The sequence below is a fragment of the Apis mellifera genome, linkage group LG1 (assembly GCF_003254395.2).
Source record: "Apis mellifera strain DH4 linkage group LG1, Amel_HAv3.1, whole genome shotgun sequence".
NCBI lineage: Eukaryota > Metazoa > Arthropoda > Insecta > Hymenoptera > Apidae > Apis > Apis mellifera.
In genome coordinates, this window is record NC_037638.1 from 27,217,720 (window position 1) to 27,328,785 (window position 111,066).

At 44.0% G+C, this 111,066-nt stretch overlaps 1 protein-coding gene and 1 non-coding gene across 6 annotated transcripts; both read left to right on the forward strand.

Annotated features, from left to right (window-relative positions):
- The first annotated feature begins 28,466 nt into the window (after window positions 1–28,466).
- On the forward strand, window positions 28,467–94,669 carry LOC410694 (transcription factor collier). 5 transcript variants are annotated; one of them, XM_026443658.1, is made up of 14 exons: window positions 28,467–28,911; window positions 34,355–34,508; window positions 38,105–38,168; window positions 43,080–43,135; window positions 48,780–48,853; window positions 49,448–49,516; window positions 85,591–85,672; window positions 87,448–87,580; window positions 90,464–90,618; window positions 90,732–90,858; window positions 91,003–91,305; window positions 91,664–91,906; window positions 92,276–92,515; window positions 92,894–92,998. In XM_026443658.1, exons 1-13 carry the CDS (start codon window positions 28,841–28,843, stop codon window positions 92,404–92,406), a joined length of 1,662 nt encoding a protein of 553 aa, XP_026299443.1. In that variant the 5' UTR covers window positions 28,467–28,840; the 3' UTR covers window positions 92,407–92,515; window positions 92,894–92,998. The 5 variants fall into 5 exon arrangements, with proteins under 5 accessions (XP_026299443.1, XP_006571791.1, XP_006571793.1 ...); XM_006571728.3 differs by having other exon boundaries at window positions 28,726–28,911; window positions 92,908–94,669; XM_006571730.3 differs by lacking the exon at window positions 92,276–92,515 and having other exon boundaries at window positions 28,726–28,911; window positions 92,894–94,669.
- Window positions 94,670–97,391: 2,722 nt separating this feature from the next.
- On the forward strand, window positions 97,392–97,475 carry TRNAL-UAA. Its single transcript has one exon. It is a non-coding gene; the product is annotated as a tRNA-Leu (tRNA).
- The last annotated feature ends 13,591 nt before the right edge of the window (window positions 97,476–111,066 follow it).

Below are 111,066 nucleotides of genomic sequence, written 5' to 3' on the forward strand. Positions count from 1 at the left end.
ACGGGAGCACATTTCCATGTCTCGCAAACATCGAAATGCGATAATCGACGCGGATTTGTTTCGTTCACCACCAATCTAAATTTTATATATATATGTAATAAGAGAGAGAAGAGGTATGGATAGCTCGAGGCGCAATTTCGTCGTTCATTTAAATTTGAGAAAATCGAACGTAGCAGAATTAATGGCGACAAGCTGAGAGAGAGAGAGAGAGAGTGCGGCAACAAAACCGCGAAGAGCGGAGTGCGCGAACGGTGCAAGGGGGTTAGACGGTGTTTGCGCCGATCCGTACATAGGCAGCTCGTCCCAGCGAGTGGAAAAGGGGTGGAGTGAGCAGGAATAGAGAGATAGGACAGGGGTGTACTAGGTTTTCAGACGTATATAGGTGGAATATCGCAAGGAAAGGCGCACAGTGGTTGCGCGCACGGCCACCAGGGGCGTGTCCGGTGCCGCCTTCGCGGCAAGCAACCCCTCTGAAATCCACCAACCCCCAGGACCCCACTCCAAAGGGGCCACCTATGCACCTTAACTCTTAATTTGCAGAGGCCTTGCTCTTAATTGCGGAGCACTGGCTCCTGCCCATCCGCACCTGCGCGATCACCGCGCCACCCCATCTCTCACAACTTTCTCGGAAAATGGTGATCGCCTTTCCATTATTTTTCGCAACCTCGGCTTCTCCTCCTTTAATTTCGCAAAATCATTATCCGATCCAATATATTTTTTTCTCTCCATCTTATCGAATTATCGTATCGTATCGCGCCGCGCCGAGAACCATCTCCCATCCTTTTCGTAACTTTTCCATATTTCGTATCTCGCTCGTCGATTTCTCCATCGATCGAAAAATGTGCGCGATAATGTAACTGTCGGCGATGAAAATACGCATCGAACGAATTTTTCGAAAGAACAATCGAGAACCCGATTTTTCAATCTTTTTTTTTTAACCGGCTACGCGATATTCATCTTCGTACCGTTTTAATATCGAAGGATCCCGCACTGTTTACGACTTTTTCTTACAAGATAAGCGCAAGATTCTTCGCTTCCACCCTCGAAACGTCGAGATGAAGTTTTTCCTCGAAATTACTTACGTTACCACGAACTTCTCCTGGCGAGACACGTTGCCTCTAAAAAAAAAATTATCAAAAACTTGGACAAGGATATACCGAAGCATCGCGATATTTTGTATCCAGTTGAAAATCTTAGAAATTTTCGGTTCGAAAAAAAGATCATGCTTTCGAGATAATTTTTGAAGAATCCTCGGGATATTATTTACAATGAACGGTTGAAAATAAATTGGGACGGTGACAATCGCGTGTTTGCAGCCGCGGCAACGACACCGCGATATATACGCGATAGAAAAATATGCTTGTGCATTATTTAGGGTCGCGACGTACCATGTCTCCGGAGATTCGAAGGCGAGGCGGTACCCCGACGTCACAGCTTTCCATCTATCCATCTGCATATGCTTTGAAACGCGGAATGTACGAAGAAGGTGTTTCTCTATGCGGATCTGATCTATACTCCGCCTAGCTTGAAAAACGACGAAACAGAGAGAGGGAGAGAGGGAGCGTGCAAAGGGTAACCCTTTTGCTCTCTTTTCTTGACTTTACAAAATACACGCCAACGTTCTTTGAACCGTGCAAAGAAAATACTATTTTCTTGCTCTGGACTGGAATATGAAATTTCTTCGAGCGAGAAATAAGACATGTTCAAAATTTTTACGTGTATATATATTTTTGTACATTTGTATATATAAAAGCGTTCCACAATGTCTTCTTCCAAAGTTGAAATTGAAACATTAGATTGCGCTAGATTCTTGGGCGAAATAACGAAAGGCTACAGGGGATGATGATATCCAGGACTAATGGGATTGCGGGGCCAATCAAAGTCTACCGGAAGCGAGAAGGCTGAGCGGTTAACCCCGCGTAATGGAGGTCAGCTCCTTCGGGGCTGGAACTCGGACTTTGGAAACTGGTCTACCCTCTTCGAAACCACCAAACCCGCTCGCGATCGTCTTGATCTGGATTGTTGTTTCAGTTTCGGTCAGCAACGATTAAAACGTTTTGACGAGTTGAAATTAATTCCAATCTTCTTTCTTTCTTTCTTCGATCGAATCGTCAATTGAAAAAATCTCGACCAGAAATTATATTCTGAAGCGAAACGATCTTTCCGTATAAACCATTTTTATGAATTTCAAGTATTATTATCCTGGATAAAGAGAAGCGTATTCCCGCGGAAAAATCAATCGACACAAAACTGAGATATCCCCTCAATTTTATCCAATTCTAACTTTCTTCTTCTCTTTGGGATTGGGGAAAATGTAGCGCGTATGTATTCGATGGATATATTTGGAGGCGAAGGAAAGTCAATTTTAAAATGGTAAAATTGGGACGCGAGGTGGCGCGATTTCATCGGTAAAGCGTGCTAAAAGGTTTTAATGATTTACGGAAAGTGTGATCAAACGAATACGATCTGGAGCGTGTGGAGAAGCATCGAGAGCAAGGCGATCCCGCGGGACGGTGAATTTCGGAGGAAAACCGAAAGGTATGGTAGGTCGAGTTACCCACTATATATATATATATATACATATATACACACCATTCGACTACCGGCATAGTCCAACCGACCTTTTCACTTCCTTTCCCTCCACGGACGCAGTCACTGCCGCCAACTCTATTTATCAAATGTACGTTTAATTTTTTCGCGGGCACAATCATACATCATCCTCGAGGCGTGATCCGGTTAGGGCTGCGGAGGGGCTGCTCTCTCGGCCTCGCTTCCGTTAGACGTGGCAGGATTACCAACCGAGAAATTCACCGGAAAATGGAACCCCCCCTCCCTTCTTTCGCGAATAACCACGATCCCGCCGCTGGTTGCACGCTGAAATTCCCACCGATAGATCGATCCGACCGACGAAAATATAACGCGTTTCGCCCTCTTCCGCCCGCGCCCCGTCTTCTTCTATACTTTTAAGAGGAAGCGAGAACAGTCGAGCTCGAAATATACGAGGAGCTCGACGACAGGATCCTCTACTGTCACGCCCTCCAAACAAACTTTCGCCAAAGTCTTTTCTATCCGAGCTGACGTCTCGCGTCACGATATCGATGTTTCTCGACCGAGGGTTCTCGAGTTTCCCAAGTATACGTGTCGAAAAAGACAAAAAAAGGAAAAAAAACAGATAACCCGTCTATTTATCCGAATTGACGCGTTAAAGGAGAATAATCGTACGATCGAAATCGGAAGTGAAAAGTTAGTGCAGTTTATTCGATTTCGGATTTCGATAATATTTTTTTCGAAACATCGGGAAGAAACGGGAAGAAAAAAAAAATAATGGTTCAAAAATGATATCGTGATCGATGATTTTTGGAATTCGCCGGTGTTGGAGAAAAAATTCATCGATGAGTTTATCTTAAGAGAAGAAGAAGAAGAAGGAGGAGGAGGAGAAGGAAAGAGGATTGTAAAAGATCGGAATTCTTCGACACAGTGGGGTGGTGTGGCATCTTCTATACACGAGATCGTATGAAAAGCGAAAAGGAAGGTTGCGGGCTGGCAGAAGCCACAGTGGCTGCGGCTCAGCCTCGAGAAATTATGGCTCTTGTCACGGCTGTTCATTTGTAGATGGAGTTTTTGCTCCCTGAGGAGGCTGCCCCAATCACGAGCCGCGGAAATTGCACCCCCCATCCCCTTCCCTTACTACTTCGCCTTCCCATCCCCATCCGGCTAAACCCGGAGAACTACCCCTTCTCTGCCCTCCTTCTTCCACCTTCTGCCTTCCAAACCGCCCCGTCCTCCTCTACCTTTTACCCCTCGCCTCATCCCTCCCGCCGACGCCTTACCTCGTCCCCGATACCTACGCAGCCCTACCACTATTGACGCCCCTCGCGCGCGCACTCGTCTCCGGATGATTTATCGAAAATTGGAAACCCGACGATTGTCGATCGTCGCCCCCTCCTTCCGATTCCACGCGATCGCGCGCGAATTTCGTTTTAAACTCGAAAAGAAAGAAGAAAAATAAGACCAGAGATTTTTCAGGGAAGGAACCAACACGCTTAAGAAACTCGTTATCTTCGAGAGAAAGGAAGAAAATATTTTTGCAGGAATATCTTTTCGATAAACCCGAAAAGTTTTCCGGGCGCGTAACGCTCGAAAAGGGGGGAACGAAACGACGTGGAATCGTTGCGAGAGCGGTAAACGACGATCACCGCGTTTTCCACCTCTTAACCAGCGAATTAAATTTAAACGCGGATTCAACTACCATTTTTCGCATTCGTGGAGAACATTTACGAAATTTAGATCGTATCGAAGTGTACGTGTACACATATATACAATAATTCTCCCTTCTCCCTGGATTCCCCAACTAATTTTGACGAAGTTGGAAGCAAAGAAGAAGACTCGTTTTAATCGAGCGGAATCGATTTCCCATGCGATAACGCGATATGGTAATTCGCGCAATTTCTCCTCCCTTGTTCTCCTCCCTCCTTCCCTCCTCCGATTTCAAAGTAACATTCTCGTAATTAAAGTCGCGAAGAAAAAGGTAAAGTCGGAAGGAAGAAGAGGCGCGAGCGAGCGACTAGGATCCATCACGGACGCGGTAACGAAGGCATCAGCTGATGACACATTTTAATATCTTAAAACAAGGAGGTGGGGGGGAGAAGGGAGGGGGAATTTCCGTCACAGCGAGAGCGACAAAAGACCGCGTCATGCATTATCCTTCTGCTTTTTCCGAAGCTTTTGCCGAAGCGTTGGTTGGGGCGGGGCGGGGAGGGGAGAGAAAAGACGGCGAGCGAGGAGGCCCCGCGCCGCTGCGTGGAGCGGCGAGCGGAGGAGGCGACGAGCCAAGTCCCCAGGTGGCGGCAGAGAGCGATGATTAAGCTCGCATTTTAATCAAAGACCCGGAGTGAAAAGTCTTGTAGTATGGAGATGATAGGATTTTCCCGCTTGATAAATCAAATCGGTATTTCGCGCGGTTCGCCACTAATCAATTTTTTATCCTCCGCTGATCCTTCGTCGCGAGGGCCTGTTCGTCGATTTCTCATATCTCCGTCCCCACCGCCTCCGTTCTTGTTATTATTATTATTTTTACCATCCACCTCTCTCGTCCGCCCAAAGTCTGCCGCGTCTCCTCCTCCTCCACTCTCGTCTTCCCTCTTTGGGAATATCCGTGTCTTTCGTCGAATCCGTTGCTCTCTCGAATTCGAACGTAGTGTTATCTTTATTCCGTTTTAATGAACCGTACAATCGACGAGTTTATCGTTTACCATTTTCAATTTTCAAACCGCGTAACCGATACCACCACGCGTGTCCGTAACGGGTGGTGGCTAAACGCGATTTCGTTATCGACGAATAATCCAGTGCGTGTATTCCATAAAGCAAAGTTGGCCGGAGGCGAGCCAACTTCTCTCTTGTTCCCGATGTCCTGCGAAATCCCATGGAAGATCGAACCCCGGCCGGGTTTGGGCGCAAATTTTATGAACTAAATTATTATAACGGGCGAGATGCGAGCGAGCGGCATGCTTTACGGCTCCCAGCATTCTCGTACAGCTCCCTTAGCTCGTCCGCTGTTCCGTGTATCCCGCATCCTTCTCTCCCGTATATATATATATACGTATATACGCGCGATACGGCACAAGACACGTCGCCATCATCCATACATTATGCACGGACTAATGCTGTTTTTATTCAACGGCCTCCACGCCCTGTACACGCGCCTAGCAGCAACCCCCTCCCCGTCCGCGAGACGTTAAACCCCCGGGCATCGTTCTTTACGGCGATATAATTTAATTTTTCAGATTTAAGGACCGTCTATTCTCCCTCCCTCCGCGTCTTCTGCGTCTTCGCCGTATCTCCTCCCCTTCGCCTGAACGATTCTCCTCGAAACCGAGGACAGAAGTTCGACGTTGATTTTCCGAATATGCAATGAGTACGTAAGAAATTACGGGGAAGAAAGGGAAATGTATCGTTCCTTCCTTTCCGATTTCGAAAAAGACAGCATTCTGGAAACTGAATCGCGCGAAAATCTGAAAATAACATCGCGAACGCGACCCTTTGAGAGTTTAGCAGGGTTACTTTTAGCGTTGACGACGCGATTTCCGCGTCAAAGAGATCGAAAATTGAAAATTTGAATGACAACCGTGCACTCTCGCCCGGACGTGCGTTGGGGACGCGAAGGTGAGACCCGGCTCGACACAGAGAGAGAGAGAGAAAGGGATGGCACGTTCTCAAAGGGGACATACCGTGGATGATATTTTATTCTTGGCCCTCTATCCCCCCTCCTCTACCCCCTTCGTCCATGACATCTTCCAGGTCTTCTTCTCGGTTGATGCCGTTCTCGCCGTACCACCGTAAGTAGCGCTCGGCAAACGGGGCTCGAGGCCTGGTCTGATGGATTTCACGACTCCATGGGGTCCCCTCAATCCACGCTCACCCCATCCCGACCTTGCTGCGTTTCGCCACACACGTTTTCACACGTATCACGCGCTCCCACGTATACACGTATTTTGCGCATTTTTGTATCCTCTGTTCCAATTCCACTACCAAATTCTCTCTCTCTTTCTTTCTCTTTTTCGGTATCGATGCAAATTTCTATTTATACTCGGTACACAGAGTCGATAAGGCGGTCCATAAAGCCGTGATACCGTAGTTACGCGGAGCAACTCGAGAAACGAGCCCGAAAGCGTTACGATTGCGATCGAGGAAAGGAGAATAGCGACGCATGGTGTATCTTTGGAGAGAAGGAAGGGAGGGAGGAAGGAAGGAAGGAACGCAATGGGAAATTCAGGGATGGCGTAAAACTTTCCTTGGTGACAAATCCATTGGTCGTATTCCGTAGAATTTTCAATTATCGCTTAAATAAAATATCGCTCGACGAAGACGAGATGGGGACGAAAAACGGGACGGGGGGATATGACGTATAAAACTACCCTTACGTTCGACTGAATTGTGCATGCCAACGATTCTGAAAGATGGAAAAAGGAGGAGAGAGAGGGAGGAAAGAGCTAAAAATTACATCAACTTACGATAAACTAAAGAGAGATCGCGATCGATTGTTATATGTGGCGTAAAAAACGAGTGATGAAGGGTGAAGAACTTGCTTGTTCGTCGCCTATGAGCAAGGTTTCGGAAACGTTAGACGCGGCAGAGAAAGAATACGGAGACAATGGGTATTCCAAGTATTTCTTTCTTTCTCCGGACACAATCGGTCAGGCGAAAACGGACGACGTTGAAGTTTTTAATATTCCCCCGTAAACAGGCGGCATCCACCTCTGGGACGAAGTTTGAATTAGCGGAGACATATTCATACGAGGAGTTTGCATCGAGGGTCGTTCCTCGGAGGGCACTCCGTCATCTCGCTGCTTCTCGCTCACCTCGTGCCTTCCCCGTACTGTCCCATCGACGTCCTTGGGGACAAGCTGCTCATTAATTAAGTCTTTTTACAGACTGACCCGCACAAGTGGCAACGAAAGCTTAAAAACCCACCGAACTCCTCCTCCCTGCGTCACCTACACCACGCCCCCTCGTCTTCGCTCGTGTCTTCACATTTCATTATGCGACATGTTTCATTATTATTCGATCTTTGAATCACGATCTCCTAGATCAATAATTTCCTGATCCTTTTATCTTTATATCTTTATCACTTCAACGTCGGATGTCGTTCAGCGAAACGTGAAGCGAAGGAAGAAGAAGAAAACCTTAACGAATCTTTCGTGAGAAAAATTGCATTTTTTCTTTCTTTTGCAAGGAAACTCTTTTCAAATAATTTGAAACGAAATAATTATCGAATCGAATTAGGAAAGGATCGCGTGAGGGCGATCCCGTGATTTCCGCGATTTGATTACGAGCGAGACGCTGTTTGTCGTCGTTGTGGAACGTTTGAAAGTTTGAAGAGGCCTGTACGACCGTGCCGTGGGTCGCAGAATGGTCGCAAGCGAGTTTCCTCGGCGTGTTAGCGGCAAATTGTTAAGGGATAGGGAATACTACGTACGTGAACATGACATCCGAGCCATGCCGGAACTATGGGAATCTACATATTGCCTTCGCTCACATATGCAAGTTTCAGACCGATCCAAGGTGTGCCTCAAAGGTGTGAAATGAAACAGGAGCAAGTGATTCTGGATACAACCGTTGCACGGAATGCAAACTCCGTCCTCACCGTCTTACTTACGAACTGCATAAGTAAACGAACCTCGACGATCGTATTTATTTATCATTACCGTGTTTCTCTTAAAAAAAAAATTTAGTAGCATTTTTTAAAACAATTTTTTTCCAACCTAAATTTCAACAGTCTATTCGCAATTTGATAATGATTTCGATCGTCTCTATTTCATCTGTATACAGATAACGTAACGTTTTTGCGGATCGATTTTTTTTCTTTCTTTTTTTTTTTTTTTTAAATCAAAACGCGTTATTCGAAACGCGGTGTTTTTCAACGGGTCCAGACTTGTGGCAATTGGCAAAGAGGAATCGAGGAGGGGAACGTTTTCGACCGCGAGATAGCCTTCACCCTCTCTCACTATCGCCACGGCCCAAACGAAACAAACAATATGTTAGCAACCCCCGACGATATTTCGAATTTGAATTTAAATAACTTGGCAGGATCGGCTCTGGGACTCTGGGACCACGCACGAGTATTCCTTCTCTCGTTTCTCGTTTTCCCTCTCTCCTCGCCTCTCTCTCGTTCTTCAACGCTTCGCCTCTTTTTCCCTCTTCTTCCCCGATCTCGCTTTTCCGTACGTGCCACGATATTCGACTCCCGGACACACTCCTCCCCCTCTACCTATCTAGGATAAATTCTGACTTATAAAGTCGTTAGTTCTCGCAATCTCGACCGCGCCCGCGAATCCGTCTGCTGCCCTCTTCAGACACGAGGAGGAAGGGAGGGAGGAGGGGACACGGGTCGAGACAGTGACCGTCCCGTTAATTCTTAATCGATCTAATATTTATAATATATCGTCCAGTTTCGAAGAGGCTGGCCAGATTTCCCTTGGTGACCGGAGAGTCGCCGCCGCGGCGCGGTTATATTGAAAAATATCGAGCCGTTGAAATGTTTGCACGTCCTTTACCCTTTTTTCCCTTCTTCCCCCTCCCTCCTCCCCTCCTTTTTTTCCTTTTTCCTTTTTCCTACGCTCTTTCTCTATGGAATTTTTCCGCCCGCAGAGATCCAAACGGAGTTTGATTAAAGTTTACCCATACCCCGAGTCGGCAAACATGTCGTCTAACGTAGTTTCACCCCGACCCCCGGTTGTTTAATGCTGCCAACGCAGCTTTCTTTTTTTTTTTTCACGCGCCGTTCTTCTTTGAGGGAAGAAAGAGACAAGACGAAGCTCGCGACGCGATGACGCAAGATTCGTGCATTATTCCCGAAACGAGACGGATCCGTCTTCGAGTGGAACTTACGTTCGGTTAAGGAGCGAAGCGGAGGAGCAAGCAAGTAAGCAGCGGGCTGTCTCGCCTCGTTCACCGCCGAGTGACAACGTTAATATTTGAGAATCCGCTTATCGCGTGCTTAATATGCAAGGGTTAATATGAAGGCGCCCCCCAGGAGTCGTAAGGTGGCGTGGCGCACGTATGCCGGCTACGTCCATGCCACCCTTTGCCCGCGAGTAACCCAGGCCAACATTCGCTGCATATTTCATATTTATATTAACCTGATTAAGACGTGTCGCCCCGTGGCTTAATGCAGATATGTGGACTTTGTTTCTCAACTGGCATTCATTTTAATGGAATTTGTAATTAAATGAGCTATGCCGCGCCTCTTTCCGCCTCTTACCCGCCCTCCTCCTCCTCCTTCCTATCTATATTTTTTCGATATTCGTCCGTCATTCTCCTTCCTCCTCGTATCTCGAGACGACGCCTCGATTCACGCGTCGTCGAATTACGCGTACGCTCCAAACTGGGTCGATCCTTCGTAAAAATTTAGCAGCAATATATCACAATGTATTCCCCTTTTCCTTCCACGTAAAGGAAATAACGAAGCGATCGATCCGCGTTAAATTTCACGGAACGATGATATTTAACGAGCCCTAATGAATTCCGTTTGGTATACACGGACCGAATTCATGAATATTGCAGGCTAGAGCGCGCAGTATTATTCGGTTACGAGGCGTGATTAGCGTCTCCGTCAACTCGCATCAAACTTTCCCGATTAATCATCCCTCTCTCTCTCTCTCTCTTCCTTCTCGTCCCTCCTCCTCCTTCCAGCTTGCGGCCTTCCCTTTCGCGGTGGTGACGATGCGACCGTAATGTAAACTAATTAAACTGGAGGCCAAGCACTAATGTGTCCATTATGTCGTCCTGCCCTCGGCCAAGCCTCGCAACCGGACCCTTCCTCCCCCGTCTTTGCTCCGTCTCTCCCTGACCCTGATCCGACCGCAATCTGCCGCCAACGTTAAATACGCCGCCTTTAAACGCGTTTCCATTGCGCTTCCCTGCGTTTTAATCGAAGAATTTCTCAAACGGAAGTTGAATGGATGGAAGACGAAGAGAGTATTGGAAAATATTAAACGCTTCGTTCCGAAAGTCGAAGGATAAGATGACGTAGATCGTTGTTGTTTGAACACTGACCAATTACTACGGTAAGAGGGACTTGTCAACCTAGTTATACTGTTTGAAGAATGAAATTACTTAACTTGCTTACTCCTCCTTTCTCCGTGAAGGACGAAAGTTTTCTCCATCCTTTCCAAGATCGAGTAGCTCGAACTTTCTACGCGTATATTTTCAGCTAATGCGTTAAGTAAAAGTTTGAAACTTTCATTCGCTAAAATTAAAAAAATGAATAATTAACGTTGTCGCGCTTTAAAAATAGAATAGAAAGGTACTCGATACGTACACGCGCTTGATATAAATTTTTGTTGAGCAAGTTATATATTTATTTTCATTCCTTTCTTCTTCCTCCTATTTCGATAAACATTTGTATCGATATATCCTTGGACAGACCTCCTCCTCCCGATATCGACGAAGGGTGGAACAAAGAGCTTCGTCAAAATAATTAAGCACATTCGTTCGTAATTCTTTCTTCTCCCTGAAAAAATATCCGTCGACCCTCGGCAACGTACCCCCAAGTAGCAGCAAGGGGGCGCGACTATCAATTATTAACACCTCCATCTGTTGGTACATCTTGCCGGAGATCTCGTGGAACGCTTACACGTCATATTGCGTCGTTGCGATGGATCTCTCGAAATGTATCTCGCATCGAAGAGCAAATAAGAATGAAAATTCCAATCTTTAACTCGATCGAGAAGTGATAAATAAAATTTCAATGATAATTGTGCGAACGAGAAAAAGACAAAAACGAAAAGGAGGACGTGAAATATATCCATGTAAGTTGAATGTTTATCATCGGCGATGTCTTTTGATTCGTCAAGCGAATTAGCCTCGGTGGAGTAATCCCTCTGTATCGCCGTTTAGGAGTGTTTTATGCGATGGAGAATGCAGCACGGTGTTTTAATCAAGTGGCGCGGCATATTGCGCCCTGAGCTAAATGCGACTCTACACCATCCGCTCCGCAGGGGTTCCTCTTACAAATTGCTACCTATCGTGGCCCCCCCACGGCTATGTCAACGATACGTCACGACTCCCCGAATGCGTTATTGCCGAATTCGACATTAGACACCATTCCATCGATCTACCTGCAAGTTGTACGACATTCGTGTTTCGCGCAACTAATCCTTTTATCACAATATTTATAATTTCAACTTTAAACGGAGGAGCTCCTTGGAATCCTTTAAATCATGCATCGAGTATACATCTCGAGCGATGAATATATACATCGATATGGTATGTTAGATGAGATTATCCGATTCGCAAGTTGATATTTTATTCGATATTATCGATCGGGAAACGAGAAAGGAAAGATTTCGACGCCCGTAAAGACACGCCAGTCATTACATTTTTATGCGCCAACTGTCGCCGCACAGCAGGTTGTGCTTATAGGCGTAAAACAATTTTCAGCATAGAAAATCACGCGTTATAGTTTCGTATTATATATCATAACGTGCGTGCTATTCAGGGTCGATGGGGCTAACGCAGCAGATTCGTTACGGGTGTATTCATAAACCGTGGTAACTTTACTCGTGTCCCCCGGACATGTCTCTTCCATTTCTATTCGAAAATTTCGTACTTTCGTTACAAACTAAACGAACTAAGTTTATCCCAATTTTTACAATAATTTTCCAATATTTATCTTTCTTTTCTCGCTCGAAGCAAGAAAGCTTCGTCCTCGTGGGGTCGAAGAAACCCAGTGGTGTTCGATCGATGAATACGCTTACTTACGACGGTAACTGCGTGGACCGTTATCCCGACTCTTGTACACTCTCGCGCTGAATGATAGTTTAGCAGAGATACGGACTAGTCCTTCAGGGCTCGCAAACCCAACGGCTAGCCACGGCGCCCACGGGAGAAACCTCGCCAACTATCCTCGAACAGAGCAGCGAAGGAACTTCCGAATCCCACCAACTGCAACTACGGTAGTTAGCTCCGTCGCTGTTTTTGATAAGGATATTAATAAAGTTTAATGCCTATACCGCGAGTAGTAGGGTGAAACAGTTTCCATCATCGATCTATCCTCCCCTCTCCTTTTCTCCCGTAACAACCACGCAGATTTAAAAATATATTTTTAAACGCAGTTCATCCGTCGTTCGATAATCGTCTTGCAAATTTTTCTTAATCCCTTTCAATAATCGTCTTACTCGAATTTTTCTTTTAATCTCTTTCCTCTCCGTTCGATACGAATAAGAGAGTAGCATCTAAAATCTAATTGAAATTGTTTCCAGTGGGGGATGGTTAGACGAGGTTCCATTAAACTTGCCGCGATCCTTGGGAAGTTGGCGCGAAACAAATCTGAGTTTTGCGGTGACAAGGAATAGTAGTTGGGTGGCCGCGACGAAGTGACCAGTTTCTCCGACCCTCCTTCCCTCCCCTCTTCCGTCCCTTCCTCGGATGCCCGCTCCTCTCACGTTGTACAGCTTTCAGCAGAGTCGGCAACAGGAGTTCTTCCTCGAGTCACGACGAAGGCACGAAGCCAGCTAGTGGCCCCCACAGGGGCTATGCACTGACTTTCGCCCCTATCTACCCTAAACCACACTCTGCGAGCTTCTCCTCGCTCGTCGTCTGAGGACGAGCGGATCGCTGCTGCCTTCGACTTCCGAACACGGCTTCTTCTCTCCGACTCTCTTTCTGCGCTTAATAATATCGCCGATAAGCTCCCCTCCTCCAACCCTCTTTTAATTCTTCCATCCGTGTTACACTCGTGTCGTAACACACGAAACTTCGAACTATTTCATTATATTCTTTAAAGTGTCTGCAAAGAGATACTCGATGAAATGTTACGTAATTTTGTGTCATCGATGTGTTGGAATCGATGAAAGCGAGTAAAACTTGGAAATTATAGGAGAAGTGTTTATTGTAAAGGTATTGTAAGCAAGGCGTGTAATCGACAAAGCATTGGAAAACGTAAGTTTACCGTACCGATGCGAGATTTGCATTTTGAACGAGGTAAATTCGCCGGGAGTGGAACGAAACAAAGACACCGGTGGGAACGGCGGGCGGGAGAGTGTGGGGATAACTGACTGAAGCTCGTAAAACGTCGCCGGGTACTTTAATTGGCAAAATATGCTAAAAGTCAAGATCATGATGAGATTTATTTGTTCGCTCTTTCTCCCAATCGTAGCGACGTGCTTGGAAATTTATCCAAAACCCAAGAGGCCGTTACCGTAAAGCGTTTCTGTATATACATACACACACACACATACGTATATATACTATACGCTTGTATAAGATTGAATCTACGTACAAGTTTGCGAGTATCGTCTAAATAAAAGATGCAAATAAATTGCGTTTGAGAAAAGATGGTGGAGAAGAATAAAGTTTTTTTAAATATACAAAACTGGTTTCAAAAACTGGTTTTAAAGAATGAGAGGGAATAAAATGGAAAATATAGGAAGAAAACGTCTCTTTCCCGTTCTACTGTTAATTCTTATCCTTTGACGAGGATTTGAAGTCGAGGGTTCGTGTCAAACCCACGCTCCTTTTGAGATCGACTTTCGAAGAGTTCCCGAAAGGGAAGTAGGAGGGAAAGGGAAACAGAAGAGAGGAGCCGGTGATTCGTTCCGGTCGTAAACGTTTTGCTTAACCCTGTTGATGCGGCGTGGAAACCGCGCGATGAACAGCCACGGACACACGTTTTGTAAACCTTGCTTGCATAGTCGTAAAAGGTATTAGGGAGCATGATGTCCCCTCATTGTTCCGGACAACGCGACATTATTCGGCTGTTTAAGATGGCGAGGATGGGATACCGTTACCAGATTTATGATCCTCCTCCTCGTTCCGATCCTCGCGAGACTCGACTTCGAAAGGAATCCTGCCTTTAGTCTCGGCGCGGCGGCACATCCTGGTCGCAAACCCCGAGCAAATTTGTTGGCTCGTAGGAAAAGCAGGAATGGGGCGGGTACAGTGGCGAGAGTGCGGGCGGCCTCTCAGGGCGTTCAACGAAGGATAATCCTCCGAATGGAGGATCATCCAATTACGGTGCAGGTGACCCGAGCATCATTTGTATTCATTTCGCCCTTTCGCCTCGCTCTTCCACTCCGTGCGAATCTCTGTCCTTCTTCCTCCTCCTCTTCTTCTTTTACTCCTTCCCCCTCCTCTCGAGAAATCTCTTACGCTATTTTCTCCGTTCGCCAGCATCGAGGCGAGAAGAGAGAGATTATCCGAACGAGTGTTAAACAAAGACTTAGCCGGATTTTTGTGCCGGCCCTTTCCCAGGGATTACCCGGCCCATGCCGTTTCAAAGCAATTAATTTAAACTCACAACCGCCTCTAATCTCATTTGAACGAATGAACAGGAGAGTGACAGGCTGATCGGTCGTAAATCTCCCATTCCCCCACTTTTCCACCGTTTCACAATATTTCGCGATATTTACACGGAATGTCCTGATTTAATTGGGAATTTTTTCAAAAAAAAAGAAAAAATTGCTCGATATATTACAGTTTTGGATAAGATAGTGGTGTTGTTCATCGATGGATTTATCCGAGTTTCGTTCGACGAGATAACAACAATGGCGTACGCCATCGATCACGGGCCGTAATAGGAAATGCACATATGACGAGGTCTTCATGGCTCGTTGCTCGGCGAAGTAAAGCCTAGAGGCACGTTTATAATGGAGAGAGAGAGAGAGAGAGAGAGAGAGCATGCACTTGTCCGATCTGCTGCGGTCTAAAATCTGACGCTCCCTCCGGATACCGACGGCACCCTCGTTGATGGCCTCGTTTCCCCTCCAAGTGGATACCGTATCTCTACATTTAGCAAGTTTGAACGATAGCTACGTTCTAAAAAGGCCGAGAGGGCCGAGTTGTTGCAAAGGAGGGGCGAGGCAAGGCGGTGATACAATGACCACATCTGTTTGCAATTGAAACAAGTGGCTCGATCTTTTCCGTTTTATCCATTTACCGATGTTAATGTCCAATCCAGTTTCATCGCACTTCGAAACGTAATCGATCGAACGCTTTTTCTTTTTTCTTTTTTTCTTTTTAATAAAGAGCACTTGTGGCATCGATCGATTATAATAACGAGTAAAATGATTCTATCGTTCTCGTTGGGTATTCTTGTAAAAAAGAGAAAAAAGAAAAAAAGAAAAGGGAAGAATCGTGGTTACAGAACGGGTGGAAAGACAGAGAATAAGCAATATCTCGAGGCATTCGGTTTATGGATAACTATCAACAGTCGTTCTCGTGCCGGTAAGCAGAGATGATGTTTCAATAAGAGACGGCTGTTAGGCGTCTCTAACGTGCATTTTGGCCGCCGGCCATTGTCATTCCCATATCTGAACGACCGTTGTTTGCAACGATATCACGGGTACCTTACGTAGCATTTCTACCTTTATACGCATACGAAATCATCCCTAGCCCAAGATTATTTTTGATTATGCTCCACGCAATGCGGTGTGTAATAACGATATTCGAAACGAAACGTAAATATCACGAAACCAAGCTTTTATGAAAGCATTTCGTAAAAATTAAGAAATATCAGATTGCTTGAGATTAATTTTTGGACATTGAAGAATCTTAAAATTGTGAAATTTTACAGGTGCAATTTCGAAGCTCGTATCACGGAAGCGGGACGAAAGGTGGAAGCGGGATAGACGCAACGACGAAACGGGCCGCTATAGCGCTTTTGTCCCTCGGTGAGGGATGGTTTAGGTGGCGAAACGCCTCGTTGCCCACCAAAGGACGCTGCCTTCCTCTCAATCTGTCATAGCGGTCGCGAAAACGTGGTTTCACGTACCTTCCTCTCCTTCTGTTTCTGTTTATAGACACCGACCAAGCTCTCTCTCCGGCTCCGTAATCCAAACAGAGGGTGCCGTATTCACTCACCGTAACCATGCACCATGTGTTCATCCGCCGATAGATAACTACCATTATCCAAGCAAATATATCTACGAATCTAAAGCGCAGATTTTACGTAATAACCTCCCTCTCCTCTTATCCCCTGAATAATCCAAGAAATTTAGAAAAAAAAAGTATCTCGACGAAATAATTAACGAGATCCTATCTCGATTTCTCCCATTCTTGCGAAATAATCGCGCGCGCGATGACGCGGCAATAATCGTTGCCGACTTTCTCCCGACCCGAAAATCCCGTTGATACGATGATCCCGTGATTAGGTAGCGTGACTTACGAATATTGGGAAATTCGTCATATCTTGGCGGAAATCCTTTATAAAGGATCGTCTCAGGTTACCCGCGGGGAGAAAGAAGAGGAGGATGATTCACGATTAGTTATACCGTATCGTGGATAGAGAGAGGAGGCAGATTTGCGATCGGTGAACGTGTTCGATGGGATATAAATCTTGAGGCGGAGACTTGGAGCGGCGGGCCACCACCGCGGCGACGTACCATGTGTTTCGATGAACGGCATCTGTACACGAATCGAATGTACGCGAGAAGAGAGAGAGAGAGAGAGAGAGAGAGCTTGCTCCTCTCTCTCTCCCTCGTTTCCATCGTCCACCCCTTTCGCCAACCGCCACCCCAACAGACCTCGACCACAACGCTAATTCACGGTCGGTGACATCTCGTTGCCTTCGTAACAAGTACCATTGTTCTCGACGACTCGATCGGACTCGTCGTCCCACCCTCCGGCGCAATGCCCCGTGTCCGAAGTGGTACCTGCTGAAAGAAATTGTTCAGTGAGCAATTTTAAAAGCGGATCGCGGTGTATAATTGCTTGTTTGGAAACAACCAGCCCGTACACGACCCGTCCGTGTTTTCGATCGAACAGATGTTATCATTTTCACGTCTTCGTATAAATTATTTGAAAAGTTACTCGAATCCGTATAAGAAAATATGGCGTCGAGATTCCGTTGAATTTTCTTTTCTTCTGAATCGGTTGTCGAGATAAAAACCTTATGGTAAATGTTTAAGACAGATCATGAATGCACCCAGTGACCTACATTTTTTCTTGGAAGAACGAACTATCTCCAAGAATCGCGACATTTGTCTGGATTTTAAGATAAATCGGTAGCGAAAGATCAGAGGAATTGAATAATAAAGATGGAGAATACTGGGGAAAAAAACAAAGAAACTTTCTATCAATTTATCGAACAAAAAGAAAGTCGAAACGTTCAAAGTTACAGACCTTTTGATAACCGATTAAAGCGAAAAACGTTTTACTTTTGTTCGAAGCAGTTACCTTATTCTTAAAGATACATTTAAAGGATGATTAAAGGAAAGAAACGATCGGCGTGAAACGAGAGGACGAAAATATCCACTCATCGATCGTTCCGTGCAAAAATGGACGCACATTTGGCAATGTAAATTCGTAAGGTGCGAACGAACTGAGCGTTTCGCAATAAACAGGCATAATTGGTCGCGCACCGCTCGAATAGATACAAGCAAATACCATCGATACCCAGCCCCGTCGATTTCGGTGGCGGGCGGTGGTGGTGGTTCCGTGTGTTCGTAACTTGTTATGAAATGCAAACACGTTTGTATTTGAGCACACTTTCTCGCTCTCTTTCTCTCCACCCCCGTCATTTCTCTCGTCGCCAGCAACTACCGCGCTCTCCTCTTCCGGCACCGCCTCTCTCGCTATCCTGTATGCAAAGCAAATGTATCATATCACACGGGCCCCCAGGGCTGCATTACAAGCCCGATCATAGTATGTTTCCAACCATATTAATACGCCCGTAAAAATGCAACCTCTATTTCGCGACTCGGCCCAACTAAACTGCCCGCTAATTCCATTTGCTCTGCCCTGCCCCGCCGCGCTGCCGACACCGTCCCGCCCACTCTCTCTCTCTCTCTCGTTTTTTTTTCCTATTCTCCGCGCGTCCTTCCTTCTTGCCCGATAATTTATACACGCGGTTCAGCTTTTCATCCTCAAATATTGATGGAAACGTTTAAACAATACGGAACGGGCACGGGGAAAATAATATCCCGACGCGTTCGGGGAACTGGTTATTTTTCCACGATTTTCGAATAAATTATTTAATTATATCGTGTACTATTCTCTTTCTTTCTTTCTTTTTTTCTAATCAAAGTTTTCGATTTTGTTTTTTATCGACGATATCGTTTTATAGGCCACAGATTCGAATGTGTTTTTTCGAATAGAGAAATTAATATCGAATAATTGGAGAGGCGAGCGAGTATTGAAGATGTAAACGAAATCTTGGGGAGAGTATCGCGGAAACGATCAACTGCTGCCTTTATTTCCGTGGCGGACACGAGCGGATCGTGGCGTATGTTCCGGACGAACGAGTAGTCGGGGACCGAACCGAGTGATAATAAAAGTTGAACAATCAAGGGGCACGTGTAAAATGGGGCGCGGGCGAGAGACGAAGGAGGGCAGGGGAAAACGCCCTCCTCCGTGCCTCTGACGTTCGAGGATCTCGTTGGATGGGCGTACGAGATGGAGACGATAAAAAGCAACCTTTACGGCGTGACGGAATTACCACTATCCACCACACCCGCCCACCTTTGCTCCCATCTCGAGCTCACCCTTATTTCTCCGCGTATAATTGCGTGCCGCAACCGAGATTCTACCGTTTCTTGTTTCGTCGGTGTTCGCATCACCACCCCTCTGCCATTACCCACCACTACTACTATCACCACCATTGCTATTGCTATCGCTATTGTTTTCTAGAAACGCGTGTGACAACGCGGAGAAAATTACCAGTCCCTGGATACGTAAATAATGGGAAAAATTAAATTGATCGGCGTTGACCTCGACGAGGAAAGATGGAGAGAGAGAGAGAGAGAGAGAGAGAGAGAGAGAGAGAGAAATCCCTTTCTCGATATTCACAGCGCGGCGACGCTTTCGGTGTGGCGACGGGCGTAATACGTGGATTTACAGAGAAAACAAGGAAACAAGGTGTCCGAATTAAGCGAGCTGTGGAGCAAACAGTGGATATTGCACGCAATGTGTCGCGGACGGGGCCTAGAATCAGTCCTGTGTAAACAAGTTAATGTGCGAAATACACACATCCCAAGGTGGCTAATATTGCGAGGACGTCGTCGGACAAGACCCTGACGCGTGGTCCTTTCGTAGAAAGCGTTACTTTGATTGCCACTGGGAGGGAGAGAGCAAACGAAAGATATTGCATCGCCACCGTCAAACGTCGTCGTACAATGGCGAGGTACAAACAACGTTGATCGTTTTACAATTATTGCTGTTTAAATCCCTTACTTTTAATCATCTTTTCTCTCTCTCTCTCTTTCTCAACTTTAAACTCGTCTCGAAAGATTCGACGAGAAATTTAATAATCCGAATGCAATTAAATACAATTGACGTTTAATTCGAAAAGAACGATCTTGCATATTATTTGTTTTTCAAAATCGATAACCGATAAAAGGCGGCGAACGCGATCAGCGGCGGAGCGAGTTTGGAAAAAAAAAAAAGAAAAAAAGAAAAAAAGAGAGAGAGAGAAAAAAAAGGAAGCAAAAATATCGGGATAATTATTTTAAACATCACGAACGATCGCACGAATGCGCGAAACTCCACGGATGGGTGATCACATTCGCGGGTTTCGTTAGGGGGAGAGGCACGCAGAGGGATCCGGGTGCGTTTACGCAATTACTTGATATTACTGCTCTGGGCATCGGTAACTCTACTAGCTCTCTACCAATAAACGCATAATCTCGTAATACCATTGATTTTCAATTCGTTATTTACCCGCCCTCGGTGGGGTTCTCAAATGGAAGAAGTGATTTTGCGCAGTTTAATCGGTTCGTCGATTCAAACCTTGACTAACCGACCGTAAACTCGCGGCTCTCGCCGTACTTTTCCAATATATCGTTTCGAAAAATATTCGTACGCCGTGAATATCGATCGTTTCAATAATCGCGTCCAATGATTTTCGATCGAAATCTCGTTTCCTCCCCTTCTCTCCTCTCCCTCCCTCCGTTCGAAACGAGATCGCAAGAAGGGGACAAGTGGAGACAATGGTAAATTTCCGGGATGAGAATCGCGGAACGTTTACCACGAGTGACTGTTCGATAATTACAACAAAATACGTTAATATCACCCTCCCTGTATGAACTGGTGTTCAGGTGACCCTTCGTGGCGCATCGGTCTGTGCGTCGATGCAACAGACCGTTTCAAATAGGTAATGCATGCGATATTAACATTGGCAATTTTTCGTATTAATTAACCGGGAATATGCGGTGGCGTCCAATTAAAGCCGATAAAATGTGTATACCACACACGTTGTATAGCGATCCGAAAGAACCTTTTTGCATGCCCCGTTTAATAAATAAAATAGTATATTCGTATATATATATATATACATATATACTATACGTGGCCCACACTTATCGTCCCCATTTTTCCCGATGGTGCTATAAATGCCACGTCTAGACTGACGATCATCATCATTCTCCTCGTTTCCCATTCTCGCGCGCATCGTTTCGACACCTAATTATTACCTGCTATGCCCCCTCCCCGTTATGCCCGAAGATTTTTCTCGCGCAGACCTCGTACGTTCGTCGAAGATCTCACTCGTATCATTAACACATTGAGAGGAAAAAACTGGAGTTCGAAGAGAAGAGAAATGACGGTATCCAATTGCCTACCTCCAACCTGTGTTCCAACACTTCCTTTGCCGAAGAAGTGAAAGAAAAACGCTGGTTTCTTCTCTTCTCTTTTTTTCGAAGCAGAAGAAAAAGGAATATTGGGAATATTTGGCAAAGTTTCGTCACGACGAGACAAATACTAAATCGATATTCCAACAAGAGTTGAACGCCTTTGTTGCCTGACGTCATCGTCCGTCCGTAAGTTTATGCAAAGGGGTGGCAGGACATCGGGTTGGCGGGCAGTGGATACCTACATAGGAGAACAAGATGGCGTCTTCCCATGAGAATTCTCGAACGAGGCCGCAATCCAGCGGATACACGTCCCGTCGACAGCGTTGGAAACCTTCCCCTTATCCCTCCGCCCTCTTTCCCTTCTTCCTCCTCCTCGTCCTTCCCTTTTTCACCACCGTTTTTGTTTTTCCGCTCCTTCCTCCCTCCCTTTCTTCCTCTTCTTCCACGGACGTCGTGCGTGGCTTACACGTATTTGGCAATGTCTGCCAATCCTCCTTCCATCCTCCGCCAACTTTTCTCCATATACACGCACGCACGATCGTGAAAACTTAATCAGCCGCACGTTGGCACGCAAGTATCATCGGTGAATTAGCTGTCGAGCATTGGCAGGAAAAAGCATTGCCTCGCTAATTCGATCGGGCCTGCAACGACGAGATGGGACGTTCATTCTGCAGAAAGAGAGAGAGAGAAAAAAGGAAGAGACAAAAGACGTTGTTCTCGAGCTGTATTTTGAGGGAAAATTCGTAATTCCGTACACGCGTTTAGAATTTAATCAGAATTACTGTATTTTGGAAAATGCTATTTCGCATTAGAAGGGTTCGAGATTTCGAATCAAGATAGATTTTAGATCGGTGTATCGGGTCGATTATAAAAGCAAGGTGGTGACGTTTGAAAAGACAATGCCGCGGAGCAAGCGAGAGTTGGGGCAATCTTTGGTGTACGCAGAGTAGTCGGAGCGTGTCCCTACGGCCCTCGTGGGTGTCCTATCTTCGACTGGCGCATTCTCCATCCCCCGTATCGCCTCTCTCCGGAACGATTTCTCGGCCTGGATGCATCGTTACACTTTGGCTAACTGGCCGAATTCCCCGCGTTCATCCCCAAAACGATCGGCTAACGACTCGGCGCACCAGCACTTCCGCCCCTCGACAAACCTCTGATCGAATCGCCAATGTACGGGGTCACTGGTAATTCGTAGTACTTAGCGGCCGTGTCGATCGCCATCCCGTGAAACCTCTAACGGCATCCTGCATATTGTACGGATTTCGCAGACATATCCTTCCTTCCTAAACCGTCCAATCTTTTGCACGACGATCGAATTTGCAAGCAATAATGATTCAGTAGTTGTTAAAGAAATAAGATGGCGAGAGGGAAAGAGAGAGGGAGAGAGATGTGATAAATGAAGGCTCGTAAAGGAAGGGAAGTGAAACAAATCTGTCGCATTATGGGTATTGAAAGAAAATGGAAAAGCGGTAAGCGTGGTTCAGCTGGTTCTATCCACTTACATCTATATACATATACATGTCATAGGGATCGCAGAATGGTCAGCAACGTATCGAGTGACCGTATCAGCTTATCACTAATTCACGTAGATCCCTGGATATAAAAATAATTTGGTTTATGGAAACAGACGCGTCCCCGATCCTGGGTGGGAGGGGTTTACTTGCGGTTGCGGTTCTATGTCCGTCGATCTGGATATGGAATAAATCATGAAGCGTTTCCTCCAACAAAATGTATAGAAATTTCTTCTATTTTCGTGTATAATATATATCTCTGCCTTCGTCAAAGCAGTGAATAACGAATAAAATTGAGATTAAAGTTAAAAATATGGCGACGATATCGTTACGCAAATTACCTATTTCAACGTAGAAATATGAATATTGAATACATTACGATTTATTCAATTCTAAATGTAAATATTTTGAATAAATGATGCAATAAATGCGTTACCCGATTATAATTAAATTGCACAGCTTTAATAATGTATGCAATTGTTTGTTGAACCATTATTCGTATAAAATTTCGAATTAATTTTTCAATTTTCGTCCCCACTTTTAATTTTGCCTTAACAATCGGACGGATTAACTTTTTTCTTCGAATATCCGTTGACTTAAAACTCGAATCTCTGTAATTATTTTCCTGGAAGAGGAAGGATTTATCGAGGTTCGTTTGTTCGTCCATCCATCCGTGTACAGAGATATGAACCGTGTCCACGAGAGAAATGACTATGAAGAAAAACGCAACGGCTAATGACGTTGACGCGGCAACCTGTTGTCCACCACCACCTCCCTTTTGAACGGGAGCGTACAAGCAGGATAGGCGCGCTAATAAATGGTCCCGTCCGGAGCCGCATCTGCGTAGGAAAAACTTTACCCGAAAAACTTGAGCACCCCTTAGGGGGTATTGCGCGCCCCCGCGCACTCCCCTTCCGGAACAGAGGCCGGTATTATCATTATAATCGTGCACCGATGCGCTGATCAGCCGTATTGTCCCACCAAATGCCCAACTTCCAACTAGAGAGCGTGCACCGTCGTTTCGTCGTTCTTTATCATTTTTTTTTTTTTTTTTTTTTAAAGAACAAAGAGAAGAATCCATATACGCGCGCGAAACACGAGCAATAACAAGTGGATATCTACGATTCACTATATACGCTTTGATTTGTTTTTCAATGATAACAATAGGGAAAGGAGCAGAGTGAAATTTCGAGGCGACACGACGTTCCACGAGTGCTCGAAAATCGGGAGGCAAATGGGTGCACACAAGTGGGTTTAAACGTGACAGGTCGACGGCCCTCGCCAATCCCTCCAAGACAAAAATAATCACGCATCCACTTCACGACTCGCGCATACGACTGCAAACAAACTCCGTTATAGAAATCGAGGACAGTTCTGCTCGACGCACATGTTCCGAATTCGTGAGGCCAAGGGCTGTGTGCCTGCCTGCCTGCCACCCCGCATAAGCATCACATATGTCGGAACATCTTTGGCAGGACCCCCGTTGCCTTGGCGGGGATACACACAGCCGGGCAACGGGGGTTCACCTATGTGTATGGTATTACAGTGGGGGCAAATGTGGTTCGCTCGCAGGACCACGCCTCTGCGTTACGCTTTTTCAAAGCCCGCGTCGCGCGCCAAACTGCCACCGTCACCAGAAAATCGAGGACAAGTGCACGAATTATCTCCCTCACCAACGATGACAACGATCGTTTGTACAACAAGCAAGTTTCGAATCCTTCCGTGGATTTTTCCTCCTCGACATTGTATTTTCTTCCTTTCTTTCTTACTCTGATCGTAATCCTTCGTTAAATTCTTCGTTTCGGAGAAGAATGGAAGAAAGATGGTTTTTAATCGGACATGTGTGAGTTTTGTCCACAGTGGAGCAAACAACGGAGACCGAAATCGAAATATTATCATAGCTTAGTAATAGGAACGTCTCGACGTTTGATGAGCCACGTTAGGGGTGCATCGAAAAGCAAGCGAATAGGGCCGACCCTACCGATTTGTAATTGGATTTGCCCGATGCGGTGATGTTCATTTGACATCATTGAGACATTTAGCCGCGTCCACGCCATTTGCTGTCGGATTATCCGAGTATTTAAGGAATCGTGCGTGCGTAAACACGACCATTGCTCCGATACTTGTGTTCCTTGTACAATTTACGTAACAACGATTCTGTGGAAGATGAAATTGCGAACGCGAGAAGCTCGATCGAGCGCGAATTCAAAATACGATTTGTAAATAATGAGAATTTGCTCGAGAAACGAGGTAAGATGGTCACGAATGTGTTACAGGCCATCGAAAGTGCTGGAATCAAATGGTATTTGATCGACGTGGATATTAAATTTTTTTCTCAGTCAGGGAACTAAGAGGTTTTTTTTTTTCCTTTTCACTTATGAAACAGCTAAGAAGCAAAAAAGTGGCAGAGCTCCACTTCTAAATGGCCTCTCATACTCTGGACTACTCGCGTCGTTGCCATAAGATGGCAATGTTACAGGCCGTTGGGCAACCAAGAGGGATCCCATGAATCACGGCTGTGAAAGAGGAGCGCGAGCTTCGAAAAAAAAAAAGAAAGAAAAAAAAGAAGAAGAGAGCGAAACCGGTTTGGCACGCGCACATTTCGAACGGTTTATAATGACGCCTGCAGACCCTCATTAAACTTCATTATCCTACCATGTGATGTACATTTATCTTCAATCCTTTTCACGCGTCCCATCACCCAACTCACAGTCGACACTGTCACCACCGGTTGTACGCGCAGCGACTGTACGGCCGACTCTCGTGAAAATATCAATAATGCGATAATCCTCTTTGCGTCACGGTGTTTTGCACGACGCACTTTAATAAATTTCGTTGTATAGGAATATTGATTCGAAAGAACAACGATTTCGAAAGAATTATAACGATATCTGTCTCGATTTAACGTTTCATTACGTACTTTTGTTTTTATCATCTCGTATATTTTTTCGAAACGGGTTGTGAAAATCTTTGGATCTAAGATATCACGAGTCGATCGACAAAAAGCAAAAATCTTCGAAGTAATGATAACGAAAAGATCGTGGAGGAGAAAAAAAGGGAGGCGAGTCAAATTACCCGACACAAAACGCATTATCTTTACTTGATAGACCCCGCACCGACTCTAACCAGTGACTCTCAAACGCGAGTCTTCTCGAGAACGTATTTCAAAGTGACGGGGGTTACCGAGGAAAGAACGAATATTGAGAAAGCTCGTGGTGGACAACTAACCACCTCCTCTTTCTTCCCCTTGTTAAATTTTTCGATTCGCTCCCATCTCCCCCTCCAACGCATAAATTTACTCAAACGAAACGTACATTTCCGTGACATGGCAGAGGATATCATCGCGGCAAATCAAACTTTACTCCTCGAGTCTCTCCATCCCATCCAATTAGCTACGAATCAAGTTTTTAACTTACGTTTCACGTGCTTTACATTTTAAACTCGCCGTTAATTGAGAATTACCGAGAAATAATTAGTTATACGTATAAAGATGTATCGACCTATCCTTCTTATTATTCTCGACGACGATTAACAATCGACATTTTTTTTTTTCAACGATGACACGAAAAAAATATTTTTAAATACCTTTTTCGAATATAAATGAATTTTCATTTGGGGTGAAAATTAATAAAGTTGAACGATATATGTATATATAAAGTGAGAGATCTGTAATTATAACAGAACACGACAGTAGATCGGGACAGTAGATGGGAATGAATCGTTCGGGGACGAGTTTCTAAAGTAGATTCGGACAATTCGTCGCGCGCTTGCTTCTTCCATGTGCGGTTAAACGACCAATGTACAATGATTTTTCCTCGAGTTGTCGCGTCGATTAATGAACCAGAGGGAACGGTGTGTAACCTCCCCGATACGAGCACAAGAACCGACGAAAGGAACGACATCTTCTTTGAACGCTTATTCCCTCGAAGACAAGTGATAACCAGGTGTAGAAAATTACCAAGAACGCTAAACCTGACAAGAAGAGAGAGAGAAAGAGGAGGAGGAGGAGGAGGAGGATCGGGTGCTGGAGACCAGTTGCTTTGCTGGTAAACCTCGCGACGGTCTCCTGAGGGAGAGACCACGGATTTCCCCGTACTTGATTACGCCTCGATAAAAACTGGGGCAGGCTAGGTGCGAGTTGGATGGAGGAGGCAGCTTCCACATCAGAGTGAGGTGTTTCTTCGCGATACGTGACGCACCTGCCATTAAACGTCCCCACGTCGGGATACAGCTTCCTCCTTGCCCAGACGTCCACGTCTCTCCCGAAAAGGGCAGCACTCGCCGCTCCACCGCGCCTGTATTTCAGCATACCAACTTGCAAATACTCAGGAGGACAACGCTCGATTGGCGGCGATTTTCTTTTCAACCGCGTCGATCGCTTGCTTTTTTCACCCCCCCTCGTTTCGTGTCGTCTCGAAAAGCCGTCCAATTTCTTTCGCGTATACGTGGTTGACAAACGATTGAAACAACGCGGCGACGGTATCGAGAGGAGGAGGAGGAAGGTCTTCGATCGAGAAAAACGACAAATTTGGAGACAGAATTGAACCGATTTCCTTCCTAGCCATTAGAATCAATCCGCTTTTTCGATCGTGTTATTTCATTCGTTCCATTCGTATTTCTAAACATTCGCTCGATAAAAGGATTTTCAACGCTTTCGAAAGAATATTTGATAAATCGGTTACCACCACGTTCATCCACTATTTCAAAATTATAGATCTCGATAATAAATAAAAATGATATCAAAATTTGATTGGAAGGAAGAAAAGAAATGGAGAATCTTAAAGTGGAAGAATTTCGCGGAGATGGAAAATTCGCGTCTCCGGAATCGGTTGTTCCGAAGAGTATCGAGCATGAGATTGAGACGCAGGAGGAACGTGAGTTCAACCCTGGACGGTCCGCGGCGCGCGGCGGAATGACAGCCTCGTGACACCGCCGTCGCGGCGCCACCGTGTTCGGGTCGGCGGATGGGCGTCGTTGACGTGGAGGCGCGTCGGTGGCGATTGGCGGAGAGAGAGGCGGTGGATTGGAGGAAAATCGAGGATGGGCAAGGCGATGCGGGCAGGCTGGTCGTTGCGCCGTGTCCGTGGCGGCCACACCCACCACGAGAATCTCGAGGCCCGTCCCCGTTGGGACCCGGCGGCACGCCGCTCGAGCCGGCCCTGACACATTCGACAAGCGGCGCCGTAACGGGAAGCAACGCGCGGCTAGGGACCTCGAAGGACCTCTCCTCTCGGTCACGAGACGCCCTACCGACACTTTCGTGCCCACGATATACCGCACCACGCTGCTCAGATTACTCGACGCGGCGTGGATCCCAGCCTCGATCCCGCTTCATCCCAAGTGGATCGTTCCACGATCTCTCGGAGGAGGAGGAGTGGCTGGCGCGCGTTCACGCCGGGGATCTTGGACCGAGAAAGGGAGAACGGGGCCGGATATTATTTCGGAGAGGAGAAATTTCCCCTCGGAACATTTGTCCGCCGTTTCTTCGCGACTACGCCGCGCCGCGCGATATAATAAGTGAGACGACGATGGAGAGAGTGAGCGAGTTTAGTGACTGAACGCGAACCACGAACGACGAAGCCGATACGAACCAACGTGTTTTCGTAGAGAGGAAAAGATAGAAAGAGGGGAAAAACAGTGGTGAGTGGAAGGAAGAAAAAAAGGAAGGAAGAAAGGAAGGAAGAAACGAAGAGAGGATCGAGGGTGTCGGAGGTAAAATCGGAGGAATCGTGAAAAATCGAGACGGGCGATTTAACGGTGTGAAATGGTCGTCGTCGTGTCGAGAGCATAGAAGGACACGTATATAATATATACACATATATATATCGATGATCGAGGAAGGAGGAAGAGGGATCGAGATCGAGAGACTCGATTGATGGTCTCCCGTGAGGAAACGTGGCGGTGGAGAGGAGCGTTCTGACCGAGAGGTTACGATCTCTCTCGATCAGCCGCGGCGAGGAAGGTTCTCGCGAAGGGTGGCAACGAGAAGGAGAAAGCCTGTTGCCCCAGGAGAGTCCGTACGGCCTCACGACGCGGTCCGACGAGTGGAGCGGTCTCCTGCCCAGCTCCACGATCGTGGGTGCTGGGGGGTCGCCATGGCTCGGGCTCGGCGCAGGGGGTGGCACGGGGGCTACCACCGGGGGCGGAAGCCCCGTCGAACTCGAGGGCCACTGGGGACGTAAGCTGTACGGGGCGAGTGTAGCTCCGCCACCGCCTCCGCCTCATCACCACCCGCGGGCGCCTCTCGTTTTCGCGCCTCAGGACATGAGGCAGATACTCAAGGAGGAACCGGTGCCACGTGCTTGGCCGCAGCCCGCGCTCGCCGACAACGGGACGTGAGTATACCTCTCCTCTTCTCTTTTTCTTCTTTTTTTCTCTCTTCTCTTTACTCCTCCCTCGTCTTCGTTCCATATCGAGGTAAAAGTGGATCGATCCGATATTGAATATCTCTACGACAAATTGTAACTGTGGGACGAGAGTTTTCTTCGTTCGTTTTCCGTTTTACGAGCAATGTATCGTTAAGGGTAGATTTATTCGGATAGATCGGACAGATTTTTCGAAGAGAACGCGCGCCTCGTGTGTCAAACAATCCCGGATCGTTTGCAACGCTGTTAATTCTCTTGGAAATTTGCCGGAAAAATTCGCCGGGGAAAGTATATTTCGCGTAAATAACGCGCCATCGCGGTGTCGCGATCCGTCGGATAGAGAGCCGGTGTATCGTTTACATTGCGCGCAACGAGGAGGGGAAAATATTTACGCAAATATTTAGGAGAAAAGATAAAATTGAATAATAATAATAATTTTAAAATGTCCAATTAGTTAGACGCGTAGATATTTCTTATCGTTATTAACCAAGTATGAAACGAAATTCTTGAAAATATAGAAATTCGGAAAAATATCGAGAAAATATCAGCAATGATAGACGAGGAAAAAAGATCGAGTATCTATCTGGGATGAGAGAATCGAAAAACTTTTTATTTTTCTCTCTTCGAATTCGAGGACACGTCCGAATTATGACGCGTCATCGGGGAGCGACAATGTCTCGTGGTATTTCGTGCCACGCGAACAAATATCCAGTTTATCTTTGGAAACGGAGCGTTTCAAAGCGGTTCACACGTAGCTGCATTTGGCGAACGATAAACCGTGCTTTATTGCAGCCTCGCTTAAGGGATTTGTACGACGTGCAAACGACGAAGGTACAGATACGCGGACTCGAGGAGGTAAACCGAGAGCGGCGGGTCGGGGGGCTCGCTAATCCAATAGCGGTTCTCTTAACTAACCCCTTCCAAGTGGCGTGACACGGGAAGTGGGCGACCGGAATCGAGTTAATGTAATTGAGAATTTTAGCGCCTTTTGCTCTCCTCCCCTTCCCTTCCCTCTTTCGCTCCATCCGTTTTTCCTCCTATTCCGCCCTTTCCGCGTCTCAAGGAAACACCGAAAAATTATCGCGGCTTAACGCGGCTTTAACCACGAATTTTATAGCTCCATTTTTTTTTTTTTTTTTTTTGCGATACTTTATCGAATCGATCGAGCTATCTTCGATTGAAAAAAAGAATAACGATTCGTTTCACCGCACGTAGTATCGATTAGTAAAGAGAAGAGAGAGAGAGAGAGAAATAACACGACTGAATTAGATATATTCGTTAAGTGAGGAGTAATCGAGTAAAATACGGACAATGACTTTATCCCCCGTTGTTTTTAATGTTAATTCGATCGTCCTGCTGCTCGATGCGCGTAAAATTTCGCGTTAATACAATTTTATACGAACTCGTTGTAAATTAATAAATATCGGTAATACGCGTGACGCGATCGCGTATTTTATTATGAAAAGCGTTCGAAATTTCATTTTAACGTTCGAATATCTATCCTCGGTTTAAATCGGTTAAAAATTGAATAATCGCGACTGTTTTCGATGCTTCGTTGAAACAAAAAGGAAGAGAAAAGACGAGGAAAATTGACTGGACGAGAGCGTTGGAATCGGTTTCCGTTCAAATTTCAACCGTGGAAAGTTTCATTTCCTTGGCGAAAAGAGAGAACCGGGCGCGAGAAGAGTACGTCGACTCGGAGAGAGGGGGTTGCGAAGCGGGGGTTGGCGAAACTGTTTTAAAACTCCCAGCAAACAGGCATAAACTCTCACGCTTTTTAAAAACCCCTAAAAAAGTTAGCCACCTAATGAAGCAGTAAAGCATCCGTGGTGTTCCGAGCGAGGGACGAGTTGCGTGGAAAAACAATGACTTTCCCTGCTTTCGACTCTAGGGTCGAAAGTAAAAGGAATATACGACGAAGGGAAAGTTGTAAAGCGATTGTTGCTTTCGCAAATCGGTGAATACGTTTCACGTTTTTGTGATCGTAACGAAACTTTTGCTCTGTATTTATCCGCAAAGTTAGGGGAAATTTTCGTTTCGCGGAATTAATTGGGAAAGAAAAGTTGAAAGAGACGTTCGTGCGCGTAATAAAAGCATATATGTATATATAACATAAATGTGTATAACAAAAGCGAGTGTGGGTGAACGAATTAATAAATTTTTGTCGGACGAGGCAGTGAAATACGGCATTAAATTGAACAGCATCCGCGGGAACGCGGGCTAGTTGCGAATTACATTCGGATATATTACAAATTGCTCATTATCTCCACGCGCATTATGAATCACGTTGGTGGGTGCAAGCGTAAATAGACTGCGCTTCGGCCAACTCGTAATAACTAACGCCCGGTGGTATACATTAACTGCGGATTTATTGTAATTCTCCGCGATTGCTTTATCCACGAATTCGTAACCGTATCCGTGGATATTCGTATTATCCGCATATTTCGCCCGTAATGCATTGTGCGCAAATAGCATAGGTTTGCGGCTCGCGTGTTAAAGTACAGGATATAGCCCGGACGATCATTCGACGATCTGCGCTTGCAAATTGCCAACGCGTCAATATTTACACCGTGGCAAAAATCGTTGTTCGCCACGTTTTCGCCAACGCGATCGAATAATCGAAGAAAAGATACGCCATCTTCTCGTTTCGACTCCATATTTTCTCTTTTATCTCCATAAGTTTCTCCTCGCTCGCTTACTTTCGATATTTGAAAAAGAAAACGCGTTATACAATTATGCGTATGAATATATATATATATAGAGAGAGAGAGCCGCGACTTCTAAATTGGGAATCCATTTGGATCGTGACCGAATTCCTCCTCCTCGTTTTTAACTCGAATCTTTGAGCCTGGGTCCCGCCTCGATTTCGTCTCTCTCTTTCTCTCCCTACTTTTCCTTAAATCGACATTTTCCTAAGAGCGCGGAGTAACGCTTCCCTGCCGCCAGCACACCAATGGGCGCAACGATGCAGGGAAAAACTGGTATCGCGCGAAAAGAACACCTATCGCGTCCTACATCTTCATTTGCGTATTTGGCGCGCGGCGAGTATCGGTTTATCTTTGTCGGCCGATCGAATCGCAGAATCGAGTCGAAAGAAAAGTTACGCGGACGCAGGGAGTTTGTGTCGTTCGGTTGTGCCTCGAGGCCGAGCGCGAATGCACGTTGCGCCCCACCGATCAACCTTATCTGCTATCCGAAAGCGGGCGCGTGGCAAATTGTTCTACCTGCCTGCCTACCTGCGAATCCGGCAATCCCACCTGTAATTATCACCTCCGCTCGCACGGCCTCCGAGCGTCGTTGGTTACACCCGCCACCTTCTTTCCGAGGAAGGACCCGCAGAAAAATATACGTCGGGAGTGGGGAGAGAAATGCGAGGATTACTTATGTGTTGTCGGATTTATTACATTTCTTTTTAAATAAACCGTTTCAACCTGTTTATCCTCCTCTATCTATTTAATCTGACAATACGGATTTTTAAACATTTCTTCTTCGTCGTTTTCCAATTTCGTTGTGAATCGTCGATTCGGCGCACAATAAAATAGAGGGATATCGACGCAAAGCGATGGTAATTTTTACAAAGAGGGTAATTGATTGTTACGTAGGAAAAAATAGCGAGGAGAGGAAGAGAAAATTTGAGACAAATTATATAGACAGGGTGTAATAAAAGATAAGGGGCGGGGCGCGTTATTATTGGAACGTGGACGATCTTGAAACCGCGAAACCGTGGGCCGCCGCAATTCGCAATAGTTTGGAAAAAGGTGCGCGACAGTATTGCACCGCAGGTGATAATGTAAAGGCTTGGCAGGACGAGGCTACACGTTATATAGGAATTGGTGCATGGCAAACGGGGCAAAATAATCGGACGTCGAGAGTTATGGGGCGCGAACCGGCGGCCGGTTAATCAGCCACCGATAATTATCGACACGGGCAGTACATCACTACCCTCCCAGCCTCCCCACCACCCCACTGGCCTCCTTCCCTCCGCCAGACCCTCTCCTCTCTCTCTCTCTCCGCATCCGATTCACCACCCTCTTCGCCCTCGAAACACCCGAATCCCGAACCCCTTCTAACCCTCTCCTCCTCCTCCTCCTCCTCCTCCTGCTCTCTGCCTCCTCTGCCTGCCGGCAGACCGACATCCCACCGCCTGCCGTGACAAACGCACCGCCGATACCATCATTTATTTCGCAAATGTGCTGCAAAACTGCCGCTATTCATTTTCGCTCCAGTCGATTCAGTTTTCCGCTCCGAGAGCCCGTCCTGATGCCAGTGCGCGCGCTGTTCCGCGCACACGCGCCATCGCTTTGTCGCCGCGCCCGCGATCACCGATAATGCGATTTCTCCGCGCCGCTTTTTAACCGTCGCAACCTCTGCGCCGCGTTCGAAAGATTCGCGCTCCTTTTCATCCCACGCCCTCCCCTTCTTTTATCCCAAAATTTGAAAGTCTAGGAAAAATTTCATCCCACGCCCTCCCCTTCTTTTATCCCAAAATTTGAAAGTCTGGGAAAAATTGGGATCGAAAGATCTAGGCTAGTTCGTAGCAAAGTATGCTTTATTTTCCTGTCTATCTTTCACCTTCGAACGTTTCATCGTCAGTCGCTTATCGAGCGAACGTTTCTATCGTTTCGAAGAATCTGTTGCGCGATAATTTTTATGGATGGGTCTGAGCGAAGGAGAGGATAGAATTACGCGTTTACACGAAACAGAGAGTGGTTACGTTTCAGTATCTGTAATAGGAGAAGAGATAGGTTTTAAACAGAAGCGTTTTACGAAACGATGCAATGGGAAACGTAATCGACGTTCACTGGATTTCGCTCCGAATCGAAATAACGAAATAAAAAAGGGGAGGCACGGAGGTCCGGCGAAAAGTCACGTTCCGAGGAGGATGAATCGGAGCGTTGGACGCGAACTGTGCGAAGTGGCGCAGCGGAAAAGGGGACTTTCCGTGCCATTACTCAAAGATGGCATTGGAGTCCGGTGGCCTAATCTCGGCACATGAGACCTTAATGGGATTTTAAGGCGTCGAGGCCACCTGCGCGCTCCCCCACGGACAACCTCGTTTGTCTTTCCTCTCTGCCAGTTTTGGCCATTCTTATTCCATTCAAGGCCGGATAGGATATACACCTATTCCGCCCTACGGTGCAGGATCTCACTTGTGACGTCCGAGTTTGGTAATCGCTCATCGCTCGCCTTGTATTCCAATACACGCGCGTTATTCATACGATCCTACTCAAATGCTTGCGATTCCTCAATACAGTATAGACAGAGGGAGAGAGAGAGAGAGATCGAAATTGGAGCGATTGAATACAATTTTTATTTCGGAGAATTGCACGTTTGTTTACGCGGTGTTGGGAAAGATTAAATAAACCGTAAACGGTCGAACGATGTAATAAAATTTATATTTTTTAAATTTCAGGGTCGGCGTCGGCAGGGCTCACTTCGAGAAACAACCACCGAGTAATTTGAGAAAAAGTAACTTCTTCCATTTCGTGATCGCTCTTTACGATCGACACGGACAACCGATCGAGATAGAGAGGACCTCTTTCATGGGTTTCGTCGAAAAAGATCAGGTAAGAGAACAAGGACACTTCCTCATATATATATATATATATATATATACACAAGTGCAAGGGATTCTAGAAGGTAAAGAGGGAAAAATCGAGATCTCGCGGATGGATGAAAAAATCGGGAATCATTGGTTAATAATCAAGTTAAAATTAAGCGATGGCGTCGAGTGACAAGTTTGGAATTTCAATGCGTAGTCCCCGTTTTCCCCATGAGGTTAAGTGGAAAAAGGCGAGGTGGACCTTTATGACATGAGGGAATATCGTGCGAGCGTGCGCTTATCTCGATAATTGCCGTTTCCATCGGGGGCGACGTCAAATATTAAACGGCTCCGCCTATACGTATACATATCGATAGTCGGCAGGATACACCTCCAGCTTTTCCAGCAATTAGTCCGACAGGCGAAAATCCATTGGCCGCGTGAGAAATGGACGGGCGCGATCGTAGGAGCATCCATGTTGTCACGCGAATCGAGCCAACCTACGAATAATAACCGGCCTTTCCATTTTCTTTCCTCCGCCGTCTCTCTCTCTCTCTCTCTCTCTCTCTCTTTCTCCTTCTCCCTTTTCCTATCGCAGATCCTATCTCTTCCAACATTCGTTACTAAATCGTTGTGCCGTTGAAAATACGTCCCCGAGTGAACAACTATTATATTCGATTATTCGCCCAACGTCTTAGCTTTAAATATTTAGATCGATACGCGTCGAATTTTAACGAAACACCGTTCGAAATGTAAATACAAAGTAAATAAAAATAATAGTAAAAGGGAAATGTTAAGGGGAGGGAGAATGTTAATTCGAATTTTTTTGGAAAGTAAATCCAATGTTATTTTTCATTGCGCTCGAAGAAATGGCAAGAATTCCAGCAAATAAAGTCATTAATACGTGCTTTTCTTCAACCTCTACATTTTTCTTCCTTCGAGAACGCATTAATTAAAAAGCAATCGATCGGTGTAAATGCAAATTTCTTCGATCGTACGGTTTTCTCCCTGATTGATTCGTAACAGTAGCTCCCGAGCATTCTTAATTCATTTTTACGACGATTTTCCCAAGTTTTTGTGCCATTTAAACCGATAAATAATTTATATATCCGCAAAGAGAAACGAGATCCGCGTGGAAAAATACGCATTAACTAATAACTCGCGAATTCAAAATCCGGTAACCGCGAACGATCTTTCTTTCTACTTTTTTCTCCAGACATCCGGTTACCCCTCGCTTTCTTGCAACGGTGAAATCCCAATGATCTTTCAATTAAACTTATCAGTTATCGAGATGATGTATAGATATTAGAAGCATAAGAGATTGAAATGAAATCTCGCTGATAAGTCGCGACCCCGTGCGAAGAACGGGAGTCCGCGAGCGGGACACGATTGACAGCGGCGCAGTCATCGTTAGAGCTCCACTTTCTATTGGTCAATTAGTATAGCTGTTTAAGGAAAAGCTGACTGCCACACGCGATTTAACGCTCATTCTTGCGCAAAAGAAATCCCTGTGTAACCGCACTGGTGCAGAGAGAGAAACAGAAAGAGAGAGAGAGAGATCGTTCGTGCGGACGACCACGCGAATGGTCGCGTATCCCTTCCACCGTGCGCCTCGAACCAGTACGAGTTTGTACATCGTAAATCGATTACCCGTGTATATCATAGAACACTCGAAACGTCAGATACATGACAGAAGTCCAGATCCACGATATAAGGATAAATTACCGCGACGCGAGTGTACGTGCGATTGCACAGACGTAGAATTTCGAACGGACTCTGCTACCTCTCTCTCTATCGATCAAATCTCTATTTCGTAAAACCATTTTCGTTCGTCTCCTTTCTATTCGCCACTTTAGTTTCGTCGACCCACGCGTTTCGCCTTTTTCCACGCCTCCTAGAGACTGTCTAAAGATTAAGAAGATTTGAAATTTTAATTCCTCGATTTAGGTGTATTTTTTTTTCCACACCTACTCGAAATTACACCCCTGATTAAACTCTCGAATATTGCACGTTTAACATCCCGCTAAATTAAATTGGATCAAAGGCCTGAAATGCAAATGGAAACGAAAAGAGGCGCAAAGGAACAACACGTTGGAACTCATTTGCGAGTCGGGGTAGAGGACAAGCGTACTTTCTATTCCATCTTCGATTTGCATCGGCTATCTTGATATCTCCATTCCCCCCTCCACATACCTCCTCGCAAGAGGAGACGTCTATATATATAATTCACGGTGAGCAGGACAGTTGCATAGCCTCCCTATTAATTAGGGTCGTGCACCGTAAGCATAGATCAGACCCCGTTTTGCGTTTACCAAACGCGCGTCCAGCAGCATCGAAATATATGTACATCGATCGCGTACATTTTTTGAAAAATGAGAGATCATCCCCGCCAATCATTCCGATAGACTCGATCGACTAGGTAAACTCTTTTATCGCGATGCAAACGCCCGTGTGTGTGTGTAAATAGGAGCATGGCGACGTTAGTAATAGCGGGTGGGATACCAGTTCCCGGAAACCGATGCCCTACGTAAATAAAAGGAGGGGTATCTCCCCTCCCCCCTCTTCTTTCTCCGTCCCCATTCGCTTTTTACTCGCGTTTAATTAAAAAGTAGTCGTGGATCGAGCGCGTGTACTATGCTACACGCCTGATTAACGTCCATCGTGCGAATTTAAAGATTAATGGCGGACGTCAGGAAAAGAGTCGGTACTTGCTATGCAGAGTACGCACGGGTGGGAAGGAGAAAGAAGGAAGAACGATGGATCAAAAGTTCGATAGGGAAGATCGAGCAATTATATCGGGTGTTAATTTCGTTCATTGCTTACTCTACTGCCAGGAACAATCGATCTTTTCAATCGACGATTTCGGGATGGAAAGGGGGGGAATTCGTAACGAATCGAGATTAACCCATTAATCGCGTTAATTTTTCGTTCGAACGAGCTCGTGTGCGTTCTCGAAAAAGATTGCGTTACGCGTAAATGTCGTGGCCGTGAAACAGGGAGAGGGAGGGGGGTGGTCGAGGGTGTTGGAGGGGTTGTGGAGGTAGTTGAAAATGCATTACCGCGGCTGCGGCATATGGCGCGATGCACGCATGACTCGTCAACAGGGCAGGATGATAATTATGCATCGCACGCCATACGTAATGGCACGGGCTCTTACCGGCACATCAAGAAATTAATAATTAGCGTGAGGTGGAGCAGAGCCGACCAGCGCGCCACAGTTGTTACGTCACGGTGCACTTAATTAAAATAGAACGGGGGTGTGAAGAACGCGCGCAACGCCTGAATCTCCGCTCCTTCGCCTGCTTGCAGCGGGCCTTCCTTTCAGGGTTTCGAGCCGAATTTACCGAGATTAACGAGATTTAACGTCTGGAAACTCTCGCTCTCGTGCCGATTTAATGGATCGGCGAATTGGCCTGGACGCGTTGTAAATTGAAAACACGGCTATGTTTCGTTGAAGATGAGCAGTTTGGAGAGAATCGGTCGATCTCCAACCATCTTACGTGCTGATATTTGCTAAATCGATCTTGTACTTTGATCCGATTATATATTTTTTTCATTTTCCTTTTTGTTAAAATGATGCAAACGAGATGTTGTTATTAACGTTTATACGTTTGTTCGTAGGAATCCGAAGGACAGAAAACGAACAATGGCATTCAGTATAGCCTGCATCTGTTGTACTCGAACGGTGAGTAAACCGAATCATATTAATTATGAGTCATCGTATCAATTTACGAATACCAAATTGCGGTCTACAGTATTTCTAAAATGTACATATTATCAAAGCTGTACGATCGGATTATTAATCGATTCGCGTTTGAATTTCATCTCGTGAGGGGAGGGGGGAAGAAAGAAACGCGAAATCGTAAGAAACATTGGCCGATAAATATTGGGTGAGACGAGATGGCGATGAAACGCGCGTGTTAAAACGGCGAGAAGAAGAGAGGGGGGAAGAAAAAAGTTACTCGGAATTTTATTGGAAAAGAAATACTACGTATACTACGATTGGAAATGGATTCGGTCGATTTGGAAAAAAAGGAAGAAAAAAATTGGTTTCGAGTCAATCTGGAAGAGAGCGAGCCACGCGATAATCCCATCCGAAGCGACGATGACGGGCCATCAACATTCCGCGCAAACACTCGGTCTCGGAGGGGAGCTAAAAAGCTGAGGAAGTTACGAGTGCAACAGAGACATATTTTATGTCACTGGTCCAGGTTCGACAAAAAAGACTCGAGTTTCCGTCGCGAAGAAACCGTTCGAAACGTCTGTGCGTGAACGAGCGGAGAACGAAGGAAAGAAGAGAGAAACGAGGGAGAGAAAAGGGAGCAGAAGAAGAAGCGGATGATCCGGAGGTGGTCCAACCGGCAGAGAGAGAGAAAGAAAGAGACTGTTCAAAAACGTGCTCGTATTATGAACATATTAAAAAGCCACAAGGCGCTATCTGCTGGCTTTCATTCCAGACGTTTTTTCAACCCGTGTACATCGGGAACAAACGTCAACCTTCCGCGGTGCTTTCTTTATCTTATCCGTTTCTTGCCCGTTTCTCATGCCTCTTTCTCTCGCGAGCGACCATCTTCCCCTCGCGTTTCTTTTCCACTTCCCCTTTCTCTTTTCCGCGGCTCATACCATCAGCCTTCTTGCCTCTGCCGTTTGCGAGCCGATCAATCAATGCGAGATTTTTGCGTTGGCACGACTGACTGAGGGGCCGCCCTGCCATCTATGGGCACTAAAACGTGTTGCCAACATTGCAAACAAGAAATAACTAACTATCCCTACCTATACACAATACCTAATGCCGTGCCTCTGCCCACCTTCGGGTTCCTAGATTCCACCGCTCCCGCTTACCTTACTTTCGTAGGTAAATAAACCAACCAAGCCTCCTATATTTTCCTCCGTTTCGCAATCCCCGCGATTTCCACCGCTTTCTCGAAAATACAAAATTTTTGAATTATGCATCGCGTTCGCAATCGCGTAATGTAACGTTTCATCGAGCCTCGACACCGCGAAAATGCTAATCGAGGCCCATAAAACGTCGAATGGTTGTACGCGGAGCGCGCGAAGGGGGAACAGGGCGATTCTCAATGAGCGGGTGATGCAACCGAACGTTACGATATAACGGAGCCCATACGTCTTCCATCGAGGCACCGGTTATGTCCTTTACAGCGAATCGATAGATCGTCGCGGCTCTGATTTATGCCTCGATCCGGAGATCGGTGTCCGCCGATGTTCGGGATCGTCGCTCGAGAACGACTCGCCTCCTATAAAAGTTTCATGCACGAAATACTTCAGCCGTCCGGCTTTTATATCGGAAGAAGACAAATTGGCGCTTGCTCGCGCCAATCCCCCCCCAACTCCCGTCCTCTCCTCGCATATGCCGCGATCGGATCCGTGCGCATTCCGTGTCCGAGTCCGTCACCGATCCCTCGCCAATAAATCTATAATTAAATAATAACGATAAACGGGAGGAACACGGGGCTACCGTTCGAGTGACGACACCGCTTCTCTCCATATCAGGTTCTGCTTCTTTTTGCCGCATCTCCTCCCCCTCCCCCTCCATCTCCTCTCCCTTCCGTTTCATTCGATTTCTTTCATTCCTCCCGTTCTCCGTCTCCCTTCCATCCCATTCGTTTCGCCTGTGCTCCGCGAGACGAGGTGGCTCGCGATCTCGGCGAAGGGGGGCAGGGAAGAGACGGAGAGACGGAGAGACGTGGAAATAGAATGAACGGCGCGGGGTTGGAATATAACGGCTCGTAATAAGAGCGCCGCTGATTAAGGATGCCGATCGGGACGAATAAAATGGGCGGTGTCCGCTTCTTCGATCGGTTCTTGCGCCCGTTCAACTTGGTTGCCTAGTTATGCTAATACGAACGGATCTATCTGCCTCCTCTCAGCAGGACTTGGCACGCGATACCGCTTCTTACGCTACCTTTCTTCTTCTCCGTCTTTTGCCTTTGTCATCGTCGTCGTCGTCGTCGTTGTCTTCGTCGTCGTCGTCGTCGTCGCGAAACACGTACGCTTCGATTCCGTCGCGGGATCGCGCTTCGTAATCGTGGTGCTCCCTTTTAAACATGCATCGGCGCGCTTGCATAAATGAATTCGACGAGTGATTTTATACCTTGTCTTGTTTACATACCGAGAACGGAGGAGCAATCTTCGTTATCCGATGGACGAGATTTTATTAAGCGAACGGCTTCTTCCTTGCTTCTTGATCCGTGGAATCGAGTAACAAAAGTTTCGAGCGTTTTGCATGCGACGATCTCTTCTTCTCGATCAAAAAAAGAAAGAAAAAAGAGACTAAACTAAACTCGAACGCGATACAGATACGATAAAGTTTCCTTTACGAAAAAGGAAACGTTGTGGATTCCACGATACGATTCCGAAATTTGAAATTCTATTCGAAAGATTGGAAAGAAAGTATAATAATAAAAAAAAGAATGAGTCGCAAAATAATTTTAAAATCGGAAAATCCCATAATCCATGCAAACTTCGAGTATTATTATTATTATTATTATTATTATTATTACGAGCGAGATATATATATGAATTAAGAAGGAAGAAAAAAATGTGTACCGCAATTCCGGGAGAAACCTCTTTATAAATTTACCGATAAAGGTAAGAAATAACGACGAACCGCGTTATCTTTTATTTCGTTTCCTTCCTTCCTTTTTAAATCGCGTTTAAAACATCTCTCGAGTAAAAAGCGGCGTTGCGCCTAAAACTTGCCAGGGGATGGGGAGGAATTTTCAAAAATTTCTCCACCGATATATTTCTTACACAAAACGGACGAGAATACTGGATTCTATACATAAACTATATATAATAATAATAATAATTGAGGGAAAAAAGCACGGATAAAACGATGATAATAAAAGAAACTCGATCTCCACGATGCCCGACTCCTGAATCGAATCGAACAACAACGATCGCCGGCCGAAGGTTTGAAAAACAAGACACTGGGAAACGGCTCATAACCGCAATAAATCGTGGAAACCGCTAACATTCCGCTCTAATGACAGAAATCGTTTCATCCTCGCAAAACAGTTAACAATTCGATCGTGCGTACGACCGTTTTCCAATCAACCTCGCCGTAATCGACGTTCCTATTGTGCTCTATCGCCGTATCCTTCTCTCTCTCTCTTCTCTCTAGAAAGCAAGCAGAGAGAGAGAAGGAGAGAAGAGGCAAGTAACTTCCGGTAAAGCCGCGACGGTTTCTCGAGGTAATTTGTGAGCTAGTTTCGGCCGGAATATCGTAATCCATGGCAACGTTATGCGGCGTGAGAGCCTGGTCCTCCTCCTCCTCCTCCTCCTCTGGTAGCCGGCGGGAGTCTGGCCAGTCTTATGTCCGGATTACTCGGCTTACCGGACACGCGAGGCCGGAAGCCACGAGGGTGTCTGTCCAAAATACTCCCCGGGATTACTCCCCCTCCCGCGCAGCACGCCGTTTCGAAAACTTGCTTCCGAGCCGCGGAACGCGATATAAACATCGAAGCTATGAACGGTTCGACCACCGATAACGGATACACCAATAACCAAGCACGGGGTAATACGAAGCGCGGAGCTCGATCGCGCGACAAAATTGCTCGTTCCGCGTAATAAACTAGCTAGCGCGCACAGCCTAGCCCGGGTAGGTAATAACGAATCAACCTGTCCCTAATGGATGTAATTTCGTATGATTAAAATATCCGAGGTTAATTTTAACGAGGCGAGTTGCGTTTCCCATTATTCGCCGCGTAAATTTCTTACACGCGTCTCTGCCGAATGTAACAATGGAAAGAAGACGGAGGGGAAAGGATATATATATCGAAACGATTTCCGATCTTCGATTTATGATCGATCGAGGAGAGTTGCGTTTACGAAAGCTTGCGAGGCGGTGGAAATAATTAACGCGCTACACGTACGAGAATTTGCGTCGCCGCGATGACTCGCGTGGAGACACGGCGAATCTGGTTGGCGAGGTAGGTCGGCCGAGTGTTGTACGTGGTGGTCGGTATACGAAGTACCGGGCTGGGCCCATGCAAAAACAACGGAGATTGTGCATACGTCCCCGGGGATGCGATCAAGCCGCTTACCTCGTCGTCCACCTTAAATGCTCCTTAATATGTAAGTTTTTCTGGAACGGTGGCCTTTCAGCGGCGCCGAACTTGTCAGAATTTGGACTCGTTTCCGTATTCGTCGTATTCCATGCACATCCGTCCGCGAATGCCTGCGCGCAACGCTCTTAACTTAATGGGCCTTCTTACCGAATCGATGAAAAACCCGCGGGGTAAATTGAATAAAGAGCAGCAGTAGTCTTTATATCAACGCACGGAAAAAAAAAAAAAACTGTTATTCGAAACTGCTTTCGGTTCCAAAAAGGGCGTAACTATTTATCTTTTGCAACCTGTGTTGAACACCGTCCTTTCCTACCCTACCGTCTTTTGGCATACGCTTATCGCGATACGCATCGACGTTGTCAACCAAATCGGTATTCCAGAGTCGTTATTTTTATAGAAAACGATCCTTCTCTTTTTTTCCCCTTCCCTCCTCCTCCTTCGTGTAACATATATACGCCTTTTGTATACGCCTTTTATTCACCAATGGTATATCTTCATTGTTGCAGGTGTTAGGCAGGTACAGGACATCTACGTGAGGCTGATCGACTCCGCGACCAAACAGGTAAGCATCGTTTTAATTCCTTTAATCGTCTCACGATATTTTAATCGGCCAGCGATCGCGATTCTCCTTTCCTCTCTCTCTCTCTCTCTCCCGTTTCCGCGCGATGAAACACTTGGAAAATAGGCCGAGCGGCGGAGTATTATCATCCTCGCTACAAGCACTTAATTTTCCGGGGGGTTGATTCCTACCCCTCGAGGAAAGCGGCGGCGGCCGCCGCACGTCTGCCCCATCCTGTTATCTGCGCCACGTGGCCAACCCTGCGCGCAGTCCGCGAACCACGTGTTCCCGACGACCCTGTACACAGGGCCGTAGATCCTGGCGCGGTGATAGGGGGGGCAAAGAGAAGGATCATAACCTTCGAGCAAACGCAAATACGGCCTGATCGCCACCCGCGATAAGTCTTTTTACTCGCTTCGAGGGCCCTTCTTTTGCCACCCGCCGATCAACCTTTCTCCGAAACGACGCTTTTCGCGCTTTAACCCCGCAGACGGATCGTATCGTCGAGCGCAAACAAACCATTTCTCGTCCAATCGTTCTCCAATAAACAAAGTAAACTTGTTTCTTTCTCGAAATTTTCCTTTCAAACTCGAACACGGTTTTTTCCCCACGCGAGATTTCGCACGAAGGGTTCCTCGTCTGTTTTTGCGGTATATACCTATTTTCTTGAATTATTTTGTTTCGTGTCGCGACCCTACCTTGCGTCTAAGTACCTATATAGGCACTTGCACCATTTTAGCAGATTAAATCATCTTGGGGTTGGTCGGTTACGGAGGTAAGAAGAGCAGTAGGGAGAAGAAGAAGGAGGAGAGGCGGTCGAGTACGAAAGGAAGGTTGGGGAAACAGAGAGCCGATGTTAGTTTTAGCTGATTAAATTACTAAGCCGTGGTGGCCTTGCGCCGGCAGAGACCGTTCTTCAATTCGCGATCCATTCCTTTTATTAATCGGATCCGAGTTGAATCGTGAGCTTGAATATCTTTCGTCAGGGACCGGTTATCTACGCGTTAATCTACCATTTAAAAGAACAAAGAGAGAGAGAGAGAGAGAGAGCGTAGAATTTTAACGGATAATTTTAATGAAAGATCGTTTGTATCCTTTTTTTTTTTTTTTTTTGAGAAAGGATTATTCATTGGAAGAGAAAAGATCGGTCGTTTTTATTTCTATCCGAGATCCGATAGAAATATATAAAAAATGTAAGTAGACGGGTGGAGAGGCATGGCAGAAACATCGGTAAGAGAATGAAACGGAATCTTGAACGGAGTGAAACGTCTCGATAGCGATTCTCCGCCCCGATTGTCCACGAGGAAAAGAAAAGCGGAAGTGATAGATGCCGGATAGGATACCCTTCCCGTCTCTATAGAGGGAATCTCGTGCCGGTAAAGGGAGTAGTAGAAAGTTGGATGGGGGAGAGGAGGCGGGATCGAAAACGAGAAAGCTGCAATTTATACATCAAAGCCTCGATTGAACGCGTCTCCTCCATTCTGGCAAAGCGAGAGGAAGACATACAGGCACGAGAATCGATATATATATATATGTATTTGCTCTGCCCGTGTATGGAGTTTCGCGAAACAACTCGTACGAAGTGTTTAGCAAATCTGGGTTGATGTGTTCTTACCGCGTATCGTGTCCTGCAAAATTTACAAATGCCCGCAGTCTCCTCTCCCCCCCTTCCTGGATTAAAAGCAAAAAAACTACACGTAACATTTAGTCCCGTACTACTACTTTGAAAACTAGCAATTGCTATAACCTCGCAATAGATGAAATAATGAGGACATTTTAAATCGCGATTTTCCGTGATCAAATTAATGGTTAATGAAATTTTCTTTTCCTTTTTAATCTTAGATATTCGAGAAGATTACGAAATCTATCTCTGTAATATATATATATATATGAACAAATCGATAATAAATAAAAAAATTATTTGAAAAAAAAGAGGGAGAAAAGGAAAATTGTAAAAGGAATATCGGAGAAAAATTTCATAGTTGAAGATGAAGGAGTTACGGTGGAGAAATTCCAATTCGGAAATGCGGCCGACTAGCTCGAGACCGAATCAAGTGGTCGGTTATAAATCCGCAATAATTGGCTACACCGAGCCGGCTGCTGAGCCCGTGGCGAAGCCCTCCTACCCTTAAGCTGTTCTTCAATTTCTTCGCTCCTGGCCAACCTGGGGGAGGGAGGGTAGTATCTATATCTACTTTCGGTAGCAGGGAGCACTCTCAGGGACGAGAAAGGGAGGGGAAAAAAAATACAGGATGTCGAGAAACTGGTGCGCGTTTCCTCTGTTGAAATTTCCAGAAAAATACGACGAGCAAGCTTGCACGTAGGAGGAGGAAGAGAGTGGCGTTGGATGCCGCGGCTGAATGGCGCTAACAACGTACGTTTGTAAGCGCTTGAGAAGGAACTTCCGGGTGGAGGGAAGAGGGGAGAAGAGGAAGGGCTGGAATGCGCTTTTTCGCAGGATTAAAAATGCTAAATTGTAATTAGTTCCGGGGATAAAAAAGCATTTACAGGGCGCGCATGGTATGGCGGAGGAAGCAACGAACCGCGTACCGTCGTTATTTTAAATGAATGAACAACAGGAAATTGTACCTAACCCTTTTAAGCTCCAACTTCCATCCGCCGCTGGAGATGATCAGTCGGAACTCTCTCTCTTTTTTTTTTCTTTTTCTTTTCTTTTTTTCGCGAAATATCACCCATGGGAATTCAGAAAGGAATCGAGAAAGGATTGATGTTGTTACGTCACACTCGTATATCGTTAAATCGATTATCGGTATCGAAGAAATATCTTCGTCGTTAAAAAACACGCGTGCTCTTGAAAAGGAGAGGAGGAGGAGGAGCGTATTGGCTAGTGAAAAGGGATAGGATAATCGAGCGAATCGAATCACGGTATATCGCCATTTGAACGTTCGTTCGATATAATGCTGAAATATGAGTATTTAACTATAGATTAAGGAAATAATAAGTTTCGAGATAAGTTAATCCTTGGCAGATAAGATGAGAAAGAGACGGGCGCGTCGCCTGTCCCCCAACCGATGGACGTGTTCTTCTCAGGGGTGAAAAGTAACATTGTATGCGCGTTGTTCGATGGTGTATACGTGAGGCGACAGGGGTTGCACAACCGGTAGAGGAGGGGGATTCCCAGGGGACTTTTCGAATCGATTCGGGATGGAAATCATTACGGCAGATTTGAATGACTATCTTCGTATTTATCTACGTACGTATCCTCCTCCCGTTTCTTTTCTTCCTCGTTCTACTGCCATCTTTGAAGAACAACTCGTCGTGAATAACGTTTTTTCGAGCATTTTCTTTCATTCCATTTTTTTTTTATTTCAAATTCCGACCTTTTAAACACGACAATAATGAAGCAATAATTGTTGAGATTATTAGTTAGATTATTTGGTAAATTAAAAAAAGATAGAAATAATTAAACGATTGCTCTTCTTCGATCGAACGAATCTGTGTCGTGATATGTATATATATTTAAAAACCAGCAGTGCTAGCATGTTATCGCTATTAGTCCTTCGTAAGTAATTCCCGTGGGAATTGGAGAGCGGCAGGGAGGACCAAATCGTTCCTATTGGGAGCTGAAGCAACGGAAGAAAGGCCTCCAAGGGGCTGATGTTGATTGGTCGCACCCCCAGGACGACATTTGACGATATTACTACTTGCAAACTCTGCTCGAACGAGTCATCTCTCTCTCTAAGATACTCTGATAACGCGCATACGCCGGCCGAAAGTAAAAGAAGCCCCTTTTTTCGGAAATCTTCGTTATTTTTAATCTTTTTAATTTTGAAATTTGCGCGTTTAAAATAGGCGAGCTATCGTTAATGATCTAATTACGTTTCAATCTCGTTTAGGATATTAATTAACGCGATACTATCAAATTTCGATTACCGGTGGAATTAACTAACAAGTTTTATGTTATACACCGATTATTGCATTACGACGAAATGATTAAATAAATATAGAAATTTCTTTGGAAAATGTTATCGAAGTACGATAACAACAAGATCTAAAGTATTTGGATACATTCGTGATCGATTCTATAGAAATGGAGAGAAAAAAAAAGGAAAGAAAAACGAGAAGTTATCGAGTGGTTCGCGAGAACGAGCAATGCGGTAAAAACTAATTGCTGAAAATTGTCCATAAGTGGAATAGATATACGTAAAATCAACAACGCGTACCTACGACGATGATTACCGGGCAAATAATGTCGTATCAGATGGTGTACATGACCCGGCGAATGATCGTTATACGTGTACAAACAAAAATTATTGCGAGTTGGTGTTAGACGCGTCGATAACCGATTATCATTTTAAATATACATGTGTAATTATTGGTTAAACAAATTATATTTATTTCGCGATTCAAAGAACACATTTAACCACGACGAGTATCGGTTCGAGATATCGGCTCTCTTTAATAGAACCGAAATTTTAGGAGTATAGTTAGTTGATTAAGTAACTCAATAACAATATTTCCGTGTCTTAGAGCAGGGGTTAATGCGTACGAGATGGATACTCGTATTAATTATTCACGATACAAATAAGATCGCATGCTGGCCAACGATTAGAAGTCGAAACGGCTGAGGGGCACGAAACGTTTTATACACTTCCTCTCGTTCTCCTCTATCGAGGAACAACGCGTGTACCGTACTCTTTTCCTTCTTTCGCCTCTCCTCTATCCGTTTCCCTCTTTCTTCCTTCCTTCCTTCCTTCCTTCCGTGTTTATTTTTACCCCTCTATCTCCGCTTCGACGGGGGGATCCTCCTCCTCCTCCTCCTCCTCTGATTTACCTTCCGCCGCGTACACAAGCATCGCGCCTCGTTTACGTTGCAATTCGGTTATTTTGTTCGTATAAATATTTGATGCCGTTTCCGAAAGTCACACCTAACCGCCCAGGCAAAATGTATTTGATATCGTTGCCCCTCTCCGTGCTATTCAAGGCCCGAGTACCGACGTCAACCCGACCAATTCCCTAGGACGCTGTATTTCAAAGTATTTACATTTTATCGCTTCTTCGGAAACTCTAGCAATTTAGGTCGTTACGCGCAATACCGGCCAACTTGAGCATAAATTACACGTACATCTCGCGATACGATTAACGATTACGCGTGTGAGGTCTAGAGAAAAATACGAATCGCTCGAATTTTTCTTCACATTCATAACCGGAATCCCTTCAGTTGAGTAGATAACGATGCGTTACGTTCAAATTTCCAATATCGAATTTTTTTTTATCGCGTAAACGAGTAATTTTCATTTCGTTTTCGATTTTTCTTCGAATTTTATATCGTTTCTTACGGTTTCGTTGATTAAAAACATTGTCCCGTTCGAAGAATCTTGGCTCGAAAAAGAATCTCGTTCTTTCGAGATCAAAAACGCCCGCGCTTTATTATTCCGCGACTAATCCTTATCTCGTTCCCCGACCGTAATAAGTGTATGAATACAAGATAACGACGCGTTGTCATTAAATAAAAATCAATCGGAAGGTCGTGAAGGAAGCTTAACGGATTTGCTTAAGCCGACCATGGCTTAACGGCGTTCCAGGGGAAAATGGGGCCCCTTCTCGACTTACAACCGTACGCGGATAGTTCTCCAACGCGTTCTCTCCGATCACCCATATATAATAATTATTTCTTTTATTTCAGGCTATCATGTACGAGGGACAAGATAAAAATCCTGAAATGTGTAGGGTCCTTCTTACTCACGAAGTGATGTGCAGGTGAGTTTCTCTCCATTACTAACATTAACATTAGAATTAAACGTGATCTGAATCGATCGCACGACGATAATTTTGGAAATAATTTCAATTTTCGAGAAGAGATTGAACGGACGAATTCCGATACGCGAGGCGAGATTGTTATCGTTATTACGAAACGAAGCAACGGTTTTACAGAGATTTGTGTGCGAAATGCGCGGCTCGTGATCCCTGCTCAGCGATAAGACTTGGACCGAATGCAAACACGCATGGACAAGGAGGAAAAATATCCGGTGTTCATGCGAGCGAGCGAGCGAGCGAGCGAGCAAGCAAGCAACCACCCTTGCGGTGGCAAACCATAAACGTAACGAGACGCACGGGGATGCAATCATTCTCCGGGGGTGGCTGACTCATTGACCCATGGGACTTTGGGCTGACGACTCTCCACCCCCGAACTTGCCGCCAAGTCCCAAGGGTTCGGATAGTTTTTAGACCTGGCACAAGTCTCTTTCTGACCCCCCCTCGACTGGACCCGTCCACGCGCAACCCCTCGACCCAAGAAATCTTTCAAAACCGTGCATACTAATTTCTCATCGATCTCGTCTAATTTTGTTCCAGCCGGTGTTGCGATAAAAAGAGCTGCGGAAACAGGAACGAGACCCCGAGCGATCCTGTTATCATCGACCGGTGAGTCATTTCTTTTCCGCTCTCTCGTCTTCGTGCATGCTCGCTAATCTTTCTCTCGAGTTATCCCTCGACCAATTTTAATCCTCCTCCTCGAGCATCGTTGCGTATGTTCCTCGAATATCATCCAGCGTCATACACGAGTGTTATATCGCGTTATACAGTAGAATCGTACGAAGAAACGTCAATGGGTGCGGATATCAGTTTAGCCAACCCCATAGTTTCAGCTATATCGTCCTTGCCAACGATCTGCGAAATAAGGGAGCACGATAACTCGTTCTCGAAGGTTAGGTAGCCACCTGGACGAGATAGCGGCGCGAAGCCAGGATATTTAGGCTTGCAAAATACGTTTCCTACGAGGTGTGGCGAGGCTGTAAGGTGTAAGAGCACTCGAACACACGTACTTATACACGTGCACACCTTCTCCTGCTCGTTGTACGCCACACCGTGTCTCGCTTGTCCTTGGAAATACAGAGGCGCGCTCTTTCTCTCCCTCTCCCTCCCTCCCTTCTCCCTCTCGCGCTTTGCCTTCTCCCCCTCCCCTTTCTCCCTCTCTCTGTCTGTTCCACGCAAGCTGGCTAACATGGGAGCAGTAGGGTGAGCCTGGTATCTGAATAGGCTATAGAGTGTCCTGAGATAGGAACGGTAGGAAGGAAGAGGTTTCCCGCGGGACCAAGGCCGAGATAGTCTTCAGGAGGACATCTTGCGCTCAGGGGCGCTCAACCTGCGGGCTACCTCTCGATACAAACCTCTCGTCGAAGCTTCTCCTCTCCGAGCTTTCGTCCTTATTTTGGGAGGAGGAAGGGGGAGGAGGAGGGGGTATGGGTTGACAGGAAAAGCCTAGCTAACTATTTTTTCCTTTTGTTGCGACCTTCTCGAATCCGGATTTGAGCGCAAACGTTATAACCATAGGCGTTATTTACGATCGTTGAGAGAATGGATTTTATTCTTCGCCGAGAATAGACAGACTGACGCCCGGGAAATTTTATTTTCAGGGCGTATTCAGGGCGGAGCAGGTGATCTTTCTCTCGTTCTCTGTACGCGTTTTCTTTCTGAAGATACGACGTAAATCGATTAAAGCGCGATTGAAGAGTGACAAAGAGTTTTTATTTCGAAATAACCGGAAGGGAGAGGGATTATGTCAGTGTGTTAGCCGTGTCGCGATAAATTTTCAATGTGGAGCAAAAGGCTCGTGGTCGTCGACGAAAGCATTAAAAAAATTAATCTCGAAAATGTTGGCTCGATACACGGCACGCACGCACCCAAGCAACATCGTATAAACCGCGATATAATGTAAATGCAACCACGTTGCGGTCGCGTGTCACATCGAGCGCCACCCTAAACTACGTCTCTTACCTCGGTTTGTGGTAGATCGTGTTGGGCGTAGAGTAAATGAACGATCCATGGAATTAGAAGATTCGGTTAGCATTACTGTTTATCGCGTATTCAACCTTAGACCTTAGGGATAATATAACGGTGTAATTACGCGTTTTAAGCAGAGATTTGGGGAAAGTTTGGAAAATCGAAATCGAAAATATTTTAAATTTAAAAAAATTTAATATATAATTCGAATAATTCGAAAGTATCTTGGAAACGATATAAACGAGGGTATAGACGAGCGAATATCGTCTTTTAATTATAAAAAGAGAGAAAAAAAAGTTATCTTGCGAGCGATAATTTTTCATCAGAAATTAAAATTAGTTTCCATCCTAAATAGAAGCGAGGAGTGTATGTGTAGTGGAAAATATGTGTACGCTATAGGTTGGTAGGGTAATAGATTTTCGGTCTCGAACAAAACCGCAATGGAGAGAGCGCGCGAGGGCCTGATCGAGAGAACGGGCGAAGGGTATCAATGCCACTTTGATTGAGGCGGCCCTGGCCGATTGTGACATGCTCACTCAGCTGTGCAGAAAGTACAACACGGCCCCTCCCTCCCTCCCTCCCATCAATCGTGTATATCTGGCTAGAAAAAAAAAAGGAAAAAAAAAAAAGGAGAAAAAAAAAAAAAAAACAAAAGCGGTTCCTCCACATCGAAGCGTGGCCATTTTTTTCACCTCATCACTTTCCCTCGCGGAAACGATCGAAGGGAAAAACGATCCTTCCAAAGAAGAAACGAAGGAATATATCGAACATGGGACGATGTGGAAAGATCGAAATCTCTCGATTTTGATTGTTCCACGGAATTTCTCGAGATGGAACCTCGAAGGAATATCGGATCGCGAATCGGTGCATAGCGCGTCTCGATGAAGGAAGAGATGCACCGCGAGAATAGTCGCGGAGAAGCCGGTATTACGCCGGACTCGGAAACCAATTAACATGCATAATTAAAATGGCATTGTCGTGGCCGTGGAGGCGCAGGGGCCAGGGGCTTTCCCGTCGACTGACGACGAATCCCTCGGGACTAACGCCGTTCCATAATTACGAAAATCCTCCCTCCCTCCCTCCCGGATCCGCGGCCGGATCCAGCGCGCGCCTCGCCGCCCCCGCGCCTCTTTCTCCTCGAATTGGAATCGGCATGCCTGCGACCACCCCCTGCGGAAAACAAGGGGACAGGGCAGAAAAAATCGGGCATCGGGTCGTCGGGACGGGTATAGCTCTGGGAGAAGAGCGGAGGCCAATAACGGGCGGACGAGCGATTCGTCGCCCCGATTGGTTAACTTTATTTCGCTCGGCGGGCGGAAGCCCTTAATTTCGGGACATCGATCATAGAGCCCTCGCGTGCCCTCCTCCCCCTCCCCTGCTTGCCGCGACCGTTTCCTCCTCCGTTCTGCCGTGACGCGCCTCTCTCTCTCTATCCATACCCTTCGTCAATTTGACGGATTCCATTTCGGGTGGCCGAGCGACGGCCATCGTTCCGTTCTCCTCGACGTATGGCCTTCCCTTCGAGGGGACGACACCGTTCAATTTTTCACCGCGGGATATAACGCCGCGCCCGATTAATACCGCGATCAACGCGCGAGCGAGGACGATCGCGTCCACCCGTTTTCCTTTCTAGCTCGCCCTCGAAACGCGAGAACAAATTCACAGCTCGCTCCACTCGTTACGAACGAAGGTATTTTTCCCCGCGTAGGGGAAAAATGGTTTAAAAAACGGTGGATCCGTTAAACGCGCGAAGGTTTAAGCCGGTCCCTAGCCGATTCCGATATTGTGATTTTCAATGGCGCGCGTCTATCATCCGCATAAATACGGGCTCGGGCGATATTCCCTTCGTCGAGTCGGGACGCGTAACAATCAATCGTTACCTTAATTGATTGCGATTGGTCGAGGATGCTCGGGCGATTTGACTGACGTCACAATGACACACGGATTGTCAATCAGCCGCGCTTGTGGCGTTAATGCATGCAAATTTGACCGAATCGTGCCACGTTGTCTCGCACCCTTGCTGCGAAATCTCCATCAGTATGGACTCGATATCAAGGGTTGGTCACGGAATTTCCTGCGCGACCGTTATTATCGCTTTCGAATTCTTTCCAACTTCCAAGCTTTCGCGTTAAAATCGAAATCGTTTATCCATTGTTTATTTACGTACATTTTTTTTTTTAAGCATGTTCATCGATAATGGATACTTACTCGATTTAAATTTAATCAATCGATGCTTGTTTTTATCGTGGAAAAATTAATTCCAAACTAAAAAAAAAAAGAATAGATATAACAAGGCGACATATTTATAGCCGTGAGGTATACAATCGAATAAAAAAAGGGTGTGTATCCTGGATATGGCAGCTATAAATTTACATAAAAGGTAGGAACAAGTAATTAATATGACAATCGCATTAAGAAACACGGCTTGTACATGTCAGATGTCGCATATATAAAAAAAAAAAAAAAAAGGAAAAAGAAAAAAAAAGAAACCGAAAACCGTTTTCACGTCCCGTTAAAAGCTAATCAGGTGAAAGTGCGTGCAATCGGCGACACATGTTGTTAGACCACGCCGCATTAATGCCACGTTCCACCTAACGAGTAAGTAACCGCGTGCACCGCTACTCTTTGGATGGAAATGATGAAAACTATGAGCCGAGATAGGGACGATAATGACGGGTCTCCCGTAGATGACACACATCGATAAGGAAAAACTTATTAAGAGAACGACGTACGCGATGCACGGCGAAATGGGCTTGCCATTCATTGGTCGAATCAAACGATCCAGTGGGAAATCTCACTCGCCCGCTGCTACTCGTCAGCAACGCCCCTTTCAATTTTTACGCGTTTCATCGATCCTTGCTAATTAAGACCCCTGCTTTCGCGATCGTTTCGTCAAATCTCTCTTTCACACGAGAGAAAGGTAGAGAGAGATTTAAGATTTACCTTCTTTCGCTTCCCAAATTTCGTACAGATTGAAAATCCTTCGAACGATCAGGAAAGGAATCGAACTCGTCACCGGAGAAGAGTGCGTCGAAGGGTGAAACGAATCGAGTTACGAATTATTCAGGCATTTTTCAGCTTCACCGCTCCTAGAAGTACTATTTTCCGACGTTGACTATTAAGGAAATCAAAACACACTCGGTGGTGGTACACGTCGTTCCGTACGCGAAGCATATGGGACCCCCATTGGAGGGGTATCACACCCTTCGTTCCGTCCATAGCCCCCCTAAAATAAATGGATAAGAGTACGCGTGCACGCTCCTCGTACAGAAACAAGAACGACCGATCGTTCGAGCGGGAAATCGACGGATAAATAATCTTGTATTCGCACGGTTAATTATTTTTTGGTTTCGCCGATTCGGAAGATTGTGAACAAGAATCGATCTGCGTAATTATTCATTTATTCATTTTTCTTTTTGCACGCTCAAAAACTGTATCGTTTCTTTCGCGTTCGTACGTAAACGTAAACTGGTAAAATAGTTTTTATCGAATTAATCAAAGTTCAATTAAAACTTTACGCGATTGATTTACAATTCCGCCTTACCTTCTTGCCCCGCTCGAAATTTAGAAATTCCGAGAGATTCGGCCATCGTGGATAAGATAAAAGGAAACAGAGGTATTGCGGGGCCAAAAATGGACTGGGCCCCCTCGTAAATTCGTCCAATTAGTCGAATCACCAAAAAATTTACGGAATATACCTTCTCTCTCGCCGACAAATATGCAGGGGGGGGGAGGGCCCTTCTGCCAAGCTCGAACGAGAGAGGAGAAACGAGGCTAAAACACACACTTCGCTCGCGAAAGACTGGAATCTATATTGGATATTATCGATATCTCGATCTATTCGGTCCGCTAATGGAAAACTTATGCTAAACTAACCCCTGTCGATCCATTATGTATCAGTGGAAACGGTTTTCGAATCCCGTACGCGAATCATTTCACGCATTTTGTCACTCCGACAGATATTTCCACCTTGATCGAATCATCCTTCAACGAAATCGAAGAAACTTTTATTTTTATCGCAAAAATATTATCCTTGATACTCGTCGCTAATAATTAGCTCTACGAGAGACAAACATTGACGATACGTTATCGTATCCGTTCCGTTATATCGCGTGAAACGTGTCGAAAATTTAAATAACAGGGTATCGTTATAATATTTAAGGACAACCGATATACTCGAGTATACTGGAGCGAAGGAAAACTTGTGCGAAAAGTCTTGACACAAGTGGACGCTGATTGGCTCACCGCGTGTACGAAAAGTGGCGAGCATATTCTCTCGTGTGACTACGGAGGAAGGCTAGACAGATACCGAAACGTACCCAAGAGTGTCGTAGAGCCGTGAAATCTTAGTCGTATCCGAGAGTTCGGCTCGATTCCCTTACGGTTATTCTACCTACCGAGAATTACCCCCGATAGGGTATCCTTATTTTCGAAGAATATCTTAACAGCTTCCCGCACAGCGCTTGTTTCTTATTCCCTCCCCGCGTTGTCGAAGAAAGGGGTATAGTAAGGGAGGGAACTCCTTCTTGCATAACCTTCTTTCCGCCGTTTCTGCTCCTTTCTCTGTCTCTCTCTCTTTCTCCGTCTCTCTTTCCCTTCGTTTTCCCTCCCTATCGCTCTTAAAGAGAAGAAGCCAATAGGGAGAACCGATCAGCTTAATGCATATTGATGCGCGCCGAGCTAAGTGAGTGAAAAATCGCCATCGATCTACCTTCCGAGAAGGCAGAGGCATTCCCTTTTTCTTCCTCTAGTCCTCTCTCCCGCTAGTTTTCTTCTCCGCCGTCGACGTTGCCAAAACCGATCGCAGATTTCCATCTCCCCTCCCCTCTTCTTCTCTCCAAACCGAACGAAATTTCCCGCGTCTAGGATAAAAGAGATTATTCCAAAAGATAAATCCCATCTATCGAACGTTGGTCTAAACTTGCTTCGAATAATCGTAAACGGAGATTAGCAAGAAAGATGTAGAATCGAAAGAAAGGTAGGAAGCAATTAATTCGGAGAGGAGTTGATTGAGAGTTCGATGGATTCGCATATAGTCGCGAATTCGAACTTGATTTCGAACGTGGCGCGTTCATAGACGCGTCGAGAACGGGACCCGTGGCATTTTGCGTAGCGTTATATGCTGCCGTTGCTTCTGCCAGCCTCGTTGGGGTCTCGGCCCGCAGAACAGATGCCAACCGTCACGGCTCGCCGATAGCTGGAAGGGTGCCTCTAGATTGAGACACGGTGGATGACTCTAAATGGCATTCGGTCCTCCACGCTGCCTCCCTTACCTTCCTCCTCTCGCTCCGTCCGATCGATCTCTTATCCTATTCTCTCTCTCTCACTCCCTCTCTCTCTCTCTTCTATTACTTCCATCAAGATTTCACGATACCACGACACCACTTTCTCCTACGAATTTTGTCGTATGACAAAACGTTTTTTTTACTCGTATCATTACGATATACTAAATCGTAAATGAAAACGGTTAGCTCGATTATCCAATTTCTTAATCGAAGGTATATACATACGATCCTCCTCTCTGTAAGCAAATATAGAATCGTTATGATAGGATTTAAAGGGAAGCGCACGAGCGCACTGAAGGACGTATTTATCTCGATAAAGAAAACGAACAAACAGATCACGGGAGGGGGAGGGGGGAGAGGATCGTATGCGCGCGGGGGATGGTAGAATGACAACGAGAGAACGAGAGTAGAAAAGAGTGGTGGTGCATTATTATTTCGAGGGCTTGGTGGAGGACGATGGCGCCCACCGACCGTATGTCAAACTCGTACAATGAATACCGCTCGTGGCTGGGCCGGGAAAGGGAAAGAGATGCAAAGAGAAAGAGGGGGGGGGAGGGGAGGGAAGGAAAGGGGAATAAAGAGAGCGGGTTCCGCTGAAAACAGGTGGTTTACGAACGAGGAGAAGAGGTGGAGGGGGATCCACTCGAAGAGTCGCGTGGCCAACTCAATTACTTTGTAGGGCCATCTCTAAACACCGGCCACGCACTAATGCCTCGAATGCTTTCAACTCGCGCGCGTAACGCGATGGGACAAACCGTGTCATCTTATTGTCGAAATCTCTCTCCCCGCATTCGATTATCCCCCCAATGCTCTTACGATTAATCAACAAACGGATCATCCTCCGGTTGCCTCTTTTTTCTTTCTTTCTTCTTTTCATCCGAAATTATTCGAATGAATTGAGTTCGCATCCCGCAATCGATAATGTTGCTCCCTTATCGAAAATTCCATAATTTAATTCTTAACGAAAAAATTTTTTAACCATTGGGCTTACTTCGACGGGGATGATAAAATCGAAATAAAAATTCGTCGAATACGCGGATGGAAATTTTCGATGGGAAGAATAATTTTAGAAATCGATCAGGGGGGGAAGCAGCGGGTTGAATTGGAAGAGTCGTGCGGCTTGCGATAACCTCGGCATCGATCAGTGCGCGACCTCCGCTGCGGTCGCAGAAAGTGGTCGAAGGGTTGGACGATTACAAAGCGGTTCGGTCTTGGGCTCGCGTTAAGAGCGATCAATTCGCGATCAACTCGACTTTCTTCGTAATTACGTTCCGGTGAAAATGAAAATACCGATAGTGAACGGGGTGGGAGGAGGATTGGAACGCGGGTGAAAAATATCCCGTGTCTCGGGATAGAATTGGAGCGGATTTATCGGCGGAATTCAGAGACGAAGTAAAGCGCGCGCACACGCGTCGCCTTATATACACACAAGCTTACCTCGGTGAGGTAAATCGTGGAGGAGACGGCATAAAATAAGAGGCGAATAGCTGGCATAGCTTGGCGCCTCTCGGCTGTCCATCAGCTCCGAGGAACTGGCGAGGCACCCTCCTCTTTCTTTGGCACCCCGTCCACCACCCTCCTTCTCCCCCTTCGGGCCGACCCTTCCCTCCTCCCACCATTTCATCCCGTCCTTCATCATCGGCCGACGTATATCGTCCTCTCCGGCTCCGGGGAAGGGTTTCTCGGCCGTACCGAGAACTAAAAGGCAGGTTTAGGAAAAACGGGAAGTCTTTGCGCGCCTGTCAATCAGCCGTCCGTGGTTTTGCGACCATCCGGTTAATGATGATCCACTGCTCTATCTCGTCGGGATCGTGCGGCTACCAGTACCCCCACCACCACCACACCCTGCCCGAACACACCGGGATCAAAATAGTAAGCGCGATCGTTGCGATCACTCCCTCCCCATCTTTCCATCGCTTTTTCTTCTTTTTCTTCTCTTCCTTTTTCCCCTTTCTTTCTTTTCCTTTCGAGCACAACGATCCGTCACGTATCAACCGACCGACCAACCTCCCTCTCTCTCTTTTCATTTTTATTCGCCTCGACAAATTTATCCTCCAAATTCTCGGAACCTGCATATGAGCGCCTACTTTCCAAAGATCAGAACGGTTAAACTTTTTTTTTTTTGGAACGGAGAAAGAAGAATCGGTTTTTCGAATTTTATTTCTATATCGTTCGGGGGAAGCGACGCTTTCGGCTCGGGCAAAATTTGCCCGAAATATTTCCATATTTTTCTCCGCGCTACGAGGGTTTGCCGTTACCATTTTTCTGGGGACGGTCGTCGCGCAGCAGGGACAAGTGAATTTTTCGCTGGCGAGAAACGTGTTACCGAAAGGGGGCGATCGATGCGTCAAGATTTATGCGATTGATTCGAGCGGAGCAGAGTGACAGTACAAGGAAGCGCTCTTAGTCCTGGTGTCTTCGCTCCCCCGAGGATACATCTCCCTTCGAAGCGCCGGTGTCCGAAGGATCTCTATAAATTTGCATGTAGAATACTCGCGCAGGTTCTCACGACGGTGGATGCCTGAGAGGATGGCCTGTCGCATCTGTCGACGCGCATCTCGCATTCCCTCCCGAAAACGTGTCCGTATCGTCTAATTTCATTTTAACCAGAACTCGTAACGGCGAAATTCGACACTTTACGTTCCCTTCCTTCGTCAACACGCCAAACTTATTACATCGAATTTAAGGAAGAGAAACAAAAAGAAGAAGAAGGAACGCGGACACGTTTCGTGAATGACGAAATTCGCGAATACATTTGCTTCCATCGTAGAAGCAGGTGGAAGTGTGGGATCTCGTAGAGGCAGGTGGAAGACGGAAGGAGCGAAGTGGAAAGGTATGGACGCGTGTAGAGCGATTCGGGGAAGAAGAAGGGAAGAAACGCGTTCGCGGAAACGCGAAGTTGGAGTCTCGGCAACAACCCCCCTCGTCCATTCGACGATTCGGGCGGCCGGCTTCCCAGACTTTGGACGTCGGGGGTGGACAAGGCAGAGGCTGACCGGTTGCCATGGCGACCATATGGATTGATCCGAGCAAATATCATCTCCGAAGACGCCCGAAAGAATCGCCGGATTTCAGAGAATAGCTTCGGCCAGCTCGTTGGATTTCTCCTCTTTTCTCTTTCTCCTTCTCGCTCCCGCCGCGGCCGTCCGCTGCTTCGCTCGCGCCCGAACAAACCTCTGGAGAGAGGAAAGAGGAGGAAGGGAGGGAGAGAGGAGGAAGAGAGAAACCGAAGGGGGGCCGGTTCACAATGAGCATCGGTCGTTGGCTTCGATCGTTCGCGAGTAGAGGAAAAGAAGAAGAGGAAGAAGAAGAGGAAAAAGAAAAAGAAAAGGAGGAGGAGGAGGGAAAAAAAGGAAGACATTCCGCGTTAACACGGAACGAGGCGGAATTACGCGAAAGGAGGGGGAAAAAAAAAAAGAAAGGGGAAGGGAATTTGGTTGTAAACGGTGGATAACGCCTGGTTTCGTGGGCGCAAAAACAAAGACACGGACGGAGGAGAAGCGATTAACGATATATAGGAGATAGGAGATCGTAACAATCTGTTCGGATCGAAGCGGAGACACAGGTTGAGAGATGTCCCGGTAATAAGTTTACGGTGGACAAGTAGCGGTGTAGTAAATAACGTAGCCTCGTGGAACGATGGAAGGTTGGTTGATAGAAGGAAGCAGCGGCGGCGGCGGTGGCGGCGGCGGCGGCGGCGTCCGAGTGGTGGCGAGTTAATAGGTGGTGGACGGTGGGGTACGGAGAAGGAGAGGAGGACGGAGAAATAGAGAGAGAGAGAGAGAGAGCTAAGTAAGCGCACGATGAGTGATTCAGTGCGCGTCGCGGCTCGATCTCACTCTCCGCTACCTTCTAGGTTAGGGATCGGTGGTTCTCAACGCGGCCGATCGTCCCGATGAATCCGGGATGACGCCTGGTAAGACGTCCTGCGGGGGACCACCCACGGGGACGACGCTCCATATAAAGGGTCGACGATCGTCGCACCGCATTGTCGAACCGTTTCCATCGGTGCAAGCGGCGGCGTCGGCATTCCTTCCGTTTTAACTTCTTTCCACCGGCTTCTTCTTCTTCTTAGGCGCACCATCTCCGTAACTCTCCTCCCTCTCCCTCCTTTCTTCTTCCTCCCTGCCTCCTGTTTTTCTCCCCGATCTTCTCCTCTTCCTCTGCCTCGCGCTTCTTTCGACCTCCTCCCTCCCTCTTCCTCCTCCTCCCTCCCTCTTCCTCCTCCTCCTCCTCTTCTTCTTCTTAACCCTCCTCCCTTTTTCTTCCCTTTTTCTCCCCTCCTCCCCCTCTCTTCTCCTCGGTCTCCTCCTTCGCTCTCCTCTTTCGCCCTCCCTCGCCGCCCTCCTTTTTCTTGCGGCGAGAATTATAAATTAAGCTATTAAATGTGTGTTGGACGTTTCTTGCCGGGACGGGCCCGGCGGGCTTCCTACGGAGATTTCAGGAACGGTCGGTGAATCCAGATAAGGAGCGCTTAAGGTCGTTTCCCGGGCCGATGGTCACGCCGGGCCGTCTCCCGTTGGCCGTCGAAGCGCGCGTTCTTCCTGCGCGATCCGACACCTGGATTTTCGTTCGCTCGGTTTTTGCCCACCGGCTCGAAACGAACGCGGATCGGACGTGGTACGCGGCTTCTTCGCGCCTGTCGACAGCCGCCGCCTGCCGGCTATACCGATACCCGAGATGAAGCTTTGATCGTTGGTTGGCTTCGTTGGTGGGCAGCCGGCCGCGGCCGGTCGTTGTAAATTCAAGTGACGCTTTAATTAATTGCCGACCGACCGACGACATCCCTTTCTTACGCCTCGTCCGACCACGCTTCGATCCCGTAATTAATCAGCCTACTGACATGCTTTTTCGCGCAATTGTCCAAATACGATCCCAGCTTTACTAGCGTCCCTTGAATTCAACCGGACATCATCTCCTCCCCGCCCCTCCGCCTCGTGTCCACGTCCACGCGCAACCATTAACGCATAAAATACGAATCCCGATCCGGGCAAGAAGCGTCGTTAAGATTGCCTCCAAATCGAGAAGAATCTCCGTGGAATCTTCCTTATTCGCTTTTACCGCCGTTTCTTTCCAGAGAGAGAGAGAGAGACGGAGAGAGAAATATCTTTAGATTATTCTCTCACCTAGGAGAGGAAATAATTTTAAAAAAAACCCCGACTTGTTCGAAATGATTGGATTATATGTCGAAATGCGGGAACGTTGAAGAGGAGGAAGTTGCGGAGACTTCGGTTCAGTCGTTGGTAATCCGTGGAGAGACTTAAACCCCCTCGGTTCGACTTTGTTCGTACGGTGGTCGATCGGAAGCCGGTAACTTCCGGTTAAGTCAAACACGGCGCAAAGTCGCGGAAACTTCGGACTTGGCAAGTCCCAATGAGGCGTGTAATGCCATTAAAGGGAATCTTATTACGCTGCTGCCACCCTAACGCACCGCTAGACGCCTCCGCTTCGCTGCAACAAGTACCCGCCTAACCCGGTAATTAAGTCCCGATTAATTCTCCGCTTACTTTGCCCGCCAAATGGCGCGCGACAACGCTGTTACGAAGAAAATTAAAGCCTCCTCCGATGAAAGAAACTCGCTCGCCCTTTCCCCCGCTCCTCCCTCTTACCGATAACGCGATCCGGTTAAATCGTGCGCCGAATCGATCACGTTTCGCGCGCTTTTTCACGCATTTGCTCTCCTCGCCAGCCGTGGACGTTGCAGAGAGACCGGGAAGCGAATTATCCGGTTTGAATTTTGGTCTCACCAAATGCCTTAATCGAATTCATATTGATTCGAGTCGATCTTAACCGCGTTACATCGAAACCGGATAAACCGTTATTACGTTGTAAACCGTGTTAACGTCTTCGCTTCGTACCGCTATATCCTACGATTGAAAATCGATTTCGCGTCGCTAATGAACGCCACGATTGAGTTTCCAACATTGAATTATGGTGATACGCTGTGCGTATCTATCCTATCCGTATATATATATACGCTACGAGACAAACTTTCTCTATCCGTTTTAGGTGAAAAAAAACTCGTAAATATTTTAGAAAAGTGGAATTAACGTATTACCTTCGAATAAATACGAAAAATATGGAAACGATTTAAAACTATCTTCTACGTTATTGAATAAAATAACTATTTTTCTATTTTTTTTTTTTTCGAAAAATTCGTTACTAAAATTGACGTTTAAGCGAGATCAAAAATACTCGCCGCAGCCGAATAACGTTCGCTGCGATGGGTTAATCGCGGGAAATTCGCGAACGGCTCTTGAAAAAAAAAAAAAGAAAGAAATCGTACACTCCACATTGACAACCCTTTCAACTCCCGGTACACCTGTTCGCCCACCTGTAATGACGATAAAGTGGCCGCGATGCTCCGAAATCCTGGTCGTAAATCAATACGAGCTAGAAAATAACTTGGCAATAATTCACAGGAGCGCAGGGAATCCCCACGAAAGGCCCGCCGCGTTGCCGGTGAGAAATTAAAATAAATCAAACTTATCTGTTGCTCGGACCACTTGCCGGTCGTGATCTAGTACGTGTGCGTTTCCGTGTGTGCACCCCCGTGTGTTGGTGTGGCGAGCATCGACGTCTACCTACACGCGCAAGGATAAAGAGCGCGTGATAGACCGCGTTCGAAATGTACTGTAAAAATATTTCTTTTAATATCGACCGATAACCGATGTGTTCCCTCTTTATTAAAAATAACAGCTAACCCATAGAAATATTTTATATTTCCGCGGGTTAATACATATATATATACATAACGCTTTCTATAAATTTGAACCGAAACCGCGTGAAAAAAAGAAAGAGAGAAAGAAGACATTTATCTCGGTCATGGAGAGAGAGAGAGAGAGAGAGGGAGAGATGGAGGGAGCAAAGAGATGGAACGCGATAGAACGGTCAGAGAGCGACTCGTGAAAGGTTGGATGGCGTTAAGACGGTTCTCGCGCTCGAGGCAAGACTTATCCACCGACGGTTCGGTAAATTCAGTCACCCCCGTGAATAAATACGGTTAGTGGGCAGCCAAGGCCCTTTAGATCCCTTTGACCGAAGGGGGCAACGTGCGGGGTGGTGGTAACTGGTAAGTGCCTAGGGCGACCATCTGTGCCCTTCTGCGCCTACGCTGCGCCACGTGGATCGCGGCTACCGTTTATGCGGCATTCGTTGCAGCTACGCGCACGTATTATCGTTAATATTCCCGCTAACTCTCGAAGCCAAGGCCCTTTGCCCAGCATCTTCTTCCCTCTATCGATCGATCGATCGATCGGTCGTTTTAATTTAATCGTAGAAGAATAAAAATGGAAATGGAGATTCGAATTTCGAAGCAAAAGATGGAATATAGGAACGTATATTAGTATCCAGTTTGGGACAGTTTATCGGGCGGCGCGATCAACCCTTAACAAAAAGTCGCCGCTTACGATGCCATTCGCTATCTTTATCTTTGCGCCATCGCGGTTGTAAATTATGCAGACACCAATCGTGACTAATTAACCACCCCTTCCAACGATATCGATCGCCGGTCAGGTCTCTCGATATGGGGGAAAACAATGGAGCATACGAAGAATCGCGAACGATCGCGCCGCCCGATAATCGCGAAACAGGCCGTTACGATAATTTCGCGACGCTCGTTAACCACGATAATCGGTTACGCTCCTCTCTTATTTTATTATCAGGAATTGCCTCTCCATGACTAATTCGAGCCGCGCAGATACACGTACACAGGCAGGCAGGCAGGCAGGCAGGCCATGCCTCGTCTGCTGGCGATAGCGGTATGCTCGTTGAACGACGCGTGCGAGAGGGGCGTATACCCCGTGTATCAAGTTACACCATTACACTTTACTGCCGCTACGATCGTCTAGTTACCCTACCCCGTGCTCTTCCGCCGTTGCACTTTTTTTTGGCTATCGCACTTACCCTCTCTTTCTCTGTAAAAAAAACCCTGACTAATTGAAAATATATAATTCAGTGCAAGTCAAAGTCTCCTCGAAATCAACGATGGACGATTCGATCGAATTGTTGATAAAGGCTTTGGAATTAATAAATTTATATATATATTTCTACACATATGGGTAATACGGAATAATTTGAGCGCGTGTTGGTGAAACGAACACATGGCTCGTTCTATTTCCGCGCGGCGCTCTACGTCAAATTGCCAATTTTATCGATAATAAGGATCTAGTAATTCGATAGAGATATAATGCAAATTCGGTTAATTGTTCGTTCGAAAGGAGGAGACGAAACGTATGAAAAGGGGGATAGGGACGAGTACGGTTTTTGCCCTTTTGTTGCCCACAGCCTCGTTGAGGGTTGAGGGTAGTAGCGTCAACGGTGTTAGATATCTTCCTGCAAGATTCAGTTTCCCTGTACATGTGTCGTCGATGAACGGTGGACGCGGCACGGACTGACAACCATGGCCACATGGAACATATGGCGTAGATTTAGTTTTTATAAAATAAAATTTCATACGCTTCTTCCTTCACTTCATTATTATTAATATCTCGTATTTCGTGTATAATATGTATAAATTGAAATTTGCCACCACCATTTTGCCTGGTCTGTGGAAATCGATCAATTCGTTTCACGCGACATGCCACAGTTGCCGTCATCCGTTCACCCTGGCCTACATATCGCTCAGTCGATAAATTATCCGACTGTTAATCAAGTTTCTCCTAATCGATCGTAAAAAAAAGAAAAAAAAAAACAAAAAACGACCTCTGTAAACAAGTATATCGACAACTCGTTTATTATTACGCGTAAGTATCGTTGAAGAAAAAAAGAAGAAAGAAGGAAGAGCTCATTAATTCTAATGGAAAAGGAAACTCGTTAGCGAAACTCATTTTCCCAAGGAAAAAAAGTGTGGCCGGGTTGAAATCCCAGCGATAAAATTCGATCCGCAACGGTGCGTGAAACCGCGCCAGTTCGTCTTCCCTGAACCAGAGCCGGATCGCCATCCCCTAATTTTTGAAATGGCCATTTAAAGGGTTGCCGTGCCAATTAGCATGTTAATCGGAAAACCGGTTCAAGGTTCGAGCATTCCGAATTATTCTCTGTTCCAAAAAAAAAAAAAAAAAAAAGAAATAAAATCCAGCGGCGAAAACGACTGTGACGGCGGCTCTCGACGTGACATCGAGTCGTTCGTATCATCGTGGGTTGATAAGAAGGATAATTGCTCGTTCTCGCCACACCCGAACGCGAACCGACTCGCGTGACGAGTAATGCGATTCCACCTTTTCCATAGCCAGATCTTTCGTGTCAACCCGATAGAGACGTCCATCGATATCGCCATAAAATTCGGATTATGCGCCAACATGGCTAGCCCCCACACCCGTAATAACACGTTACGTTACAAGGAACGAACGATTGATTCGCTTATCTTTACGATTACGTGCAATTTTTCCTCTCGCGATATCGGCGACAGATCCAGGAGAATGGAATTTCGACCGCGCCATCGCGTGGTAACGATTCGTTCCCTGGTTTATTTATTTTCGTTCGAATTTATTTTGAACAGCATCGTCTCTCGTGCATCACGATTTTTCACGCGACAAAACGCGCATTGGGTTGTCGCGTCGCGTTATCTCGACCGAACCTGTGCGTGCAACAATAAGAACGGTAAATTAAATTTCTCACTCTGTCTAGCGTGTATAAAATTCAAGCGTTTAAATCGCAAGTTCGTTCACGTTTGGTATGGTATCGCTACCTCTCGAAAATCGTTCCGGGAGAACTCGGGATCATTCGATTCCGTATCACGTTAACTACGGCGCAAATCTAATAGAGTTGGCTGCAGCATCAAATGTCACTGCTGGTTGTAGAGGGTTCGCAGTATTGTAGTTTTTGATTGGCTAATCCACCCTAATCTAATCGGAACGTGTTCCCTCACATTGTAGGCCTCTCCTGCAGTGTCGTTCTAACCAATCGGTATTCAATTACAAATTGAACAATCTTGCGATCAACCTCGTTTCTTACTTTTATTATTCTCTTCTTTTTTATTTAAAAAACAATCGGAAGAAAAACCACGGATTTAAAGCGAAGGGAGAGAGACGGAGAAACGTTTAAATTAAGAAGACTTTGAGTTGCATTCAATCAGTCAATCGCAGCGGCGTGATGCATTGATGATGCGCGGAGCGAAAAAATATCGTGTCGCGTGGAACCGGTTTCCTACTGCGCAGGTTGCTTCGATCCGCTCGTCCGTGATTCAGGATTATCCCAAGTTCGATGATATCGAATCTTTGGTGCGTGCGTGTATATCCACCGCGCATCGCATTATTCCAGATTCCGTCGTCCGTTTGACGAGCCGGCATCAGGAATATACAATTCCGCTCAGCGCTTTATAAATACCTGTATCAATGAATCGATCAGAGATGTTAAAGGTATGGGAGGCACGTTGTTCCGTGAGACAAACGTTAAATCATTTATATATATATACACTCGAATATACTTCATCCCCTTGTACCCAATAGTTACGAAACTCTGCTGTCCCGATTCTTGCGAGACCTTGGCTGACCGAACGACAAAGGCCATCGTTGAGACTCGTTTAAGCCTCTCATTCCTTAGAAGATAGGAATCGCTCGAGTCGAATTATGTCGCGAACAAGATATCGAAGGAACGACTCGATTATTCAATTTTCGCTTAAGAAAGAAGAAAATCACTTTTAAACGGAAACTCTGGTGAAAGGGGAAATTGGAATAAAATTCTTGCTCGAAACTATTCGAAATACGAGTTAAGATAGTCGTTCGGGGATACAAGAACAACGTTGGCAACACGCTCCACCATGATAATTCCACGCTGGTCGTTCGCTTATGGGGAGAGAATAGGAGCGAGTTTATCGAACCGAGATGGTGGCACGGGCGCGAATATAGACATCCGACACACCCTAAGACCGAGATATCTGAGCACGGCGGTGCATGCGAGGGTGCATACATTGTGTCGAGCCACCCTTCTTGACAACGACGCCCCAGTAACACCCCCCAAGAGCCAATAATACCGCGTACCAGCGGCCTACTACGATGGCTTATTATTTTCCTACGGCTCATCGAGCCCAGTGTGCTCGCTATCAATTACAGGACATTCCACGCGAGATCCCCTTCCCACCCCTTGGACGGGATCAGCCTAACCGGAATCCCATCTGGTAAACTTTTATACGTTATGCCCGTTTAGCCACCGCCGCGCTGTTCCACGGAAAATAATAAGGGGGCCGATTCGTTCTTAAGTTCGATTAAATCATCGTCGATTCGATTCATCAAATTATTTTTTTCCATAATTCGCGATTAATCGGGATGGGAAAGAGAGATAAATGGAAACTGAGAATACGATTGGCTCGTCGCGAATCTGGGAGAGAAATCGAAATGGTATCTGATATGTATAGAAGAAGCCGGTGGAAGGTATATGCAAATCGAAATAACATTATCCGTTGCTCTTGAGGCAATAGTAGGCTGAAAAGGCGGGAAAGAGGTAGCACGCGAAGAAGGAGGAAACAAGTAAAAAGGGAGGCTAGGATCCAAAATTCGAGCGAAGGGGGATAAAATGCATTTCTTCCGCCACCCTTGTCGCCGAGGGTGACTGCGTGTCGCGAGGTAAACTCTTCCGCGCGCAACATATGGCCATACCTTTTTTCTTTCTTTTTTGTACATCCAATAATAGGCGCAAAAACGATAACGAGCCTCGATCGAGGGCGTGGATTATTACGATTCGTTTAAAATTTCCACGAGAGGATGGGGGGAAACGAGAGATCGATCTCGATAAGAAGAAATTTTTTCGGGTTAAATGGATTGGTACGAAAGATCCGTCACCGATCCAACGATATCATTAACCGCGTTTGGGATGGAAAGGATTGGCGGAACGAGCGTTTCCTTCGCGGAAGGAATTCTATCGCAGGAAAAGACGTGTCATATCGCGAGGACGGTCTGTGTGTGGCCGAGCTACTACTGGACGGCGAGGTGAGCTCCGGCTCGCTAAGTTGTCACTCGCAGTCAGCGACTCCTTTTTGTCAAACGGAACAGGAGGAGGAAAGGAGCGAGGCGGAAGGCAGGGGGACAGAGGGTCCTGGGTACCCCAGGGTTCCCTCCCTTGGTCCCCCCAGGGATCCCCCGGCCCGTCAACAGCCGCAGATTTCCAGTTTTTCTTCGAGCTGCACGCAACCAGCTCTCGATCTAATAGCTTGCTTCGTCCTCCTCCTCCTCCTCCTCCACCTCTCTCTCTCTCCTCTTTCTTCTTCTTGCTTCCCCTCCTCGCCTCCGTTCTTCTTGCTTTTGCGCTCTTCCTTCGTCTTCCCTGTCTCTTGCCCGTCCCAGGCAATGAGACGTTCGTACGAGGTTACGAGCGGACGAGTAGAGGCGAACTCGGAGAAGCTGGACCGAGAATCGACCTAATGAGGATAATTCCTGCATTGATTGCCAAGACGCAGCGAATGGTACAAGCAGTGCTCGTCTGACTAGCAACTTGGCTGGTTGGTTTGTTGATCGGTTGGATGGCTAACTGACTGACTGACTGACTGACTGCCTGCCTGCCTGCCTGCCTGCCTGCCATCGGTAAATCATTCTTAATTAAACGATAGATATTTAATTAGAAAGACCCAGATTGAGTTAGTTATGAGGCATTTAACCATCGTCCGTTATCACGGTGGGCGACTCGGAGATGGCATCTGGCGAAGTGATCTGGTCGTGCCTCCCAGGCCTGTATTGTCAAATGAAAAGAGGGCGGGGACAAGGAAGAGAGTAGAGAAAAAAAAGCGACTAATGTTCGATCACGTAGAAGCAGTGGTAAAATATAGAGAGTATATCGTTAGGCTGTATCGTGTATGCTAAAGTGGTTCGAGAGTGCTGCGAAAAACAGAAAGAAAGAAAAAAAAAAGGAAAAAAAGCAAAATTACATTTTTCAGTGAATATCGTTAAATGCTTCCAGAATTTTTTTCTCGAATAAAGAAAAAAGTTTAAAAATTTTCCAAAAATATTTTAATCCAATTATTAATCTGTTTATTCGAAAGAGGATCGATCGAACCTCTCGATCTCCACTTGGACACGGTCGACGAAAATGAAAATGAAAATGAAAATGAAAATCGTGAAACACACTCGCGCGTCACAAATCACAGCGGATGGCCACGTGACCGGGACGTCGTCGGTGCGTGTAACGTGCCGGATACATAAAACGCTTAACGGCTAATTTCTCAGCGGGGCGCGAACGAGCGACGATCGAGCCGACGAAGGTTTTGACGGGCCGTGACAAATACCGAGCCGGTACGCGGGACAAGTATAAAGTAGACGAGCGAGGCGGGTCAACGGGTCAGGCAAACGCCAGGCGCCCCGCTCGTCCTCGTGATCTGGTTCTCGTTCCCCGCTCAAAAGACATTTCCTTTCGGGGGACGAGCACGACGCTTGTTTCCTTTAGAGAAACTCTGACTTTCTGCCCCTCTCTCTCTCTCTCTCTCTCTATCTTTCGCACTGGCCAATCACTCTATTTCCATCCCACTCTCCGCTCCCCTGCTTTCCTCTCGCTTCCTTTCTGCCTCTCGAATTACAAATTATACCGGCAATTAACGACGAGCCCGAGGCTTGTACCGAACCTTCCTCGGAGAATCGAGCGACAACGTATCCGCAGTTAATACCGGTATTCTCGTCGACGAGCGTATGTACAAGGAAACTTAGCCGCGTCCTCTCGGCCAGCCGTGCACACGTTTTTGATGGGACACGATTTTTTCCGCTCGATCGTTACGATCTTATGGCGATGCGTGTCCTTAAGCGAGCGCTTACATCCATGCCGAGGATGTAGTGGCGTAACTCTCTCTTCGACTGGCAGCGGACTCGGCTGGCAAGGTCCTCGGAAACCGAGTACGCCACTACGTCGATCTCATGGAAAATGGAAATACACGATTGTGTCTTGGAAATTACGAAGCGTCTCGGTAGCTCGGTAACAGAAGATGCCGAAGATAAAATGTTGCCCAGCGGCTGCCTACTCGAATCGTGCGTCGACAACGTGACCGGATTATGGAATAGTCCTTCAATCCCCCCCTCAACTATGATTTAAAATCGCGTGTGGGATCGGGCGGAAAATTCACCGTATATGCGACGATACCAAGCTTTCCACTCCTCCTCCCTCGACCTATCCAACTTTTTGCGAATAATTTAACGCAAAATAACCTCGAAATCGCGGAACTTGGTCTATCACTAGAACTCTGTTATCCGAACCTATATCGTTCGACAAGCGTAGTAGACTCGTCTCGTAAAAAACGCGACGCCGTGTAATCGTGCTCGCCGTCTATCGTTATCTAAATAGAGTAGAGTGGTAGGAAAGAAGACAAAACTATTTTCTGCCCCTATTCCCTGTATCAAACATGAGCATCTTTGAAGACGATGATACAGGCAACTTTCCTCTCTACGTATATATATATTTTTACGATTAAAGGGAAATAAGGAATGGAATATATTCTTGAATCCGTTCCATTCTTTATTTATTTATTTATTTTTTTTTCTTTCTTTCGGTGCAACGAAGGTTTATTAAAGTTTCTCTACTTGCGCAGGATATGTCGCGCGATACAAAAGCGAGCGAGCGAAGCTAAGTGGCGTTTTACCGAACGTATTACATTTATTTAATATTATTTACGGCAGGTTTTACGACGCCAATGATACGTATACGGAGTCTACCCAATATCAAATATAACGTCGTAACCCCGAGAAAGCGCGGAGGAGGGTGGCGGAGGCAATAAATGTACGGCAAACGGCGTTCCCGATAGGCATCCTTGCGTACAGCTTCACCCTTCGCATATAGGTGGCAATCGAAGATCCTAGCTAGACCTCTGTGCCTTTGAAAAAAAAAAAAGAAAAAAAAATAATCGACAATTAAACTTGTCACTTTCATCCTATCTTCGCTTATTTTTATCTTCGAAGAAGTTAAACTCGAACTTGTAATCGTAGAAACTAATCAATAAGGAGGCGTGATAAAAAGTTTAATTTATACATCGATATTATTCTTTTATCGAAATTGGTACGCGCGATTTCCTCGAATGTGGAATAGGGGCGAGGCGCGATTTGAAATGCGATAGAATTTGTTGTACTTGTTTCGCATTGATCGATATCAATCGGGTACGTTGATGGTAAGAAGTGTGCAGTCTTATAAGAGAGCGGGTCCGGTGGTCGAGGATTGTGCGCATTCAGTATCCATGTAAATCCAACTACCCGTATCGCGTGGAATTCAATTCGAGTCGCTCGTCTACTGGGACGATGGCGGCCGAGCAAAAGAGAAAAGACTGTAAAGGGAAACGGAGAGAGGTTGATCTGAAATGGCTAAATAGAAAACGCAAACGACACCCGATTTTACGGCCACTCACGCTCTTCCCGTTCTTCCGATTCTCCTTCTCTCTCTCTCTTCCTCTTCTCCCCTCTCTCCTTCTATAACCCTCACAATTTCGTCGTTCACTCTACTACGATGTTGTTCGATACTCTTCGCAACCGCGACAAATTCAAATCTGTGTAAAATTTTTCACCGAGATTGAAATACACACGTTCTGATAAAAAAATATATCTCGCGTATTTCTTATATTACGTTCGATGTTTCTAAATGAAGTAAAAAAATTAGTTTATTCGTAGTTAAATCACGAAGCTATAAACGTTTCTTGCAAAAAAGAAAAGAAAAAAAATTAAGACGAGAATAGAATTTCCACGTGTTAGAGCGAATTATTTCAATCGGGGTTGAGAATTTGTCTCTGTCCAACAGAGAAGAAACGCGTGTACCTGGAGGAGAAGAGAAAATCGAGGGAGAAGAAAACTCGGCCTCTCGCCACTTTTTGGAACGTATAACGGCCTTGGCTATATCCGAACACAGTACCCGTATGCGTAGCCATCTTACCGGTTCCTCACCTTACCTTTGAATATTTTATGCAGACAATTCGCCGGTGCAGTTATTTCTTCTGCTTCGCGAAAAAAGATTCCGTATTCGTGGCACGTACCGCGGAAAGGTTCCATACAACAGCGCGCTATACATCGATTGTCGGTCACAATCACTGTACGTATTGCTGTCAAAACAAACCTACGTACGAAACAAATTTCCAACGCTTTTAGTATCCAATTGTAAAACGATCCAATTTCTTGCCAGTTTATTCCTACGAGTAACAATATTTCTCCTTCGCAAATCACAAAATTAGCAAACGTTTCTCCTGATTGATCGAATAATTCGAATTTTGATATATAAATATATAAATATATATATATAAAACTCGTCCTATCAATATTTTTGAATTTATTCTCGCACGGTATCGAGCTTAAGTAGATCGTAGGCGCGTACCTACTGTGTATAACGTGACGGTGGCGTTATCACTGTACCAGCGGCTATATCTATATAGAAGATACAAAGGTAGACGGTGAGGATGTTATACGTATCGCAGGTATGCCGGAGCCAAGTAGCATTTGCATGAATTTGTTGGTCCGATATCCCTACGAGGATCGTGGCTTCAAGCCGGAGAAGCGAAAGGGAGTCTCGAGGCTAGCGTGATCTTTGGAGGAGCGCTGAGGCTAGACGACCTCCTTTAAGAAGCGTTCGAGGGGAGGTGACTTTTTTCAATTTGTTAATTCAGGGTAATCTTGAGGGTGGCTAATTTCGAGCCAACCCTCTCCCCCAACCGAGCGATATTCCTCTTTCTTTGCCTCTGTACAACCTCCCTCTCTCTCTCCCCTTCCAACTTTTAATCTCTGCTATATTTCTTTGCTCGCCTTTCTCGCGAGTCTCTCCCTCCTCTCTCGCCTCGGTGAGCAAAATTACCGCACGCGATCCAAGATCGTTTATGGTTCCTTCTTACCTGCTCGAATAACGTAACTGCTTTCGAAGCTTTTTCGAAATCCGATTGTCGACGATGAATTCCGAGATTACCTAAAACGCTCTCGGGGGTAATAATGTAAATTCTTCCGACGTGCTTTTTTTACGAGGCTTTCTCCACGATTGTACTTATTCGTGACCCGAGAACGTAATCTCGCCACTCGTAGAAACAAGAAAAATATAGCACGGTAGTCCGCCAGTAAGTTTCTCGGTGGAAATAAATTGTTGCCGGATTTTTGCGTACAGCGTCGAATCGCGATACCACGAAAGAGAAAGAGGAATAATATACTTATATATACATATATATCCAAAATCGAAGCAAGGCGGGTAAAACGATGCCCATAGTCTTTGAGCATCGTTCTTGAGACACGAGGGTGGTCGAACACGGGCTAGTGTACACATAGGGTCGCTGGTAGGATGACGGGCGTCGGCCATGTTGTCTTGACATTCTCCCTCGAGGGTTGTCGGGGGTGGATATATTTAGCCTGCTGCCTCCAGGGACCCCTGCCACCCCAACCGTCACCCAACCCCCAAACCACTCCCGACTTATGATGCCGTTGTCCGACCAACCCCAAACTTTCTGCTGCCACTCCTTACACCAAGTTTATACACAATGTTCCAATGAACAAAGAAAACAGACGTTCGTGCTTCCAGCAATTGAAATATCTAAATATATATATATATGGCGAGTAGATAGCCATAGTTTCGTTGTTTTTTAATTATTCGATTAAAAAAAGAAAGAAAACAACTTTTTTCCTCTTTCTGTGTTTTTTCTTTCGAAAAATTCGTAACACCTTGGTGAAATTATCGAGTAGATACATCGATTAAAAGTTTTCGATTACAAATCTTATCGCGTGGTTGAAACGAGAAACGAATATGAATTAACATTGGATAATGTTGACGATGTATTCGCACAATAATATACACGTTGCTGAAGAAAGCAGGATAATGCGTAGTACGAACGATCGCAAAGTACATATATATATATATACTTCTCTTCCTTGTTTCTTTGCTCGTGCCTCTCGTTTTTTCAAACGGAGAGAAAAGTCATCAATATCTGGTGGCTTTTCTCTTCTGTCTAACAAGCGAGCAAGGGTCAAAACTTTGGCTGCGAATGGGCGGAGTCACGCCTAATCCCCAGAGTCAAAATGGAAGTCTCTAGAGACCTCCTCCTGTGGATCCACCGGCGAAAGTTCTGTCCTTCGTGGACGAGGTTAGGCCGGACTCGGGGGTGGTTGTGGACGATACTTGTGCAGCCGTGTAACATATTACCGAACGGGAGGACATTTTGCGAATTTCCGTACCCCCAGAACGGAACGGACGCGTCGGTAGGGTGGCCGAAGAACCGCGAGGGCTGCCTACGCACCCTTCGAATCTTCCCTCAAACGGAGGGAAGGGGTGCCTTCTTTCCTTTCTTTCGATCCACGCTTCCCTACGTGCCAATACCTCTGCGACCTCCGACGGATATACTTACGCGAACACCGTTGCGTGATGCTTTCCGACCGTTTGAATTGTTTCTTCCAAAGTTGCCCTTTAAAATTTTCCTTGCTTTCTTCATTTTTCGATTAAATTCTTTTTTCTTTCTTTCTTTTTTTCGATGAAAAATAGTTAGAGTAAGATGATGCAAGGAGTATAATTTGTTCTAACGAATACAATTATTACGATTCGTTGGAGAGGTATTTTTAGTTGAAATTCGCGGGAGGAATACAAAATTTATTTCGTACGACGGCGTGTTACAATATACAAATTTATTCCATAGAATTCATTTTCCAGTTTAATACGCGAGCTTGGAAAGCTTCGAGAGAAGGGAACGAGGAATCTGCAGAAGACGGAAAAAATAGGGGTTGTAAGTTGCGCAGATAATTCTTGGAGGCGGAGGCAGAGCAGGCAACCTTTTGTACGAGGGTGGTAGACTGAAAGAGGGTTGGTGATCGTAGGCACGAAGGTGAAAGCGTCCAAGACGCAGAACATAGAATTTTATACAATTTTAGGAAAGCACTACTTCCATCCAATTTTACGAGTAGTCGTATTAATATTATATTTCGTTCCTTCGATTATTCTCCTCTTATAACTGTATGTATTGAATATTATCTCGTGTAATGTTTAATTCGATAAACCAGTCATTATTACATATAAGCTTAATTATTTACAAAAATTTCATTTTGAAATATAATCGATTTAAAACTTCATAAGTTCTTTTATATTAGAATATAAGAAAAATTCGTTCGAATTCTATATAATAATTTAAATAAGTTCCATTCCTCGGGAAATTATCGTTTAAAATTAAAAGATTGCATAAGGTTTCTGTATTCCATATAAGAATTTTCAAAATGAAATCACTTTTTACTTTCGCTACCCTTTTATTTCTTCTCGAACGCCTCGGCTTCGTGACCCATGAAAGCTTGACTCGAACTACGTAAGGGAAACAAAGAGAGTTTCGAGGAAAAGGAGAAAAGAAAGACGGAGAAGGAGGAGGAGGAGGAGGTGGAGAAGGAAAGAATATCAGGATTCATGGGATCGAGAAAGAGAGCGTGAATCCCACGGGACTATCGACTGCCGAGTCCCGTGGGGCAAGTCGATACTCCAGGGACACCCCGTCCTCCTCCTTCGAAGTCTATCCTCTTCCTCCTCACCTCCTCGTCACCTCTTTCTACCAGCATTCGAGTTCTAAACAGTCGACGCAAGCGCGATGCATCTCTTCTTCTCCAAATGTATCATTTTTTTCTCTCTCTTTCCATAAATCAATTATCAATCTCCATTCTTCCTTAAAATTGATTATATTTCGTTCACTTCGAAGAATTAATTTCGGTATAAGCAACATTACAATAATAATTTTACGTGTTCGAAAAATAATGCACGCAAAAGAACAAAACGTATCGTACAAGTAGTTAATAAATTTAAAATTTAAAATTATATATCTTCATTCTTCGAGAAAGAAAGAAACGTAAGAATGATTCGAAAGACACGGTAAGAGCACGTAAGCACGGAGAGTTAAATGTAGAGTTAAATGTATGCGGCAGAATGAGCGGTAACAGTGTGCGGTCGGGTTGTCAGCACCGGTAAGTTATTTAGCGGTTGAGGCCGTAGCAGTTGGCAGCGCTGTCTAATTGTAACGACACCTTTGGGACTGGTATCACTCCCCGTATCCACCAAACCACCCACTTTCCACCCCCGTAATCGTTGAAGCGCTCAGGTACTCCCTCGCGCCAACCTACCGCCTCCTCCTCCTCCTCCTCCTCCTTCCTCTCGACTCCGCGCCTCTCCTCTCGCCAGCCTTCAGACGCTGTAAACCAAAAATACGACGACACTTTGTCGAAGCATCCGTGTCCCGTACGTTTTAACGTTCGACCGTGTACCGAGAAACGAGAAGAGAGAAAGTTACTGCTCTTACTTCCGCCCGTAAATCGAAATATAATTCAAATTATGTGTAATGGTTGCGCACAATCAATCAAATATTTCCTTTTACAAATATCGCATTTTTACTAGGAAAATAAATTAATGTAAATAGCCACGTGACTTTTAAAAGTTCCTTTTCATATTTTCTCGATTCGAGATTAAAATTTTCTATACCTAAAAAAAAATCTATAATTTGAAATTGCGCGTTATCGTATCGCGCGATAACAAGGAGCAAGTGATTTCTCGTTGATACGGAAACCGAAGGAAATTGGAGCGAAGAAGGAAGACAAAGTAACAGGAGCAGGTTGTCGCCTCGTAATCGCAAAGACTCGAAAACCGGGTCTCTCGTAAACTTCCACGCGAGCATGGACGTTTGCTTTATTGCCAGAGCTTCTGATATCGCGGCAGTTGGTAGCAACATCGGTAGAAAGGCAGGCGGCAGGCAGGCAGGCAGGCAGGCAGGCAGGCAGGCGGCATTATCTTCTCCGAGTGAGGGTGAGAGAGGGCGAATGCCCTCCCCATCGGATCACCATGGCAACCCCTGTACGTCCCGCCACGGCGTCGTGTCCTGCGTGCTTCCATGTCCTGCTAGCATGGCGACTGCTAACCTCCCAAACTCCTCTGTCGACGATAACCTACAAGACTTCCTCCTTCTTCTTCCACTTCTTTTTCTCCCTTTCGTCGTCCTCTCTTCTCAAAAGAAAAAAAAATCCGTTTATTCCGGTCAAATGCGATTCAGACCTAGTTCCTTATGACAATCGTTTCGAAAGAAACGAGGGATACACGCTCGATCTTATCTCGATGCGAACCAATCGAGTTTACAATCTTCCTGCTCGCGAGATTATATGTATATATATTTCGTTACGCTCGAATATGTAAATATCGAATATTTGGAAGTGACTGTACACGTTATCGGTGTGTAAGAATCTTGATATATTTATACTTGGATCGTTCGATTCAATTCTCTTTACACCGAAGATTTTATCCTGTTCTTGGGAAGCGCAGCCTAAGCAGCACAGGCCAAATGTGTATAAAAGAGAGTGTAACAAGTCGGTGGGAGGAGCAGTCAATAAAATTAGAACGGTCGAATGTCAGGAAAGGGAGGTAAAGAGAAGTTCTCAAGCGAGACAGAGTTGCAGATTTTACCAAGTTTGAAACTAGGTGTGCCTCTCAAAGCGGGATGCCGTTCTCGTGGGAGGGAGTAGACAAGGTTCGAGGGGAGGGAGAGGTACCCTCCGTAAGCCTGTTAAGGAAGAGTCGTGAGTTTCCTCAAAGGGGCCGCGAATATTAAAATCACATTTTAGCCCCCTCCACCATCCACCCTCCTTCTGTTTCAACTGACAAACTCCATGATTGTGCAACAAGATTAACCGAGATTAAGCGAGCTTCCGGAAAACCTGCAACCGTTGTATTATAATTTCATCCAGAACGCGTTATCGTTAAATCGTTTGTCACCGATGAATTTTACAAAAAGTGTGCTTGAAAATTTTGACTGCCATTTAAAATTAAGATATATATATATATAATTTTCTCTTTGAAAATAACATTTAATAACACCTATCTCTTGCCTTAACTTTCGTATCACGATCATTAATATTCCATTTTTGAATACAAAATCAAATGTTAATGACGCGGCAATTTAATTTAACGGTTCGTTCAAAAATTTCCAAAAATTTTATTCGAAATTATTAGATAACGAATGCAGAAAGTTCTTCCTTGGGGAAGAACTCACGAAAAACAAGATGTTTCCGATACGCGTGACATTTTTGTCTTTGGTAAGGACACACGTGTGGTGGAGCATGCGCGACTTACGGCCGTTTTTGTCGATATTTGACAGTAGCAACTTGAGAGGGTCCCAACCGTCCCTACCAAGCCCTCAGGGGCTCTGTATCTAAATGCAGACATTAATAAATCGCGGCCACACTCGCACATATTCGAATGTACGAATCGTCGTCAGCGGTAAGTTAGTTTACGCTGGTGGAGGTTCTGATGCGTTTATGGAAATGACTCGTGCCTTGCTCGGACAAAGTACGCCTAAGGCAATATGACATAATTCAACAATTTTCAGCTAGCCCTCCTCGCACACAGCTGTATTCGTATCTGTGAGAGTGAAAATTACGAGAACTGATAATCCTTTCTTACGAGTAAAATATCAAATAAAAATCGTAATTTTGAATATTGCAAATAAATTATGGAATTGTGCATTTCGATTCTCGAATTTTATTTTATTCTTTTTTTCTATTTCTTCGGATCGAATTACAAGGAAACGTATTCGTGATTCAATTTTTCTTTCTCGATCGATCGAAAGATAAAGCGATATAACGATCATTTCCCTGGTAAAAATTTTACGTTAATTCGAACTACGAATAATCTCGTCGTTTACGTGACTAGTGTTAACATATACGTATTATGTAACAGTAACTATGCGATAGATAGTAAATCGTCAGTTGATGTAGCATAGGTGCAAAGCAAATCTAGTTACAGCAGCCGGCCTCTCAAGCCGTCTTGTAGCTAATATGATAGACTGCCATTAGGGATATCTCGGTGTCGTGACGAGGGGACTGTGAAACGTACAAGGAGGAGAAGGAGGAGGGGGAAGGGCTACACAACATAGAGCCACGACAGGGTACGTTAGTTCGGGATATGCTAGTTAGTAAGACGTATTACTTACGTATGAATTATGCAGCACCTTGCTAGTGCCTGCCGAATAGCCTTAGCTTCTCCCATCTTAGGACTTGGGTAAACGGAACTCTCTCTGTCTCTCTCTCTTTCTCTCTGTTCATTGACAGGAATTCGGTTAAGTTATCCTCTTTACACATTGGCGGGCGCCCGATTTCCTTTTGTAAACACGAAAACGACCGTTCCCAATACAAAATACAGACGGATGGCAGTCGATTAACAGTCGTGTTTGATCTCGTAACCACCGCCCGTTTCGCTCGTTGAGACCGATCCTTGTACATCCTTTTTCTCGACTCGCAACTACTCCACACCCGAGCGTGGTCGAGGTGAAAATTTTTAATGGTTCCTTTAATGTGCAAGATGCTTAAAACCGGTTGTAAAAAGTAACGTTTCCATCGATGTCTCACGGAACGGTAGGTTTTTGAATATTTAGCGTGGAAAAAGCGTGGCTAAAGGCATGTAAGGACATTCATAACTTCTTGTCCGCCCGCCCGTAAATTTATTCTACTTGCACTCTCGGCCCGGCTCCTATTTACGCCGACGTCCCGGTAAGAGAAAATTAAACAGCGATATCACAAGGGCCGGTTAACGGTCCTATGCCACTCGCACGTCACGTCACGTTATTTTCTCAGCTTGTCTGAAATGTTGACTTTTGTGTAGATTAAATTAATGTTCATTTCAGGGTGACGTCCATTAAGGGATACTCTACTTGAGTACGTTTACCATTTACGTGATATTTAATATCGGATATTTATATAAAAATGGAGTTCAAGAAAAACCGATCGATTGTTAAACGTGCCGAATATGTGCGGCTAAAGAAAGATAATAATTTGAACGACCGCGTTAAAAGGCGTGTAGATATTTAATACCGTGTACGTACATTATCTAACGAGAAAATTATCGTTGTAAATTCCTTAACGTTATATATTACTACTAAAGTTTTACAGGCGACATTATAGTATATCTATTAAATATAAAGAAAGAAAGAGAAATTTGATCAATTCTTAAGATTAAGGAAAAAGGAAAGAAAAGAAATCAAGTTTGTCATTGATGACATGATGGAAAATGATGAATAAAAGAGAGGGACGCGTCTAGACAAACTATTTCGTTCCATGGGAAATGATTTCCTGAATTAACCGATAGCTTATATGTGATCCTTCTTAGCCGTTTCCTATCTATAATACTTCCTGTGGAGAGGATCTGAAGGAACGAGTCGGTAGATGCTGGATGACGGCGATGCAAAGAGGGTGGAGGTTTCAAGAAGACCGGTGCAGGGGGCGTAATGGAGGCTAGTTAAACATTAAGCATCCCCTGATACCTTGCTAACCCCTTACTAACCCCAGTTAAGGTGTATGCAAGGTATACAGCTCTAGGTGGTTTCCTATGCCTTACGGACCTCCGTATACATTCTTACTAATTGACGTCCTGCCCGTCTGCATTATGCACTTGCGATTACTCCCAGGCGTTTTCTTATTAAAATAATATATTCGATCGAACGGTGCGCTGCTACATCTTGGAAAGAAATCGTTATAGGAACACGTTATAGGAATCGTTATAGGAATTGTCTAGATTGTCCGTCACATCGTATTTCTTACATCGCGATATTTTAATCGTTTCTTCTTTTCTTTCCTTCGATTTTTCTTCTTATTGGATATTATTAATTTCTCCATTATATAGATGTTATTAATGTAATGATGGAGGCTACGAGTAAGAAATTATAAAAAATTATTGTAAAAATTTGTAACATTTTATTAGATTAATGAATTATCGGATGGATACAAGAAATGGTAAATTCAACGAATTCGATAGTCCGATAAGTAATTTGCAACCATAATGGAATTGTGAATTCTCTTAGAGGTTGATAACAATGAACGTAATGAAGATATCCCTAAGGGATACCAACAACCGAGATACATTGTTAATACGACTGCTGAGTAGGGGTTTGTCGTTTGGATAGGTGATTAGTACTCTATCGAACACGCCTCCAATTCCACTGAACAGACAGAATTTCTTACTTACCGATATCCCTTTGAGACTTGCAAGTTCTAGAAGTAGAATTTTTCCTGTTAATCCCTAAGAAGAAATTCATTTCCATTGACGTCCCTTACAAAGAGACCGATCCTTTTCAAAGAAAGTGTTGTCCGTAGACGTGACTTGCGAATAATTATATACTTTTTCAAAAAAAGGAAAAGAAAAAGAAAAAAGAAAGAAGGGAAAAAATATATAGCGAAAAGCGAATTAAACGTGACATTTATCAATTTTAAATCAACCTTACGTTACATCATTCGTTCTTTTAAAGTAACAAAAAGGGGGGGATATACTTAGGGAGCCGAAAACATGATTAAAGATTTTCCAACGTAGAAGGAAATGGATTTCTGATACGCGTAATGCTACCCTATTTGGAACTATTACGCGTAAGTCCCCAAGTAAGCCCCCTATATCCATTCACCCCTGGTCGAAATATATTTAGTAGATCACAAAGCACCTCCTTTCGCCTTAGCAGCACCCGTGTTATACAACGTGTTGATAACGCGCGAGGAAAGAGAGCGACGTGTATAATTTTCTACCGTGGAAAATTTTTTTCGATTCAATTTTTACCAAAAAAAGTCAATCGATCAAACTTATAGATTAAAATTTTATTCCCCGAAAATGAAAATGAAAAACTGTTTTATCGATTCCGAATGAACAAAGGCCCTGTGAATATCCGTCAGGCTTGTTGTACGCAAATTTGTCTTCGCAAATTCGATACGTGAAAATCTATAATTCGCGAAACGCGTTTCTGCGAATATGAGAATATTTCGTTAGAAATTAGTTTCTTACTGGACGAGGGGAGTATCCTCTTCGATATATAGTGAGAAAAATCGCTAATTGGTACATGGAAAATATTAACAAACCGCTGCACAAGTGCCGATGATTTACTGCAAGGTTTGATTGAATTCATTCCATTCTGTTTACCTGCCCTCTCTCTCTCTCTCTCTCTATCTCTCTTCCACTCGTTCCCCCACTCTTTCACCACGAGCCTCCAATATTTAGCTCTTTTTTTTTTTTTTTTTTTTTTTTTTTTTTTTTTCATTGACGTCGTTTATTTTTTCTGGCTCGTTCGTTCATCCATCCCAACGTTGCGAAGTTGTATACTGTAAAACTGGAAACAGCGAACGGTGCACGTTTCCCGCTACACGCCGTTGCCATTCTGTCTCCCCTTCTCCCATCGCATACAACCCTCCACTTTCCGCTGCGCGTTGCTGCGTTTTATTTTCATTTTAACAGAGGCAACGGAAAGGTATGCTACACGATCGGAAGGTAGGTAGGTTGGGAATGATTTCTCAATCGGTCGACTCCTGTATATTTTATTCCGTGTCAATTCGTTAGCAACCGAACAATCACCAATACGGCAAGAATTCGCCGATCTCTATCCACCGATAAACCGCTTTAATTTCGCGGGGAAATCGAAATTCTATTATCGCCCGAAATTAATCATCAACGTTAGAATCCTCTTTTCCCAACATTTGTTGGAAAAGAATTCTGGGATATTTATTCGTAAATTGCAATCCAATATTTGAATATTTAGATCGAAAACGGGCGCAGATATTTTTTTCGCGAAAAAGTGTATCAATTTTCGACCTGTTGGAACAAACGATCTTTAACACGATCGAACGTTTTTCGAACGACGCGAAACACACTTGCTGTGCCGGCTGTGTTAAGCGACGATCCAGAATAGATTTTATCGTGAAAAGTGGCGCAAGCTCGTGGAAAGCATCGGCTGAAGGAGAAAAATCTAATAGATGATCGAAATCGAGTTTGAGCCCCTGTAAGAAACTGGCCTTTCCACCCTTCTTGCTCGTGTTCCCGTTACAACATCGCCGATACTGTCGCCCCATCGAGCTTAGAATGAAATCCAGTTCGCATTTGAATCAGTCGGTAACGCAATCCATTAGCTCCTAACAGCCAATACTCGGAGGATAGCGTGGAAGGAAACGTAGTCGAGAAAGGGAAAAAAAAGAACGAAGAGGGACGAATAGACATCGATACGACGCCGGATCGGCCTTGTCGCCGATCATTATCGTTCGCGTACGAATACGTCCATCCCAATATTTCTATATTTATTTTCAAATCCTTTTCGATTGCTTTCGAAATTGGTAGTCTCGCGAATTCGATGAAAATAATAGGAAAATGGGGAAAAGACGAGCGTTGGTCAGAAGCGGCGATCTTCGATGAATCGTTCGAGAACGTTGACATTTTCGCACTTCGATTTCCCGAAAGAGAGAGAGAGAGAGAGAGGTATGTACAGAGGAGTATGGATTCGATAGGATTGGTATCTGGAAAAGACTAGAAGCCATCGGCGTCGTTCTCCACGCCTGAGGCACGGCAGAGACATCGTGTTTAGAGCAAGATTCACAAGGCCGATAAGGGAAAGTACAATGCTTTGAATACCCATCCAGCATCCCGATAAGATCTTAACGTCCTCTAAGAGTAAACGAAATTAAATTCGCTCGGCTCTCTCGGAACGGCCGAATGTTGTAGCCGTTAACACGAGGAGCTGGAACGTGAATACTCCGTGAATAGATACGTAGAAGCATGAAGCAGGAGATCGATACGTTTCTTTCCCTTTCTCTTTCCGCGTGTACTTCCCTCCCTTTCCCTTCTTCCTCGGCCTTTTCTCTTTACGCCACCCCGCCACCCTACCCTTCCCGTACGCGAACAAGGGCCACCCCGATCGGTTTTTCGTTTTTATTTTTCACTTTTCCAACCGCTATATGGATTTCGTGCCAAACGTGTTCGACTCGGTTGACAACTTGCGCCGGATCGTACGAGCCGACGATAAAAGTGTCGTTTAGATAATCCGGCCGTGTGTAATGCGCGATAATACGCGCTCGCTCCGTGTCGTTATCTGCGTGCGTGTGATATCGCAAAAAAGGAACGAATTGACGGCTTCCATCGTATCATTACATTACACATCCAAGGTATAAACATTTCTCTTCGATTCGCTAATTTCAACGGTGCGACTATTTAAAAAAAAAAGGGGGGGTTAAAAAATTATACCTCTTCGTTACAATTACAAGGTGTAATAAAATCAAATTTCTTTTCAACAAGATCGATACGATTACGATTACCTAAGATGACGACGCGTGTTCAATGACTTTATTAGCTTCAACGCTACTCGTTATTTATACCATTATACCTCTGCCCTGCTCTCGTGAAATTTTATGAGAATAATAAAAAAAAAAGAAGGGCGATAAAACGATGAAGCTGAGTAAGAGATAAATCAAGGATAAGAGAACGATGGATCCGCGCGGTGGCTGCGTTTTTTAACCGAACGATTTTATTCCTTCTCGAGGGTTCGTAAAATTAAAGGAATCGGCTGCTTTATTACTACGCCGTTGTCCCTCTATTTATCCCCTTAACGCGGAAATAGGGAAGGCAAAGGAACGCGGAAAAGACGCGGTAGAAGCGGAGGGGAGAGGAGGCGAGGCGACGAAGCGAAATCGGACGAGTTCCTTCTACGAGTTTCGCTCGGACGATTCGCGCAAACGAGAAAGAAAGAAAGAAAAAAAAAAAAAAAAGAAGCAAGCGTCGCTAGTAGGAGGTATGCGTTTGATTTTTCGATCGAGTCCCGGGATCGTATAGACGCAGTCCGTAGGGGGATAACAATGGTGTCCCACGGGAGGACAAGCCTACCAGCCACCCAGAAAACTACCCCCCTTCATCCGTCCAACTCTTCATCGTCTCGGTCCTTCTGATTGTTTCCTACGAGTTTTCTCCACTTTTCTCTCTCTCTCTCTCTCTCTATCTCTCTTCTCAACAGAGATATATTCCTATTTTGCTCTCTTCGTCGAATTCTTTCTTTTCCGTCACTGCGAACGCGAATATCCCTCATCCACTAAAATTTTCTCAAATTCAATATCCTCCCTACATTATACATAATTCATGAAAATTGAGCTGTCGACTTTTTACCTAAAACCTATCTTTTCTTCCCTTCATTTTCTTTTTTTTGAATTTCTCTTCTATCGCTCGTACGTTACGATTCGTAAAAGCGTATCATTCATATTTCGTCACGATTCTTTCTACTTTTTGAAATATATTCTATAAAATTTTTAAATTTTCTATGCGTTTAAACAAATAAGATTTTATCGATAAAATTGCTATGAATAATTTATTATCTTGATAGGATATGTAAGAATGCTTGGACTTGTAACATGTAAGATCTTAGCAAAATCTTTGAAACACATATATGGAATATAACGTGTGGAAAGCTCTGACGCTGATTTATCGGAATCGAATATATTTTTAGAGGTAGCCACCTTTTGACATTTTAGATAGACTGTGGTAACCATGAACGTTAGCGCGGTATACAATAGCAGTACAGCCCTAAAGGTCGAAGAACGCGTGGTTCGAGGTTTAATCTAGAGAAATACTGAATAATAGAGGCGAGTAGAACAGGGCTTACGATTGGCTTATGCAATATTCAGGCTTACTTTCCAGCCAAGTTCGCGTTCTAATTAAGTTCTCGGCGTTGAAGAGCGTTAAGCACTTTGTCAACCGTTTAACTCCGCTCCCCTCTGCTTTCAGATTCTTCCTCAAATTCTTCCTAAAGTGCAACCAGAACTGCCTTAAGAATGCGGGCAATCCACGTGACATGAGACGTTTCCAGGTAAGTCAAACGCGTCCATCGTTTATTTATCGATGTTAAAAAAATTTCGACAAATCGGATGATTCCCTTTAAAAGTTTGATCGTTCGATTATTCGAAGGAAAAGGGAGAGGCGAGAAAAAAAAAAAAGTCGGTCATCGTTCGAATCACGACTCGCGAAATTATGTATATAAAAGCGAAGTAGAAAGGTATCGTTGTGCGTGCCTCTCGGCTTCTTGGCTTCTTTTTTAATTTCTGAAAAGAGAAGAAAAAGTTGGTCGAGGAGACAGCAATTTCCCGATGGTCGGCCATCGTCGGAAGTTGAGATCCCCATCCAAGAGACGTAATCCAAGGGGTTGGCAATTAGCTCAGCGCGGCATCAACCGACCCACCCCCGTATCCGTTCACCCCTACCCCCGTATAACGGTCTCTCCTACTCACCGACAGCCGTATCTCGCCACCCCGTCCGTATCCATTTCCACGGACAAAAGGTAGAATTAAAAAATAAATTACCAAAAACTTTGCGCTCTGCCTTTTCGCCTTCTTCCATTGCTTCCGTCCGCCTTATCGCGCCATTTCTTACGTTTCCCTTTCTCCTTTACTCACTTTGTAATCGAATAGAAGAGATTCGAGGCTGTTCCTCCAATTCTTCCCTAATTTTTTTCTTCTTTTTTTTTTAACCAAAGTTACACGTTATTTCAAAATTTGTCCACCTCTCGTGGATTTTATATATTTGCATTCGACCAGTTAAAGGTGAACTTAAAGTTAAAACGCTTATCCCTTCTTCGAATTTGTCTAGGAATTGCTTATTACTCGGCGTGGCGAATTAAAATTTTAGCAGTTCCTTGAAAATTTGCCTCGCGAAGGCCAGCCAAGCTTTATACCCTCACCCTTGTGCCGGCCAAGTTTGCACGACGTTACGTGCTACGTAGCACGGCCAACTAGCCAAGAAAGTTGTGAAGTTGCGAAAGGACAAAACTTTGGGCATTTACCAACCGCCCAGTCGATTTTATAAACGTTCTTTCTACTTTCTCCCGAAAATCATCGCCCTCTTGTTTGCATCCTCGACAAACTCGAGGTTAACCGCGTGGCTTGTTTCAATTTGTCCAAACTTTTATTCGTTGAAATCGCATTGCTTGTATCGTAAAAACAGATTAGTTTACCACTGAAGCCAAATTCAATTATTCCCAATAGAGCGTTGCTAGTAATTTATTTGATGGAGGATAATCTTGTAGTTAATTTAAATGAAAGTATATATTACACTTTATATTAATGTATGTATCTTTAATATGTATCGTACGATGTTTAAAAATAATGACAAATTATTTAATACCATAATGTCCCAAAATTAGTTATTACTAGAGATATTCCAAGGATCAGGTTTAATGAGATTATATTCATACATTTGTACGATAGTATCTATCATACGTGCAAATAGGGGGTCACGAGAGTCACGGAATGCATGGCGAATACATATAATGCGATGCAGCAAATCAGGCAACGTTGCTTGTTCGCAAGAGATATATGATTAACATATGTTACTTACATAACGCGTAAATAAAATTACGCAACACTGTGTTCCACGACACAGTTTTCATTTCACTATACATCGAAAAATTGGCATAAAAATGGCATAAAATAATTCCCTACGCGATAACTATTATTATACTTGTATTTATCGATTGCAACAAATTTGAAAAGCAGTATCATTTCCATCCAATCTATTTCATGCGACCAAAATTTTCCTAAATTTTGTAAGCGAAATCTTACGTCGACGAATTTCAACGTTCCGTAACAGGTGGTCATTTCCACGCAAGTAGGAGTAGAGGGACCGCTGCTGGCCGTCTCGGACAACATGTTCGTTCACAACAACAGCAAACACGGACGTAGAACGAAACGATTGGATCCCAGTGATCCTGGAGAATACAACAGTAAGTAACACCTAAGATTCTCTAATTCAACTTTGATCATAAATGTCGTGATATCGCTTTCCATCCCCTCCAATATTTAATTCCCCTCTCTGAAATCAATGCAACGTAATGTAACTTAATATTTAAAAAGTTTGATACAAACGATACGATCGATCAAAAAATCGGTATCGATGAAAAGCGTGTCTTATGGATGAACTTTCCTTCCTTCGAACAGAAAAGAAGATACGGAATTAAATTGCGCGCAATTAATCGCGTACACGTAATCTCGCGATAATTCTCCGACCGATTTATAGTCGTCATTTACAATTGGAGAATCCTAGCGCCCACCCTTACGGAATTCTCGAACGAAAGGGAAGGGAGCGAGTCGGTTTCTTCGAGATCGGTATAACGGCTCGAGAGTGGAGAGAGGGTGGAATCGTAAAAGGAGAGGGAGGGGGCGTGCTCGGAGAATAGGATATAAGGAGTCATAGGGCAATTCAGCAAAGTTTGGCGTCGGTCGCGCATACAAACGGCTGATATCATGCGGCCACCCTCTCGACTACGCGCGGCTTCTCTTCTCCCGCCTTTCTTCTTCTTCTTCACTCTTTCTTCCTCGCTGCGCCAAGACAAGATGTAAATCAATGGGATGCGGGAAAACGAGGGATCTACCACGCTTCTCTCCGCCCTCTCTTTCCTTGCTCTCTTATTTCCTCCATTCCTCTTCTTCTCGCTTCTTCCCCTCTTTCTTCTGTCGTATCTTCTCTTTTTCTTCCTCTTTCTTTTTTTTTTTTTGCCAAGTTGGCTGCCATCGAGGGAAGAGAGATACGGATAGATAGGAAGAATGAAAGGAGAAGAAGAAAAAAGGGAGGAGAATCGAAATGGACCTTTCTTCTCTCTCTTTCTACCGCCGATCTCGCTTCGTCTTAACGCTGGTTGCTCCGAGATGTCGGTTTGTGAATGCTAAGTTTACGCTATCTCGAGCCATCCTCTCGGCTTTCGCAACTACTGTGACGCCATACCGCTAACACTCTTTCCAAATTCCCTGGCGAGCAACTCCCAAAACGCTGAAACAGGCATACCAATGAGACAAAGGAGAGGGGGGGGAACGTCGAAAGAGAGGACAACTAAAGAGAACATCTTGCGTAGTTACAAACGGATAGGATCTTTCCATCCGTTCCGGAAATCAAAGTTTCAGATCGATCGAAACAGATCTTCTTCCTCTTCTCGACCAGAAGTTTTGTCGCAACAAGGATGGTTCGTTCATAATTCATCGGGATATAGTTTGTTTTCGTAGAAAAAGATTTTCCATCTGTATCGCGATGAAAAAAAGAAAAATAGAAATTGTGAAGAATGGAACGCGATATTATCGTAAAATGATGGAAAGCGAAAGGAATTTCTTTTTTTCTCGAAAAAGTTCTCGGATCTTTATATCGGGGTAAACGAAGTTATCGCGCGATCTCACAGTGATCAGAGAGAATCGGGCCGAACGTGTTGGAGTACGACTCTTTGGCCACGGTTTCGTGGTAAGAGAGAAGCTAGAAAGAGTAGAAGGAGTAGTAGCACCCCTTACCACTTTGCCACTGGCACGGGGGATTTTATTTATTCCGGGTTGGTACGCTTGTTCCGGCCTCCTCCACTGAATCCCTCTTTTCAACCCTCCTCCTCCTCCTCCACCTCCTCCTCTTCCTACTTTTCCGCCTCATACCACTTTACCCGACAATTCTCCAGCAGGGTGGTTGCCAACGTGGCCGACTCTGCTTAACGACTTTCTTCTACATTGAACGCAATAAATACCCATGTCCCATTCAAGAATCTCTATTTACACGGTTACCACCGCTGTTCTTTAACGCTATGCCCTTCCCCCCCCCCCCTCCAATACTCGAATCTTCTACTTCTTACTTACTCTCGTCGCAAGATAGACGATATAAATTTCCTTTCCTGACGCGGTTCCACGAGGTGTAACGATGTCAACGGAACAGATTTAAGCAGTCGTTAAATTTCGAAACGCGATATTTCAAAATCGTACGCCGAGTTGGAATCTCTTAAACCTTTTAAGATTTAGTAGCGTAAGCACTCGAGGTGGAAACTGTTTGAGCATCACTGGGGGCAATATACCATGATGTCAGCCACTCTGCCGTGGCTCCGCTCTGCCAGGGTTGGTACCGGGGGTGGCTTGGCTTCGCCAGGGTACAAAATGATATCATTGGGTTATAAATTCCAAGCAGAGACACCGGCGGCCCGATCGCCTCCCTTCCTTCTTGTTACAACCCTTCTCTGCCCACTCTCAGCCTCCTCCTCCTCCTTTCTCTTTCTCCATCTCTTTCCTTTTCATTCTTTCTTTCTCTCTCTTTCTCTCTCTTCCCGCTAGAAATATATCTATCAAGCGGCCTTCCACCGAATAAACAGAATATTCGGATAATTTTCCGTATCCCACCTCCTAACCAACTGTCTCCATTTGCCTCGCGCGATCGAAGGATTATTCGCGTAATTTTTCAAACCTCTCTCGTATTATTGTTTTCGTGATTTCGCGTGTAAAACGCGACAGGGGGGGAGGAGGGCCTTTTTACCGTGTACGTTTAACGCTCGTAATTAAGAAATTGTATACACGTGGTAAAATTTCGTAAAATTTGTTTCAACGCAAATTAGGTCATACATAATTATGAATGTTAATATAGCTTAAAATAATTTTATAACTGCAACAGCACAGACACGCAAATGTAAATGGTTAATCATACTATAATGTTAAGATATTAACATTGTGTGCAATTTTAATTTATATATCTCTGGTAGGTTTAATTCAAACCATCATTCACACGTGGAATAACTTGAAATCTTGCGGTTACATTAACGATGCTGCATTTGTATCGACAAAATAAGCAATATTTTGCATTCGCACAATTTTAGGTCTTTACACGCCAGTACCTCTTCAAACGCCGTGTATAAAAGCGATATCGCCGAACGAAGGGTGGACATCCGGTGGATCGACAGTGATAATCATCGGGGAGAATTTCTTCGACGGGCTTCAAGTTGTTTTTGGATCGATGTTGGTTTGGAGCGAGGTGTGTAATTTTTTTTAAAAATCGAAATTTAAAAATCGAATTTCAAAGCTTTCGATTTTAAGTTTAATTCGCTTCTTCTTCTTCTTTTTTTTTTTCTTCTTCTTTTCTTCCAGCTAATCACACCGAATGCGATCAGAGTACAAACTCCTCCTCGGCAGATACCAGGCGTCGTTGAAGTGACGTTATCCTATAAAACTAAACAATTCTGTAAAGGTGCACCCGGTAGATTCGTCTACGTTTGTAAGTATATAATAACGGAAAGTTTGCAACCAATTCTTTCCAATTCTTTCCATGATGACGTATTAAGAGAAAAAGGAGGGAGAAAGAAAAAGAAAGAGAGAGAGAGAAAAAAAAAGGGACGATGACATTCGCAAAATTTTTCAGCATTGAACGAACCCACGATCGATTACGGCTTCCAAAGGTTACAGAAGCTTATTCCCCGGCATCCTGGAGATCCCGAAAAACTACCAAAAGAGATCATATTGAAAAGGGCGGCCGACCTCGCGGAAGCTTTATACAGCATGCCCAGAAGCGGAAACGCTGGAATTACGGGGGCACCGAGGAGTCCGGGATCGGGTCATCCACCTGCGCCTCCAACCTCCAGTTCGGCAACAGCGTTTAACTCGTACACAGGACAGCTCGCGGTGACGGTGCAGGAAAACGGTAGCGCGGCGAAATGGACAGACGGCAAGTATCGAAACGATATTTAACATAGACTGACACGATAAACTCGTTGTCGCAATTAGAAACGATCGCGCTGATTATCACGGATCGATCGACGTATAAAACTTTTTTTTTAATAAACGTACAATTCACTGCTTTACGCATTTATACTATTACGCACGCGATAATGAAATAATATTGATTTGATTTTAAAATTCGCGGAAACGAATCGAAAAATCCGTTAAAATCGAACGCGATTGAAATCGAACGTTATTAAGGTACATGTCGATCTTCTCCTCGTTCCGGTGCAGTAGGCAAAACGCAATGAACAGAATGATGAAATACTGACGAGTTCGTCTGACGGGCAGGTTTCTATTTCTAGACGGTAGTTCCGTGACGACAGGAGCCGGTGGTGGAGGCGGAGGCGGCGGTGGTGGTAGCGTCGGAGGGAGCGTCGGTGGTAGCGCCGATGCGTACAGGCAGAGCAGCAGCGCGAGTCCGCGCGGGGTTGTGACAGGCGGTGGTTATTGCGGAAGCTCGGCCAGCACGCCTCACAGTCACAGCACAAACGGAAGTTACTCGGTAGCCAATCCGTACACCGGTAGTCCAACCCTTTACACATCGCGTAAGTATATCATTTTTTTTTTCTTTCCTACAGGAATCGACCTCTCGTCTCTGCATTCTCCGATCTTATCTTCCCGAATCATCCTATCGATTGTTCTTCTTCTTCTTCTTCGCTTCGAAAAGTCCATTATATATAAAAAAAAAAGAAATCGTTTACTTTTAATAATTTCCATGCTTCTACCTTTTTTTTCTTTTTTTTCTTTTTTTTTGAAAGAAACGAGACGAGAACGTTTGTCGGGTTTATATTTATAACGAAATGCATGTTGCGCGAAATCACAGAGGACACATCCGCTTGTTACAGTTTAATGGTACAGTTTAATCGTTTATGCATGTATTTATGATTTTCCCTTATGTGAAATTTTCGTTTTAGCGCACGAACAGTATGGCATTTTCTATACGTCCGGGGACGGGAGTGCGTTCGCTCCCGTAGTACGACCACCGACCACCTCAGTCCCACCGCACTGGTCCACACAGCACCACCTCGCCACAGCCGCCCAGTAACCGCTAACCGTCCACCATCACAACCACCATCATCACCACCACAACCACCCTATGCACTACGATTAAAGAATTATGAGAAACATGCACGAGAGACGAGAGATTCGAGGATGTATGTACGCACACGTTCATTTATCAATCGTTTGATAAATCCCCTCCCCTCCCTCCCTCGTTTCGTTAATTCGATATCGCCTCGCGATTAAAACGCCCCAACGGGATCCACTTAGCGAATAAGATCGATCGAGGTGAGAACCCCTCGTTTTCTTGCGCCACGTGTCCGAATCGCCAATTTCGAATTACGATTCCTCCTCGTCTTGCGTATCGATCTATTCTATCCCAAAATTTATATATATACCCCCGTTCGTTAAACTTCCTTCTGTATTCGTACGTATGAGCATTATGCATGAAACGAATTTTCTACGTATATATAAATATATATATATTCGTAATTTGTAAACTGTAGCGAATGACACTAACGTATAACCGACAGTTGGTATGTTGCAGGACTAGGAGAGGTGGTCGGTTCACCGTTCAACGTGAATCCATTTATGTTGCCGACCTGCAGCCAAGGTTATTCAAACGCCGCCAGTCCGTTGCTCTCGTCGAATGGGAAATAGTGTTACGAGATGTAAGCTCCGGCGAAAATATCGAGGGGTTACGTGTTCACGGAAGCGAAATCCATCGAAGCGGAGGCTCTCGTCGAATTCTATTATTCCGATAATCATCGTATTCGCGATTGACAATCGCTTTCTTGAATCGAAACCGGTCCTCTCGATTCATTCCTTTTCCTTTCTCCTCTCCCTTCTCCCGGTTCTTCCCGCGTAACCGAAGAAGAAACGTAACCGCGGAGAAACCGTCCGCGGAATGATTTTCGTCGGAGTTTCGACCGATCACTTCAGTTTGCGAGAGTACAGTGCAAAAAAAAAAAATAATAATAATAATAATAATAAAAAGATCGATAACGTTTCATCATTATCACGATGATCGAATAAGTTAAGGAATGATACATATCGAAGCACGTAGGAGAGAGAGATTTTCTTCGTTCATTGAATATAGTCGTTCGGTTCGTTTATAGATGTAGTACAACAGTTTTGGAAAAAAAAAAAAAAGAAACGATCGACTATTCGTAGTAGAAATTACTACTCGTGATACGTGGTAATATAATTTTAATAAATTATTTCTCTCTTATATGCATCTTTTAATCCTTGGAAATTATTTCATTTCGAGAGAAATTCGAGTTCGTAGTATCGTTGAGAAAAAGAAAAAAAGAAAAAGAAAGAAATATAACCGAACGACTATTCAGACTTTTCGTGTCTCCGATACTGCTATTTTTAAAAATCTAGCTGTCTCGATACGAAAAGATCGTTTTTTATCGATAGAATCGAGTACCTCGTTTGCCCTGCGTCTCCTCTCGTATACGAAAATCATTAAACGATTATATCTTGCGACAAAGTATTTTCAACGTGTGTTTTTTCTTCGTAACCGTTTCGGTAGGCGGCGATATGCGCCCGCGGTTGTTTAAGAGGCAAATAGTATACGCAGGCGGGGGGACGTTGACAGGGTGCCGCGGAATTTTATATCAAAGCAAGCAAAGAGGCTAAATATAATAAAGGGGATGATATAATAGGGCGAAATGACACCACTAGACGGACATATCGCTTATCAAGTGAATAACAAGACATCATAGTTTTAGAAAGCATTTTCAAAGTTTGAAATTTTATCTTCCTACCCGTACGTTTTAAGAGACTAACCAATATCGGCTAGGTAGCGTTAAATAAACTACGTCTAAAACTCGTAATTTGTAAATTTCCTTGTAAATATTGTTGCGATGTACAAAAAGATAAAAACTATTTCCAGGAATCCAACGAAACGATATTGTAAACGTGATTGTAGGGCGAAAATTAATTATACATAGATGTAAATAAATACGGTAGATCGTCATAGCTTGACTCGTAAAATTGATTGAAATTACGCTGGCGATCCAATCTTTTAACGTGCTAAATCGACCACCGCGCGATAATATAGTATACCGCTGTTTTTTCATCGATATATTTCTACTAATCGGTCAAAACTTATTTCCTCCGACGTACGTACGTTTATAGCGATTCGTGTTCTTCTGAGAGAGAGAGAGAGAAAGAGAGAGAGAGAGAGAGAGAGAGAGAGAGAGAGCAACGTTAAAAATTGGAATCGTCCGCAGCAACTGTATAAAACGTATATATAGTTGATTGAAATCGTTCGATAAGCCGGCCCAAAAAAAAAAAAAAAATACAAATTTCACAGGAAACGAATCTCACGAAAGTATACGAAGCATGTACCGTTGCAGAATTGAAATCTTCGATTAGTCCAGGATTTTGCAGCAGTTTACGAGCGTAGATCGTATCGTTTCTCTTTTCTTTCTTTCTTTCTTTCTTTCTTTTTTTCCTTCTTTCTTTTTCTTCCTTTTCGAAACGAGTATCGTTAAATCGTTTATCATATTGTAAAAAGTTCCTTTTTGCATATCGACTCGGCGAGCAAACTTCCTCAATGAAGAGAAGAAGCTCTTTGTATCCCGGAGCCTACGCGCTCTGCGTAATTGTGATCTTGATTATAATATATATATATATAAATATATATATATATATATATATTAATTATCACTTTCGTTCGATCACACAATGTCATCCTTTTACATGGCGTGTCGTTCTTGTACGCATGCGAACAACGTATACGCGCGTACAAACACTCGTCGATGTATATTAAAATAAATTAAACTTACATTTTTGAGAATTAAAATCGGCCACAGATTTATTTATACCGATCCTTTCATTTTCGTTTATTTTTCTTTTCTTTTAACATTACATCGTTGCCAAGAACAATCGGTGAGTATTATATTATACATCCGTGCAAACAGAAACAACGAAGTTAACCAGTCTTCCATCGAATCGTGTTGCTCCCAAGAGTTGGGATCAACAAATAGCGAAACAGGATCTCGAGGACCACTTCGGACCGATTAGTTCACATGGTGTCCTGTTACCGGCAAACGGTAGCACGCAGGGAGCGCGTTATTGTAAAGCTGTTTGTGTTATTAGATTTAGATTGGTCGGCACGTGGCACGCGGTATGGCCGCCACGTGTCCCATTGCAAACGTTACAACGTGGATACAATACGAAATCGTTTTTCTTCCAATATTGCTTTCCTTCCCGACCCCTACGAAAACACGTTCTTTCATCGTGATCGTACGTCATTTTGCTTATTATTTTCCCCGCGATCAGCCAGCGGCGCATGCCTCGCTCGCTAATTATTAATGCGATCGCAAATCAATCTTTTCTCTCGGCCTTCTTGCTTTGCGTTCATTGTTTCGGTAATTAGCGTCCACTGTTTCCGAATTAATTATTAACGTTATTACAAAAAAAAAAAAACGACAAAGCACGTATTTAACAACGTCGAACACTAAAGTTTAAAGTTACACGTTTTATTTATTTTCGATACATTAATACACTTTCTCGCCGAATTGTTTCGATCCCCCGGTTGCAAACAGCACCCTCGTTGCCCGCCAATCTACCACAGTCGGCTTACTTTTTTCGCCACGTGCGATCCCATAAAATTCTATACGAGGTATGTCGCGTTCGATCTAATTGGAATCTAAAAGAGGAGAAAAAGGAAAAATAAATAAGAGAAATGGGAAGAGCAATCTTTGTGAAAAGTTTGTAAAAATAATTATTTTTATCCTTTATATTTCATTTTTATTATTACTATTGTATTTTTTTTCACTCATTAATTCCAGTTTGCAATTCTTTTAATATTTTTGATGAATTTCTTGACAAATTTATTTATGTATACGATTGTTGTAAATCGAAAGAATTAAATATAGAAATGAATTTAATTGTTTAATTAAATATTCGCAATTTTGCAGTTATTCTTTTGGCTCGACGATATAAAAACAATATAAAAGAGCATGGATAAAAATTTGTTGGAATTCGCATTTCATATTGCTTTTCCTATTAATAGCAATTACCAATCAAGTTCCAAAAGAATATATTGACGTGTTACTCCGTACGTATGCTCTTTTGCGTCAGAGCGATATCGGGGTAGAATTTGAGTCCGGCGTCAAAGGGGATGAACCGGGGCCGTTGGGAGCCGGCAGGGATAGGAGCAATCTCGTGATGCACCCTTGACAGTTCGCTGCGATAAGATCTGCTTTTTCGCCGAGTCGGTTCCATTTGAATTCTGTTTGTAAGCTCTAGTAACACCACTCTTCCGACGCATTGTACTTCCATCGATCTGAAAGAATATTACCATCTGCTGATTACCGATAATCTTTATTCTCCGCTATTGAGTTACCTTTATTCTGCAACTCCTGCAATAGCGTGCGGTGTCCGAAAAATAAAGCCGTTTCATTTATAGTTTCGAAATAGTGATAATAATAAGGTAATAAATAAATAAAAGTTGGATATATTCCATAATTTTATAAATATAAATATATTTATATTTGATAAAAACTCAAATATTTTTTTGCTACAATTACTTTTCTTACTTTACAATTATTCAGTTACGATGATACGCATACATCCAATTGCAATTAATTTTTTGTAAATGTTAAGAATTTTATTACAATTTCTTTTTAATCTTACGAAAATAAATTGGATTTTGTTTTACTTAATATTAGGATATATATTATAGGGTAAAATATATTTAAAAGATATATTTTTTGCGTGAAAAAAAATTAGAAAACTGAAAAATATTAAATCTGAGAGACTTTTGTTTTCAAGTAAACCGAGTTAGCAATGTAATTAAGAAACAAGAAAATTCGAGTATTAATAGGAAAGAAATAAGATATATAAAAAATTATCAATGAGTAAAAAGTATAAATATTTTTTGATGTATTACATATAAACGGCGTTAAAAATTTTTTTTTAGTATATATTTAAAAACATTAAATAAAAAACAAAAATTTGATAGTTATTGAATATAGATATATATAGTAATATAGAGAACGATGTCACCAACAAGCCAGGTTGGCCGAGCGGTCTAAGGCGCCAGACTTAAGTTCTGGTTCCCAATTGGGAGCGTGGGTTCGAACCCCACACCTGGCAAAATTTTTTTTTCCTCTAAATAAATAATTTTTTACAACAAATATATTCAAATAACGAGTAATCCAAGAACACTATAAATATAATTTTTATTATATTGCTATTTAAAACAAATGAAAGTATTTATATTTTCTCAGTATAGGATGTGTAATTCTGTCGAATGTAACTCCATTCCGTATCGATTAAATAAAGATTCAATTTATTTCGAACAAATAATTTAAGATTAGTTTTCAATTAATTTAGATTTTTCAACATATTATTAAGATTATATAATTCTGATTTGTTATACAACTTGTCTTAAAATTGATATGATTATAATATATAATATTATAATATATAATATATAATATTATTTTTAGATATATTTATTTCATAAATATTCCTATGTATTTAATATATATAAATTATATTATGTAATTCTATTCATCGCTATTTTTTGATCGTTACAAATAGTAAACATATTATATAAATCAAATTATTCATAAATTAATCAGTAAGTTAGGAAAAAAAAATAATAAAGATATATAATAATCAGATATCGAAATCTCTTGAGTGTATTTTTGTAAATAACTATAGAAAAAGAAAAGAAATAGTGAGAAAAAGGATAGAGATAGAATAAAAATATTGAAATCAGCGCCATCTTCAGAGTGCCGTAAATGAAACGCAAAAAGAAAGGATAGAAAATAATAGGAAAAAGATAAGCATAGAGAATTAACTCTGAGAGCCATCTTCTGAGTACTTTTAGAACTTTTTGTATTTCTAATATCTGTGTAAGTCAAAAGATGGCGCAAATGATCAGTTCTTACTCTATTTCCATCCTTCTTTTATTATTTTCTATCTTTTCTTTATGTGTTTCATTTGCGGCACTCTAGAGATGGCGCTGATTTCAATATTTTTATCGTATCTCTGTCCTTCTTCCAATATTTATTGTCCTTATTTATATCGGTTATGACGCATAACCACAAATGAGATGTGACATTTTCACTGTTTTAATTTTAATATTTCATTTCAATTTTGAATGTAACAATAATATAATTTTTAGTGTGTATATGTGTAAAAGTGAATATGAAAATGAATATATTTATAGTCAGAAAATAATATTATTAAAAAAGAAAAATAATTTGTTAAATATATATTAATATAATTTCCTTACAAATATCAATTTTGAAATAAAAATTATGACTGTCAAATGTCAGTTTTAGAATCAATTTTATGTTAGTTTATTATAACTTTTATAAATTTGATTTGTTGAATGAAATCCTATTAAAATCAATCTTCTCATAAAATTAATTTAGTCATAAATATATTTTAATATAATTTAATAAAAAATCTTTAAAAATATTATTGCTGAATATTTTTATTCAATAGAATTAGTTTTTCAATGTAAGAGAAATTATAATTTGATTTTGTGAATTCCATATTTTTTTACAGTATAAAAGTAGGATATAAATATTTCATATTCATATTAAAAGTACAAATGAAACGATCATATTGAAAAATGATAATGTTAAATAGAGCGATTATAGTACATTCTTATATATACAATTCACTATAAATATTAATTGTTAAACTATTAATTTATAATTTGTATATCTTATATGTTTTAAAAATCAATTATGAATATGATAAAATGAATATGTGTAAAATTCATCTTTGAAGTTACAAAAATTTTAAATGAAGAATATTTAACTATTGATATTTTAACAGGGTAAGAACAATTGTTTATAATTACAAATATAAAACAAAATGTATATTCTATTATAATTTTATTTTTTGTTTGACATATATAGAAATGTATAAAGATTAAATTTATAAAAATAATTATAAAAAATCTGTTTTGGAATATAATATAAACATGTGCATTTAATTGTAGAGTAATAATTACCAATTAAGATTAGAAAATGTTAGATATAATTGAAGGAATAGATATATATATATACATTAGTAACTATTTTCTGTCAATAGTTAAAGAAAAGCAAAGTGAAAGAAATAGAGTAAAAAATACTGAAAACAGCGCCATCTCCAGTTGAAATGCTGCAAATGAAACGCAAAGAGAAAGCAATGGTAAGATAGGGATAAGAATTGACTCTTAGCGCCATCTTTTAACTTCAAAAGATATTAAAAGTAAGAAAAGTTTTAAAATTCTTCAAAAGATGGCACCAAGGGTCAATTCTTACTCTATCTATCTTTCTCTTATTATTTTCTATCCTTTTCTTCTATGTTTCATTTACGGCACTCTGAAGATGGCGCTGATTTCGATATTTTTACTCTATCTCTATCCTTTTTCAACTATTTCCTCTCCTTATCTATACTCTGTTGGCGCGTGACCACCAGAGAAAGAGATGTCAATTGAACGTTCTTCTTTTATTTTTTTCCCTTTCAAATCTATCAATGTATCTTAATCTTTTAATATAAAAAAAATATAGATATTATATTCTTGACATTATGTTTCTAGAACAATAACGTTGCAAAGCATAGTGCATATCTGACGTAATATCATACGAAATTTGATGCAAGACATCTTTTGGACGACGGCAATGGGATTGAACGAACGAATCCTGGCCTGGTAACAGAGAGTAAGAATTTTAAAGCATTCTATCGAGGTACAATAAACGTACAATAAAATTTCTCGTTCCGAATGACACGATAAGGGAATATGTCGGTCACAGAAAGCCGCGGGGAAAGGTCAGGACAAAAACGAAACGTAATTGCATTATAAATGCTTCAATACGCCCTCGGGATAAAAGGAAGACGCGGTTTAATCGAAGACTTCTTTATCTCTGGCGTGTAAATCATACGGAACTGTCAAATCAGGCCGCTGTTCACGCGAATGCGTACGTAATGCGTTTTCCTGGCAATGACGACACAAATGACAAATTAACCATGAATTCTTTAACAAGAATATTAATTCTCGCGTAACATTGTACACATCGTCGTATTCACGATCGATTCGAAACGTGAAACTTTTTGTGGAATAAAAATTCGAATATTATGAATAAATATCGTTCATCGTGATAATTAATGTACAAACCATCGAATCGATCATTGAAAAAAAAAATATGTATAAATTATCTGATAGCTCGTAGGTATTCTCTGAATTCTTTGAATCAATGATTAATTCATTGATCGATACCATCGATTAGCATAATTAGAATATTGAATTGTTTATAGCGATATCGTAATCAATGATCGACGTTCGTTTATTCGTAACAACCTTCGAAAACATTTTTAAAGTGGATAACCTAAATGAAAAAAAAAAGAAGAAGAAGAAGAAGAAAGAAGAACGTATTATTGCTTGGCAATAAAATTTGAATAAATCTACTTGTTCATTGTCTCCACTCGCTGTTATCTGTCAGGATAAAAGACAGTTTTTTACGTTTCCATTATCGATCGATCGGAATTTTTTCAAGTGTTTATTTTCTTAATCATCGAAACGAATAGCAGCAAGCATTGAAATCTAATTGTACAAATCGTATTATCGACTAATTAAATCGATTAATTAGACTCGATAAATAAAATTTCACCGTGCGACGGCTGAATTCAATTATTTCACGGATAAAACTCGTGAAATAATTGAACGGAATAATATAAAAGTTTAGGAAGATTTATTATCGGAAAGGATTATCGAAAAATTGGACTCGATCGAAGGAGAAGGAGAAGAGAAGCGGAACGGAAATGACGAAAGAATAAAGGAGGTGGTGGTTGTGTGATAAAGAAATTCAACGGCGATAGCCGTGTGACAGGCAAAAGCGAATGGTCGGAATCCGCGTTAATTTGGTTTTACGTTTCAGAGTGATTATACGTGACTCGACGCCGTAACGCAATACGGATTTGGGCGGTTCTTTAATCCGAAACAAAGCGGCGGTTTCGGTGGGCACACACGTGGATGTGGGAGAGACCTCACACATCGTTTCACCGCGAGTTTCACTTCTTTCCTCCGCTCCTATCCGGGAGCGCGAAACAGAACTTCCTACCTAGCCACCAACCTATACCTTCGACTATAATTACGACTATAATATCGACTATAATACGCGCAGCCGATTACGTGACCTCTTTCTTTCCGTCGTGGATCGGAAATCGATTATTTTTTCCAGATCGAAAGTCTCTTCGAATCTCACTAGACTCCTTAGAAACGAATTACAATGGAAATATTCCGTTGGAGAGGAAGGAGAGATTAACGAATATGAGCGATTATTTAATATTTTTAACGTTGCAATCGATCTGAGGCGAGGAAAAATTTCTTCCCTTATATTTTTCCCCCCTCTCTCTCTCTGTTTCTATTACCTATCGATAATTTTTGATATTACTTATCACAAAATGTGGTGTGACTTCGAGTAATCTCGAATAGATATGTAAGTTTATAATATAAATAATTTCTGTATAAACTATATATTAATTAATTGCACAATATTATTTACGTTTGCTATTGATTCTCACACGTGGCTTAAGTAAGTGCCTTCATTATTGTTGTCAATAATGGTTGTTAACTGCTTCTTACGATACAATAACAACTTTTTCTTCTAATCAATTGCGATGATGTAATAATTTTTTAATAAAATTTAAATCGAAAGGAAAACTGTCGTTGAAAAATATTACGTTAGAACGGATCTTAAGTAAATAGTAATTCTTAACGATATATGAAATCGTTGATAATCGAATCGATTTAGATCCATGTGACATCAATTCAAACAACGTGTTCAAATTGTTACACTCTAATTTTTTGCGATTAAATTCTTTAACAGAGATAAAAGTTGGGGGCTAAGTGTATCTAACTTTGTAATCTTGTCCCGATATTTTCGAAATCTATTCTTCGTTTCAAACCGTTGTTTCCAATTCAGCATCATTTGTACCTTTTATTCTTTCCTTAAATATTGACGAACTTGAAGATTTCTTTTTTAATCAACTTTGATTTTAATATAAAATTTAAAACGACATTTCGTGAAACTTAAAAATCCAACTTCACTTGTCGACGCACGGATAATATTGCATCATACATCTTGGAAAATCATCACTAGGCAATTAAAAAAGGGAAAACAGTCGTACAATTATCGAAAAAGTGCCTCTCAAAATTCCTCGTATATAATCTTTCAAAATACGTATTTCAAAGGCAAATACTCGAATACCTTGCGAATTATGAATGGAAGAAATTTGCAATTCGCAACATGAAAATGAAATTAAGAAAAATTATTAAAAAAAACTCGAGGATCTGTAATATAATCACTCCAAGCATTCGTCGTCGATCGAACACTCACTTAGGATACGCGAGAAAGAAAGAAAGAAAAAGGGAAAAAAAAAAACTTTGAAAAATGATTTCGACAGTCCTATCGTCGTTATTTATCAAACGCGTATCGTGGAAATCCATTTGTTTACAGGTAGCCAACAGATTTTAATCTTTAACACGAGTTGGTACGATGCCAACGTATTTCAACGTGGAAGAATGTGTATATACTCGTATATTACGCTTATCTGCGAGGATATTGTCGTTCCGAATTCTCATGGATTATAAGCTTTGCATAAACACACAAAGGTGTCATCGCGAAAACAAATCGTAATTACGAGTTGAACGACACGTAGATTTGCCCGTGGCCGTGTAATAGCTGTGTCGTGCAGTGCCGTTGCTGCTAACACAACCGCGTAACCGCGCTCGCTCGCACGTACACACACACACACACACACGACCACAATAAGATTTAGAGATCTAAGTTCAAGTGGTCAAAGCGATGTTTCACGCTTGCCATCGAGTCGCGAGGCTCTCCGAGCTCACGACTCTCGTTGCACGCGCGCGTTACGCGTACCTACGGTATCTAACGTACTGGTGAAACGGTAAATTAACCTTCAATTAACTTCGCCTCGAAATACATGGGTTTTCGTCGTAATTACCAGAGCAAACAACAACCGTGTATCGTGTTGCGTCGAATTACGTCTTCACGATAAATCGCCGCGATCTATGATACGATACGGACGAGTATTCCGAGACGTTGTTACGGAACACGATGATTTACAACGAAGAGGAACGGATACGAAATAAATTTTCCTTTTTCTCTTCTTTCTTTTTCTTTCTTTCTTTTTAATTCCATTACGAAAATCGAGCGACGATGCAATCTAATTAATATATAAATAATATTAACATTCGAATATTTATCGATTCGAATATTCGTTATTAAGATTTCGATTGCCGATTGTAAGCGAGTCGAGAGAGTTGGTATCGAATTTGGAATAAGGAGGGGCCCGGCCACCACGTAGAAGAGCCGTTATCGGCGTCTAACAGAGAGAGACGTGTCTCTCGGGATCGGTACGGAACGTGGCTAATGCAGCAACGATATAGCCGGGTATATCGTTGGAATAACGAAATACGATAAAACGGAGATCGGTGTATTCGCGTGGGAAGGTGGCGTCGTCGATAGGCCAAGATTCGAGAGACAAGATCGTGGCGTCGATAGAGGGGCCCGTTAATGCGATACGCGGCACCGTCTCGTAAATACGATGCCACGAAAAATCGACCGAGCCGGTAAATCAATCCCGCCTTTTTTCCTCTCACGAATGGATTTCTCGTCCTAGCGCGGAAGATCGATCCGTGAAATCGCTCTGTCCCCTCGATGGATGATGGATCCATCCCGATTGAGAAAGAAAGAAACGGGAAAAGAAGAAGATCTTCTCCGATGGAAAAGTGAAATCGCGATTTCTTTCTTTCGTCGGGAGGATGAGATGAGAATTTTTATACCACGATAACGATATCCGAAATACGTATATACGTATAGTTTTTTATCCGTTTTAAATCTTGGAACGGGTGCAATACGTGTACGCGATTCCTGCGAAGGAAAACGATCCGATCCACGTGGGTAGCAGGCCGAACAAGCGAAATAATTGGACGATACAATTGATTCAACGCGGTGTATCGAATAAATTCTCTGTCCCGGCTTTTTTCAAGTTTGTTGCTGGGGCGGAGCGGAGGGAGGGAGGGGGGGGGGGGGGAATTTTCTTATTCAACGCTAGATTTCGCGCGTAAATCTTTCGCGGGAGCGTCGCAAATTTTAACGAACTTTTTGAACAACAATCGGGGAGAAAAAGGGAATAGCGCACAAATCATTAGATTGCGAGGCACAAAAATATACGTGTATCGCGATAAATATGGTTGTTTAAGGTGAGACACTTGGCGTGCACAAACGTCTCGTTATTTACGACTCGAGACAAAGTATGGCTGGCCAAATCTGTATGGAATTTTAGCGTCGAACGGGAACGGTAAACTTCGAACGAGGAAAACCTGGAATGAAAGATCGTTCCAAAACATTGGAAAAACATTCGATGTTTCGACGTCGATAATATAAGAGGGAAGGAAAGATATATCGCGGATATAAACTTTAACACATTCCTGGGAAAGAGAGATTCGCAATGATAATTTTTGTCGACAGTCCGTTTGAAGAATATTTTAAAAGGGTTTAATTATCGAACGAATTTTTTTATTCGATCGTAAGCGATCGATAAAGATTTATTAAGTTACAGCACAACGTGTTTGTAAAGTAGAGTAGAAAAACTTTTTCCCTCTTTTTTTAGTTTGTATTAAAATAGTTTTATTAAATTAAAAAATTATATTATTAAGAAACTTGCGCGTGTCAAATTTTACTTTCTATCCACGTACTACGTGTCCCTTTGCTCAATATTTATTTATCATTAACGCGTACCCATTTATTTCTCCGAGGAGAAAAAAACAAGCAATTTAAGATTATAAAAAGTAGTTATCTAGCCGAAATTAGAAAGTCAAATCTATCTACGAGATAGGTTCGTCGGTTAGTCTTAAGTAGCATGGGACAAATAACTCGTTTTTCTTACCAAGTAGTATTTACGATAAGACTATAGCTTTATTATTCATATTTATTAGGAAATAAATTGCTCGCCAAGATTGAAATTCCTTTGGATGGGAAACCGATTGAATATAAATATATATCCGTATATATCGCTTAAAAGCTCCGCGTACATTTCCATGGAAACGAATTATAAGATAATCGTTTACGTCCTTCGTATTCTTAAGAAAGAAACCCGATAAACCATTCCTCTCGAAAACGCGCGAAACGAAACGATCGTTCGCAAGCTTGAAAGAGAAGAAGGAACGCGAAGAAGAGAGTGCACGGGTAGAAAGACTCTCGGTTGGGCCAAGGGAGGTTGATCGGCCAGTTCCAGTTTCTCCAATGATTTGTAATTACTGCCACTAATACGATACGAGTCGGTTGCAGAGGCTCCCAACCGAAACTTACGACCAGATAGAATCGAAACAAAGGTTCGAGACGAAGAAAGAGAGAGAGAGAGAGAGAGGCTTGGCGAATAGGCCCATCACGAGCCCTTCGGCTTTACGATCTCTTACGGCGCCGCAGCTTAATCATTCGAGCCTTCCATTTTTTACTCTTTACTTCTTTTGACTTTGTATCCGCCCCCTCTTCTTCCTTTCCTCCGCTCCGCTTCCGTTCCGCTCTGGATTCTCGCCTCTGCCCGTAGCTACCGTCTCGAGAGGAACGGGGCGAGATCGATGCACGCGAAACGCCGCCGAAATTCCAGAAGCCCCACGACCAGCCGCACCCCTTCTCGATCGCCACCCACGGTCTCGACATCCTCTCCTTTAAATCATGCCCCCTGAAAAAACCAATTATCACGTGTCGTCGCGCGGCGACCCATCGTTCCGCCTCCCTCCTTCGATCCACGATAATGCTCGATAATTTTTTTTTTTTTTTCATCGATTTCGTTCGATACTCGTCACTCTCTCATGATTCATTCGATGGAAATTGAAAGCGGAAGTGTATTATCGGATGATTTAAGAAATTCTTTTCCTTTCCTCTTTCCAAGAATTACACAGAGCGTATCTTGGATCCCGAGAAACGTTTTCTAGCGTCCGATTTTTCCCCCCTCCCTCGGTTAGAACGATCGAAAGAGGAATGGTAGAAGCTATCTGTTCATCTCGAGCATCGAGATGGTGGGATCACGATGACGTCGATTTCGATGTTGCGAGGAAACGATGTGACGAGGCATGGTTGGGAAGGGGGACGTGCAAATTGATTTGCGGTTCGTCGTGTGCCGATACACGGTTCTGGCGCCACACCGGCATTCCACCATTTCCGGAATGGCGTAACTTCTCCTTCCTCCCATCCGACTCGACATTAACATGGGCCTGTTAATGCTCCCCCTCCTCCATCTTCGTCCCTTTTCCTCCTCTCTTTTTTTCTTTTTTTTCGATAAAAGCAACGAAGTTTTTCAGAGATTCCGTCACCAACATTCCGAGCTTCTAGAATTCCACCGAATTCTCCGATTCTCACCGATTAAAGAAAAAAAAGAAAGAAAGAGGGAGGGAGGGGAATCGAAACGGAGTATTCGTTTATTTATTTATTTCGGTAAGGTAAAGAGGGGAAAAAAAACGTTTTCGACGCGCGCGTTTGTCACAAAGAAGTGAGAATTTACGACTCGACTTTTTTTTTTAGGGTTTTAATTTCCCCTTTTTGGCGCTTCGCTGCTGAACGAGGCGGAAAAACGGAGGATCAAGAAATTTTTAACTCGTCGTAAAATTCCGCGACAATCTAACTAACTCGTGGGGGCGCGTTAAAGCCGCGGGTGGCTCGGCATTTCCAGCATTGTAAAGTTCCGTTTACACCCGAAACGCGAGTGGTCTTGAGCCGGGTCGAAATAATCTGTGGGAACCGGGGCCGCGCGGCACAATGGCGGGCTTATTAAAATTCCTGGCTGTATTTTATGCCCGCGAGATGGTGGGCAACGTCGCGAGAAGGTACGCGAGCAGCGGCAGTAGTAGTAGTAGTAGTAGGAACGGAACGAAAGTGTGGAGAAAAAGAAAGGGAGAGATAGGGCTCCTCTCCTCTCGGTAAGGCCGGCGGAGAGAAGAGAGAGAGAAAAAAAGAAACGAGTACGAGATAAAAGGGCGGGAGGAGGGGAAACAGCGGTGGAAGGGGAGAAATTGAGGGAGACGGAATGTGCAGCGAGAAATGAAAAGGGTTACGGGAGAGGGAGAGAGAGAGAGAGAGAGAGAGGGAAGGAGAGACGGTCGTCGGATTAACCGGCGGAGAGGAGGAGGGAGAAGGCCACGCGACTCGAGGAGAGTCGAGGCGTAATCTCGCTACATCTACACCCACGCTTGCTAACCAACCACTATACCAACCATTCCACTCCGCAACGGCGTTTCGCCGTGACCACTTTGGCCTCTCCATCCTTTCTTCGGCCTCGTTTCTCCTTTTTTCTTTCTCTTCGATTTTCGCTTCGTTTATCATTACGCCCCTCTCGTTAAAATTACACGTAACCGAATATATAATCGCGGCTCGAGCAGGGAAATTGTCGGAGGAAATTTGTTTGTCGGGTTGGTAATCGCATCGGTCTATACTCTCAGATAAGAGGAGAGAAAATATAAAGGTGATGATAAGGGGACCACCTTGCGGCAGACGTCGCGCGCGCATCGTGGAAATCTCCTCCTTTTCACTTATCGGCGGTATGGCGAGGTGATTGCGCGTCTTATATTCGCGCCAAAGTTCCCCGTACGAGATGGCATGTACCACAAGCCAGCAGCAAACCGGAGTGCGTTACCCTCGTGTATCGCTCTCTCTTATCGCCCGACAACCGCTTATCAAGCGCCAGTCTGCCAGACTCCCTCCGCAGGTGAATACAGGTATATATAGCCTACCTATCTCCGCACACCTATACGCAATCTTCGAGAGAGAGAGAGAGAACGCTCTTTTTGTATCTTCCCCGTTATCGCGAATTCCGGAGTGTCGAGCTTCCATCTGCCGCGTTTCTAAACGGTAATTGAATTCTCCTAGTACTCGCTATTTGCCCCGATACGCGCGCTCCCCCGCTATATTCTAGCATCGTGGATACACCGCACGCGCCGCGAAACGCTCCTTTACGCTGTCATATATTGCCAGCCATAGATTCTCCTCTCTCTATTCCCTCTCCTCTATAGGAGATAAGATTTGTTTATTTACTTTGTAGCAATAAATAGAATCTGTACGGACGATAAGGTTAAGTGAATGATGTTGTTTCGCGATAACGTAAACATTGTTGTTTCGATAGTTGTCGTGGACATGGAGCAAAATCTTAATCCGCCACGGATAAGGATAATTCGTGTAACGAGTGTAATCTCTCCCTAATTTGCAATTGTACGTATTGCTTAAATTGTACGGCGCGATCAAATTTGTCTTCGAAAGAACCCTTCGATCGAGGAAGAGGAGGAGGAATGGAAAGTCGAGAGGGAGAAATTGAATTCCTTTGTTCGACGACTTGTAATTTCTTAATTTAAGAAGAAACGGAGAAACTCGCCCGGTTGGCCGGTTGCCAAAAGCAAATTAACTTAACGAGGAAAAGAGGGGGCAGTTTTGAGAGCGGAAATCACGCGAGACTGGAATGAGAGAGAGAGAAACATACGTCTCGGCGAAAGAATTCGCTGCCAATGTGGCGCGCACCTTGGAAGATCTCACACCCACGAGCAGAAAACGGACGAGAGCTGCTTGGTCCCTTCGAGCTCGGGAAGGGAATCGAATTCAATGGGACGCCATTGTTATTTATTCTCCTAGGTGTGACTGGCCCCCTTGCCGGACGGCCCACGTGGCCCCGATTATTTATAAAATCGGTACCGCATCGCCGAATAGAACGGCGGTGTGCGTCGTGCTGGGCATTAACGAGGAGCGTGTCGCGTCGTTATGCAATCCGGAACGAAACGCGCCACTCTTCCATAAGCAAGTAAGGGGAAGAGATTAAAAAGCACGAAGCATGTCTAATTGACCGCGACACCGTGCCTATTAATTATCATGCCTCGCTTTTCACGTCGATCGCGCGATGATTTGCACTGTACCCGTGCTTCCACCTCTTAATTGGACGCTTCTTTAAGGTAATGCATAATTCGAAATACGAATAGGTGTTTTAACGATTTTGCTTCCCTCTAAATATAATAATTTTAGACAGATTTATTACCTTACCCCCTTGTCCTTGATTTACAACGCTCGTTAAATTTAATTCGTTCGATTTAAAGGGATCTTAAACGGCACGACCGAACGTTATTAATTACAAAGATTTCGTCTAAAAGAGAAAATTATGGAAGGAGGGAAGGAAGAAGGGAATAGAAAGGTATAAAGTGGTACGTGATAATCGGATAAATATCTAAGAACGAGATGTGGAGTGTGGGGGTGGGTGTTTGAATAATTCATCGAAGAGGTGCGCATGTGTGTACGTATAACGCTTAAAAGGGCAGAGATAAGCGGCAGGTCTATGCATTGGCCGCGAAATGCATTAAAATCGCCAATAAACATCGCGCTCGCGCGGAATGCTAATAAATTATCCGCTCCCTTCCTAGCGGATATTGTCGAACGAAAACGGAACGTGGTAGCCGTGGACGTGGAGCGTGGCGAGATGGAAGAAACAAGCGCCTCTGTTTATCCACACCGCCTGACGAGGTCTTACGTCTTAATCGATCGATCGAGATCGATATTTCTTCCCTTCCTCGATAAATCTTCCAAGATCGTCCGATCCGTGGAGGTTTCTTCGCTTCTAATCGTTCCAGTCCTCTCGTCACATTCCGTGCATTTTTCTCATATTTACACGGATAGAAAGATTTGTTGAAATTTTACATCGCGAAGCGTGTAATTTTATTTTATTTTTAAAAAGGGAGAAAAAAGAATAAGGGAAAAGTAAACGTATTTTAATTAATAACACGAAATGATGTAAGGGAAGAATAATAGTATAAGGTGTACAAATAGCCGAGTCGGTTGGTTGCATTTGGTATGTATAAAAATTACACGGCTATGCGCGAGCTTAGCACAGCAAGGGGATTGAATTAAATTCCACGCGACTCTCCGCCTCGAGTACCTTCGACGTGTGTTTTTCGAGGACGCTTTACGGGGCTCTCGAACAAGATTTCTGTGGAACGTAACAGAGGGAAACCGTACACTTCTATTGTGCATTGCTGAAAAATGACGGAAGGGTAAATATAACGAGGGTGATGAATATTTATAATAGCATTTCCAATTGATCCGATAGCGGGAAAGGGATTCGTATGTGCGTATTCGTGTAGCATGCCGATGCATCGTGATCCACGCGCAAAATACACGAGGGGATGAATAATTAAAAGAAACTTGCCTCGACGCAAGCAAGCGTCTCTCTATGGATTTACGCCCGTTTTACGGATTCGACTACCGAGTTACGCTCGATTTTACGCCCTACTTGGTGATTAATTTAATTATTTCGATCGAAATTCGATTCGTATCGATCGTTGATCACTCGCGTTATCAAACGTTGAATTAACGAAAAAATCGATGGCGCGCGTCATCCTTTTATCTTATTACGTTGCTCGGAGATCGTAACGATGCTAGAAGAATCTCTTCTTCATCGTGATCTTTCATCTTCTTGACTTCCCGACAATATACCGATAAAATGATACATTCGAAAGATCGTTACGGATACGTTTCTTTTTTTTAGAAAGAGAAGAACAAAGAAAACCGACGTCCCAGATAAGAATCACGAGATTGTGTCATTATTCGTCTCGACGGAGAATAAGGCTTCTATCTTCGAAGTGACTTGCAAAAATATCGAAGAAGGGTGGCAAGTTAAGGTAGAAAAT

Bases quoted from the DNA above. Each gene is read 5' to 3' on its own strand.
- LOC410694 (XM_026443658.1), top strand. From the start codon at position 28,841: ATGAGGCAGATACTCAAGGAGGAACCGGTGCCACGTGCTTGGCCGCAG. The intron at 34,509-38,104 runs GTAAGAGAACAA...GTTTGTTCGTAG, and splicing joins GTTTCGTCGAAAAAGATCAG to GAATCCGAAGGACAGAAAAC. The intron at 90,619-90,731 runs GTGTGTAATTTT...CTTTTCTTCCAG, and splicing joins CGATGTTGGTTTGGAGCGAG to CTAATCACACCGAATGCGAT.